Genomic DNA, 144179 nt, shown 5'->3' with positions numbered 1-144179 from the left:
ATGATGAGGCTGAGACTCTAAAGATGTTGGATATTATGATGAGATTGAGACTCGAAGATGTTGAGCGATGAGAGAAATGGCGAAGGCTGCAGAGGACCATTATAATGGTGATCCCAGAAATTTAAGGAATTGCTTGAAGATGCGAAGCGCCTTTATGCGAGGGTTGCTCAAAATTCACAAAGCTATCAATAGTTATCATTTTATTTAATCTGAAAGCAAATAGTGGGTGGTCCGACACAAGTTTTTGAAGTTATTGAAGCTCTTTGGGACGGATGCTTCCTCAACCAAATCTCTTGCGAAATCCTTGAATGGAGTCAAGAAGACATTATCTGTTTATGGGATGAAGTACGAGAAAATACATGCATGTCCAAATGATTGTATACTCTATAGGGGTGATAAATACAAAAATGAAACTATGTGCCCTATTTGTGGAGTCTCAAGATATAAAGAGAACAAGAGAGCGACCAACAAATCAGGTGGAGTACCCAAAGAAAAGTTTTGTGGTATTTTCCACCAATTCAAGATTCAAGAAGATGTTTCAATCTGCCCAAACATCAAAGTCAATGACATGGCATGCCGATGAAAGGGTGGTTGATGGTAAGATCGCCACCCGCCGGAGACTCTCAAAGCATGGAAGTTGGTTGTGAAAAATATCCGAGAATTTGCGTGAGAATCGAGAAATCTTCGCTTAGCACTTTCAGCCCGATGGAGTCAATCCACACCGTACTCTTAGTACTAAGTATAGTTTATGGCTTGTTATGCTGGTCACATACAACCTCCCACCGTGGCTATGCATGAAAAGAAAGTATATGATGCTTACGATGTTAATATCAGGTCCAAATCAACACGGAAACAATATCGGCGTCTACTTGGCACCCTTGGTTGGCGACTTACATGTTTTGTGGGAGATAGGGGTGGATGCTTATGATGTGTACCGTCATGAATCATTTATACTTAAAGCTGTTTTGTTATGGACAATCAATGATCTTCTGCGTATAGCAATCTTTACGGGTGCAGCGTGAAAGGTTATTTTGCTTGTCCTATTTGCGGCGAGGGCATCGCCCTCAACCAGGCTTAAGCACTCGGGAAGAGCGTATACACAGCCAATAGAAGATTTCTTCCGCTATCATCCATATCGAAGACAAAAAAACACCTTCAATGGTGAAACAGAGCTGCGGGAGGCACCTGAACCTTTAACTGGTTTGAAAGTACTGGAAGAAGTTGAAGGGATCAAAGTCATATGGGGAGCAAAGGGAACCATTAAGGGTGCTACCAATTGTTTTAAGAAGAAATCAGTTTTATTTAGCTTCCATACTGGAGATATCTAGAACTCCGACATAATGTGGATTTTATGCACATGAGAAAAAATGTATGTGATAGCATTGTTGGGACCCTACTTAACATTCCACGTAAAAATAAAGATACCATTAAGTCTCGTCTTGACCTCCAAGAAATGGGTCTAAGGACAGAATTGGCTCCAACAATTGGGGAAAAGCGATCGTTCTTGCCTCCGGTTTGTCACACACTATCTAGAGATGAGAAAAAAAGACTATGCAAAACTTTGCATGAGTTAAAAGTCCCAAGTGGATACTCTTCGAATTTTAGGCCTCTTGTCTCGATGCAAGATCTAAAACTGCAAAATATGAAGTCGCACGACTGTCATGTTTTGATGCAGCAACTTCTTCCGATTGCAATAAGAACAATTTTGCCAAAGAATGTGAGATGTGCAATTATTAGGCTATGTTCTTTTTTTAAGGCTATTTGCTCGAAAGTAATAGATAAGGAAAAATTGCCTCAAATTCAGGAAGACATTGTGCTCCGCAATTGATTTTATGTTCTTTGGAAAAGTATTTTCATGCCATCATTTTTCGGCGTAACGTTATGATATGATTCATCTGGATTAAAACTAATAACTATATGCGGTGCACCTTGTCTAAAGGAAATAAAAGAGAAAAGAGAAGTTGATCTTTGTGGTGGTGTATTCAGATTCTACCGATGGATGTATGCATTTGAGAGGTACAATTTATATATTACCCTTCAATATTTCTTAATGCTTTTCTTTATAAACATTACTATTGTTCAATCTCTTAGGTACATGACCGTGTTTAAAGGGCTTTATATCGAAATCGAAACCGACCCGGAAGCTTGTATTCTTTGAGAATTACATTGCGAGAGGAAGCAATTGAATTTTGTAGCTTAATTCTACCGACTTAGATGCAATTGGGATTCCTCTCCGTAAAGATAACACTACCACAGATTTGATATCATCTGAAAATCTTCCCGAGGAAGTACCCATAGTCAAGTAGATAGAAAAACATTGGACCGGGGCACATCTCTATGTGTTGCAAAACACAAGAGATGTTCACCAACTTTACATCGAGTAAGGTTTCTTTAGTTGTTCACTTTAAAAGTCTATTTTAGTTCCTTGGTTTGGTTCGATAGCTAACTAGTTTATTTTGTGGCCTAACATGATAGAGAACATATGAACTATCGAGGAAGGAACAACAACCTCGTAAAAAAAAAAACCACATGGTTGCATCTTTGAACACAATCGCTCATTTTGTGATTGGCTTAGAGACAAGGTATATTATAAATTGGTCTTTTTTTGTTTTGTTATTTTTGTATGTTAATTTAACTTAGATTAGGACTAAAATGTTTACCTGACAATGCCGCGAGGTTTTGCTTTCGAGAGGAAATCGACAACAAGGTGTCAAACACCTTGAAGTGGGTATCGAAGGGGCCTTTGGCACATGTTTACAAATATTCTACCTATGTCACTAATGGTTATCGTTTTGCCATTTAAAGCGGCAAGGCGCTTTACTGAGTAAATCAAAATAGTGGCGTGAGTTTGATGCAACAACAACACCACGGGTTTCAAGCCTATGAAAGGATCAAAACCTTTTTTTTTTGAACATGTCTTTCTACGGTGTTGTTATTGTTGAAATATGGTTGCTTTCGATTATACAAATTTCAAGATTCCAATGTTCAAGTGTGACTGGGTTGATAGCAAGAATGCAATTAGGAAGGATGACATGGGTTTCACTTTAGTGGATCTTGGTAGAGTTGGCTATAAATCATCGATTCCTTCATCCTAGCTTCTCGGGCCGAGCAAGTTTTCTATGTACACGATCAACTTGACCCTGGCGTGGTCAGTTGTTGTAGAATCCCCTCAAAGATGCTTTCCGCGAATCTGACGGCGATAGCGATGATGAGCTCGTTGATGCTCATGTAGGAGATGACAATTTTGTTGAATTGCCAAATGTTGACTCATTGGATGTTAATGGCCGAATCTCGGTCGGTTCGTCCGTGAAGATTGCGAGGGCACTTGGGTTGAGCATAAAGAAACTTCTTGATTTATTAGTTTTCATTGTTTTTGTGGTGGAATCGATATTTGGTTTGTTAATAAAGATTGTGACCAACTTTTGTCATTTATGTATTGTCCTTACGATTATTTTGGTTACATTTCAAATTATGATATCAAGTTTTTGCCATAGACATGCTTATTGCTACTGATCATGTCATCTTCTAATGATTTTCCTATTCTATAGTTTTTTTGTAAGGTTTAGTTAGATATGGATCCAAAACAAGTGCCAAATCATCTCGAAAAAAAAGGAAGCATCAATCGAGGAAGGTGACAATATTACAAGTGTTAGGGGTCAAGCTAAAAGCTTTCACTCACTAAGCATTTTAAAAGGTAAGCTTGTGGTGGAGTTTAATCACGAAAAGGAAAGATCAAAGGTGCATTTATTGAAGCAAGTTCAGTAATTGGGTTGGCACACTAGTTAAAAATATGGTTCCACTAGCTGAGTACCCAAAATTTGGGCCGAAAGTTGACAAGCAAATAAAAGATGATGTATGGGATTGATCTTTGGTAAGCGGTTGTTTTGCCTATTATACTGATTTTGAATTATTATTGTTGTCTTTATAGAAGTGTAGACTCATCTCTGCCTTGGTTATTTGTAGGAAAAATTTGAGGCAGATCCTAAGTTTAAGAAAAAAGGATTGCGACAATGTGGTAAGATATGGCGGAAATTTAAAAATTATTGCACAAAATATTTTGTCATACCTTACATAGATGACCCGATCTAATGAATCCACCAAAAATCTATCGAATGTTAAGAAGCAAGATTGGGAGAAATTTGTAAAAATAAGGTTATCGGAAGAGTTCCAGGTATATATCTGTCATTTCCTTTGAATTTTCATTTCTAATAAATTTATAATTTTGTTAAGGTGTGATAAACTAATATACTATTTTCATTTGGGCTGTTAGGAACTAAGCAAGATTCAATTGGAAAGAATAAACTTGAACAAGTATAACCATCGACTAAGCAAATTAGGTTATGATGGCCTTGTCGATAAGATGGTAAGTAGATATTATATTTAAGTTTGTTAGGTAAAACCAACGTAGGTAATCTAATATTACTTGGTTGGTTTGGTTATTTGTAATTGATAATAGATAGAAGCTGGGATACCTATTGATGAAGATGATAGATCTCTTTTGTGGCGTTTAGCTCGACAAGACAAAAGTGGTGAATATGCTGATGATGCCACAAAGGAAGTAGTTCAAAAGATTGTAAGTATCAAGCTCATCATTGTATGTGTGTTTGCGAAGCATATTTGATATTGTGTAGGATACCTAGCTTGATATATTGATGTATTTTTGTACTGATCTAGATGATGTGGTTCCCTATCTAGCTTGATCTAGCTTCGATTTATGATTTTTTTTTTACTGAACTAGCAAGCATAACGATGAACGCTCCGACCTGAGATTGAATGTAGTCTAGTAGTAGGCACTTCTAGGCACCTTTCCATCGGGCATGGGGGTTCGGTTCCAAACCCTTTTGAGAGATAGCTTTTCAAAGCCTAAGCGCTCCGCCCTCGGCTACCCATAAATTGTCGATGCTACCATAAATTGTCGATGAGCTCGATATGGCCTTGTATTTTGCTCCATGAATGGATATAACTTAGAGCTGTAATAGTACTCATTTGTAATAGTACTCTGTAATAACTTAAGAACTGTAATAGTACTCGATAGTACTCTGTTTACGGTAGGGTTTTTTTTTTTTGACAAAGTAAAAGCCGCAGATTCCATTATTCTCACAAATAGTAGTTGAGTATCGAGTATCGAGTTTTGAGTACTATCATCTTTAAACCTCCATCCCTAGTCCTTAATTCCATGAAATGATGGCAAGACTGACAAGAAGAGGGTCTCCTTGCCCCCTACATCACGATATCTGTAAATCCGGTTCATGGGGATTAAAGGGCTCCGTACTCATTAACCCATCCCTTTAATATATTCTTTTCGGTCTTACTTCTTATAGGTGGGGCCTATTTGGGTTTTACATAATATCCCTATTGAAAGGGATTGTGTGGAATGTCTTTGTCCTATCTTGTTTATGGAGATTGGTCATGGGGATTGGGCTAAAGAGCTCCCGAGGGCATAGAGACTCCGTTACTTGTTTTAGCCTTTTAGTTCGGCGGGGAAGCTCCTCGCCGGAGGGTTTGATGGACTTATTCAAGTGTGGGACATCACCCGGGTAGTCTCAAGTGTACACTTGAAGGTCGAGGAGGGGTATTGAGTGGGTTAGGTGGCATCAAGAGGATATGTGGTCTTATTTGGTTCAAAGGATTCCGGCATGGATGTGGAATGGTGACAAGAATGTCTTTTTGAATATGTTTTCTGGTCATAGTAGCACTATCACTTGTGGTGATTTTACCCCTGATGGTAAAATGGTTTGTACTGGTTCAGAGGATGCATCATTGAGGATCTGGAATCCCAGAAATGGAGAGTGTGTGCATGTTGTTAGAGATCATCCATATCATACGGAGGGATTGACATGTTGAATTGATAATAGATTGTCATCCGTGATAAGTTCAGATATTATAATAATTAGCACCATTTTCCATATCGCAGTTTAGGTTGTAACGAAATTGAAATATTTATAGTGAGCAGTTGGCTTGTTTTACACTATTTGAAACTTGTACTGAAGTTTTGTTTATAAGCTTAAAATTGAGAGGAATTCGTACCACGAGACCTTTGGCCTTACTAAAAACCGTTGATTATTAGATAAAATTTACATCGGTTACATTATAATACCGCTATAGGTAATCATATGGTACTAATCGAGTTATGAAGATATGGTTCGAAAAGATCCGAATTCTGTCTACTCTAGCATTGGTTGCCCTTTGCCAAGATAGATCCGCCGAGGCGGTGGTGTTATTTGCTATCACATCCGGTGGGCACCGTGGCATTCTACCAAGTTTCATGCGAGAAGACTATCGATTCCATCAGCGGTGATTACTCAAAATGTTCTATTGTTTTCTTTGAGGCTCTCTGTAAGCTAGTCACTGTTTTGGTTTCATCCTCTTACGGTTGCTTTCGGTATTGCATGAAGCGGGATTAATACCTACTCTTCTTCCTCTTCTTAAAGACACGGAACCCCAACATTTACATTTGGTTGGTGCTGCGGTTCATGTTCTTGAGGCATTTATGGATTATAGCAACCCGGTGCGACCTTTTCGAGGAGACTTGGGGGGTTAGGCGACACTATTGCTTTCGTCTCAAGACAGAAGTTTGTTATATTGAAAGTGGCTCGGTAAAAAGGGGTGAAGACTCTCATAGTTTTGGTAAGGGAAAACAAGTTGTCGATGTGGGCTGGATTTTGGATGACCTATTTATTTATTCTCGATGGATTGGTTTTGGATAATGAAAGCTTTGACCCTATTTATTACGATGGATTGGTTTGCATACCATTGCCTTTGTATTACTAATGAAAGATTTTTTATTCGTGCTATATCACTTGGAACTTATGCCCCCGGGATCTTTCGGATTTGCCTTATACGGTTATGGAAAGTTTATTTGCCTCATTGCCTTTTATCATCTTGAAAAAGCAAAAGATTTTGGTGGTGGGTATTCTCACTTGATGTAAAGCAACTGTCATGAGTGATCTTATTCATAAAGATCCTACTTGTTTTCTGTCTGGATATGTTAATGGAGATATTGATTTGCCATTTCAAAGAGGTCTGTAATGGGGTTGAAGCTCCTTCCTTGGCCACCGAATCAATAGGTTGTTCATTTTGTTCCAATGGAAGCCCGATCACGAAGAAAAATATTACGGTTTCAATTGATGATGGGGAATTTTCAAAGATGGAAACGGAACAAATAACCGAGGCATCTCGATGGTTCTTTAGCAAATATTGAGTCTTTCCTTCTGAATGCATAAATAATGCAGCCCGTCTTCTTGAAGCGATTCTTCAAAATGCCGCGACACATCCATATATTTATTGATAAGAAAGGGATTGAAGATGTTAGCAGTTGTTCACCTTGCCACTAATGCGCTTACATTTTCGGTTGGCATATATATCATTTGCTTCGGGGAACTTTTCTCCTCAACATTCTCGCTACTCTAGCTCGAACACTATGCACATTTTGAGGGAACGTCACGAAGGCAACAAATGAAACTTTAATTTTTTGGTGAGTGGGATTCATCTAGTGAGCTTGCTTGATTACGGAAAGCAAATGGAGGTCATCAGAATTCTTTCTGTCTTGAAGGTCTCTCTCTGTCTCAACTTTGTGTTGAAAGGTTCTAGCAAGTATGGTATCTGAATTGGGGTCCACGAGATCTTTGATGTGTTGAAGGATTTTGGCATTGCTTACAAGGAAATAATATGGCAAATATCTTTAGCGATTGATGATTCCAAGGTGGAAAGAAGATGGAAGATAGAGAAGTTGTAACAAAGAATGCTACTTTATCCGTCATTTCTGGAAATGGTGATGATGCAAAGCGTTGTACCAATGGTAAGATACATGAATCGGTCTCAACACGTAACAATTCCCAATCCGAATGGAGTGCGGAGGAGGAAATCTTATCGGTATTTCGGTCGGTTCGTTACGGTGAAGTTGCAAACCGTCATGGTAGACATGGGTTGACATGGACACGAGGTGGAAAGGACTGGTCGACAAATAGAGGCTTTCGGCATTGATGCAGAAAGTTCAGTTGAATGTTCTTGATTATGCTTCGTCCAAGACACCAAAAATAAAAGTCGATGTTATTATCATGGAAAGTCTAAGTAAGGTTGCTTTTGCAATGCGCTCTTTCTCTGTGACTCTTGTTAAAGGGATTTAGCGGTCCAAACCGTCGCGGGATTGACTCGGTTCATTAAGTTACGCATCTAAGAGCCTTGCTACAGCCCCGTCTAAAATCTTTCATGATGCTCTAAGCTTCTCGGACATTCTTCATCGCTTCCCTAGAAATATCCTTTGTCAATGAAATGTAGATATCTTGTGAAGGTTGTGGATGACATGGTGGCCATTATTTTTGATAGCGGATGGGCGTACATGTAACACGATTACGGTGAATAATTTCTCGTGCATGGAACCTTCAAAGAGCTATTGACAACATTTGAGGCTACAAGCCAACTACTTTGGACCCTACCCTATGATACATTTACTTCATCCGGGTTTGATCGGGGATAAAAGGCGAAGGGAACAAGTTGTCTCCCGTTTGTGGTTGCATGATACCTTACAAAGCTATTGTCGCATGCTTGAGTACTTTGTTAATTCCACTTTACTCTTGTCTCCAAGCTCTTCATCGGGGCTCGGTTGCTTGTTCAACCTGCTGCTTTTGGATTGTCGATTAGGTTGTTTCCGTTCCTAGGGATCTTGATGTGTTTGTCATGATATGTTGCGGTCTCGGGTTTTGGATGTTGTCCTTCCCATATGGAACCATCACATGTTTCCCACTTGCAGCCCTGCTTTCATTACCTCCATGGTCTCCCTTGTTACTCATATATACTCTGCTGTGGTAGATGTAAAGCAAGGGCGACATGGTGTTACAGTGGCAATCCACAAAGCCTCATGGCTCCACCTCGGATGAAGCAACTATTGCTACTATAGTTGAGATGGGTTTTACTCGAGCCAGAGCTGAGGAAGCCTTGAGGCAGGTGGAAACAAACAGTGGAGCCGCCAATCGAGTTATGAAGATATGGTACACAATCCGGTTGAACCATAACTTTCACGGGATCTCGAGTCACCACACGCGCTTGACGCGTATCTCGCCAACTGAAGTTGAGGTGTTGGCAAGATCTGCAATTCAATATATTGGTATCTAATCATCTTCTGCAATGCGAAGAAAGATAAGAATAATCCGATCATAAATTAGCTTAATTATTTACATATCGATATTATCTCCTACACATTGATTAAGTTTTCTATGATGGTTTTAACGATATACTACTCTTGCGAGAAGCGAGAATGACAATCTTGAAAATCCACCGTCTTCGTCTCTTCTTAGAAACAGCCTGTGGTCGCTCATTCGTTGATTTTGAATTTTATATCTATTTTTGCAGGGAGGAGCTGAAAAATAAGGTAGAGGAGGGTTTTTTGGCAACGGAAGGAAAGAATGACATACTTACTATGGCATTGGGAACTCGAGCCTAGTGGTCGAAGTTAGAGGTGGTGGACAATATCGACTCCCACTATGTACTTCAATCTTCCTAATAAAAGATCAAAGAAATATCACGAGGATTTGGAAGTGAAGTTGAAAGAGAAAGAAGCCCAAAGCGAGAAGTTAAAAATTTTGGTGCTACATGTGCTTAAAGAACAAGGTGAGACTAATTCACCAAATGACAACGAGAAGCTGTTGGCGAGTTGCTCAAGCAAGGACCAAAACTCGTCAACTCGTTGCCATTAGAAAATGTGGAATCCAATAGTGCCAAAAGTGATAATAGGCATAAGGTGATTGGCAAGTCTAAGCAGGTAAGTTTTTTTGGCTTTAAATTTGTATTTTTGATTTTCTACATATTTCGAGTGTTCTCTTTAACTAAACTCATATTTAATGTATAGAGAAAAGATGGTGGTCAACAAAAAAAAGGTGTGACTTCAGTAAAACTTAAGTCGAAAAATGTACAGGTAAGCTCATTCTATAGTTGCCTTAACCATGTTATATTCATTGTGGTATAATAAATGCAGGGAATGATACGTAGCTTTTTCATTCCTTTATTCCAAGTGCTTCACATATACTAACTTGATGTACACTTCGTCATATAGTCAAAAATAGACAACGGAAAGAGCATTGTGGATTCCGAAAAACTTAAAGCTAAAGATGGGAAGGTAAAAAAATATTTTCTTAATTAAAAAAGGTTGATTAAATGTTTGTGTCAAATTTGTTACTAGATAATGTTGTTTTTGTTTTGCTTATTTTTTATAGGAGTAAATGCGAGGGAATGATCGTAGTTTTTTTCATTCTTTTATTCCAAGTGCTTCACATATACTAACTTGATGTACACTTTGTCATTATAGTCAAAATAGACAACGGAAAGTGCATTTGTGGATTCGAAAAACTTAAAGCTAAAGATGGGAAGGTAAAAAAAATATTTTCTTAATTAAAAAGGTTGATTAAATGTTTGTGTCAAATTTGTTACTAGATAATCTTTGTCTTTGTTTTGCTTATTTGTTATAGGACCAAGATTGTAGATTGGCATTGGGATCTAAAGACAACATTGTTGCGAAGGTGGGTGTTTTAGCAAGGAAGGGGCTAGAGGATCTTGTTCACAACATGCCTTTGGGAGAGTCATATATGAAGGTCTCAATAAATAAAGCATTGTGTGGTGATGCCTTTCTCCGGTTCAAAGCTTGGCGATGAACATGTATTTGTTAAAGATGCAGTAAACTCGTTTGTGGCATGGCCTAAGGAACTTGTGATACTTAAAAGTGACGAGGTAGTATAAGGATATGGATATTTGTATGGTAATTTATTTAATTTTGTTATATAAACATCAATTTTGTTCATCAACTTTTTGTTAGGTAGAGAAGCATATTCCACTTCCGCGGGGCAGTATTCAATATAAGATCAGAAAGTTTGTGGATTGTGTCGACAAAATAGTGAAAGAAAACGCTTTTATAGAAGTTCCAATGGTTGGAACTCTTTTCCATGATGAGATGGAGGAAGTACGAGTTTCAAAAGATGAGTTGATGGATGTGTGTGAGAAGAGAATGTTAAATGGTAGCTGCATTATCTCCTACATGAGGTATGAATAATTTGGTGAACTTATTTGTGTTAGTTATAATTTAACTTTTCATATGCGACGACTTAACAGAATGTATATATATGTTGTAGATATTTATATGCGACTTTTGGAATTGCTCGAGCAAAGTATGCATTTGGTAACCCAGAAAGTTTTACTATTTATACAAAAGATGATGAGAAGGCTCGATATATTCAGAAGTTAATTTTGAAGAACACGGTGATCGTGTGCTTTTAATTCCTTTCAACACAGGGTAACTGTGTTTATACATTTGTAGTACATATACATTATTTTCATATAATTAAAATTATTTTATTTTTATTTATTTTTTTCCGATTGGTTATATAATTAAAAGTATTTAATTGAATTTGTATCCACATAACTGGTCATGTAGGGGGCATTGGGTCTTAATGGTTCTTGACATACCATCAATGGAAGTGTATCTTGGTTGGATTCTTTAAAAAGATTTTCGTGGGCCGCCGGATCCAGCTTTTAAATTATTAGTAAACACGTGAGTTTAGTATTTATTTATTGTATTTTTCATTGTATATTTGATTCTATCTTGAAAATAATGAGAATGAAACAAATGCATTTTCATTTTCAGTGCGATCAAGACATCAAATATGTCCAAAGGAAAGAGAAAGATGAATCCAAATCCAAATTGGAACTATGTGATAGTAAGCTTAGTTTCTTTGGAATACAATACAAAGTATCTTTCAATTTGTGTATGTGTTAATGCAAGTATTAATTATGTATAGTGCCCACAACAACAAGGAGGGATTGTATGCGGATATTATGTATTGCGCTTTATGCGAGATTTAGTAGAGGATCCTGGTCCACCGATAAAAAAGAAGGTGACTACAAAGTAGCATTATTTTTCATATAGTCTTAGCTAGCTTATAAATTGGTGCATTTGTAAATATGGTAGGCAATGCATTGCCTGCATCATTTATTTTCATAATATTTATAATATATTTTTCGTCGTGCCTGCATCATTTATTTTCATAATATTTATAATATGGAGTTTGGAGTTCAAGCAAGAAGAGTTACACCAATGAAATAGATGAACTTCGTCTTGAATTCATCGACTTTATCCAACAATTTATCAAGTAGTTAATTTGGGTAAGTGGGTTTCCATATTTTCCCTTTGTTTATGTATATATACTTTTCTTATCGTTTTTTTTTTCTTACTTGTATAATATACCCTTCTTGATTCACTTGTTTTTTAATTTTATATACTAGTCATAGTGGAATGACGACTTCATGATATGATGCAGGTGTCATGGATCGATTAACAGATGAATAGATGGCAGCTAGGTTTTTGGTGTTGGAAGTGCGCACAACAAGCTAAGATATTGCTAGGATAGTATTGGCGTTATGTAGTTTTTTTTTTTTTTTTGTTTTTTGTTTTTTTTTTAATTATGATTCTTTTGGTATTGGAATGACTTCTTTTGTTGGGAGTCAAACTAGATGAAAAATACTTGGTTTGATCGATGAAATCAATAGAAGTTAATTGTTTTGAATGTTGTTTCTTTCTTCTCGAAAGTGGATGTTGTTTCCGTATCATAAAAGCGAGGTTAAAGTGATTTTTGGTTGTGATGTTTTGATAAATGTATGTGGATGTTGTTTATGTCATAAAAGCAGGTTAATGGGATTTTGGTTATGACGTATAGGATGCAGGTTGAGAAATGAATCGATCGAATATTAAAATGAGAAAATGTTTTTAAAAAAATTTATTTTCATTTGTCTCACTTTTGAAAAAAGTGACATAATATCTATTCAAAGTGACACAACTGACCACTCTTATGTGTCGCTTTCTTTTTCATACGAGTTATATGGAGTTGATTCCCAAAAGTGACACAAAGAAGTAAGGGGCTTTTTTGTGTCACTTTTGATGTCACTTTTCTTATGTCTCATCTCTGGTCCAAAAAGTGACACAACTAGTATACTTAATGTGTCACTTTTGACGTATTTATGTCTCACTCTGGTCCAAAAGTGACACAACTAGTATCTTAAATGTGTCACTTTTGACGCATTTATATCTCATTCTGGTCCAAAAGTGACACAACTAGTATATTTAATGTGTCACTTTTGACGCATTTTATGTCTCACTCTGGGTCAAAAAGTGACACAACTAGTATACTTAATGTGTCACTTTTGACGACTTATGTCTCACTCTGGTCCAAAAGTGACACAACTAGTATATCTTAATGTGTCACTTTTGACGATTCTTATGTCTCTCTCTAGTCCAAAAGTGACACAACTAGTATATTTAATGTGTCACTTTTGGCGATTTATGTCTCGCTCTGGTCCAAAAGTGACACAACTAGTATACTTAATGTGTCACTTTTAACGAAATTATGTCTCACTCTAGTTCTAAACGGATACAACTAGTGTCACTTTTGATAAGCACTGTGACACTCTTTCTTAAAAGTGACACAAGAGGTTATTCTTAAGTGTCACTTTTATTAACAAAAAGTGACACATTTAGTAAGGCTTTTGTGTCACTTTTGGTAGAACTTTATGTGTCGGGGGCTTATAGGTCACTCCAGAATTAGTTTCAAAAGTGACACAAGTGACTTCTTTTAGTAGTGTACATATCTTGAGTCTGTTGGTGATGATCTTAGTGACGCATTTATATATGGTGTTGCACAAAGCTATCGGTCTGAAATCCTCTACCTTAGTAGGAGTAGTTACTTTAGGTATAAGGCAGAGAAAGTCTGGTTTTCTTCGCTTCTTGGTAGATGATAACTGCTGAAAACATTCTTTACTGCACTTGTGAAATCCTTACCCACAGTCTCCCAACAAGCCTTGAAGAAGAATGGATTGAAGCCATCAGGACCCGGCACTTTATTATCCTCCATGTCAAACATTGCACTTTTGACTTCTTCATCTGTGATTTCGTCTTCTAATTGTCTAGCCAAAGGTTCAGGAATGATATTTCTTACCTTCAAACTCATAAAAAAAGTTTCCTCCTTCACTGGCAGCGCACTTGTACCTAGTAGTTGGGTATAGTACTCAACTATTGTCTTTGCAACTTCATTCTGACCTTTAACTGTGACTCCTTGGTCATTTGATAATGCCCATATGCCTTTTCTTGCTGTTTTCTCCTTTATGCAACTGAAGAAATATGTTGTACACTTGTCCCCATCTTTCATCCACATTCCTTCACTTTTCTGCTGCATATCCACTGCCTCTGCTCTTGCTAGAGTGTTGTATCTGCTCAAACAAACCCTTTCCCTTTCACCCAAACAATTATTTTCGGAGTCCCTCTGTAGTAATATCTGCACATCTTGTAACTCCTGCTTAGCTGTTTCTACCCTTTCATGAAGATGAGAGAAATTTGCTCTGGCCCATGGTTTTAGCCCTTTGGCCGGTTTAGGTTTACGGATCGGCATACATACATTGGATTATTATATATAGCCATAGTCCACCTCCTCGGTCATTGTCACCAAATCACGGGTTTAAAACGGCGTTTAAAACCGAGATATTGCCAAAATACGGTTTCGATTTAAAACCGGGTTTTCAACAAAATCGCGTTTTTAAGCGTTTTAAACCCGTTTTAAACGATTTAAACCCGTTTTAAAAGCGTTTTAAGCGTTTAAAACCGAGATTTTGAAAATCTCCCGTTTAAAACTTTTTTTTTTTTTTTTTTTAAAGAAAAGGGTTTTGGAGTTTACCTTTTGAAGAGTGGCGTTAGATTGACTTATTGAGACCGTTCTATTTTGCTTTAGACTATTAATAATTAATTGAAAATTTTAAAGTTATTAACGTATTTGTAGTACTTAATTATGCCATTATGGTTGGTAATTAGTAGTATCTTATTTTGAATAGTGTTTTGCAATTGAATCTAAAACTTCTAGTATTTGGATGAGTAATGATAATTTGATACTTTCATGTATTTGAATTTTCTTTCATTTGTATTATTATTATTTTTATTTTATGTGTCTTTTTTTTCCCACTTTTATAGAAAATCAAACTCCTTATCTATTATATTATTTATCATCGGTTTTACCGTTTCTTTTATATTATTTTAAACGTTTTAAACCCGTTTTACCGCTTTTTAAACCGTTTTTTTAATGCCCTACGTTTTTTACGCTTTTTTTTCCGTTTTTTTCCCGAGACGTTCCGTTTAAAACACGAACTAAGTTTTTTTCAAGTATACCGTTTTAAACCCGTACCGTACTTGGTGACAATGCCTCCAGTATGTCTTTGAATTCTATTTGGTACACCCAAAAGTTACAGAACCTAAAAGGAGGAGCTTTTCTTGTATAATCACTCCAACTCAAGAGCATTGGTGAGTGATCAAAAATCCCATAAGGTAGGTACTCAGCAAATGTGTACGGAAATGAAGTAATCCATTCTTTATTCACCAAACATATGTCAATCCTAGACATAATACTTCCTATACCAACTGATTTATTCCACCATGTAAAGAAAAATCCAATGGAATTTAGATCATCACCCCTTGCATTTTGAAGGCATAGGATGAAGTCCGGAGCTTCTCTCGGGTGCATGGAATCTCCTCTTATTCTCTCATTAGCACATAAAATATTGTTGAAGTCTCCCGCCACACACCATTCATAATATCTTTCCACAGACCCAATCTCTCGCTGAATCTATTACTTGCATACACCACTGTGAGTAAATACTCTTCATTGCAAGGCTTGAATCTGACCTTACAATGAATGTATTGAGCCGACTCAGATAACTTCTGGACATACACTAAGAAGGGATCCCAGTATACCCATATTCTACCAGCATCACTAGAGGAATAATTACTGACACTACTCCATTGAGGACAACATATGTTTCTAATAGCATCAAACTTCTGTTCCTTGACCTTTGTTTCCAACAAACCAAAAATACAAATCTTCTTTTCTATTCTAACCTTGTTTATCTCCTTTGCTTTATGTACATCATTTGTTCCTCGAACATTCCACACACTTATTGGGGCTATCATCTAGTGTTTTTTTGTTTTTGGAACCCTTGGGCCTACTCCTACTCCGCTTGCCATGACCATTCTTTTTGCTACTAGGATTCTGCTGTTCTTTCAGCTTACTGCTATCTATTCCTTCCTTCTCTGTCATATGTCCAGTCTCAACACAGTTCACATCATTCTTATGTTGTATAGGTGTATCCATAATGGCCAGCGGCTCAGTGACTTTATCACTGAAGTATGGGGTCTCCTCCACTGACAAAACATCCTCTGACATTTCACCATCCCCAATACCTTCTGTTCTTCTTATAAAATCCACCAGTTCTTCCTCAAACTCCTCCATGGCAACAGTATCTTCTGAATTGACAAAGTGCTCTAACCTATCTACATAAGGCACCACGGATAGGTTCTGCAGAATTCTGTCATCATTGTCTGCAGCAGGCTCCATATCTGGTTGAGCTTGATTTTGGCCATGTATCATTATCTCATTACATATATCTCCGTCAGTAGGGCCATTTTTCTCTATACCATTGCTCTCCTCTACCCCAGTCACCACTGTAGTAATTTGGTTTACCTCTAGAGTTGCAATGTTAAGCACTCCTTCATTTGTGCTGTTACCAGTATTTTCTGATATGGATTCTGGTTCTTGCTCACCAGCCTCTTCTTGTTGACGTTGCACCCATGCCCTTCTTGGAGCCCTGGTATTGTGTGTTGCAGGCTCTGTAGTTCTTGGAACTCTGAAACATTTGTCCGTGAGATGGCCAAAAGCCTTACAATTATCACACTTCTTGGGAACCCAAGAATACTCCACTCGTACTGTTCTATTAACCCTTTTTCCATCTCAATCTCAAAGGACAAAGGCAGCCCTATTCTAAATTAAATTGCTAAAACCCAATATATTAACAAATAAATAACAAAAAACTTACCTATATTTCCACAAACCAAAAAAATAAAAAATAAAAAACAAATGACCTAAAAATTTACATTCTTCATTATCAATCCGGCTTCTCTCTCTCTTTCTATTTCTTGTTACAAAGTTCTATTTTTTTATCACTTTAGTTTATATTAATTTTGAAGAGATAAAAAAAAAATTGTATGTTCTCTATTTATTGAGTTGAACAAATGTTTGGAGAAATATGAACTAGACATTGAAGGTCTAAATATAAGAATGGTGTGTGGTGAAGATGAAGATGATAGTAGAAAAGAAAATTAATGAAACTTGATTAAACTTTTTTGCGTTAATTTTTTTTTTCTTAATATTTTTTTTGTTTGTGGAAATATTAAATAAGTTTCTGATTTATTTGTTATTATTTATGGTTTTAGTTATTTAATATGGTAAGTTATTTATTATTATTTTATTTCTATGTTTGTTTTTTTATTTATGGAAAGAGAAAGTGGAATTTGGATGTCACGTAGAAAATGGAGTCCAAAGAAGTTATAGAAAAAGTCTGAGTAGAAGCGCTCTACAATGTAAACACAAACTCGCTTAATTTTCTTTTTCAATAATTGAACATGAAAACTTCCATTTTTATTCATGCCCTGGGATTTATTCAATAAAATGATAAATGCTACTCTGAATTTGAATCCCAATAAAAGCGTGAAATTTCCATTTGAAATCTGAATACTAAGTATTTTTGACACGTTGTAGCATTATGACAAAATTCCATTTATGAAGGGAATCTGCATTAACTCCACACCTTTATCCTTTTTGCCTATAAATTTCGTCTCTCAAAGGCCCATTCAGGTGCTCACTGCAAGGATCCCCTCACCTCTCTAGTAAACAAGTAAGTTTCTGTCATCCCAAAGTTTCAATCATCCCCTCATCTTCTTTTAATGTTTGAACACATCTGGGATTCATTAAATCTGCTCATTTTAGTAGTAGTATATTGCTTTTAGTAGGTTATTTGCTAGGGTACGATCTCTTAATTAAGTATAAGAAATTTGAACTTATGCTCTAAGAGCCGATTGCCTTTGCTAGGTGGGAAGGGAAACGTCTTCCACACACACAAAACAAGTCTAGCTAGGCGATCTGATTGAAATTATAGTTTGTATATGTAGTTTTGTCCATTTTTTTCGGCCAAGTCTTCTATATGCGTGATTGATTCATTTCTTGAAAAGTTGAGGGTGTGTGTAAATGTGTGAATCTCATTTCCATTTAGAGTATGTAACTCCGTGCCTCCTTGTTTTGTTAACAAACCTTTGAATTGTTTCAATTTGTTTTTGTCCAAATATTTTTGATAGCTTACTTCTTATATATTATTCTTGTAAATATCCTAGAGCTAGAAATATGCTTTCCGAGATAGTAAATTCTCTATCTTTGGCACTTCATTATGTTTTGTTTTGTTGGATGGGGACTCAGAATTGTTGTAGTTTTTGTTATCCTCCATTTGAATTGATTTCACTAAGTTAGATTTTATTTATTTTTTTATGCATATGGTACGTACATTGCCAACCATTCTTATTGTATATGTTAATTAAATTCCTATATGCATATATGCAGTAAAGAAAAAAAAAAATTAAAATTAAAAATAAAAATAAAGCACAAAAAGAAGAGGAAAATATATAAGTGGTGAACCGACAAATTATTCGATCTGCAGTGCCAACAATTTCCTCCTTTTATTTGTTTAGAAAAAAGAAATACATGATTAATGTACCCTATGAGAGGGACCAAGGTGGGTTATATATTTTCTTTTGACCAATAATTTTGATTAAAAGATAAATTCGATCAGGGATATGAAGCTATGCATGAATTCGATCTATCTTAAACTTTTATTTTATTTTATTTACCATCTCCCACTATTAGTATTTAATTTAAATTGAGGACATAATTTTGACAAGAAGCAAATTGTTTCTTTTTTCGTCCTTTTAATTAATATATGTTTCTCTTTTGGTAATTTCATTAATTGGCTATAATATAGTTAATATGCATATATATTGAGGTTGTTATTTAATTTGACAACCAATTTATTATTTGGCTTTTATTTTCAAGTTTCAATTGTCAAGCAAATAAGGATTTTAAAGCTAGAAGTATTACACGTTTAGGGGTCATATGACAACATCATAAGCAAAACTAACTAATATATTTTCGGGGCTGTTTGGCAACCAATACGATAATCTATTTTATAACGTACAGATAATCTATTATGAGTTCCATAATTGATTTTTGATATAAAAAAAATTGTTTGGTAAAAGTTTTTAAAAGCCATCACCTCATTTTTTTAAAAAAAATAAAAACAAAATAATTGTTTGTCCTAATTATTTGTAAATTTTGTTATCATTATAAATAAAATTTCCACTTAAAAAAAATAAAAAATTAAAATTAAAAAATTAAAAAATGAGAAACAAAAAATTATGGAGCTTTCATTTCCTTTTCAAATGAGTTGTCATATTTTCATTCTTTTTGGTTTTTTAGTAATCAACCTCTTTAGTAATTGTTCTTTTTAGTAATTGCTCTTTCCATTTTTGGTTTGGTCATTAAACCAATAATTGATTTGTATTTTGTTGTTTGGTATCACTTCTTTCATAAAAGTTTATCTAAATATTATTTATGTTAGAATAATTAATTTTAAAAGCATAATTATTCCTTCTTATAATGGTTGCTATACGCCTAGACCGGTACCCCTTCATGTATGAAATCAATTTTTAAGATAAATGATTTTGACATAAGCCTTTATGGAATAAATGATGCCAAACAGCTAAATACAAATCAATTTATGATTTAATGACTAACACAAAAATGGAAAAAAAAACAATTACCAAAAACTAAAAAGCGAAAAGAAAATATGGTACCTTATTTCAAGAGGAAAGCTCCATTGTACTTGTTTCTCATCTTGGAGACTTGGACACACCCATAAAAACACTCCCATACCCCATAACTAGAAAAAAAAAAAAATGAACGTTTTTTATCATGAACTTTGTTGTTTTTATCAATTTAGGCCAATAACTATTTTTTGAGCAAATTGGGCCATGACCTTTTGCAAAATCTATCACGTTAGGCCACCGGTGTGTTTCCATTACTTCAAATGTTGATGTGTACTAATGGATGTGAATGTGGCTTAACATAAGCTTATGTGGCGCTGCTATAATCGACATCTAGGAACAGCTGATGAGGCATGATGATGTCATAATGTCGTCATCGTAAAATCACGCTTGTTGCACGTGAATTAGAAACACATGAATTAAAAACATTGTAATATAATCCCAACCGGCTAAAAATCCCTCAATAGTTGGTGATTTTTATTAATGTTAATTAATCTGTAATTAATATAAAGATTAAGTAGAAAATTTTCTATATTGCTTGAATTATCAATTGCAAATGATTTGAATGGATTCAACCGTGCATTTAAAGAAGAGGGGTTGGATGTTGACGAAGCGAGTTTTGGTATGGAAGAGCTATTGGGTCAAAGAAAATGGAATTTCAAAAGAGAATTCCTCTGATGGATCAGTGGAGTCAGTTGAGATTGTGAAGTAGTTGTTAATTGATTCCTTGGCTGATGTGAATTGTGTCCATCTTTCATTTTAAGTAGAATGACTATTGAGATGTTGCTAAAGGAGTATAGTTTTGGTGATGAATTGGTTTCTTTTGATGAAGCGTTTAATAAACAATGTTGGTGCGTGGAGTGGGTTATTAGGGACGACGGAGGTGTAAATGGTTGCTGATTATATAAAGAAGATGAACAAGGACCGTCGGATTAGATAAATTGCAGTCGTTGGATTGTGGGTCATCATAGCAATATGTGGCACTGACTTAAGTGTGGATGGGCCACATTAGTTGGTGGCATTTTAGAAATAAAATGGCATACTAGGCCTTTTTGTCACTTTCTTCTAGTAACAAAAAGAAAAAATAGTAAAAATATTTAGCTTATTAGGTGTGCGCTTTAATAGTCCCACATGAGCATTTGGTCAGATGCATATACATCCGGCACGCCACATAAGTATGTGAAGTAATAGAATCATAAGTATGTGAAGTAATAGAATGGTAACGATGGCCTAAAGTGGAAAAAAAAAATTGCCCAATTTGCTTAAAAAAAAGGTTTTTGGCCTAAATTGATAAAAACAACAAAGTTCATAGTACAAAACATTTATTTTTTCTCATAATTAACTAAATTTTTTGTCATACCCTAATAACCGCCTCAATCCAATAATATATCCCAAATTAATTTGGGGTATTTCCAATAGGCAACAACAACAATAACGCATGACATTTTTTTCGACAATCTTTTTCTAGAGGCTTTGGGTTCATGTTGCTTCCAATTTCAAACAAATAGACTAAACTACAACCTTTAGCTTTATCATCTGCCCAGTCTTAGCTTGCAATTCATAAATGCAGCACGGTACAGAAACGTACACTAATTCAAAACAATGTCATATTATGATTTGGATTTATTTTTACTCTGAAGTTCATAGCTTAAACTAGTTCATGCTATTATTCTTTAAAATGGATTAGTGGAAATAAACCCCTATATGGTGTAATTATGGTTAAATTTGTTGAAGCATCAAAAATTTTCATCAAATATAAATGACTTGTTTTGTCTTGGGTACACCAAATATAAAAAAAATGGTAATTTAGGAACATAAACGTTTCTAAAAAAATTATTTATTTATTTTAAAGTTGGGGTATTTGAGTCTTTTTATGGGTGTGTCCAAAATCATCCTGCATAAGTTTTTTTTTTTTTTTAATAGATTATCTATTTTTGAGAATGAGATAATATAATAATTCCTAAAAATTATTACATATCCAAAATCAATTATAGGAACAATAATAGATTATTTGGTATAAAATGGATTATAATAGTGGCTGCCAAACGGCCCCTACATCGAAAAGAAGCTTACTTTTCTGCAATGCAATTCTGTCAAAATATAAATGTATGGTTGAATGGTATACGTCATATAGGGTTCATTCATTTTCTTGTGTGCTTTGTACAGGAAATGCCAACAAAATCTTAAAGAACCAAGCTTCCAGCTTCCTCCATTGTTGTAGCTAAATTGTAGAAGATCTAAACTACTGAAAGGACTTCAGATGGAGAGAAGAGTACTATAACTATAGCTTTTCATTCTAGATTACAATATTAAAATTGTGGTTATCAAATATTGACATAATTTTTATTTTTTGAGTTTTCGTGAATTTTTCCACTTACTCGAGCAACCAAACATTGAGGTAAAACCCTAAAAAGAAAAAGGAAAGAGGTGTATCTTTAAAAAAAAAAATTATATCTATAAGCTAAGAGCATTTCTAGGTGGTAATATAACCTGTCTTTTTCTTCATATTTGAAGAAAAAAGTTCGAATATTTTGGAATTCCATCTCTAGGTGGCTGCATTTATGGTCGATCACCGCTTGTTCGATTCTTATTATAAATTTGACAATTTGGATCGGATGCGGGCGACAATAGTAATGTCGCTCCACTTTTTTTTTTTTATTTTGACTAAAGACCACGCCCGATGGTGGTACTAGCGCCACTACTAATGTTGCGCAAGTTATTTTTTTTACTTTTTCAATTTGGTGCACGATTGGGAATGTCGCGAGTTTTTTTTCAACTTGGGGCTTACATTGTAATAATGTACGGCCAAGCACTAACACCAATAAGCATGGTAGAGTCTACAATTGCATTTGCGGTCAATATTTGTGACCACCTAGAATTGGTCGAAATTTGCGGCCAACTTCTTCAAACTTTTTCTTCAAATATGAAGAGTATGCTACCACTACCTAGAGATGTTCTAAGTAACATAATACAAATCTTACTCTTAACCGCGAACAGGGCCGAGGAAACACTGATAGCATAAGGCATGGAAATGTCAACGAATACGCCATCCAGTCTTACCCTAGGCAGGGGTTACACAGGTCTATCTTTTATCATGCATCAACATTTTCAATATACACTATTTGAAGGAAGCTAGCACTAGGTAGTTTTCTCTTTTATAATGTTTGTTGAAAAATTTATGTCTACATTGAACTTTTGTTGTTTTACCTTAAAATGACTAATGAAATAACCGGAGTACGTACTAACTACGAGTCCACATTTTCCAATTTGAACTCAAGATCAATGAGAGGTACTTCAACTGACATGATGGAAACTATACCGGCCGGTCCTTATGTACAATCTGGCAAATACGAAAGTTCCAGAAGTAGTTCACACGACACCACGTTGCTAAACTTTGGGTCTTTGAATCCAGGAGAAATCTCGTCTAGAATGCAAAGGATTCGGGTATCTCATTCCTGCCAACATTTCAAGCGCTTAATAATTATGTACTAGTATTGTAAACTAATGAACTTCTTAACTAGCAGCATCTCATTGCATAAAATTGCTTAATTAGAGAATTTGAGTTAATATTACAGGGAGGAAGACTAAGGAATGGAGTTTGCATTGAAAACGATTACCAAGTGTCAAATATGACAAGTTCCCAAAACCTGCAGGATAATGGGATTGTACGTGGCCCTAGATTGGTAGGTAACCAAAGATTATCATGGGGTCGTGCGTTTTTGTGGTAGGTAACATTAGTACTTTTGTTTCTTATCAGCAACCAAGAAGTACGAACAATTCCCTGACAGTAGCAGACGTTCCTCAAACTAATAAAAATCAACATCTCAAGATAGTAATGAACAACTCTGTAATGGTAAGTTATATATGGAATCAATGTTGAGTACATGAATGGTTTCTATCTAAAACTTAAAGTTAATGATCACAGGGAAGGCCCGACTGTGAGATGGTACCTTTGCTTATTCAACCCGTAGCGGTGCCTAGAAGAAATGGAGTAGTATTATTATCTCTTCTGATCTTTTACATTGTCTTTTGGCATATCCTAATTCAAGCTTATGTATTAGCAAACTTTTGGTGTATCTTCCCATTAGCACCATCGCGCGAGCTGAGATAACTTAAGGTTTTTGTTATTTATTAATCAGAATGCTGGAAGTGGGAACAACAATCCCCAGCACAACTATATTTCTCGAACTCAAAATCAAGTTGATCAGGAAGAGAGGTCTATTGTTATGGCGAGTCATGCTGAACCAAAGGTGTAGTTTTATTGTCATTTACGTCTTTAAGGTCTAGAGTTTTACCATTTACATGCTCCAAGCAATTTTATCTTAGCTTATTCTTATTCTTATTTTTTGAACAATACAATCAGGAAATAAGATCCTAATATTTATGACCATTTACCATAGGGAAGGGATAAGACGGAGGCACTCGTGGTCAACCGGCAGGTGCGTGATGACTACCAACACATCATATGTTTTATGCAACTTTTTTTTTTTTAAATATTTATCATCAATCTGCGCTATTTGCTCTTCTCTACACTATATGATAGCCGGATGTTTAGGAGGAAATTTTTTCAACCGAACTGTGTATTTGTAATCTCTCTATTTTATGATTTTAGAACCACCTCCCTTAATTATTCTAATCAGCTCCCTCTTTTTTAAACAATTTACCAAAAACTCTCTCACTTTATTGAAATTAGAATTAGCTTCATATTATTTAAAATAATTTATTATTTAAAATAATTTATTATTTAAAATAATTTAGAAAACCTCATTCACGTCACTCAAATTATATTCAACCCCTCTTAATGTTTTTATATTATTTTTTAAATTATAACTGACAGGTTTAAATATTTGAAAAAACACCGATGCGTAGCACGGTTCGCATACTCGTTTTATTTGTATTTTAGAATCAAGTTTTTCGAAAACATTAGAATTTGAAAGACAAATTAAGTGTCTCGGTCACATAGCTAATCTTTTGAAATATTCCCTTTAACTGAAAGCAGAAATTTTTTCAACCGAACTGTGTATTTGTAATCTCTCTATTTTATGATTTTAGAACCACCTCCCTTAATTATTCTAATCAGCTCCCTCTTTTTTAAACAATTTACCAAAAACTCTCTCACTTTATTGAAATTAGAATTAGCTTCATATTATTTAAAATAATTTATTATTTAAAATAATTTAGAAAACCTCATTCACGTCACTCAAATTATATTCAACCCCTCTTAATGTTTTTATATTATTTTTTAAATTATAACCCATGAGGTTTAAATATTTGAAAAAAAACACCCGATCGTAACCACGGTTCGCATACTCGTTTTATTTGTATTTTAGAATCAAGTTTTTCGAAAACATTAGAATTTGAAAGACAAATTAAGTGTCTCGGTCACATAGCTAATCTTTTGAAATATTCCCTTTAACTGAAAGCAGAGAAGTAATTACTGGCCAAATGGTTTGCCACTAATCTACAATTTTGAAGGTGTGAATTGGGAATACGCTCCTCTCAGAAAACCCAGAAGGTAAGTTCGTCGACAGTGTATTAATATGTTAAATTTGGTGGATTTCAGCTCCTAATGAAGTGTTGTTCATTGTAGTTTCCCCAACTTTAGGTTAAAAAATAAAACTTTGGAAACATGAATTTCCGAAGATGCAATAATGACAACATATACATATTGCAACCACATCCATCATTGTCTCCTTATGATTCTTCCTAGCTAAAATTTGGAGTAGCCCAGAAAGTGGCAAGCATATGGAATGTAATTTGTGAACCGTTATGTTACATATATACACTCCTTTTTACATACTTTATTTTCCTTTTATCATCAAATTGCAAAAGTTGCATATACATCTATCTATATCTTAATATTAAAGCTCTACAAGGGGTATTTTTCAAGCTCTATTAAAATTCCACATCATCTCCTATTAAAACGGAAATTTCTCTCCTATTTAAAAAATATGAATTTTTTTTTACAACGGAAATTCCTCTCCTATTATAACTAGAATTTATTTTCTATTAAAACAAATTCTAGCACTTCTAATTAAAGCGGGAATCATTCTTCTATTAAAATGGGAATTCCTCTCCTATTGAAAAGAGAAAATCTAGCATATCTAATTAAAACGGGAATTATTCTCCTATTAAAACATGATCTCTCTTCCAATTGAAAAAATAGGTTTTTAAAACTTAATTAAAATTTGATTTAAAATAATTTGTTACAAAATTAAAACGGATTAGCGACTAAAACTGTAGCCCCAATTTTCTAAAAAAATTCTAAATGTTTTCAATGGAGTATTTTTCGAGCTCTATTGAAATTCCACATCATCATCTCCTATTAAAACGGAAATTCCTCTCTTATTGAATTTTTTTTTAAGCACTTCTAATTAAAACAGAAATTATTATCCTATGGAAATTCTTCATCTATTAGAAAAAAAAATAAAAAATAAAAATCTAGCACTTCTGATTAAAACATGAATCATTCTCTTATTAAAACGGTATCTCTCCCCCAGTTAAAAAACGGGTTTTTAAAACTTAATTAAAATAATTTGTTGAGAAATTAAAACGAGTTAGCGATGAAAACATGAACCACGATTTGTTAGAAACTATATATATATATATATATATTGTTGAGCAAATTTTTAAAAGAGTCGGTGCGTATGCACGGGTCTACTTTCTAGTCTTAATATTAAAACTCCTACAAAAAGTATTTTTAGAACTCTATTAAAATTCCACATCACCACTTAATAAACCAATCTAAAACGGGAATCTCTTTTTCCTTTAAAAAAACCAACTTAAAATGGGAATCTATTCTTCTTTTCAAAACTCTTATTAAAACGGGAATTTCTCTCTTATATTGAAAAAAAAAAATTAACACTTCTAATTAAAATGGGAATCACATTTCTAAATTAAGTCAACTTTTATAACGGGATCATTCCCCCAACTAAAATCGGGTTTTTAAAACACAATTAAAACGATTTGTTAGGAAATTAAAATGGGTTTTTAAAACACAATTAAAACGATTTGTTAGAAAATTAAAACGGGTTAAATTAGCAACTAAAACGGGAATATCTTTTCCTTATTAAAACAATTTGCTAAGAAATTTCTATATGTATAGTAATGATTATTAATCAAGTTTTCAAATGAGTCGGTGCATATGCACGACCTACAAGCTAGTAGTCATTATACTTGTCACTTATTTTCTAATTTGTGAATATTACTTTATTTCATTTTGCCTCTAACATTTTGTTCATTGTATTTTGTTTTGAGTTCAGGATTACAGGAAATTATGGAGCCAAGCCGGAGTACATAGGCGTGGCTGCCACTGCAGACGGTGAATGATTATGGTATATCTTTTGATCTATGAAAATCATTTTTTTAAATATTTTCTCTCAATATCTCATATGGTAAACTGGGACTAGAATTATCACTTTATTATTATTTTATTTTATTTTGTATCAGGATAAGCTGATGACTGATGAACCGACTCCCACCTAGAAGTTGCCAACTAATCTCTTCTAAGAGTTGGACATCTAAAGCTAATATCTCTATGGACATGAATGGCGTGTTAATACGGAACTGTACTAGTTAATAATGCACACCAGACAATGAGACAATAGGTATTTCCTAGTCTATATATATTATGTGTGTTTGACATATATAGATGCATGTACGTACCAAGCAATTCCTTTTCTCTTTCATAATTAAGTAGCTTCGACTTAATTTTTCCGATCATGGTCATCTACTTTTATTATCTATATATTAAAGTAGAGACTTCTATAATTGATATTTCTCTCTTTTTGAGGGGTTTTGTTTAAAATAGATTGAATTAAGTTCTCTAAATGATTAAGATTGCTTTGGTATTGATTTGAGTGATGAAATCAAAGCTTTAAGTGGTGAGTTTGCTGAAATTTTCGTGTTCTTTTCTTTTTCTTCATTTTTCATCATTTAGAATTGATATTTTGAGTAGAAATCATGATGTAGACACTACCTTATCATTATGTTCTGATAGCCATACAAAATCCATTTGTTTTGAAGTGTTTAGACATGTTTTTAATGGAGTTTTTGTATAGCTATGAATTTGAAGTTGAATAGTTATTGTTCTTTTATGTATTTAAGTTTATGATTCATTGTGTTAGTTGATGTTGGTTGATTGTATTGACATGAGGACATGCATGAACAATACCAATGGGGTCGATTTCGATCGTAGTCGATGATTTTTAATTCTTATTTATGCGCTCGTATGTAGGGTTTAGTTTAGACTTTGTATTAGGTTGCAATTTGATTAGTTAAAACTTAAAATCATAGAGTTAGTAATAACTAATGTTTGCAAACTAGAGTATCATTGTTAGTTTTTGTTGAATTGCTAGTTTATGACTATATATATGAATATGGACAGGTAAGTATTCACTCCATTTTATTTAGTTCATACAATTATCTTTTAAATTATTAAGTTACATTTCATGTGATTATTAGTTCATTAAGTTTAGAATTCATTGTCTCTTTAGCCTCCATGAAAGTTTTACTTTCGTATATTGAAGGTTTGTTACTTTTACTATAAATGAAAATTTACAAAACTAGTTATCAAGGCAACTACCAAGTGATTAGTAGCTGCTATAGGCCACTCACCAAGCAGCTACCAGTCACACTCACATGTCACTATACTGTTGGGGAAAACGATACCAATCGATCCCCACTAAAATAGTTTGTACCTGGACAATCTACTACTCCAACCTAAAAATTTAAATTTTCACTACAACCAACAACCACAACCTAAGCTATGAAATTAGCTATCACAAACAAACAATAACAATATAAAGTAACTTACTACAATGAGACACAAGATGTAACGTGGTTCGGCTAATGATGTCTACTTTCACAAGAGCAAATCATTTTATAAGTGTGGAAAGCTAGGAAGATTACTATCACTCCTCTCAAGTCTCTCCAAACTTACTAGATCTCTCTCCTTACAAACTTTTTCTCTTTGCAAAGGTTTTCTCTCAATTTTGGTTGCTCGCAAAATTGGGTTTCTATTCAAGACTTCTCATTACTAAAAACCTAGCTTTGATTTTATAGTAATCTGAAATTTCGGTGCGTCTATGAAATATCGGTTCACTGTAGCAAAATAAAAAATCGGTATGTATAGGCAAGGGCGCGTGCGCGCCTCCTTCTATCCCAACTTCTAGTAACATGTTTCGCGAAAAGGAAAAAACAAAAACTATCTTCTTTTCTCAAGCAAGGGTGTGGGAGCGCCTTAGGCAAGGCCAACTCGAGCGCATGTGCCTTCTTCTCTTCACATGAACAGTACCTTTTTTTACCCAAAAACAACATCTCCGATCCTTGGTTTTCCCAATCTTCCTCATGTGAGGGATAACACCCAACAATCTCCCCCTCCCTAGCCATGAGGGGGGATACTTCTACGAATTTCCAAATTAACAAGAGGAGTGTGCTGTAATTCCGGTGGTAGCACAACAAACATTAAACTTGCTTTTCTGCAAAAACTTTGGTCATCATATCCGACCCGTTCTTGTCGGTATGAATATTCTCAATGCATAATTGTTTCTCTTTGAGAACTTCTCTAATCCAATGATAACACACATATATGTGCTTGGATCTAGAATAAAAACTCGAATTCTTGCTTAAATGGATGGCGCTCTGACTGTCACACAGAACCACAAATTGTTTATGCTTTAGCCCTAGTTCATTGAAGAACCTCTTCATCCATAACATCTCTTTACAACACTCTGTAGCTGCAATATACTCAGCTTTTGTAGTAGAGAGAGCAACACACTTTTGCAACTTTGATTGCCAAGAAACTGCTCCCCCTACAAAAATAAACAAATAACCAAAAGTGGACTTCATCAAGTCAACATCACCTACCATGTCTGTATTTGTGTAGCCTTCAAGTAAGGTCTTACTTCCACTAAACACATAAACACGCCTTGGAAGTGCCATTGAGATATCTCAATACCCACTTAACACCTTCCCAATGCTCTTTACCCGAATTTGATAAAAATCAGCTTACAACACCAACAGCGAAAGCAATATCCGGTCTTGTATACACCATTATTGCATACATCAAGCTGCCCACTGTGGATGCATAAGGAATCTTTTGCATTTCTTTTTTCTCATGCTCACCCTTTGGACATATATTTTTGGTCATACAGAACTGGCCACCAAGCGGATAACTGACTGGCTTCGCTTGATCCATGTTGAATCTCTTCAACACCTTCTCAATATAGCTTTCTTGAGAAAGCCACAACTTCCCACTCTTTCTGTCATGAGTGATCCGCATCCCAAGTATCTGCTTTGCTTAACCCAAATCATTCATCTCAAAGGACTTACTCAAGTATTTTTTCAACTTAGATATCTTGTTGATGTTTTGGCCAACTATCAACATATCATCCACATATAACAATAGCACTATGAAATCCTCATCTGGAAATTTCTAAACAAACACACAGTGATCAAAAATGGACTTCTTGTAGCCATGCTTCACCATAAATGACTCAAACTTCATGTACCACTGTCTCGGTGCCTACTTTAGACCATACAAACTCTTTCTTAGCTTGCATACCAAATGCTCCTTGCCTTTGACCTCAAACGCCTCGGCTGGTCCATGTAAACATCTTCCTCAATATCTCTATGAAGAAAAGTTGTCTTGACATCTAGTTACTCAACCTCTAGGTTCATACTTAAGCCCAAACCCAATACCACCCTGATAGAAGTCATCTTAACTACAAGAGAGAAAATTTCATCAAAGTCAATACCTTTCATTTGACCAAATCCCTTCACAACAAGACGAGCTTTGTGCCTTGGATGTGGATTATTCTCCTCATGCTTGACTTTGAAGATCTACTTATTCTTGAGAACTTTTTTTTCTTTCAGTTTCTCAACTAAGTCATAAGTGTGATTCTTATGCAAAGAACTCATCTCATCTTGCATTGCGTTCAACCACTTCTCCTTGTCTGTACCTTTAAGAGCCTCTTAATAGTACATAAGTTCTCTACCATCAGATAGTAAAACATACGTATGTGGTGGATACCTGGTTGAAGCTTGTCTCTCTCTCTTGAATCTCCTCACCTCATCTTTTTGTGGCTCAGGAAGATGCACATCTGCTTGCTCAAGTGGTGGTTCATGCACTTCTTTTGCATCTTCTATCTCAATAGGTTCAATCACATCATAAGCAATATGATCATCATCATGAGCCTCAAACCCATGGTTTTATGCATTTCGTTTCACAGTAGTAACTCTTGGTTTTAAATCAACAAGATCATCAATGAAAGCTTCTACCTTCTCACCATCCTCAAAGTCTACTATTGTTTGGTCTTCCAAGAACACAATAACTCGACTTCGGATTACCTTCTTGTTGATCGGATCATAAAGTTTGTAACCAAACTTCTCATCCCCATAACCCAGAAAAATGCACTGCTTGACTTTGTCATCAAGCTTTGATGTCTCATCCTTGGGAATATGAAAAAATTCTCTACACCCAAATACCCTCAAGTATCCATAATCAACATCTTTGCCTGACTATACTCTCTTTGGATAATCACTATTTAGAGGCTTCGAAAGCGATAGGTTGATCACATGTTCAGCTGTGTGCATTGCTTCTACCTAGTAACTCCTTAGTAACTTAGAGTGAGACAATATGTATCTCATCCTCTCTACAATGGTATGGTTCATTCTCTCAGCTATACTATTTTGTTGTTGTGTCTTGGGAACTGTCTGCTCATGATGAATCCCATGACTCTTGTAATACTCTTCAAACGGCCCAATGTACTCTCCTCCATTATCTGAACGAATACACTTCAAAGGCTTCCATGTCTATTTCTTGACCATGCTATGAAAATTCTTGAACATACTTAAAACTTCATCTTTAGTCTTCAGACTATATGCCCATATCTTTCTTGACGCATCATCAATGAAAGTCAAGAAGTACAAAGTGATAGGGTTATATACTAAAAGCATTACTTTTGTATTAACTCTAATTATTTATATTTTAAATGAAAATCATATGGGCAAATGTTATGCATATTGTATATGTTATTAGTTATATGCATGTGTCTAATACTTTATATTGTAGATGATATGGTGTGTGGTGACACATAGAAGACCATATCATCAGTACCTTATAAAGTATAAGTAAATGTTCACAACCTAAATGGATTTGGACAAATCATTGGTATGGTTGTAGTATAATCTGGTATTAATCTATGTTGACTATAGGATTACACTAGTACACTTTGTGTGTATTGAACATGACCAAGTAAGGTTGTTTTCTCTTTATACTAACTATTTAAGAGAACAAACACCTCTATTATTATGGATGTTTGTCCTCTTAATCCGGATATAATAACGGGCACTTACGTGCATTGTACATTGCTTTAAATCATCAATGAGTGAGATTCATTTGTGAATCAACAAACTCGATAGATTGGGTAATGACATTGTATGTAAAGTGTGTTGTTGATTATAGAAGGAATCTGTGACCCGCAGGAAGTCGGGTTGATGATGTCCCCTTGAGAAGCTCATAAGGATTGTCATGTAAGCCCTGCAGGTGGATTTAATCCGATATGACAATGAGGTTGAGTGGTACTACTCAAGGACATAAGAAGTTAATTAATGTAGTTGTCAATAACTTGACTTAATCAACAGACATTCGATATCTTAAACACGGGGAGATCAACGAGCATATAATATGGAGCCCATAAACATCACACGTAATTTGGGATTAGGGCGGTAGTGCAACAATGGCCTTTAGTGAAATAAGCCATTTGTTGACGGACTTGGGCCGTGTGTTCTGGGCGAACATGGGAAGCCCAAGCCCGTCAGGAGGCCCAACCCTAATTTCTCCTCATGGTCCCTGTTGTAGCCTATAAATAGAAACCCTTCTCTTCTGGCCATTTTTTACTATTCATCTGGATTGAAAAGAGAGGCAAGAAAAGATAGATCCAAAATTGGTTCTAGCTAGCTTTGTGAGAAAGAAGGGAGTTAGTAGATCGTTGCCCACACAATGTCCAATCTATTGAAAGGAATACAACAGAAGATCAAGAGGTGGTTGCTAATCTCATAGCTATTGGATTCTTAGAGATATCAAGAAGCCGATCTAAAGGTAAATTTCTAACCAAACCATGACACCCCTTATTCCGCTACGCGTGGGTGTTTCGCGATTCGTAGTAAATCATTCGGGGAAACCATAACGGTTCCTACACAAAGCTCCCCCGTGGGACTTCACTTTCATAGGACCACATAGCTATGTGTGGACTAGCTCAAGGACATTCTCCATTCGGTGAGAGGGGAACTTTGGAAATACACCCTGTGTTGCTTTCCAACCAAACAATGAATGCATCTATTTAAATGTGTACCTTTGATATTTGGCAAGGCCGTTTGTTTGGCAAGAACTTTCATGCCTTTCTCTCCCATGTGACACAATCTCTTATGCCATAGTTCGGTGGAAACTTCTTCTTATGCCGCATTTAACGTTCTGCTTTACACAAACTAGATTATGTCTTGTAAAGTGAGCAACTCTTCTTCCCTTTGGCTACCATAAAGGAACATTTACTTAGTTTCCATACCCCATTGCCAAACAAGCTCTGGAAACTATCATCATCTAACTTCCTAACGGAAATTAGGCTTAGCCGAATGTCAGGGACATGTCTTACATCCTTGAGTGTCAAGGTGTAACCGACATTGGTTTCTACATAAACATCATCAATGTCTATAATTTTTAAGACTCCACTGTTACCCATCTTCACTTCACCAAATTCACCACATTTGTAGGTAGTGAAGAAACTCTTATGCGGTGAGATGTGATAGGACGATCTGGTATCTATCACCCATTCTGTATCCTGATATGAGGTACTAACACAGCACTCACCATAATCTGACACAATCCTCACTAGATTATTATCTATTTCGGTAGTATCTCGGCTTGTGCTCCTGTTCCTCTTTACCATGTCTTCATGTGCACAATTATTATTCGCATCCCTCTTCAGTGTTCTACATTCATACCTGAAGTGACCCTTAGTGGCACAATAGTAACATTGTCTCTCTGCCTTAGGAGTTTTAGGTTCACCCCTAGATTTACTTTTGTCATCACCTCTAGAATGAGATGGCTTTCTCCCGCTTCTCTATGACAAAGATCTCTGAGTGAGAGAAGCTGCTTCATGAACCCCATCTTGTCTCCTCATTCAACAATGCCCCGGTAACCATTTCCATTGAAATGATTCCATCCGTAGCAGCTCCACTAAGAAAAACTGTCAAAGTCTCTCAACTGTCGGGTAGAGAGTTTAATAGTAACAAAGCCTTAACTTCATCACCCATATGAATCTTCATCAAATGCAGCTGATTGATGGTATTTTGTATGTCATTAAGATGCTCAGACATTGAAGAACCTTTTTTTTACTTCGAGTTAGCAAACTTCTTAATGAGTAATACTTTGTTGCCTGCTACTTCCTCTCATAGAGGTCTTTGAGTTTCTTTCACAAGCCAAAAGTGGTACTCTCTTGGGATACATGATGGAAGACATTATCGTCAATCTACTATCAAATATACCCAATAGCTTTTCTATCAAGTTTGCTCCACTCAACCGCGACTATTGCATCTAGTTTTACTCCTCCATTCTGAATGGGTTGTGCCAAGTCCTTGTAATAAAGCAAGTCTACCATCTTGGCTTTCCAAATAGTGTAGTTACCTCTATTTAGACTAGTCATGCGAGTGTTTACAGAATGATTCATCTTCAACAAGTTATTTCAACTTAAACCTCTTAGGGTTTTTATCAAACACCTTTCGAACAAGATTTGGATAACAATCTTTGTGATTAATCTAACCACAGCTCGGATACCACTTGTTGAGGAAAGCAATACCAATCGATCCCCACTAAGATAGCTTACACTTGGACAATATACTACTCCAACCTAAAAATCTAAACTTTCACTACAACCAACAATCACAACTTAAGCTATGGAATTAACTATCACAAACAAACAATAGCAATGTAAAGTAATTTACCACAATGAGACACAAGATGTAATGTGGTTCGGCTAATGATGCTACTTCCACAAGAGCAAATCTTTTTGTAAGTGTAAGAAGGAGATTACAATCACTCCTCTCAAGTCTCTCCAAACTTACTAAATCTCTCTTCTCTCCTTACAAGCTTTTTCTCTTTGCAAGGGTTTTGATATATCTTGTTGGCGGAAGCTTCAACAATGGATGAACATCAATAAGATTTAATAAATCAAACACCTAAATCTAGGGTTTAAACCTTCAAACATATATGAAAAACAATTCACAAAGAATTAATAATCAATAATAACCAACCCAACAATGAAGGCCTAAATGCCTTTATATAAGAAAATAACTACTAAACCTAATTGGAAACCAAATAGGAAACCATCCTAAATCTTATTCCTAATTGAATTTAGAAATGAAATAAAATATAAACTACTAATTAATTAATAATCTATGCTCATGCATCAATCTCCCTAGCTTGAAAGAAACTCGTCCTCGAGTTTGGAGTTATAAAAATCCATCAACACACAAAAGCTCTTCATAGTCGTATACGTCACCCTCATGTGGTTCAAAGGAAGTCGACCTCGAACTTTGCCCAAGTAATGACTCACAAAAAGAACCAAGTACTATGCATTCTTTCCCCAATTCACTGAATGAACAGGTTTTGTTGCCTGGCTGAGTGTTAATGCCTCATCTCTACCGGGTATTCTTGGTTGACCAATACAATAACTAGAAAAGTGATATTTAGAGTAAACAAAAATACCAGGATAAAAAAGAACTTCTGATTCTTCTTTCTTAATATTATTCGCTGCCCCTGGTGAAAATTGCACCATTGTAGAATCCAATAGGGTTTTCTCCTCTTCAATTGATAATAGTTGTTGACGAGAAGGAAATAGATGATGCTTTACAGCAGTATCATATGCTGAAAGTTGGTTGGATTTGTCCTCACTTACCAAGATACTATTCCAAACCACATGATCTGCCTGGGATTTTGTATCATCTTCAGTTGGTGTAGAAATATAATCTTTTGAAGCAATCCTTGGATCATTCGGTTGGTGATCAGTGTGTTTGTCTGTCGTGGGATCAATGGCAGCACAAACTTGTCGTTCACGAGAGCTTATAGAGGCTGCTCGAAACAAAAGGTGTTGGCATTGCCGCTCGCTTTCATAATTAGACGGTGGAGGATGCTCCCATGCAGGATCATTGTATCGGTGTTACCTTGTTTGAGATAATTTGCCTTGTTGGTCCGGAAGAGAAGGTTCGTGGGTTCACCTAACTAACAAAAGTGACTTTTTTCCATGGTGGTGGTAGTAACAATTTTTAAGAGGGGAAACACCATCCCTCTTTGTGTGGTCGGAATCAGAATCATACTTCGATTCGTGGGAGGAAAATTCGCATCCCTTCTCTGACTTGAATTTTCGTCGCAAACTAATAACCGGTGATGGAGGAGGGGAAGGAGGTTCATACCTTCTTGAAGGAGTAAAACTCTCGCGGCAGCTGCAATCCATGTCGTAAGTTCTCCCATAATTGTGATCGGCATAGTACTTCGACCCATGGAAACTTCAATGATCGGGCGGCGGTGGTGACTTTCTTCTACTTCTCCTACGATATTCCATGAATTAACCAAGAAAATTGAAGAAAGTTTTTTTTTCCGCAGTGAACAATAACCCCACGATGAACAGTGTTATGGTGAACAGTATTCGTGAACAGTGTTTTCTTTAAAAAATTCCCAAAAATCGATTGGCTCTTGATACCAAATATGATGTATCTTGTTGGCGGAAGCTTCAACAATGGATGAACATCAATAAGATTTAATAAATCAAACACTTAAATCTAGGGTTTAAACCTTCAAACATACATGAAGAACAATTCACAAAGAATTAATAATCAATAATAACCAACCCAACAATGAAAGCCTAGATGCCTTTATATAAGAAAACAACTACTAAACCTAATTGGAAACCAAATAGGAAACCATCATAAATCCTATTTCTAATTGAATTAGGAAACCAAATAAAATAAAAACTACTAATTAATTAATAATCCATGCTCATGCATCAGGTTTCTTCTCAATTTTGGTTGCTCGCAAAATTGGGTTTCTATTCAAGACTTCTCATTACTAAAAACCTAGATTTGGTTTTATAGTAATCTGAAATTTTGGCATGTCTGCAAAATTTTGGTTCACTGTAGAAAAATTAGAACTTGGTATGTATAGGCAAGGGCGCGTGCGCGCCTTGGGCAAGGCCAACTCGAGCGCGCATGCGCCTCCTTCTATCCCAACTTCCAGTAACATGTTTCGCAAAAAGGAAAAAAAAAATCTTATTTTCTCAGGCAAGGTAATGTAGCCCTGGGGCAAAGGCCAACTTCGGCGAGCGTCAAGTATCTTCTCTCTTCTTCACCGAACAAGACCTGTTTTTTACCCAAAAACAATAGCTCCTTGGTTTTTCCAATATTTCTCATGTGAGGGATAACACCCAACATATACAGTTATAGTTAGGCACAAACTTTATTTAGAATGAAAAGGGCAGCTAGGAGATATATTGCAGGGAAGAGCCTATTTTTGGATATATGCTATCTTTGTTCAAGTGAATGAGAGGTACATTCAGCCGTCTCATCTTAGTTTTATGATAATTGGAAGCTTAGAATTGGTATGTAAATTGTTCTTCCTTAAACTTCATATTTAGCAGTGAAAATTGAAAATTCATAACTATTTAATTAAATTATTATTTGATTTCTTGCATATATAACTATATTTTGGTTAGAACGGTGATAATATGTGTATTAGTGTTGTGCAATTATCATAGTTTTACCTAAGCTTACTGCTACATTTCTACGTTGAGAAATCGATAATGATTTTATTAGTAACTAGCTATAGTTTTGGTAGGGATTAGTAGCTATGGCGGGACCGAAAATAGTTATGTAAGAACTACATAAGGCTTGATTCTAATCTTAAAAGATTAGATACGTAGGCAGTCTTAGTTGAAGGTGCAGTCGTTATAGTATATATATATATATATATATATATATATATATATATATATATATATATATGGAGTAGGTTCGTTTACAACACTTTTTTATACAACGTTTTATACAATACCTCCCACCGGACCCTTCAAGATGTTTTAAGAGCTAATATTTTGTAGATAAGATGTTCTCACCATGGATATGATCTCCACAAAAAAATTGGGTCCTTTGAACATTTCTAAGTTTGCCAAAAAAAAGTTACAAAATTGATATTTCTAGACCGTTGATAAAAATTCATAGGTTGAGAACAATATTTCTCATGATTATGAATTTTCAAATGAGCTGAATTTTTGTGGAGATGATCTCCATGGTGTGGAGATCATATCTACAAGGAATCAAGGCTTAATTCATATTTTTAAGGGGTATTGTATAAAACGTTGTATAAAAAGTGTTGTAAACGGAACCTACCCCTATATATATATATATTATATTTTTAGTTTTTACGACTGATATATGTGTGATGGTTGTCGTATCCGTATATGAATTTGTGTCTTACGTACGAGTCAAGAAACTATATGCCTTTACTTAAAGGATAAACTATCCTGCGAGTCTCAGAAAGTAAGAGGAACTAGTCATCTTGATGTACGTAGGGGTTAAATAATATTATTGTTGTATTCTTTTGAACTGTTTAAACTAACCAGTGGTCATGTGGTAATGTATTTATATGAGATGATGATCACGTTTGGATTTTGTGGAAATTTAATATTTATTTGGTGGTAGTGTTACCACGGGAACTCAGGGGCTCCGAAGAGGATACAAGAATTGAAATGGATGAAGCTTGGATTGTGTATTGATAAATGGTTATTGTAAGTATACCCTAAAAAGGCTTGAAATGGTATCGGTACATATATTGGCTTCATTTTATTTTGTTGTGATATAATTATTTGGTTCATTGAGAATTTTAATTATTGGTGGATTGCTTAATGGCATGTTATAAATTGTGAACTTTTATATATCTTATATATAAGATAAATTTGTATGTTGTGTGTTGTCCCTAGTCCGCCACGACTCCTGATTTTGTTATTTTAATATATATATATATATATAGGGCTAGGGATTAATGAGAATGCCTGTTAAAATTCCTCGTTATGTTCAAGGTACACGGTGTTAGAAAAATTCATTGGCTGATCACTAAGGTGGATAGGTATAGCCCATGTTAGCCCAAAGAGTGGTTGTTTTAATCCTCGACCTCAAGAGTAGGCGAGAGATATGATATATAGTGCGCAAACGCAAAGATCCAGCCTTCTCAGTGTTCTGTGGGCTTGAGTTGATATCCCGACTGAGACGGTTGTTTGCATGTTACTTAGAGTGGGGATTGGTTATGCGAGGAGACACATATGGATATATGTGTCAGTCACAGCAGTGTGTAGAGGTGACTATCGTAGTTGTGGCTAAGGATATTTGTGTGTTATATTATAATGATTTTAGACTATGTAGATAAGTTTAAATTATTATATATGTTAGCTAGTTTTACTCGTTTAAAATATGTTTTGCAAGATGCTAAGCATACTAACCTTCTTATAGGAGTGGATTATCATGTGACGATTTTGAACAAGGTAAATTTATTTTATTGTTGGTTAACTTTGATAAAAGGACGCTTCATATTGCATAGAGGAACTAACAGTCTTGATGTAAGTTATACAATGTTTTTAGTAGATTTTAGACGCGCTAGAGAAACTAATGCATTCCGAGGGAAGGAACTAAATTGTCTCGAGGCGTAAGAGTTACTTAATTATTCTGGTATTTGTCAAAACGGTTAACTAGCTAGGTTGAGGAATGAGTTATATATTGTTATGATTTCTAGGTTATGACAGAGTTTTAAGTTTATCAAATGTCGAAAATACAGAGGAAACTCTGTCGAAAATTTTGTAGGATTTTTCTGTATTTGTATAGTTTGGGTTTTGCTTGGTTGGTCTGTATCACGTCCCGAGTTTTGTAGTGACTATAGAGGCCACGTGTCTTTGGTATCCAGTCATTATGAAATTTGGGGCGTGACAGTTAAGTTGTTCTTGACACTTCTATGCTACTCTATAGTCTACACAATATGTGTTCTAGTTAGGGTTGACTATAGACCGGCGACATACTTAAATTTGGCATTAAAAAAAATGTTATCACAAGAAATAACAATAATTGATTAATTCTTGAAATCTGATCTTAATTTTGCTTAATCCACACTCCACAGTTGGGGTGGGAAATGAGCTGGGCTAAAGCCCTTCAGATATTAAGGTCGGGTCGGGTTATAAGTCTAAATCTCAAGCCCATACCCTACCCTCTTTAAGGGCTTTAGAGTCGGGCCTCTATGTTTTCTTCTTTTTATTGCATCAGTTTATTTAAAACTCATTTAATTTATATTTACAAAGATATGCAAACTCATAGTCCCACCACTTTGAAATTTGAATAACAACCAATATAGTAATAATCACTGATAAGTCCAACAACTTAAAATGCACGTCCACAATCTAATGAACCGGAGTACATAGAGACTCACACTTGTATTTCAAAATTACAGTTAAAATGCACACGACACATTTTGGAATGAGTTTTCACTGACATTAATTTGTTCTTCATTGTACTCAAACCTCACCAAAAATTATAATTAATATTGAAAAGTCCAAAGACAAATAAGAGTTTGGAATATGTTTTTACTGATGTCAACTTATTTTTCATTAGGCTACTGCTCATTATTCTTCTTAGAGGCTAGGTTAGATTGTGAGTTGTGAGATAGAAACAATTAGGTTTACACATTTTTCTTATATAAGACAAGTTATTATAATCTATCTAATAAAAAGGCTTGGTGTGGGGCCCATAGGGCCCCATTCGGCAGCTACAATGTTTATTACAAATTATGACATAGCAGATCTAAAGTCTTATAGGATATACGCAATTTAAAATGTTAATTTGAAAGAGTATTGGATCATTGTTGATTTGGTCAACAATGGCTGCTTTGTAGACTGGGCTTTTATCATTCGGTTGGTTGGGGTTCTTTTGGGCCTAATTTGATACAGAGTGCCGTGGGCACGGGCTATATACTAGTAAATGATAAATTACAAATGACAATATTATTTTAAATAGAAATATTTAACAAGAAGTTGGACATCTATGGTATATGCATTTATAATGAAAGTATAACTAGGGCTTAATTATGGTCAGGCTAATAAGAGTTGAATTAAGGTCGGGCCTATCTTTCAGAACCTTAGCCGGTCAATCCTGCCATAAAATATATGAGGGCTTAGGGTCGGACTGTTACGATAGTTAGGGCCAAATTCCCACCCCTAGTATATATATTTCAAGGTCTAAGCGTGGATCATATTAATTAGCTATAACAATTCGTTTCTTATATCTCAAATGCCAAGTTAGAGTACTGTGAATAAGTCATCCTAGTCGATACTAATCAACACGTCTACTCGTCTACTGAAGATTTCTATTCACAATTGGTTCTTGGAAATGCATGCAAGAAATGTTCTTATTACTTTAAACTATTAAAGCAAAACAACGCGTTATGGTACTTTTCTTACATGTTACTTGTCCATATTCAAGTATTCAACATAAGAATCTGCATTGCTGTTTCCTGTTTCCCTTGTTGTAATTGTACAACGACTTTATGCTTTCAGACTGGTACGATTTCTCTTATGCCAAGTCCAATGGTGGGCAAAACACCAAATTTAACGTAAAATGTGATTCAATAGTACGTTAAAACGTTATACCGCCAACGCTATCTTTATAAATTTCTATATTTTGCAGTCAATTTTAATGTTATAGCAGATGCTCTGACGCGCCATTGCCAATGGCGGGCAATCAAAAATCTAAATTAGTCTTGCAGACGCCAGCAAATTGGCGGGTAGGAATGTGATTTAATTCAAATAATAACTTACACGCCACTCACAATGGCGCACAGAATTCAATTATGATTTTCCACCCGCCACTCCCAATGGCGGTTAGAATTGATTCTTTTTTTGTTTTTAATAACTTAATTTATGCAATTACCATTCTATCCTACCTTTTGTCCGTGTACCCATATCTGCATGGATCATTGCCACGCACCACATGCTCGCTTACTACCAAAAGTACCAAGAGACTGCTATGTCATTGTTTGTTTTCATTGACCCGCGGTGAGTGGAAAAACTTTTTAGACCGCTAACTTGCAACAACCACCTTACTAGTTCATCGGCGATTAAATTTCAAAAAGAAAACTAACTTAACTCCAAATGAAAAATAACCCGTTGAGAAGTAATGCAGAAAAAATTCTGGAATTCTTAGACCTTCTCAATGTGACAATTCCTATTGAAGGGATGAGAACAAACCAAATATGTTCAGGCCGGGCGCCACCATACTTGCAACTATTTTATTGTCTTTATAAGCTTTTGGGAACTGCCGGAGTAAATGTTTGAACCACATTCTTTGATTTGGAAGCATCTCTTTGATGGGATTGATTGCCATGGTTCAGAATCGCTCCAAGATTTGCCACCACAAATCTATCAAGATCTATAAAGTTTGTAATACATTTACGACGTCTTTGGAAAATTCTCACAACAAGCGTAAAACTGAATACTTGTTGTTTTTGTGGGTTGGTTCTCAGGTGGCACTGCATTTGGAATCCCACACATGATGCATGTTCATCTCGACATGAAGATCAAACACTTGTCTTTGTGTTCACTTGCAAAAACTTCGAAAAGAAATTTTACCAATTACTTAGTTCCCTTAGTTTCCCGGCAAGCTTATATCTAGTATCTTTTTTCGGGCTCTCAACGGTGATGTCAACTTGAAGGAACGTCAATTTGATGTAATGAGTTGGAGCCATTGCAAAAGAGGGAGTATCATCCCCATTCAAAGCTTTCACCTGATGAATCCTTCTTAGAAAGTGGTTTTGCAATTTTGAGGAAGAAACCCGGTTTGTTTTAGAGGAGAATCTATGTCTCTTAATTTTATTGGTCCGGGATGGTATAGCAATATGGTGAAAACAAATTTAGTGAAGCATTTTGTGTACTAAGTGTACTACCCATATTTTTGTTTACTTCTATTTTTCCTGGCGGTAGTGTTGAGCGGTGAGAGTGAGAGCGATTTTTTTTCTTTTTGTGTTCGGGGTTTTTTTTAAAGGGTAATATTGGGAGATAATAACTACACGCCACCGGGCGATGGCGCATGCATAAACAAGCTTGGTTTTTTTTTTTTATTTCTTGCCCGCCACTGGTGATGGCGTACAAAAAAGCTTGGTTTTTTGTTTAACCGATATTTAATATTTTGTGTTGGACGCCATTGTCACTGGCGGCTGGAAAAATAAACCATTGGATTTGATTTCGCTATCCTACTAACTGTATCTACTGTGCTATTGTGGTTTAGTGTTTTGGTGCACCAAACTATTGGAGTTAGCCTTAGTCTGGTTCAATGGTTCCACACTATACAACAAAATCACATGATAAAACAAGGGACACACGTCTTTGCAGAATTAGATTGAAAGTCTTGCCAATTGGCGCATTTTGATTAACAGCATTGATTCAACTCTCAAGTATTAAGTATGGTAGAAATAAAAATTACAATGTACTCATTTAAAGATCAATACCGCTCGAATAAATAAGCTTAGAATCACCCCTTTCGAAGAATTGCAATTTGCAACGGTGCCCTTGTTTCTCATATAGAATTATAGATGATAGATCACAGTTAATATTACCTTATCTCAAACTGAGCATATTGAGATGTAGACAATATATTTTGTTGGCTCTATGAAAACCTCGATTTCTATGATAGCATTCAAATCTTATTGAAGAAAAGTTTTCCCGCAAGTGAATTGAATAATTCTGGTGTGTTGGTTTTTATGGCTATATATTTGTTCATAAAATTTGTTGTGCTGGATTATGATTTCCTAAGACCTTAATAACCCAGTCTTAACACCCACGCAGCACTTTAAAAGGGTTGCATATGAGCAATTGAGCACTCCTCATTAGAAAATTTTGGCTCTATAGGAGCAGTTGCGTACGTCTGTGTCTGGATCTCCTCATTTGACCTGTGTAAGTGTAGTCAGACTTTTTCTAAGGCCACTTTGTCTGACTTTACCGTGTGCATTTGAAAATCAACTAGAAGACAACACACACTGAAAATATATTGGCCCATTCAGATTTTTAGGGTCGCCCGCTATTTACACCCCATTTTATAGGATTGGATAGAAAAATAATGGTTGTTCTTTATATGTTTTTGTATACTCCACATGCCCAATAGTTCAACGGCAGTAAGTTTAGACGCGAGATTTTATCCCACATTCAATGGCAGTGAGTTGCCATATTTTTTGTTTTTGTTTTTTAATTTTAAAATTTAAATACATATGATATTCGGATATCTCTTCTTCTTTTTTAGAATTTCTTTATACGCTTCAAGACCAACATCAAACCCATAAAAAAAAATATACAATCGAGACATAATCTTGCTATCTTGCGACAAATTTTTTCATACGCTCTAAGAAAAATTTGTGATTGATCAAGTTGATGAATAAGAGTTTTGATAATTAATACAAATAAATACTCTATTTTGGTGAACACAACCATCTCGTGGCAACTGACTTTTTTTGCGGTAGCTATCAAAAAAAAACCCCACGGCAACAACTTTCTATAGATTTGCCATCTCGCGGCAACTCTTGTTGTGGGCATTACTTTTTCACAGCAACTTCTTGCCGCGGGTGATTTTTTTTTTTTTTTCAAATTTGAATTGTTATGTACGTTTGTCGTCAAAATTCACAAAATTAAGCGTCAAAGTTCACAAAATTGAGCAATAAACAGGGTTTTAGATGCCACGAGTTGAGCACCAAAGTTTTCTTCTTTTGTATTTTTTTTGTTTGATTATTTTTATGCGTAAAAAACTATATTTGATTGAACTTAAAAGATGGGTACTTGTTTGATAAAAAAAATGAGGGGTGTATAGCAGTTTATATGATTAATAGAGGAGTGGTCAATACTTTGGAATTAGTCAAAGGGTGCCAATCCCATCAGTCGGGGGTAAATACCGCCGGCTACAATACCCTCTTTACAATACCCTACACGGCTACCACACTATAAATAAACTTTTCATTGGGTTTATTTTCTATCTAAACAACAAAGTGAACAGAACCCATTGCTTGCAAGAAATGAGTCTCATCAAAGTTCCTGTTCTCTTGTTTGTCTTGTGTTTCATAGCTTCTCTATTTGCATCTCATGTTGAAGCCAGAATCCGTCATTACAAATGGGAAGTTAAGTACGAATATAAGTCACCTGATTGCTACAAGAAGCTGGTTATAGCAATCAATGGAAGAACTCCCGGACCAACAATCTTAGCAGAACAAGGTGATACCATCGTCGTTGAGCTCAAGAACAGTCTACTTACCGAAAATGTCGCTATCCATTGGCATGGCATTCGACAGGTACATATGATATATATTATTTTGGAATGTACTAGGTAACCCTTCTTTCTTTACACTATTCGTTTTAATACTTTTTGTTGGAATTATTCGCAGATTGGTACCCCGTGGAGTGATGGAACCGAAGGAGTTAGCCAATGTCCTATTCTGGCTGGAGACACATTCACCTACAAATTTGTTGTTGACAGGGTAAGTTCTCTGTTCTTTATCCATTCTGTACGTAAGTCGTTTAATCGAGAAATTAGCACAAAATGTAGGATATTGTATGTTCTAATAAAAGAAAAGTATTATTTTATTTCATGTGAACAACTTGCATCCAATCGACTCTTCTTTGATTTAGTTATAGTTCAATGGATCAATAGCAACTTGTTCTAATAAAAGAAAAGTACTATTTTATTTCATGTGAACAACTTGCATCCAACCGACTCTTCTTTGATTTAGTTATAGTTCAATGGATCAATAGCAAATATAGAACATTATTCTGTTCAGTGTGAAAACTTGCGCCAAACCGCCTCTTTGATTAATAGGTAGTATAATATTGATTTTTATCAGTTTAACTGATCAATAGCAATATGACTTACTCTGGTCAATAATTAAATTCAAGTAAAATCTAACATTGAGCGCGATGGAAAACTATGCAGCCTGGGACTTATTTATACCATGCACATTATGGCATGCAAAGGGAAGCTGGTCTATATGGCTCCATACGAGTTTCGGTTCGTAAAGGAGTTAAAGAGCCTTTCGCTTACGACGAAGACCGAAGCATAATACTGAATGATTGGTACCACAGAAGCACTTATGAGCAAGTAGCTCGGCTTTCTTCTCGACCATTTCAATGGGTTGGAGAGCCTCAGGTAAATGACAACTCTTCCTCTCCAATTCAAAGAATTGTCCATATAATTGACTCGTCTTCTTTTTCGGTACCTAACTAATTGACTGGTCTTTGTAATACTTTTCAGTCACTTCTAATACAAGGAAGAGGGAGCTTCAACTGCTCTATTCTGAGTACTCCAAACTTAGAAGCTGGGGCTTGTAACATGTCGAATCCTGAATGTTCACCTTATGTAATAACAGTTGTACCTGGAAAGACTTATCGTTTGAGAATTTCTAGCCTGACCTCCCTATCAGCACTTAATTTCGAAATAGAGGTAAATTCTATACTTCCTTTATCACCTCCATATGTTTTGGATAAAGTATGTGGCAATCACTACTTCCTACTGTTAGAATTTATTACTAAGAAGAGGTTGTACTACGTTTACAGGGCCACAACATGACAGTGGTTGAAGCAGATGGGCATAACGTCGAGCCATTTGTCATTAAAAACATTAATATTTACTCTGGTGAGACATACTCTGTTATAGTAAAAGCCGATCAAGACCCTTCAAGAAATTACTGGGCTGCATCCAATGTGGTTAGTCGCCCACTTCATCCTCCTACTGGTCTGGCTATATTCAATTACTATCCAAATCATCCTAAAAAATCTCCTCCAACAACTCCACCAACTGGGCCTTTATGGAATGACACTGGTTACCGTTTGGCACAAAGTAACGCCATTAAGGCACGCCAAGGCTACATTCTTCCTCCTCCCGTAACTTCAGACAGAGTAATTACTCTCCTCAACACTCAAAATGAGATAAATGGCTATCGTCGGTGGGCCGTTAATAATGTATCATTCACTCTCCCGCACACCCCGTACTTAGTTGCCCTCAAGGAGAACTTAGGCCATTCCTTTGATCAAAAACCACCTCCAGAGAATTATGATGCAGCAAATTATGACATCTACCAGGTACAAAAGAACGTAAATGCTACGTCTAGCAACTCAATCTACAGGTTAAAGTTCAATTCTACAGTCGACATCATCCTACAGAACGCAAACACAATGAATATTAATAACAGTGAGACACATCCCTGGCATCTTCATGGGCACGACTTCTGGGTGTTGGGCTACGGTATAGGGAAGTTTGATCCAATTAATGATCCGAAGAAATACAATCTAGTAAATCCAATTATGAAGAACACGGTTGCAGTTCATCCTTTTGGATGGACTGCTTTGAGATTTGTAGCTGATAATCCTGGTGTCTGGGCCTTCCATTGCCACATAGAAGCTCATTTCTACATGGGTATGGGCGTAGTGTTTGCAGAAGGAGTGGAGAAAGTTGGCAAGCTGCCTTCATCAATAATGGGCTGTGGTGCAACAAAGGGCCACTGATCTAACTCCATTGCTCTGTAAATTGGTCAATTTTTTTATTCTTTGTCCCAATGATGGAATGAAACCCCATACATTAACATATACTGCCCATAGCATTGTTCTGAAACAAAAAGAGTTTGGATCCCAGACAGCTCCCCATTCTTGTTTTTCCTTTATAATATAAAATTCAGGCACATATATCGCCATTTTTATACTACACCACTTGCTTGCAACAAAGAGACAACAGATAAGACTGAAATAAGAACAAGAAGTTTAAGAGTAATCAAAATCATAAAAGTTAATAAGGATTGTATCCTCCACTTATTCACGACCAAGTTTTGGACTCTTAAGACTGACAACGAAAAGAACTAATTGGGGGATGAGCTCTCACTCTTATGGAATTCCTCAACGCAGGAGATGTCTGGAGAGAAAAAGCTGTTTGCATCTGAAGTGCCCTCAATCCCAGAATTCCTCGCAAAACCACTGCCAACAGTAACCTGGCAAGACGAATGTAAGAATACGAATTAGCATCTAATAAAATATGCTAACAAAGTTACAGAAGCAATGTGATCTTGTGCTGAATATTACATCAAATCCTGTTCAGTTCTTCAGCCCGTCCAATATGATGAATATCAAAAGGGAGTAACACTTGAAGCAAAATATATGAAAGGTGTGCATCAATTGTTACTTCATGCAATTGTTATTCTTTTCGATGGAATACAATTGCCAAATACTGAATGTTTGAGATTTAATTTTCTGAACAATATGCTTGGGCCTCACCCTACTTTAACAATAATAATCGGCAATATTGAGCTCTATAATTTAATATATGAAATTGGACTAATTATTTTTACCTCATTAATATTGTCAGATAACATTTTTTGAGTATTATTTGCAATTCCAGAGGTGTCAACGTTATTTGCAGTAGTGGCGAGGTAGTTTTTGAATGAACGGAGAAAAGGGTCCACATCACGACCTAAAGTCTTCCAGAGTGGATCATAAACACGAAGGCTTGTATCATTAATGAAACAAAACAAATAATTAGGGATAATACAACAATATTTCTGCCAAAATGTAAATTCAAGATTGTGTGAATAATATGTCAGAATCTAATGCCCAATTATTAGTACATGGACGTAGTTTGAAGAGAACAAGTCCGACTTTACCTAGGTTCAGATCGACGTAGTCTTGTCCAATTACATTGAGGACGGTGTGGGGGACTCGCAGCATTCTGCTTGTTAGCAGGTTTCAAACCATTTTGCTAACAAATAAACAAGGATGTACAGTTAGTTCGCCCTTAAGTGATGCACAAATAACTAATAGGAGCATATATTTTTTTTATTGACAAAAAGAAGGAAAGAAAAACAGAGAAAAATTCCAGTGGACTGATGAGAGTATGTGTGATACACTGGAATTTTATAAATGGGGCAGAAGCCCTAGTCAACAGGCCCGTTATAAAAGAAGGAACGGGCTAAATAATTTTATAGAACTCGTCGCCTGTAACAGCCAACCAATCTTTCCTTAGAAAAGTTAAGTTGAGCGTTGTTTTCTTTTTCTCTTTGAAATCGAATTGAATTTTAAATTTGTGCATTTGAGATATGAAGTGTTGAATCTCTTAAATCAAGAGGATTTTGAATCTGGATTTAAATTTTCTCAAGTTATATATCACCATTTTTTCGATTCTTTGTTAGTTGAAGTTTTTCTTCATGATTCTTAGTGACACTGCCGCTTTAGAATATTTTCAATGGGAAGAGCACGAAAGATATACAAAATAAAAATTGGAAACATCAAAGATAAATAACATGTGAAAGTAAGTTTAAATAGGTTAAACTATTAAGTAAAAATAAATATTCATGTGTAAAAATGAATTTTTATATGTTAAACTACGATGTAAATATAAATTTTCATATGTAAAATAAACTATTCACGTGTTATACTACTATGTAAAGATAAATTTTAATAGGTTATGTCAATGCCATTGTACACAATTTGTCTAGTCTAAAAAATAAGGGGTCCCAAAAAATAACTATATGAAACGAAATTTTAATAGATTATGTCAGTTTATAGGTTTGACCAATTTTCAATACTATTATGTAAATTTAAACTTTCATATGTAAATACATGTTTTCACAAGTTACACTACTATCCAAAAATGAATCTTCATATTTTGTAATGTATGGTCCATAGATCATAGATCGAACGAAACATAAACCATCCAACTGTTTGGGTCGTCCAAAGATTGGGCCAAAGGACAAACGATTATTCCACAACAAACTTATATTTTCATTTTTCCTTCTTCTTTTTGTTTATTTTTATTTTCTATTTTTGGAAGGTTGTAACTATAACCACAAAATACATATTTTTAAACCAACGTTATAAGTTTATAGTGTGAGTTAAACCAAAACAAAAAACAAAAAACAAACTAAGGGCCCAATTTTTCACACCAAAGAGGGACGTGAGGAACACAACAATAATATCTATATATACCTTAAGAAATCCATTGTTGGTCCGCTTTTGATCCATTAGGAATCTGCTACTGGCCATTAGAAAAAACAAAAATATAATGAGATAAGATATGACCTAAAACCAAATAGTTTAAAGCAGAGAAAACTAATTGCCAGCAATTATTTCTTCCAACTATTATAATATTAGTTATATTTACTACTTGATCGTCAATATTTTGGAAAAAAAAAGAGAAAAACTAAAAATCAAATATATCACTAATGTGTCATGGGCATCCAGGCTATGCTAATAGCTGATACTTCGGTATATTTAATTGGACATTTTCCCACGATAAAACATCACTTTTTTTTTACTTTTCATTTTCATTTGTCAATCGAATCAAATGATGATTTTTTGCAGACATTTCATTATCATTTGTCAATCGAATGAAATGATAAGAAATCGAGATTGAGACTATTATAAATAAAAATACATGCATTGTTTTAAACCGTCGATTTGTCTACTGTTAACCCGGTCAAACAAAACAAATGCAATATATATAGCGCACCAACACAAGCAAAATCTCTACTCAGTCGGTTTATGTTGCAAATTTAGCAAAATCTTTTTAGAACGGAACTAAGGGCATCACCAATGCAGGCCCTCATAATAGAGGGCCACATCAGCGTTTTGAAGATATGTATAGAGGAGAGAAGGGACATAGAGGACCCTTATATTTTGTGTCCTACAATGCTAACCTTTAAAATTAATTTTAAATCTTGTATTAACTTTCAATTCTTGTGAAATTGGCATGGTGGAAGTGTAGATAGCCCAAGACCCGTAGGTTCTGGGTTCGAGTCCCATTTGTAACATTTCATTGTGATTTATTTTTCTTTTTAAATTTGGTACAAAAAGTTTAAAAAACAGACAACTTGTTCGGGTGGGGTTTCGAACCTGGGATATTTCCCAATATATAAGCAATTTTGACCAACTTTGCTGGTACCACTCAACTGAAATTATTATGACCCATTTTGGTGTTATCTCGCGAAACGGACCGGGACCTCTATAAATGTGATAGAAATAGAGATAGTTTTAAAGGATGGTAATTATAGGGGCCAATATAGAGGCTGCATTGGAAGCCCATTTATGTATTGTTCTCTTAAATTTGAAGATACAGGGCCATATCAAGGTCCCATTGGTGATGCCCTAATAAAACTAATTTAAGGGTTTTGTTTGTATTGGTGAGTTAGATTTGGTGCCTCCATTATTAATACCAAGTCAAAAGATCATTGAGTGCATGCAATGCTTTGGAGATAGCAAAATGATGTTATATAGTTAGAATTGAGCAAAACTAATTTTAACTGTGGGCTTTGATTGTATCGGTATGTAAGATTTGGTTGACAAACATCCTAATAAGAAAACCAAATCCCTTGAATCGATCTAATTTTTTCTTATTTTGTTCATAAAATAATTTTGTGGTGATTGATAATTAATGGAAATCCCGTATAAGAATCTAATACATGTCCAACTTCCCCTAAAATTGCTTAATGACATAGAAAGTAGACCATGTAAATAGATAATTTTATACTTCTAGGTGTACAACAACATAACTTCAATAGAAGAAAAAACAAGAAGTGGTTGTTTGATAATTTAGTTTGTTGTTACTCTGTTGTTATAGGTGGTCAAGCAACTCTATCCATGCAAAAAAAGTGATTCCTAGTCTTGGATTGAAAATATAAAGAAGAAATTTATCTCAAATAACCTTCAAATTCGACCTTAGATAAAACATCAAAATAAATAAATACATACATAAAAGCTACAAAATTAAAAGTTTTAGTCAAACATCTATTGTTTAGTTGTATAAACATGCAATTGATTAAGCGGAAATATTTCAAGGAAAAATATATACTTAATTAGATGTCTCATTCTACTGTGAGATATATTAAGATGGAAGAAAATTTTAAAATTGAAAGCAAATTAAAAATAAGAATTACCTGAAACAAAAAACACGAGGCTCGACGAAGCTTTTCTATTGCCTGTGAAGAATAGGGGGTGGAAACAATGTGTTTGGCCAGAAATGGGCATAGGGGTGGCACTTTATAATAGAGGAAACATTAAGGACAAGTTAATGTAGATTCTTTTTGTTAAGGCGGACTTAAAGCAAGAAAACATAACTTGGCAACAGTCTAACAAACCAAAATGAATTTACAAATAAACAGTTATTACTTAAAATTAAATAATTTATTTTTTTTAGAGAACTAACTTTGCAATTCAATTCATTCATCTCTAGCGTTTCAACACACATGAACAACAATACTTCATTTCACTTGTTAAACCTTGATAAAGATATCATTAGCCTATCTTTTCGCTACTATTAGCAATTATTATATCTTCAAAGTTGTGTCTAGGTAGCATCCAAGTTTTTTTTTACATAACTACTACTTGTTCCAACTTATTTTCACCTCAATCATATCGTTAACCGAAGTAGATAGTGTCCTCATCATCAACACCAACATTAATTCAATTATTTTAATTATTATTAACATTTTTTGTTCATAATTTGCTAATTGTATTGTAAGTTAATTCCATGTGTTTGCAGTTAATGAGAAATTTAATTTAAATTATTGCTATTATTATTCAGATTTTTTTTCATAATTTTTGAGTTTTATCATAATTTACTTCCACGTGTTTATAGTTGACGAGAAATTTAATCACTTACCCAATTTTTTTTATTTTTTAAAATAATTAATTTGTTCAACTATTTAGGAAAACTATATGTCATTTGCATTCTGTCATAATAAATTCCTATATAGTAATTATTTTTTGGATATTGTCAAAATGATTGTCTGCGTGTAGCGGCATAAGTTCATTACCATCTAACATTCTAGACTTCTAGTAAAAGAATTAGGTGTCTTTTTCTTAAATTTTTATTTACACTATTGTGATTATATTTAGAGTGCAAAAATTCTCACACTAATTAAATTGAGTTGTACAATAATCTTTTAAAAAATAGAACTACTCATCTACAACGGTTGCATGAATAATTAAACCTCTAGAACCATATTCATCCACTTTCAAAGTTCTTCGTGATATAAAACATATAATATGTGTTAGTGTTTCTTTAGTGATATATAACTATTGCCCTTTAAAATTTGAAATGTTATGTAAAATTTATAATATAAGCTAACATCCAAATTTACTTACTAACATGAAATATTACTAATTATAGTAAAGAAAATTATAATATGTATCATTTTGTCTTCAGTAATTATTTGAAGTAATAATGAAAGATTTTGTTGATTGAAATGTATTTATTATTATAAAAGAAAACTATTTTACGGGTCTATGGTAATTTTGCAGGTGAACACCATCACAAACAACTCCAGTTAAGTTTTGACACTGGGACACTTGGTTTTATTCTTGTTACCCATCTCAGTTCTCTAGTTTGAACATCTATCACACTAAGAGCTAATAACAAAGTCAAACACCTGAATAACCTATTATACCCTCGATCAAATTACTTTAATTTTCTTTTTCTCACTTTCACTTTTTACACTGCAATAAATCTCTTCAAACTATAGGGCATACACACATTAGCTTGGAAAAACCAATATTTTTCTATTTTTTTTAACAAAGTTATGGGGTTAGGCCGACCCTACCTCCATTAGAAATAATTCATCTTACATAGATAACTCCATGTGCGTCATCTTACATAGTTATGGGGTGGGTTAGCCCAAAAAAACTAATATTGTTCAAACTAAAACATACATCATATATTAGCGATCTAGCCATAGTTCGTGATTCCGAACGAAACTCCGGAATTCTGCCTGGAATTTCGGTTTTTCAAAAAAAACGGAATTCCGAATATAGAGTTGAAATATCCGAAATTCCGAAATCATCTGAATATAACAATGGTCGAAATTTAATGAATTTCAGTTTTTGAATTTGTCGGAATTCTGAAATTCCGAACTATAGATCTAACACAATAATGCGGTTTTTTCTTGTGAATGTATTTATTATAGCTGAAAATTAAATAAGCAGTCTAAAAATAGTGGTAAAACATAACAAAACTATAGACATATTGAAAGACTCTTTGAAATAAAGGGAATATAGAGGTGAGAAGGAATAATATCAATTTAGGGTGGAAAGTATGTTACTTTTGAGATTAAGAGAACATAAGAAGAAGAAAAAATGTAAAGATCAATTTTAACCTATTTTGAGATTAGTGGTGGCATAGTACAAAATATCAGGATATGAGTATTTATCGATATTCAATTTCTGGATATGTATCGTGGATATATCCCCCTCTTTGGGGATATTTGACATTGTTTCACATGCAAATATCGTGGATATATCCAAAATATCGACAAATATCGTAGATATTGTAGATATTTCTTGATATATCATGATACATTATTTATATTTATTTAAAATATAATGGTAAATATTAAATAAAATTGTTATATACACAAAATATCGTCAAATATCTCCAAATATCGCAAAATATCCCCATATATCACAAATATCGCAAATATCGCCGATAATTGCAGTCGTATATATCTCTGAACATATTGTGATATTTATATATCTTTTTCTGAAATCTGGATAGATATTCCCAAATATCACGATATATCGGGATATTTTGTACTATGAGTGGTGGCATAGTTCATGATTTTGGATTTTTCGGAATTTCAACAACTCCAAAAATTGGTATTCCAAATTTCCACCTGGTATTCTAATTTCTAAAAAAATCTGAAAGATTCCAACCAATTTTTGAAATATTGAAATTCTAACCCTATATTAATAGTTTTAATAGTTGGATGTCGTTCATCTTTTTCAAAAGTTGAATGTTCATCGGAATTCTGATGTTCAATTTGAAATTGTAAACATTAGGTCACTGGAGAAAGTTCTATCCTTAATGCTAAGCATATATTTTTTTTGACATTAGAAAATGGTGCTTCATTATGAAATATCCAACCTTTTTTCCTTTCAGAATATTTGAAGATGTCGATATACATGAACATCATATCTTGTATATACAAACACAAGAGAGATGCAAATTTTATGTTGTTCTTGTAAATTTTAGTTCCTATTATTACTGACCCCAAAATGAGAAAGTGACATGCTTTTTGGAATTATCAACTGTTTTGTTCTATTTGGTTATTCGGGTTTGGCTATTAGTGATTCATGTTTTAAGACCCATTGTAAATTAAAGCTATTAAATTAAAAACAAATACCTCTAAAGCACAGACGCACCTACCAAAGGGTTGTGTCCACGTCGGACGCGGATGCAGCATGGATGCACGCCTAACGCGGTCTACTAAATCGAACACTGGTCAAGATGCAATCAGGCCGAACCTGGTCAACATGGCCAGGATGTGGATTTTTACTCAAAAAAAAATCAAAATAATGTTAAAAAACTCAATTTTTATGGTTTTTGTTTTGTCAAGACTTATAACATGTTTTAAAAGTTTGATTAGGAAATATTAGACTTAATCTTGTAGCTATTTATCTTGAATAGTTTTGAATTTATTAATGTTGATACATTTAATTTATTTTTTTAATATTCAATTTATATAAAATAAAATTATAAATATTAATTAATTTCCACGTCTTTTACCGCGTCCACGTCCAACTTTTTTGAGATATAACCGTAACGCCGCATCTGTGTTTGCGTCCACGATAGTTTCCGTGTCCGCGTCCGTGCAACATAGACGAATCCTATCGATTATGGTGCTATGAATTGGTTATTATTATTAGTTTCTGGTCGTTATTTCTATTGATTAGGTTTTAATTTGTTTTCGTAAGCTATCAATCTATCAATCGGAGTTATCCAGTAGGGATATTATTAATAAATAATAGTGAATGTTACAGCAAGAGATGTGTAGAACATGGAAATTTAAAATAAGATTATATGAGCAACCTACTATAATTTGTCACATAAGGACACTCCATAATAAGGCCGCTCCTAACTTTCCAAGGGCCGAATGCAAGGTCCGCAACATAGGGCCTATTGTTTTCTTTTTTGGGGCTTTTATTTGGTTTTGTTTAACACTGTAGTGGATTTTTTATAACATAATGGGGCATTTAGTTTCGGTTTATTTTGGGGGCCCTATGTAAGGGCTTAGGCAGCATAGGCCCAGAGCCAGCCCTGCTCCATAATAGGGATGAATAGGGGTCAAATAGTAGTACTACTCCAGATTGTGTCACCAAGTGAATGTATGCGAGTGATGCACCCTTCTCTGCTTCTGCTGCAGCCTCTGCTCTAAAATTTGACTCTCCAAAAGTATATGAAATGCACCATTAATCAAGAAATGCTTGTACCAAGTAATTTTTAGACACGATAACACATTACTACCAAAGGTTAAAAAAACAAGTCCTCTCTAGCAGTATAACTTGAGGACTGACCAATCTATAGCCTGCAAAATTTTTAAAACAAAATGAACAAGTTTCAGGAAATAAAAGAATAATGTTGTGAATTTTTTTTCATGAAGTTTAAACCTTGGAGCAAAAAGAAAAATAGGTGATCTATTTGAAATTCAAATTAAATAAACATACAAGTAAGAAAATGTGTTCAACTCAAGCTCTATAAGCAAATGTAAATAATCGATAAGGTGACAAATGCAAAGATCCAAAAAAAGTCAGGCGTGAAAATTAAAACGAAAGTACATAAGAAAAAAAAATATTTGCTTAAGCTCAGTCTATGAGATGTTTTTCTTCTCTCTTCTCTTCACCCATTGAGGCAAATATTAATGGGATGGTTATATGAACTCTACCAAAACGAACTCCAAATGAACTCCACCACTTAACACAGTGAATTAGAATCTGATTTTTAGTTGAGATGTTTTCTACACAATAGAGATTATCTTCACAAAAAATCAGTTCATTTGAAGATGTACAATCTCATCAAAAATCGTTTAGAAAGTTATGAAATTATCCAACAGTCCAAATTTTTTAAATTTTGATACAACTTTTGACAAGATTAGACATATTCAATTGAGCTGATTTTTTGTGGGGGTGTTCTCCATTATGATAAGTATACATCTACAAAATATAAGTCATCAATTTATTTTGTAAGTTCATTTTTAGGAGTGGAGTAACTTTAGAGTAACTATAAGGTGGAGTTCATATAACCATCCCAATGTTAATTCTTGTAACAAGTGATTGGTCCAATGACATATATGTGTCAGGGGCAAGGTCCAGATTCCCAAAAGTAAAGAGGCCTTTCTGGTTGTTGGGTCCGTTTTTTTTTTTTTTTTTTATGGGTGTTGCCTTGTTGGGTCCGTTTGAAGGAATGAGTAAGATGATTTATTGTTTTCGTGGAAAATCTATTTGTTTCAGTTTATATGGCCATGACCATGGAGGGAGAGAACATCAATCATATACTGCTAGTTGGTTAACTTATTAGGGGTGTGTGTGGGGGCCCATATATAGTGCTTTGAAACCAATCATCATTAATTGAGCTTCCAAGCGTACGAAAAGAAAGATTCTCTAGTAAAAAATCAGAGGAAACCTTTGTATTACTCTAACTAACCAGGAAAATAGTACTCTCTCCTCCACCAAAACTTGAATGAAAGATTATACAGTTGAAGACAAGGTTGCAGTGAGTGTGGTTGGCTTATAAATATTTGTACTCGAAATGTTACTCAACCTAACGGTTTAGGTCAGAAAACATATGGTTTTGCTCTCATACGTACTTATCACCATGAATTATGTGGGCCCTTAAACGTTGAGCAAATAGTGGCACTATTTTTTTTTTCATCCGGATTCAGTGAGGGTAACCGCACAAGTCAACTTGTGTGGGCTTCTGTGGGCACAGCTAACTTTGAGATTAAAATTAGATAACGAGACTTTTACAGTTTAACACCGTTTTCTATTACATCGCTGTCAAAATCTTTTATTTTGGTAACAAGATCTAAACTAATCGACACAAATCCAAAATCTAAAAAAGAGCCCGCGAAAAACTCATTTTCTTCCCTCCTATTTTTTTACCTCTATTCTCCAATTTTTCTTTCATATGGACGAAGAAATCTAACCGAACCATTTGTTGATTTTCTTTTTAAGGAAGAAAAACCCATGAATTATATAGAAATGGATGAGATGGACATTCTAGATGAAGGAATGAAAGAAGAAGATGTAGATGTAGTAGACATCACGAGTAGGTATGCCGAAGACGACGAGATGGTGAATGAATATTGTCCTTACGTTACTATGGAGTTCGAAGTCGAAGAAGAAGCATATGATTTTTACAATCAATATCAAAAAGGAGGAGGATTTAGCATCCGGAGATCATCAACATGTAAATCTAGGTCTCGTTCGAATGAGTTAATTGGGCCGAACTTTTTGCTATTCTCTTGAAGGATTACGTAATACTCAAGGAGATTTGGGAGAAAGAACCAAGGTTTAGCGGATACAAGAACGGGATGCAAAGCGATGATGTCAATAAGGAAAAGACATAAGAAATGGGTTATCACACAAGTAGTTCGGGGAGCACAATCATAATCTAGTGACTCCAAGCAAAAACACAATCTTCGATCTCATAAGAAAATGATCGGTGGAAAACAACAAGTAGTTCGAATATATGATTGCGGTGTCAAAGCAAAACTCTTGATGAAGTTCATGTCTCAGGAAGCTGGTGGGAGTCGTAATGTCGGTTTCAATAGGAGAGATGCGTTGAATTTTTTAAGCTCAAAACGTCAAAAAGAGCTTGAAAATGGAGATGTCGCTACTCTACTTGACTACTTTAAGCGTCAACAATCAGAGAATCCCTCCTTTTTCTATACAATGCAGGCTGATTCAGAGGGTCGTATGACTAACTTTTTCTGGGCTAATGCTAGATCTAGGATTGACTACCACCATTTTGGTGATGTGGTTTGATTTGATCCTACGTATGGGACAAATAAATACAGTATGCCATTTGTCCCTATTGTCGGTATCAATCATCATTTTCAGACTGTATTATTTGGTGGCGCACTTCTTTATTCAGAAACAGAAGAGTCTTTTATCTGGGTAATGAAAACATGGATGAGGGCAATGGGTGGTAAGCAACCAAAAGTAATTCTCACGGATCAAGAGTCAGCTATTGGAGGAGCTATAGAATATGTTCTGCCGGGTACTCGCCATAGGTACTGTTTGTGGCACATAACACGAAATGCTCCTAAGCATTTGCCTCCTTCGGTTACGGGAAATACTACTTTTACTCGTGATTTTAATAATTGTTTGTATGGAAATGAGCCTGTGGAAGAGTTTGAATCTAACTGGAAGTTACTGCTTGAGAGTTATGAATTGAGGGAGAACAAATGGCTAGATAATTTGTATGGAAAACGAGAAAAGTGGGCATCAGTTTATGCGCGTGATATTTTTTGTGGATCTATGTACACAACGCAAAGAAGTGAAAGCATAAATGCATATTTCAAAGACTATGTTGAAGGAACAATGTCTTTATACAAGTTTGTGAAACAATATGAACAAGCTGTAGTAGACAGAAGGGAGAAAGAAAATGATGAAGACTACACAACAAACTATACGAAACCAATTTTAAAGTTTTCAGTCGGTATTGAAAAGGATGCAGTTGAGTTTTACAGTCTTTAAAATGTTTCAAGATCAGTTTGTTCAAAGTATTTCCTACCGTCACAAAAAAATTGAAGAGAATGGCTCAAAGGTTGTTTACAATGTATGGAGAGAAGACTATGAACGGTCAGTTCGTACAGTCACATTTGATTCTTCTAACATAACTGCAAAGTGTAGCTATCAGTTGTTTGAGTTTGCAGGCTATTTGTGTAGGCACGTGTTGAAGATTTTCTTAGTTGAAGATGTTCGTAAACTTCCAACACATTACATTATTAAAAGGTGGACAAGAGACGCTAAGTTGGGGTCTATAATTGATGCTCATGGTGAAGAGATGCAAGCTGATTGTCATGAAACCGTCACTATTACGTATAGCAAACTTTGTCAAGAGGCAATTAATATTGCAACAAAAGGTTCAACATCAAAAGAAATGTATTTGGTAACAATTCAGATTTTGCAGAACGCAAGAAAAGAAGTGGAAGCTGCATATAAACAAATGTCAATTGGATCAAATAAGGATTCTGTCTAAGAAGTAAAAGCTACTAAAATCCAAGAATATACAGAGATTCGTTCGCACAACCAGAAGCCTTTGCTTGATCCACTTGTTGCTAAGCATAAAGGTAGAAAAAAGCGAATCATGTCATGTATGGACAAGCCTCCCAAGAAGAAGAGAAGTCCTAACTCAAAGACATCAAAAAGGCCAAGTCCTAACTTGAAGATATCAAAAAGATCTAAGGTGTTTTCCAGGTATTTGCTAGTCACTACTTTTTTCACGTTGATGGAACCATTAAACATTTTATACTGGCTGATATATATAAAAAACCTTGGTTGCAACAAGTAGCAGTACAAGGGCTCTACCTCATAATGGACCAATAGAGCAAGAGATTGGTGGTAAGTAACTATATTTTTTACTGAATAAATACTTGCAGTCCTATTACTTGGTTCATGTTGTAAGATAATACATATTATGAAATTTTTGGGTGTATAGTTTGTGTAGGACAAGGTCTGTAAGACTCTCCTATAAGAATTGATGATCAACTGGAGACTTTGGAGCAACCAATTAAATGTCAGAAACTTGATGAACTAGGGAGGAGGTATTGATCTATCATATCTTTAATTGGTTACACTATTAGTTCTTTCTAATCAATATTATTTGTTTGTTGTGGCAGCCATCAATATCGTCCATCCAACTTAACAAATTTTGAGTTTGGTTCTTTGAGTGAGGCAATATTATTAGGCTGACATTATATGATGTTAACAATAGTTGTGTTGCGTTTAACTTTGCTACTTTGATGAACTTCTCAGAGTTCCCACCTGAGAGACAAGCAAACATATTCAACTATGGATGGGCATAGTTTTACAACTTTGGGTGACAATGATTTGCAATGCCCATTCTCAGTTGTTGCACCTAGCAATCAACTCCACCAATTCAATCAGGTTTTTATTTTTTGTTTCTTTCATTATCAAATATTTGCAATATGTTTTCACAAAATATAATTAGTAATGTTCGAATGAACAGGGGTCTCTAATGCTTGGACAACTTGGAAGGTCTGTTGATAACCAGTATTATGTTGCAAATAGTGATGCATATCACCAAAGAACTACTATTCTTTCTCAAAGCCCCCATTATGAACTGGTATGCTTTGAACATTTAATTCTATAAACTACTTTTGGTGAAATGGTTACAGTAGACTGCTTGTATTTCACAAGGAACAACTTTTAAGCATAACGAAATTTCGCATCAAGGTCATGGAATTTTTTTTCTAGATTTGAATGACCCAAACCGGTATGTACCTTTTTTTTGCAATCTATGTATCATGTTTTACGTGATGTTCTTCTTTACAAACTTAAATATGCTAACATCAGTTCTTTCTTTCATGTAGGAGCAATCATTATGAACAATGAATTGCCCACCACAATCTGAAGAAGTCGTCCCATACTGTTAGATAATTTGTTTCAATGTTGTATTAGATTTTCTTAGACTTTTTCTTCTACGCAGCGATTCAATAATTTAGTACATGTTGTTAGTGTTTGTGAGAGTGCTATTGCTGAAAGAGCAAATTTCCTTTATTAGTGTTTATATTGTTTAAAGAGATTGTGGTGAGAAGAGAAAATTATGCGTACAGTCGTACACTTTGTGACATTTGTGAGAGTGTTGTTGCTTCTCTTTTCTGTGTTGCTGATGAGGCTGCTCTTTGTCTCTCATGTGATGAGAAGGTGCACTTGTGTAACAAGTTAGCTAGCAGGCATATACACGTAGGTGTAACCGAACAATCGTACAAAACTGATCATATCTCCTTGCCCGTATAAGTTATTAAATGCTGGCCAAATATCAGTAAACTCTCACGTCTGATACTAAGGTGTTGCAACTGTGAATTGTCCCCTAACTAGAAGAGAGTCAACCTATAAATAACTAGCACAACATGTATTAATTATCTATTGTTGGATGCTATGAACCTTGAAAGAGCTTATCAGTAATCCTGTCAGAGAGAAGCACTGTGATCTGGTATGATAAATCACTGATGTGTGGAACTTATCTTGACTTTCGTATTTTTTGCTAGTAATGCTTCCTTGAACGTAATTCTCTGGCTGTGATTGGATAATTACATCTGGAGAATGCAGTGCCATTGTTATGTCTGTGACACTCGTGCTCCATGTGTCTACTGGGGCACTAGCGGTTCAGGTGGTGACCATTGCCATTCGACTGACAAGGAGAAAACATGGAGGGAACAGAGAGAATGTTTCAAACAAGGGAAAATGGCACAAATACCATCATCAAAACATCATGAGACTACTCCCTCAGTGGCACCAACCACACATCCAACGCTGACTCATTCAGAACCCCTGAATAGTCTATAGTTGAGTTTAAGGTCTATGGTTCTGGATAGACCAAGGGTGCCTGGAGAGAGGTTGACTCGAACTGTGAAGTGGTTCAACAGCCTCAGGGGTTACGGGTTCATCACTCCTTCCAGTGGCGGCGAAGATGTGTTTATCCATTATTCATCAATCAAATCCAAGGTATTCAAAAGTCTCAGTCCAGATGAAGATGTGGAATTTCAAATTGGAACAGAATCGATGGGAGGGACGAGAACATTGATGTGAGTGTTCGGGTCGAGATGATGGTGGTGGTCATACTAACAGTGGATTCTCGCAATCAAGGGACAACTAGAAGGTTCAACAAAAGTGGTTGCTTTTATATTTTATATTTTTGTTAGGAAATTGAATTTTCGGCGGGGTGAATTACCACGTTCTCTTTGTCTTTAGGATTTGGTTAGATTTAGTTCCTCAAAAAACTAAAGATTGAAAGAAAAATTGGAGAATAGAGGTAAAAAAATAGGAGGGAAGAAGATGAGTTTTTCGCGGGCTCTCTTTTGGATTTTGGATTTGTGTCGATTAGTTTAGATCTTGTTACCAAAATAAAAGATTTTGACAACTATGTAATAGAAAACGGTGTTAAACTGTCAAAAGTCTCGTTATCTAATTTTAATCTCAAAGTTAATCTAATGGGATTAGCTGCGCCCACACAAGTTGACTTGTGCGGTTACCCTCACTGAATCCGGACTCAATTATCCGTAATTTCGTCATGTGAATCACCGGCTCTAGTCTAGTATAGTACTGTGAAACATAGTATAAAATATCATAATATATCGTGATATTTATCGATATTTATTCAGATTTCAGATTTCAGATATATAAATATCACGATATGTTCAGAGATATATACGACTGTAAATATCGGTGATATTTCAATGATATTTTTTATATTTGTAATATTTGGAGATATTTTACGATATTTTATGTATGTAACAATTTTATTTAATAGTTACCATTATATTTCAAATAAACATAAATAATGTATTATGATATATCAAGAAATATCTACAATATCCACAATATTTGTTGATGTTTTAGATACATCCACGATATTTGCATGTGAAACAATATCAAATATCTCCAAAAAGAGATATATATCAATGATACATATCGAAAAATTGAATATCTATAAATATCCATATCCTGATATTTTGTGCTGTGAAATATGAACTATGAACAGCAACCAACATCTGCTGTATTGCTATAAAATTAGTTAATGGGACACTGTTTAGACTTGAAATTTGGCTATTTTTGATTGCTAGGGAAAGTTCTCCGCTTGAAATTTTTTTCATGAAAATGCTTTGATTTGACATGACCTAATTAGCATTCCAAAAGTAAGTCATATTCAAGGTTTATGTATAATCAATAAATAGGCCACTCAACAGAGTCACACAGTGACTCAATTTTGACTTAACTGACATGCATTAATTATGTATAGTTAATTAGTACCTCACAGGAAAAACCATAATATGTTCCTCTACTGGCTCAGTCATCTGTAGTTTCTGCATCTTGTATGGTGCAGAAGCTTACTTTGTTCTTGTAAGCAACTGGTAGGACATTGCAGTAGACAGCAGTTGCTGCATTGAAAGTGGTCCCAGATCGAAGAGAGGATAGAACTTAGCAGCATGGACAGCTATTAAAAAGGGAGCAAGAGATTTCGCTTTCATTTGCCTGGCTATGTGAAAGTGGTTTTGTACTCTGCATGTCAGAAGGATATCTTGCCTTTGCCCTTTCTTATCACCTAACATTTCAGTTGATTCCAATCCCACCTCGTCCCTTCTTATTCTACCTTTAGGTGTAACTTACATTGAAGTTGAATTCCCATTGCCGGCCGCCCAGTACCCCTCTAACGACATTTTTAGGTTTGATTTTAATGAAACTACCTAAACAACCCTTCAGAAACAGAAACAGTCGCAGTACAGTACATTAATCTATTAAATGATATGATAGAAAACACAATAGACTAAATTCCCCTGTTCTTGAATGATAATTTTCTTTTTTTCATTAGAACTCGATCATTAAATAATTTTAGAATTCACGAAATTTTAACAAGCTGAAAATTCAAATGTCACCAAGATCCGACACTTCCCATTTACTTCTCAGCTCTTTTTGTACGCTTCCATAAGCTTAAAACCGAAGTTTTGATTGAAATATCAAGTTTTTCAAAGAAAATTGTTTCTATATGTAGAACTACTAGAAGCAGAGTACGTATAACAATCCCCATACTTGTAATGCAAGTCACCTTTTTTTTCAGTAAATTATTACATGTCACTGTATAGTATCAATTTGCATGAAAATCAAATGGAAATTACATGCATGCCTCAATTTGCATGAAAATCAAATGGAAATTACATGCATGTCTCAATAAGGCCAAAGCTAGTCAAAAAGCCAACGAGAGATGAATGGCATCAGTATACAAGTATACAACTATACATGACGAAGTTGGGAAAGGTGACTGATGTGGGCCGGGGGATATATTGAACATCCAGCTACTCTAACTAAATGTTATTCACTTACTCCACATTTCTGCTAGTATATTCAACTTAGAGAAATAGGCAAGAAATATAGATAGTGATTTAGGATTGAGGAAGATGTCAGTAGTTACTGCTTTTGTCCAGAGTCTTAACCGAATCTTATCCTTTCTAACTACATTTCATCTGCTGCTCTGCCCAAAGACAATCTAAATAGTTAAGTTGTTTTTCTTTACATTTTGACCATCGTTTTCATTGCTTGCAATCCTTGCATGCCTCTTCAAAACTCCTTAAACTATATATATCATCATTCACAACTTGACTCTACCTTGACTATTTCAAATTTTCAACATGTCCAACTCCAACCAAAAGTCCCCTACTTAAGTGTGATTAAGCCTTGGTATCAAACTTTTAATTTTGTTTAACAAACAAGAAGCACCACTAGTGGTTAAGTTATTATTAACATGAAGTAATCCATCCCGATTTGTTGACATTCGTTATAAACTCTGAATTTTTCTCTTGCACTCGAATTTTATATGGTTTCAAGCAATGTTATCTGTTATAGTTGGGACGTAGTGGGATTTAATTGTGGAATCTATGAGTCATTAGGAAAAGTTGATCAACACTAAGAAGATGTATACGTTGTCCCCTGATCTCGTATATCCATACAAGTAAACACATATTTGCTTACAGTACTTCTGAGATAGTTAGTCTACAACTCTACATGTTCACCTCCCTTTGTTAGTGGGTGGATTTCAGTTTCGAAGTGTAATTTTACCTTTTATTTTATGAGTCATTTTCTGAAACATACGATGGAAGTCATTGAATCATAAATCATTAAAATTAACCAATTCAAATAGGCCTGGTCCAGGCCCAGTTGAGCATGCCAAAGATAAACAAGGTAAGCATCTGCTCTGCCACCAACTTAGCTACCTCATAAAGAAACCATGTTTTACCATTTCCTTCATTTCTCCTAGTTTCTCTACGCCATTTTTTCTCTTTTTTATCTTCTTTTTATTTCTCCCATTACATAAACGTCGTAGAATTAAAGTTATAGAGAAAAATAAAGGAACAATGAACATAAAGAATGCTAAGAAAATGGGGATGGGAGGATTTATGTGCAGGTCACCAGCTTCAACAGCAGTATGCATGACTGCTGATTCCAGCTCAGTTATTATTCCAAGAAGACAAGTTCAAAGATCTTCTTCTTCTTCAATGGTAGACCATTCAATGTTGATGATGAACAACAATACAAAGTACACTAGACTTGCTGAATCTAGAAGAAGAAGTATGAGTTTGGGTGATAGAAGATCAGCTACTCTGTCTTCAGTCTTGAAACGAGACAGAGAACGTGAACGTGAACGAATTCCTTCAAGACCTCGTACCTCTGTTGTACCTGCTCAACCGGTTTTCCAGGTAACTCATTCTCTCTGTATACATCTTCAGTTTATGGGAAGCGCTTCTGTTTAATGCATAATTGCATAGTTTAATTTAGCATATATACATACAGAATGTACTATGCTACTATGTTTTAGAACATTGAGGGGTTAGTTTAGCTCTTGAAGATCATTTTTCTATCTCTACACTTAATCAAGTTGATCACCTTAAGAGATAATTCACATAATTTCTTATCGCAAATTACAATGATCGAGATCGAGTGACATTTCGTCAAAAGAGCCATATATAATGTTTTGTACCTACATCATTATACCAATAAATTGCTATTGCATTTTCATTTATGACACAAAATTCTCTGGTTCTTTCTATTATTACATTTTTCAAGTGCCTCTATGAATAAATTCTACGAAGAAAACACAAAAAGGAGTTTTAGTCGCATCGCTTCAAGTTGATAATTTGTGTATCTAGATTAAGCCATATGTGATACAGGAGTTCAAGAAAATGTTCTACATGCCATAATGCCCCGGTCAGGGGCTCAGGGCTATAATACTAATTAGTCTGGTGACCAGTTGATTCCATCTATTTAAAGGCTCAAAACGTTTTAGCTGTCGTCTGTACGTATAATTACCATACGTTATGGTCAACAATCAAAATAACTGCTGAATCATAATAGTTTTGCACTAGAATTTTAAATATAATATTTATGATCCTCAATACCATCTGTGGTTTTTTCATTTATGTGGTTGGTACAGGAGGTGGTTATGAGAGTTTCTATCCATTGTCAAGGTTGCGCTGGAAAAATAAAGAAGCATCTATCCAAGATGGAAGGTAAATTAACGTAAATAGTTAATGTCAATAGTAGGCTTCCATATAAACGTAGCCAAAAAAATTAAATTGGATTAACCACATATGGCGGTACATAAGTGTCACCATTGCTCGATTGTACTGGCCCATAAACTGGATCCAGAATCCATATACTTTTCTTTTTCCATACAGTTATATACAAAGCAAATATTAATACTATGGTAAATTGGTAATTGTGTAATAGAGCATATCACAGCTTAATAAGATAAGTTTCAAACTATCACTTTGTTGCTCTACATGTTGATAGGAGTGACATCATTCAGCATTGATCTAGAGACAAAGAGAGTAACTGTGATGGGCCATGTATCACCTGTGGGGGTTCTGGAGAGCATATCAAAACTGAAGAAAGCAGAGTTTTGGCCTTGTTAGAGAAGTCTGGAGTCCTAAAATTTCCTTTATATAGGACGGATCACAGGCTGCAAAGAACAAAAACGGGGGGAAACGTTAAATTTTGTATTTTGCATCACTTTGGTAACTCTTTTCTCCCTTCTAGGTGATCTATATAGAGAAGAAAAGGAGAGAGGATAACGGATGGTGGGGGTGCAGATCATGTCAACATGATGATAAAATACTTAATTTGATGCTATTTCTGATTTCGCAATTGACGGTGTGAAAGCGACCCTTTTTCTTTTTCTTTTTTATGTATTTTTATATAATTTATCACAGACTCATAGCTACAGTTTCAAGTTTCAAGTTTCAAGTTTCAAGTTACATGCTTACATCTCTCGTAAACGGGTAAGTATGTGGGCATCTTCTTTGTAATGCTTGGTTGGAGATCATAAATCTTGGTAATTTCCACTTCAAGACGCACAACCAAACCAAGGAGCTCACGTGGCCACATATGGTGCCTAGCCAAATTTCAGTTTAGCCGATTCTGTTCCTAACCTTTACCCACTACAGGACCAGCAGCTTGACTTCCTGTTGAAGCATTACTCAAAAGACATCAAATGTGGTGTTTTACTCTAAGAGAGATGTATAAATTTCTTGGAAATCCTCAAAGCAAGCGTCATGAAGGTCCACTATATATGGAATCAGAATTCATAGCGTTGATCTAGGCCGTTGGACGTAGGCGAACTGAGTGACTCGAAATTTCTTAGAGGATATTCCAACCCGGGGCTAAACCTATGTCGTGATGTGTATACCGTTGTGATGCCTAATTTGCTATTGGTAGAGAAGATGTAGTAGCATGTATAACGGGAAGTCTCGACATATACGCCGTAGACATAATACCCGTTAGACAATTGCTCTCAAATGGAGTTATCTCAATCGACTATGTAAGGTCAAAAGATAACATCATTGGATCCGCTTTACAAAAGGTTTAACAAGAGAGCAAGTAGAAAGATTATCAAGGGGAATGAGCTTAAAGATTTTGAGATAATCAATCAAGAGTCATCATAATGGAAAAACCAACCTAGTCGATTTGGAGATCCCAAGATCTAGGTTCAATGGGCCAAATGAATTATGTTTGTGACTTCGGTTAGCACCTGGAGAGTAATATTATACTCTAACCCATTCCTATATAAGGCGGTGCATATCTGCGCGAGAACCGGGATAAGTCAAGCTTTTAATAATTTACTATATCTTGGAAAGTTATGTTATCAAGTGGAGTATTGCGGGATATTCTTTATAGAAATCACCTATGTTAGTCGCGAAGTGGGGCGCTTCTATGAGAATTTTAAAGACAAATGTCTCAAAAGCACTATCTAAAACCAAGAAGTGTTCAAGGCCAAAATGAACACAAAGCGTGAGAACCAACAAGATTCGAGGCGATCTTGCGTGAAGATGATTGTCTAGGTTTATACAAGCGGTACCGATTCAAGGACATTAATTGAAGTCTCGATCGTCCAATTAAATCCGATCGTCTTTCACTAAGGCAAGTTCAAGGCCTCCCATGCTACTTGACCTGATGCGATATCTTTTCACAATCCGATGTTTATGATAGAAGAAGCCAAATTTTCATTCATGTGGGGGATTGTTAGAAAAATGATTTGCTCAAATCCATTTAAATATGAATGAGTAGTTTGTCTCCCAAGTTACCCCACTTAAGATGAAATGGGTTTTTTTCTTGAAACAGTACGTAATGTGAGAAAAACCTTTTCAAAATGATGCATTTGTTTGAAATAGTGCATTATGCCGAAAAAGGTCGCGACCTTTTCGAAATGTGCCTTTGGTTTGAAACAATTGCATCATGCCGAAAAAGGTGCAACACCTTCGAAATAGGCACGGTTCGAAATAGTGCTATATGCGAAATGGTGTGTCATTTCAAACATGTGACTTTTCAAAAGAGTTGCTTACTTTTTCCCAAGAGTCACCGTGTTGTTTGAAAAGGCACCACTCACCTATAAATAGTTGATGAATTTGGAGAGAAAATGATACACCGGATCACCACGAGTTCGATCTTTCTCTTCTCCCTCCGTTCTTAGTCAAATACTATGTTGTGTTGGCTGAGTCTATAGAATTGAAGTGCTAGCTTTCTATAGAAGGAAATCCGTTCTATCTTGGGAGATAGTTTCCCATCAACCAACCAATCGTACCGGGGAAAATCTGTCTTAAGGACCACGATGTATCTACACTAGGCTCGGATTTAATTAAGAAGTACAAGACACTTACAAGACAAAAGGTTTGTATAGTTTGGTAATTGGTAAAGAGTAAAATACAATTAAGTTGTATATTCCTAACAACTTAAGACAGATTTCCTTTTCTTCTTCTTCTTTACCGAGCGAATTTGTTTTTTGTTTTTCTTTTCTTTTTGGTTTAAGGAAATAACGAAGGTGTGTTTCTATTTTAGAATAGAAATGACAACACCACCGAGTTCTCCTATTCATGCTTTGTTCCTATTTCATTTGTTAGACCTACTAGTTCGTTGAATGGTATGAACATTTTGGTCCCCGATGGCGACCTTATGTTCGTAGAAGTGGAACTCAATAACTACGGGTGTATACTAGCAATGGTAGATACGGTTCAACTCATACATTAATCTCTCGAAGTATGTCTCACGAGGCTATTGGATTGAAACTAGCGTAATGTCTGAGGGCTCTATGAGAGGCTTGAGGCTTGAAACCAAGCCGAACCGGTGAAAGGACTCGCTTTGGAAGTTGACATTAAGATGCACAACCGGGCGAGGAAAGGTAGACGATGGTAGCTTCGCTTAGACCATTTTCAAGTCATTCTTGGAATGGACTTCTTGAAAGCAAACAAGGTGGTGGTAATGCCACACTTGGGGGGAATTATGATCCAAGATTCCGAGAATCCTTGCTTCATTCCAGATGTTAGGAATGGAAGGTGCTAAAAGGGTTCTAAAAATATTGTATTATTTGTAAGATGTATGTGTTTTACTATTGCGTCAAAGAGTGCCAATAAAGAAGATTGCGTAAGATATTGTTTTATAAGCATACTTGTAAGCAAAATTGAGGTCTTAGAAGTGTTTTCGACACTATATAAATTATATGTGACATTCTTTAACAAGAAGCCTCACTTGAAAAACATATATCTAAATGGTTTTCCAATTTATTGACTTTGTCATGAGAAATTGGAAAAATGTGGGGGATTATGTATCTTCTTGAATTAATCAATTCAAAATTGGAAATTTGTTGAAGCATTACTCAAAAGACATCAAATGTGGTGTTTTACTCTAAGAGAGATGCATAAATTTCTTGGAAATCCTCAAAGCAAGCGTCATAGCAAGGTCCACTATATATGGAATCAGAATTCATAGGTTGATTAGGCCGCAGTAGAAGGCCGAGTGACTTGAAATTTCTTAGAGAGGATATTCCAAACTGGGCTAAACATTGCGGCCGGCCGGTGTGTATACACCGTGATGACCAATTTGCTATTGGTAGAGCCACGAGTAGCATGTATAACGGGAAGTCTCGACATATACGCCGTAGACATAATACCGTTAGACAATTGTTTCAAATGGAGTTATCTCAATCGACTATGTAAGGTCAAAAGATAACATTGCGGATCCGCTTACAAAAGGTTTAACAAGAGAGCAAGTAGAAAGATTATCAAGGGGAATGGGATTAAAGATTTTGAGATAATCAACCAAGAGTCATCATAATGGAAAAACCAACCTAGTTATTTGGAGATCCCAAGATCTAGGTTCAATGGGCCAACTGAATTATGTTTGTGATTTCGGTTAAGACCGGAGAGTAATATTATACTTTAAACCCATTCCTATATAAGGCGAAATGCATATCTGCCGAGAACCGGGATAAGTCAAGCTTTTAATGATTTACTATATCTTGGAAAGTTATGTTATCCAAGTGGAGTATTGCGGGATATTCTTTATAGAAATCACCTATGTTAGTCGCGAAGTGGGGCCGCTTCTATGAGAATTTTAAAGACAAATGTCTCAAAAGCACTATCTAAAACCAAGAAGTGTTCAAGGCCAAAATGAACACAAGCGTGAGAACCAACAAGATTCGAGAGGCGGCTGCGTGAAGATGATTGTCTAGGTTTATACAAACGGCCGACGGTTCAAGGACATTAATTGAGTCCACCGATCGTCCAATTAAATCCGATCGTCTTTCACTAAGGCAAGTTCAAGGCCTCCCATGCTACTTGACTCGATCGCGGTATCTTTTCATTTGTAAAAGAACGAGAAATCCGATGTTTATGATAGAAGAAGCCAAATTTTCATTCATGTGGGGATTGTTAGAAAAATGATTTGCTCAAATCCATTTAAATATGAATGAGTAGTTTGTCTCCCAAGTTACCCCAATTTAAGATGAAATGGGTTTTTCTTGAAACAATGCGTAATGTGAGAAAAACCTTTTCAAAATGATGCATTTGTTTGAAATAAGGTGCATTATCGAAAAGGTCGCGACCTTCGAAATGTGCACCGGTTTGAAAGCAGTCATCATGCCGAAAAGGTGCAACCTTTTCGAAATAGGTAACCGGTTCAAACTTGAGGCTATATGCCGAAATGGTGTGTCCTTCAAAACATGTGACTTTTCAAAGAGTTGCTTACTTTTTCCCAAGAGTCACTGTGTTGTTTCGAAAAGGCACCACTCACCTATAAATAGTGGATGAATTTGGAGAGAAAAGGATACACCAGATCACACAGAGTTCTGATATTTCTCTTCTCTCTCTGTTCTTAGTCAAATACTATGTTGTGTTCGCTGAGTCTATAGAATTGAAGTGCTAGCTTTCTATAGAAGGAAATCCGTTCTATCTTGGGAGATAGTTTCCCATCAACCTTCAAGCACCGTGAGGGGGAAAATCTGTCTTAAGGACATAGTGTATCTACACTGGGCTCGGATTTAATTAAGAAGTACAAGACACTTACAAGACAAAAGGTTTGTATAGTTTGGTAATTGGTAAAGAGTAAGTACAATTAAGTTGTATATTCCTAACAATACCAACCATACCTATTGGAGCATGATACCCAGTGTAGAACTTTGAAAATTTTCATTTTAGTTTGAGTTCGAAAAGAAATTACAAAAACTAAAAACAGGTGATACCCCATATTGAACAAAATTTATATAAAAGATGTTGGCTACAAGTTGAAATAGAGATGACATTGCACGTGCACTAACCGGATGGAGGCGAAGTTAAACATGTCCGACTTGGTCAGTTTTGTGAGTCCATGGAGTCTAAAAACTGTATTTTTAAGGGAAAAAATAAAATTTTGGGCTTTATACACTAGTTTCCAATTTTTCCAATTTTAACAATGTGGGAATTCCATCTAAATTTTGTCTCAAATAGTTAATAAAAGCTTATGTGGACACTTAATTACACATGTGGACCACTATAAATAAAGTTTAATTGTAAAACATATATGTAACAAAAAAACTAAAATTGCCGTTAATCTTTTAGTTGTTGCTAGTGTTTGCTACCCAAACAAGACTATTAGCTTAACTGACCAAGGTTGAAGAGATTTCTTTGTAAGCAATGCGAAAATTGTTGAACCAAATATTTGCTCGGCTCTTCAATCGGGTGCCATCGAGTCAATTTGGCATTATCCAGTTCAGAAATAACTCAATATGCTCTCTTTAAGGTGAAATCTTTAAAGTATTCTTGAGAAGTATCCATCAACACCATAGCTGCTAACTCACATTTTGTCAATGCCAAACCGATCGAAGAGGGTTATCGTGTTCGGTTCTTTGTTGGTCTTATTGTATTGATAATTGTAAATTTTGAAAATGACGTGGTGGCTTAATCTTACAATGCTCTCATCGTATATTTATCTTTGCTTGATACAGATGATTGACCCACTTGTGAGTGGAAAACAAATGCTAGCAAACTGGGTCTCAATGCACTGTAATTCGAATTTATCAGTTTTTAAGTCAAGAAATGGGCCTGGTTCTATTATGGTTGTATATAAACACTCTCCTATCGGCCCATACCTCATAATCTCCCTGTTTTATAATATCTCATCAAATAACCCTTCCGTTTTTTCAGTTGAGAAAAAATCATGGCTGTTTTTTATTTTCCCAATTTTTTTTACCCTTTTAAATAAACATGTCATATTCATCGCCATTTCAAAGAAAAAATGCTTATTCAACTTCAATAACATAATTCAAACATTGATTCAACATCGATAACATGATTCAACTTGGAAATTAAGGGAATAAGGTTCAATAATGAAGAAATAAGGTTCGACAATTAAGAAATTAGGTTCAACAATGCAGAAATCAGGTTCAAACAATGAAAAAACAAAGTTTATGATGAATAATCACTTATTCCCTCAACTGTTGTTAGTCGTGTCTCTGGTATTTGTTTTACTTATTCTTTTTCTTCTCCTTCTTCGATCTATTTTGAACATTTTCCATCACTATGTAAATTGTTTTTTGCATACAAATTTTAGTATGCAAATTTATTTTTACATAATGATGTTTCATTCTTTGCAAATCCCATCAGTATATAAATATGTTTTTGCATATAAATGTCACTATGCAATTTTATTTTTAGGTAGTGATTTTTTCTATGCGAATTTAATTTTACATAGTGATTTTCTATAAAAATTTATTTTTACATATTGATTTTTCTATTTTTCTTCTTCATCTATTCTGAACAAATTGGCTCCTGTCACTATGTAAAATTGTTTTTGCATACAAATTTGAGCATGCAAATTTATTTTTACATAGTGATTTTTCTATGCAAATCCAATTACTATGTAATTTTGTTTTTACATAGAAATTCCACTTTGTTTTTGCACAGAAATTCCACTATGCAAATTTATTTTTACACAGTGATGTTTCTTTGCAAATCCCATCAATAGGTAAATATGTTTTTGCATAGAAATTTCACTATACAATTTTATTTTTACGTAGTGATTTTTCTATGCGAATTTAATTTTACATAGTGATTTTCTATGAAATTTTATTTTTACATATTGATTTTTCTATTTTTCTTCTTCATCTATTCTGAACAAATTGGCTCCCGTCACTATGTAAAATTGTTTTTGCATACAAATTTGAGTGCATGCAATTTATTTTTATATAGTGATTTTTCCATGCAAATCCAATCACTATGTAATTTTGTTTTTGCATAGAAATTCCACTATGCAAATTTATTTTTACATACTATTTTTCTATTAAAATTTATTTTACAAAGTGTTTTTTTTAAAGTCTATTTTATCTTTTTGATATATGAATTTTTGCATTTCGAAATCATGACTTGAACAAGTTTTTTCAAATGATTTCATCTTCAAATGGTTTTCGATCCCAAAATTGTCTCGTAAAAAACCGGATCTACAACCTTCACGAGACAGCTACCACTCTTGTAATTTATTTTTGTCATGAAATGAATGATGTTAATATTTTTGCATTTTGTGTTATTTTGAAATGATTTCTTTGCCAAACAAAAAAAACGGGAGTCTTTATGTTGAAAATTGAAAAGAGATGAAAGAAAAAGACATTATAGGGGTATTTTCGTCTTTATCATGTTTTTTTTTTTTTTTCTCTGAAAACATGAAGGTTTCATGGGTTGGTTCGTTTTGAAAGGTGTTTTATGGAACCATTTACCAGGCAGGGAGATTTATTTTAAAACCTGATGCCTAAGGCTGAGTCCAATGGCTCCCTATCCCTTTAAAAGTAGTGTTAAAGTCAATAAAGTAGAAATTTAAAATCAATGAAAGAAATTTAAAAGTCGATAAAGTAGAAATTTAAAAGTCGATAAAGTAGAAATTTAAAAATCAAAGGATTTTACTTCTCTATCTATTTTTTACTCTATAGAGATAGAGAGTAAAATCCTTTTGATTTTAAATTTACTTTATCGACTTTTAAATTTATTTTATTTGATTTTGATTTTAAATTTTACTTTATTGACTTTAACACTACTTTTAAAGGGATAGGGAGCCATTGGACTCAGCCTAAAGTGTTAAAAAAAAAATTTGGTGCCCATTATGTGGGATGCCCAAAAATTTATTTTTTTTCATTTCTTACACGTAAATAACCTACAGTTAAGTCTTGAGAGTTGAGATATGGTTCCAAAAAATAGTCCACACAGCAATGCTTGCTTACTGCTGCTTGGAGGGTCAATACTCAATACTCTATGACTGTGAGACTCACGCATGTACCCCATAATACTTTGGACAACATTAATTCATTCTCTTTTCTTTTTTTATTATTGCCTACATGCGGTGAAGTTATTCAATATAATCATGTTACAGTGTAGTGACCAACCCAATGGAAGAGTTCGACAGATTTCTACAAACAGTCCATAGAAATCCAAAACGTTAGTAGTCAAAGTTTTCTAAGTTGTAGTTATGGCTGGGAATGGTATGGGTTTTAATTCGAATCCGACCATATATCCGAATCTATTTTACCGGATATGGTTTTTATGTTTGTGACTAGAATCAAACCCGAATATCTAGAAACCCGAGCCATTTAACAAGATTCATATTTTGAAGCCCAAAAATTTATTTATTTCTTACATTTATATATGGAAATCATTAAAATAGTGTATTTTTTTGTGTCTTTTAATAGATATAGATATCCGAAATCTGATTCCAATCTAGACAGATCCGGATATGGTAAAGATTTTTGAGTGAGAATCTGACCCAAACCCATACCATTTTCAACCCTAATTGTAGTAAAAAGTCACTAAACAAGACCCCAGATTAAGACTAAATTTGTTGAGTTCTGTAGTTGCCATTATGTACCCTCAATTATTATATGCTCCAACCTCCATGACTCTTGTTGACGCAAATACAAACAAATCATGGGTATATTCACTTGGAAAATAATTACATCCACAAGACCACAATGCATATATACTTTATTGGTCAATTAAATAAATCATTAACTCCATTAATAACTCTCTCATGGTCAAAAAATTGATTGGGCACATTATCTTGGAAAAAAAATCTGTTAGCAACTTAGCACTCATTATCGGGAAAAAAGACCAGGTCCATTAACACATTTAAGTGGCCTCTTTATTACTTTTGTATAAGGCCTCAAATTGTCTTTAGCCGCCCTGCTAGTAATCCACCCGTGTTGCATGTTTGCAACTTTATGTATGGCAATATTTGTTATACAAGCCCTGAATACAGGTACAATCAGTGAAAGTACCCCACCACTAAATCCAACAAGTGTATTACAAATGGCAAATGATAATGAGAGATTGATCTCTCCTCTATTTAGACTGTTGATGCCAAATGCCAAGAGCAGTTGGATAGAGTGAGTGAATCTCAATGTGGATGACTGGATGAGTCTAACTAGCAACTAAAAGTTAACAAAAATAAAATCATAACCATCTTCCTCCCTTTGTTCATACTATATTAATTTTGATGAACTAATAGTTTTAATAACCTTCAAGTTGTTCCTACATTCAAAAACTTGTGCAATACCTAATTCCTATGTGGTACCAAATTAAATTGAACAATTTTGGCAACTGATTATTCGAACAGTGGGAAATCCCATCATTGATATATGGGTTTTTGTTTAAAAATGCATAAACCAGACCTTGTTTGTACTAGCTAGTAGCTCCAGTAATTGGTCTTGGATCAACCGCCAAATTTAAACCAACGATGACTTTCTCTTACTCAAGTTCCAATTTTCTATTTCTTTCGACGACATTATTGATACTAAGTGTGCCACAGTCACAAGTACTGGCATTTTAGGATCAAAGAAGCTACCATTCGTGACATTCAAATCCAATTCAAAGACGGAAAACTTAATTCTAGACAATTAGTCGAGTTCTACCTTGGTGAAATTCGTAAACTCGACTCACTCCTTCGTGGTGTGATTGAAGTGAATCCTAATGCATTTTACCTTGCCGATAAGGCTGATAGAGAGATAAAGCTTAAGGTTCCTGGTTCTTTTATTAAGTGAGTTACATGGCAATATGGCATTCCCATTCTGCTCAAGGACAACATTGCAACTAAAGACAAACTCAGTATAACAACTGGATCGTTTGTGAAAAGAGATTGAGACTGAAAAAGACGAGGGCTAAAAAGATATTTTGTTTGTATTTTTCCCTTAAATTTTTTTGGTTCTCGTGTCAATGCTAGTCACGTCATCATGTTCAATTTTTGGGATGGGATATGCTTAATTCTAACGGTTTACAATCACGGTGATGATCTCTCCTCATCAATATTATTTGTCCGATTTCCGAAAATCCAATTAAATTCGGATCGGCTTCAGATGATTTATGAAATTCCGATTTTCCTATTTTTTCGATCCGAATCCGCTGATGTATATCCGATCCGATTTTGCCAAATTATTATTTGGAATTACATATAATATATCTAAAATTCTAATTGTGATTAGAATTGTTTTAATATAACCCTACTATTTTTTGCTCATTTATAGTGGATTAACTTGCATTAATTAATATATAGTATAAACAAACTAAAAACCCAGGAATTAGTATTTATTGTACAAATTATAAAATAGATTTAATATTAAGATATTTGAATTTTCAATAATTTCTTATTTTTATCTAAATTATCTGATTTTTCATCCGCATTATCCGATTCATTTCCGAATTTCCTAATTTTTTTTGCGAATTCCAATTTTCGTCGAATTAGATTGTATTCAGCACAACATATCAGATTCTAAAAAATCTAAAATCGAAAACCCATATTCCCATCCAATCCGACTGAAACACACCCCTAATCCTACCAATGAAGGTGTTCAACACTTAAATTTACATAACCAACTTTACATATTTATTAACCAAACTGGTAGGATTTCAAATATAATTACAAACTTGAGGTTCATCTTTCGATATGTATTAATCCCAAGTAATATTTATTTTAATTAAATTGTAATGCTATAAACATTTAAAAAATGTTGTTTTTGCTTAATTGTGTAATTGTCTTGCGATCTAATAAATAAGATTTAGTTGCTTTGTTATGGCTTAAAAAATTAAAGGGTAATTCCAAGCGCTCCAGTGTGGCGGGGTCATAGAAGTGAACTTATATATATATGTCAAATGGAAAGTCTAAACCTATCCAAACATTACACGCATAGAAAAGTCAACGAAAGTCAACTCATAGTCAAACCATGAGTCGAGTGCTCCTAATTACATTTCCATCTTTAAGTATGTTTCGAGACACACCAAATAGAGTGGTCAAACGTCTGATTCGGAGCACCGAGCTAGGAATTATGCCTGGGAGAAGTTCACACCTGGATCAATGTTCCCTTCTGGTTATAGTGGAAAATCCGTATTCACTATATTAGGGAGGGAGGAGTTCCCATCACTCCTCGTAGTCTCCGGGCTATTAGCTAGGAACTTTCTTGGTGTAATACCACGGCTTGTTCATAACAACTCAACACTCAAGGGTGCGTCATGGATTCTCAACGAGTTTAGGACGGGTCTAGAGACGTATCGCATTGGAGCATGCATACGTGGTACCGTTGGAAAAATAGGTTGCCAAATACCACGTCCTAGCGTTTTGCGCTATGCTATATTGATTGGTCGTGGGAACATCTAGATACTCGTTCCAATGGTATATTCAGCTATCCAGTCTTAAAGATATGGGATAGGTGTGCTTAGTCTCCTCTCAGACATATCGGAGGATTCAACTGTGGGCAAACGAGGTAACCCTTAGTCTTGACTATTCGTAAGTTACTCGAGCACCGAATGCTTATCAGGCTTGTGCATGATCAAGCTATACGATCATGTACGCTGCACAGACTTCTCTCAGCACATGCTTCGGGACGTGCCCGTGACACCCAGTGAAGAGGATAATGTCAAATAAGCACGTGACGATATCATCCAAATTGTTGGATATGCCAAAATGGATCAAAATTTCATATACCACTGAAATTTCAATTACACTATAAAAACAAAGTTATGGTTTAGAAATTGAGTGTTGGACAAAATTGGTTGTTAGGGTTTTGGATTTGGTGCCTCTCTTGAGAAAGCTTTGGAAGTAGAAAGATTTGAGTCTTCTCTTTATTTGTTTATGCCCAAACTCTTTGGTAGTTGTCTAAACCATTAAAAGTTGTAGAGTTGAGAGAATATTGTTGTGAGGAGAGAAAAAGAGAGATTTGTGAGTTTCTTCTTAGAAAACTTTGGAGATTCTTTGGAATCAAGGTGAGAGCTTATTATACTCTTTTGAATATTCTCTCTAGAGAAAATTTCTCTATTTAGTTGTGGATTAGGCACAAGTTAAACCACGTAAATCTTTGTCTCTCTTCTTTTAGTTATTTGTTTGAATTGGTGAGTAGTTTACATTGTTTACTACTTGTTTATGAGTTATTTAGTTGATTTCATACACCATAGTTGTGAGTTGTTGCTTCTACCACATTTGATATTGGTTGTTCGCTTTCGTTGCATTGGATTGGTGTGCTTCATAGTTTTTTGGGGCACAACAAATTGGTATCGGAGCTAAAGATTCTACCTTGGCATAGTTGGTGGTTGTTTGTGGTGGAAGTTTGGTTGAAATCAAAATTTTTTGGTTTCATTGGTTGTTTCCGCATTGGTAGTGCTTGAATAAATTCCCAAGAGGGTGTTTCTTTGGTTGTTGTTGTTGTTATTGTTTGTGGTGTATGAAAATTATGAAGATGACAAATCCTAGTGATGATGAGACTCCTAATGTTGGAACTTCATCTAATTCGAAAATGAAGACGGTTAGTGTAGGAAGATTTGATGTCGAAAAGTTTAATGGCAAGAACAATTTCGGCATATGGCAGTGTGAGGTTTTAGATGTTCTGGCAAAAAAAAATTTGGGTGAAGCCTTGGAAGAAAAACCTGAGGCAATGTCAAAAACAGAGTGGAAAATATTGAATAAACAAGTTTGTGGGTCTATTCGACTATGTTTGGCAAAGGAGCAAAAATACTTTGTCATGAAAGAAACCTTCGCTAAGGAACTATGGAAGAAGCTTGAAGACAAGTATATGACGAAGAGCATTCATAATAAAATGTTCTTGACGAGGAAGCTGTAACGCCCGTATTTAAAATACGTAATTATTTATTAATTAATTAATTTAATTATTTATTTAAAAGTTGCTGGATTGGATTTGGGATACGTGGGCCTGATTTCTGAGCCCGAGTTTGTATTGGGCTTGGGTTTCAAACCGAAGTATATAATCACATTGTTCTAGAGAATAGGGTTTTGAGAGAATAAAAAATAATAAAAATGAAAGCAGAGATAAAAGCTGGATTGCTAGAGCGTTGGAGCGCGACGGTTCGGACGATGAGGGATTCGTCGAGTTTTAATACAGGTAAGTAGTTTAGTTTTTATTTCACGTCGATACACGGAGATAACTTTAACTTTAATGTAGTACAGTGTTTCGTTCATTTTCTGCTCATTCTCTTCAGTTAGTATTCTTCTTGTTAGTATTTAAAAACTGGTTAGATTGTAGGACTGTCGAAACTCTTACGGGGCTGTTAATGGCGGCTAAAGCCTCAAAGCAATGAATCCTTCTCTGATGCGTTCTTGGATAATTAGAGCGTTATGATTTTATTTTGAACTGTTAGTTTGTGTTGTTTTTGTTGGTTGATGTTGGGGATGAAGTATTTGATGTTGGGTGGGTTGTTTGAGTGTTGGGGAAGCTTCGAACCGGCATTAATGGAGGCGCCGACCATAGAAAATCCAGATCTTAATTAACAATTTTGAATCTTTATAATGTTATGATGTGGTGGTTGTGGGTTAGGTTAGGTTTGGTGGCTAGTGTAGTGTGGGTGAGGACTGCAAATGGTGGTGGTAGAAGCTTGAAACAAGATGTTAATGGCGGCGAAAATCAGATCGAGATTTGATGAAGGGGGATCGAGGTAATGAATCGAGTTTTTGTGTGTATTAATGTTGTTTGGATTTTGATGAGGAGGGAATCCGCTAGGTTGAAATGGGCGGAGGAGTGGAGGTTGTGGTGGTCGATTTTGGTGGTGGTGGAGGAGGGAACTGATGGAGAAGATGACCGGTTTGGGGCTGGGGCCTTAGATGGTTGTTGGGCCGAGCTCTATTTTGTTTCCTTGGGCCAAAGCCTTTTGGTTTTGTTTGGGCCGAAATCTAATCTTTTGTGTTGGGCCGAAATCTAATTTAGTTTTGGGCTGGTTTCTATATTAGTGGTTGGGCCAAATTCTATTAGTTGTGTTGGACCAGTTCATTTCTTTTTGGTTGGACCGGTCCATATGACTTAAAAATAGATCCAAATGGGTCTTTCAACATTTAGGCTTTTGGGGCCGGGTTCTAAGGTTTGGGCTTGGCCAGTTAGGTCCGAACCATTACCTTAGTCATGAGCCCATGAGCCATGCACATTGACCTTAGTCCTGAACCATGGCTATAACCCTGAACTTGTTGGACATGGAAACGACAGTTTGACTTTGACAATGACGTGTTGACTTTGACTTTGACCGTTGACTATGGAATGTTGACTTTTCCAGTTTTTTACATATTTAAGAATATGGACAAATGTAGTAATAAAATATTGTTGATATTGTATAACCTTGTTTGTCTTTATCTAATTAAGATTTGACGTGAGTGTAAAGCATATAATGTTTGACATGTAACAAAAGGGGAATTCTGATAACAATACTTAGATATATACGTTTTTATGAGAATTAAGTTACATTCGGACTTAGATTCATGGACTTTAGTTTTGGGCTTTTTGACGGTTGATCAGTTTGACTTGACTTGTGATTTGGACTCGAATAATTATGCGTGATATTTGGACTTGAGTTGTTCCTTCTTTTAAAGTCGTTTCATTTTGATATTTGGTGGAATGGTCTTATATTTTGATTATTTATATACTACTTATATTGTGCACCAATGAAAATAATGCATGCCTTTGATGGTGAATTAAGTTCACATAAATATATGGAATGAATACGTTACATGATTGATTGCTATTATGAGTTGCTACCGAAATGAATTGTAGTATGTAAGATGGCTTGAGATATTCCATATGGTGTAGTGCAATATATGATTAGCACGTGAAATAATAAGTTTCGAGATTTGATATAGAGATACGTGGATATCGTGCAATGAATAGTATTGGCACGTGATAATGTGAATTGTATTATAACGAAAGCGTTGAGCTTCGATTACAATTAAATATATCTTGGCATGGGATAGAATAAGAATTATTATGAGTCATAAATGTATGACACCTGAATAAATTACGTAACGAAAATTCTAGAACCTAACTACCACAACTCATGTGATTTGCCCTGTGTGGGCGTATGTGATATGATTGGCCCCTGTATAGGGTGTATATATAAGATGTTGATTGACCTATGTGTTGGGCAATCGTAGCGAATAATTGGCTTGATTATTCCGTTCCCAAAATTAGAAGCGACGCTACGATATTTTATGCCGAATAATGGCGGTACTTACATAATGACTTTTCGTGTGAGGGTTACCACGGTGTCGCGGCAGTAGAAGTAGATTCACACGAAAGTGGTTCATTATGCAAAGGGAGGCATATGGATGTACATGTTCGGGCGTTGGGAAGCGATTGTGGTAGCCAGGAAACTAGGTAAGACATAGATCTGACGTGATTTTAGGGACACACAAAGAAAGCCTTAATTAATATAATTATGGAAATATGTTGGTTAATGATATATCTTTAGATAAATGATTGTATATGGTTTTGGAGAAGGGTGGGTCAAACTAATTCAAAAGTGGGGGCTAACCCACTCGTAATTGAGCATGAAATCGGTAAGTATAGAATATGTTTGGCTGGTTGTTAGTTTAGTTAGAACTTAAGACGCCTCGTGGAGGAACTAAATACTTTTGTATTATTGTCGGAAAGCTAAGGCGCCTTAGTGGAGGAACTATCTGCCTTAATTATGGTACTTAAGGATGTCGTATTAGTTGTTGGAAGTTAAGTAGCCTCGATTGGAGGAACTAAGCGCCTTATAGATTGTGTATATATATGTATAAGTATATGTTTTATTTTAGAGCTATTCACACCAGCATTTTTATAATGCTGACCCGATTTGCATGTTTGCTTATCGGGTGTGTTCATTAATTGAACATAGTTGATAAGTCTTGACAGATTTAGTGTTGAAAAAGGTTGGTTGCTGCTTGTAGTTTGCGTTAGCGTTGCATTTCAAGATAGGTTTTGTTTTCCCTTGAGGTGATATAGATTTTTAGTTGAGACAAATGTTGTTTTATATTTTCAGTTGTATTTAAATAAAGAGTTATTGAAAAGAGATTTGTAACCTAATCTTATTTGTAAATTTTTGTAATGAAGATGACTTTTATTTAAGTTAAAAAATTTATTGGTTTTTAATTATCAGTATATTTAAACTATTTATGGGTTTTTGGAAGTTGAGAGTGCGCCACAAGAGTGAGACGTGATCGATTAGATGAAGACCAATGTGCCTTTTGCCACAAGAAATGACATTGGAAGTTTGAATGTCCCAAGTTGAAATCGAATGACCAAGATTCTTCGAATACTGAAAGTGTGAATATTGTACAAGATGGAGGTAGTGATGACTGTTCAGATTTTTCTTTTACTGCTTCGATAGTTGGTTGTTCCACGAGTGAGTGGATTCTTGATTCTGAATGTTTTCAACATATGTGTCCCAATATGGATTTGTTTACTAGCTTCAAGGAGCTAGATAATGAAGATGTTTTGTTAGGTAATGGCCATATCTGCAAAATACTAGAAAGGGAACTATCCGTTTGAAGATGTTTGATGAAGCAGTTAGAGAATTGGTTGGTGTTCGGTATGTGCCGGATTTACAATTTAACCTTACCACTTTGGGTTCTTTAGAATCAGATGATATGAAAGTTGTGTTTGAACATGGGGCTCTAAAGGTTGTTGTAGGGGCATGTGTGATGATGAAAGGGACAAGGCGAAAGAATTTGTACTTTCTTAATAGAAGTGTGGTTGGTGCAGGTGGAGATTATTCTACTTGTATGGTTGTCGAAAACTCTACCATAAAGGAAGAACGTGGTTTTGGGAAGAAACAAAAATTTGTTTCTTTTGGGCATTTTGATTTGAATGTATGTTCGAATGTTGGAGATATATCTCAAAAGGTGGAGATTAATGTCACTCATTGTGATGTTGATGGGTACACAACTGATAATGAAAGTGAATTCACAATTGGAGTTGTAGATGCTCTAGCCCATGAGCATAGTGAAGGTGTGAAGCCATTTGTTGTTGGAAGCCATATGAGGTTTCGGGGTGTTGGAACATCTCCTACTCTAGGAGATGGTATTGGAACATCTTCAATATACTCAGTGGAGATGGTATTGGAACATCTTCAATATACTCAGTGGAGATGATATGTGGTATTTTTGACCCCTTTGTGTTGAACTTTGTTGGTGATCCCTTGAGGGACGCACGCCTTTTCGGGAATTGATATGGGCATGTTTGTTGATTGAACCCTTTGTTTGGGGGTATGGAAGAACTACGAAGGTTTGATCCCTTGACCGAGTACGTAGGCAACCACTTCGTGGTGCAGTTATTGTTAGTTCCTTAGGGACATTGATGGTTGGATTAGTTAGTTCTCTCTTTGATGTTGTTTGGTTGGTTAGGTGTAGTGCATTGGTTGGTCGGCTTGAATTTGGAAAATTCTTCATCGAGGTGGAGAATTGTTGGATATGCCGAAATGGATCAAAATTTCATATTCCACCAAAATTTCAGCTACACTATAAAAACAAAGTTAGGGTTTATAAATTGAGTGTGAGACAAAATTTGTTGTTAATGTTTGGGATTTAGTGCCTCTCTTGAGAGAGCTTTGAAAAAAGAAAGACTTGAGTCTTCTCTTTATTTGTTTATGTCCAAACTCTTTGGTAGTTGTCTACACCATTGAAAGTTGTAGAGTTGAGAGAACATTGTTGTGAGGAGAGAAAAAGGGAGATTTGTGAGTTTCTTCTTGGAAAATTTTGGAGATTCTTTGGACTCAAGGTGAGAGTTTATTGTACTTTTTTGAATATTCTCTCTATTGAAAATTTCTCTATTTGGTTGTGGATTAGGCGCAAGCTAAACCACGTAAATTTTTGTCTCTCTTCTCTTGGTTGTTTGTTTGAATTGGTGAGTAGTTTATATTATTTACTATTTGTTTAGGAGTTATTTAGTTGATTTCATACACTGTAGTTGTGGATTATTATTTTTATCACATTTGATATTGGTTGTTCGCTTCTGTTGTATAGTATTTTTTTAGCCACAACGCAAATTAAGAGTAAATCTGTGAGAGTTAGTTTATGTCAAACAACATTCAAGCTACCTACAAAGAAAATCGTTAACCCAGTATGAATTCTAGATTTCTAGATAATAAGTTGGCACACTATAATTCTACGCTGGAGTTCCCTCTTCCCTCTTCCCTCTTCCCGCTAAGTTTCGTTTTAGTCTTGTGAAAAGACCGATAGAAAATCAACTCTATTATTTTAAGTAATGGAAATGGGACCCTGATGTACACAATTAACTCCTATATAATTCCATCAAATATTACACCATATTCCACACCAAGTCATGATGGGGATTCATGCTTTATTTTATCCAAATGAAGCAACGACACATGTTGACCTTTGGAATTCTCCCTATATATTTATTGCAGCTGGTGCATTATGTTATCAACTTCTTCTTCTTCTTCTTCCTTTCAATTTAGATCATTGGTGAATTGTCATTTCACGATGAGTTCTTTCTGGATAATTGCTTTCTCAATCTTGGCATTTTCATTCGCCGCGGTTAAGTCTGATCCTCAGACAAACCTATTGAATAGAGGGTGCAGCCAATATAATGTGACAAGTCCATCTTCGTTCATGGCAAATTTAAATGCGACATTTTCAGGTCTCAGATCACAACTTTCGAATGACAGTAACAGATTCGCTACAGCTCAGGCAGCTAGAGGAGCTGACCCAGTGTATGCTATGGTCCAGTGCAGAAATTATCTTAACAGGTCTGATTGTCTTGAGTGCTATGCTGCAGCAGAAACTCAAATTCGAAATTGCTCTTTGGCCAATGGGGCTCGGGTTATTTACGATGGTTGTTTCTTAAGGTAATTACTATTTTACTCCGCAGACTTGGATAGATAGCACAATTGTTTTTCACTGGCACAATGTTCAATACTAGTTAAGTTGTCTTTCTTTACCGTAGAGACTTTTTTTGCCGAAATTTCATTAGTTGGTCAACTTACCAGATAATATGAAAAGTGCCAAAGAAGTTTTAAAACTTCTCAGAGTTAAGACTTGTCAAAATTTTGAGTTTCGAAATTCTTTACAATGATTTTACTTGGTGAAGTGGATTGGTTCCACAACCATTTTATTTGGCGGAAGTGAACTACAGTAAGCTAAAGATTTAAAGTACACTATTTACTAGTAGGTACACTACTCAGTAATGTTATTGTGCAATCGGTTATTTCATCAGACTATTACGATCACAAGTTTTTTTTTTTTTTTTTTTTTTTTTTTTGACACACAATATTGCATTAGAATGGCCTTTCCAAATAATCATGAAGAATTTGAAATCTGGTACCCTGATTTTTTAATAATTTCTGTTACAGCCTTACAGCCTCACTGTTTTTTTTTTCATAAAGAACCTATAAAATCCTTTTAATAATGGAGCGAACAAGTGAACAACTACTCTATCATGGTATCGAAAAAACAACTCTATCATATAGTCAGCACAAAAGGACAAGCGCTTGGCTGCTATATGATTTCATCTTCAGATTCCAAAATTAAGACCTTGTATTCACACGGAAGGCTTATTAAGTTATTATTTTCTTCGGTCTCCAAGTCACTCGTGACCCTATAGCTTGGAGGCTAGGCAGCAACACCAGTATTGCAAAACGAGCAGCCCCCTATAAGCAGGGCTCCCTAAGGACACATAAACTTGAGACCTTTTTAAGAGTGTGGTGCACTTTGACCAACTCAGCTAGGAGTCTGCGCAGTTGTGCTCTGAGCGGGTACTCAATAACTCTAAGATACCAGTATTTTCCCTGAAACAGCCTTTTGTACTGTGAACAATAGCTGTTAGCGTCATGGTGATAACTTGGTAAGAAAAATCCGTTAGTAAAGACAAAAATTTAGGCCAACTTGAAGTCTTGAACTTTCTTTTTATCAAAACGATGGCTAATAAGTTGATAATTATGATAATATGTGGCATGTTGCAAATAAAAATATTTTTCAGAAACCATTGACTTTGATGCCTTCCAATTGTAGAATTCGGTGAATAGGTCAAAACCAACCAATTATTGATATGGAGTTATTCTAGACTGAAATTTTCTGGGACTTCGACGTTTTGAACCACTTTGAACTCGATTTTGACTACGAGTCTCGCCTATTGGTAACCATTGGACCAACCGCAGAGTTACCTGTGTTTGTAAAATAAATTTCTATTGTAAAGTTTACAAGGCGTTTTACTTTGGCTGAAGGTATGAGAGCAATGACTTCTTTGATCAAACAACTCTCCCAGGCAATGTTGGCATCTGTGGCAATAGGACCGTATCTCAGGGAAACAATTTTGGTGCAAATGTAGGCAAGTTGCTATCGGATCTTGTTGCTGCAACACCAAGAATAAATGGATTTTTCGCGGCATCTAATGTAACTGGGGGTGGTACTGATGTGTACGCGATTGCTCAATGTGCAAGGACAGTAAGTCAGACCGGATGTACGGATTGCTTAAAAGTTGCATATACCAATATAGAGAGTTGTCCTCCAGATTCTGAGGGAAGGGCTGTTGATGCTGGATGTTTTCTAAGATACTCGGATAGGGCTTTCTTTAGTAGCAATCAAACAACTGATCTTACGTCATTTCTAGGAAAAGGTGAGGGTTGTTTTAATGTACCATTTTAAACCTGTGCATTTTCTCTGAACTTTTTGGCATAATGTTTTGGTTACTCTGAATTTCGTATATATTAATCCCCCCCAAAAAAAAAAGCGATTTCACAGTTGTTCTTTAAGAGTGGTTATATTGATTGAAATGTACTCTTTGCAGGAGGATCAAACAACAAGAAAGCTATTATTTGGGGTGTGGTAGGAGGTGTCATCGCCCTTCTTTTGTTTGCCGTTGGATTCATAATATGGTTCAGAAGAAAGCCTATGAGAGAGCGTAGAGGTAAAGACTAAAGACTACTGGAGTACTGGTTATTGAGCCAATAGGTCTATTTCCTTTTGTGTCTAGTCGAGTTTTAGCAATAGTAAATTGGTCACATTGCAATCAGAACTTAAGATGACTTTGTTTATTCATTTCTGTTCTTCCTTTAAGGAAACACAAATGTTTCAATACTTCAATTATCTCTTCACAATTTATTGACTTGATAGAGTTTTGCATTCGACAGGAGATATACTAGGAGCAACAGAGCTAAGAGGTCCAGTAAATTTCAAGTACAAAGATCTTATATCTGCAACCAAAAACTTCAATGAACAAAACAAGCTGGGAGAAGGCGGTTTTGGAGATGTATACAAGGTAAGTGTTGCATCAACAATCTTTATCTTGAAGAACTGTCAATGCGTAAAAAACAAGTCACTAGAACAAACTAGACAGAATAAGTTGAGAATCAACCTTTTGTGATGCGACTTCCTGAAAGAATTTTTGTTCTTTTTAATCAATGGCAGGGAACTCTGAAAAATGGAAAAATTGTTGCAGTCAAGAAACTTGCAATTGGGCAATCTGTTAGAGCAAAGGCCGATTTTGAGAGTGAAGTGAAGCTAATCAGCAATGTTCATCATCGGAACCTTATCCGCCTTCTTGGGTGCTGTAACAAACGCCAAGAATTACTTCTTGTATATGAATACATGGCTAATAAAAGCCTCGACAAATTCTTATTTGGTATATACATCCTTCTTATATATCCATATTATTTCTTTGATCGTCAAGCGTCAAATACTACTATTATTCTTCTTTGTTCAATGAAGAGTGATAGTTTTGAGAGTTTGATATTTTTTCTCCACTGATGTATTGTTAACAACTCGTATTCTGTGGTTAATAGGCGACAGGCATGGGACTCTTAACTGGAAGCAACGGTTTGATATAATTGTTGGCACAGCTCGGGGTCTTGCCTATCTACACGAGGAATTCCATGTATGTATTATACATCGAGATATTAAGTCCAGCAACATACTGCTCGATGATGATTTTCAACCAAGGATTGCAGATTTTGGTTTGGCAAGGCTTCTTCCCGAGGATCAAAGTCATATAAGCACCCGATTTGCAGGAACCTTGTAAGTCAGTAAGTCAATGCATAAGCACAGAGTACCCATATCTCCATTTATCTTAAACCGACAGAAAAATGCCTACCCTTAATCATATCTAATATGTGCCACCAACTAAATGACATTGGTGCACATGTATGAAGTTTTAGTACGCACGTTAACTTAATTTTCACCTGAAGCACGTGTTTTTTGTGCACCAGGGGTTATACAGCACCTGAATATGCCATCCATGGGCAATTATCTACCAAGGTTGACACCTACAGCTATGGTGTGGTTGTCCTAGAGATAGTAAGTGGCCGGAAGAGTAATGACGTGAAGCTTGAACCTATTACACAGTACCTTCTTGAATGGGTAATTCTCCTTGTTCCACTTGTTCCTTTTAGGATCAGTAGATAGAGGCTTATTTTTCTCTCTTTCCTAATTAATATTTTAATCAATGTATGAACAGGCATGGAAACTATACGAGGATGGCATGTTAATGGACTTGGTAGATGAAAGCTTAGACTCCGAGGAATATGAGGTAGAACAAGTAAAGAAAGTTATAGAGATTGCTCTGTTGTGCACTCAATCCTCAGTTGTTTCTAGGCCTACAATGTCTGAAGTTGTTGTGTTACTATTGAGCAAAGGATATGCAACGGACACTCCAACTAGACCCACCTTCATAGATGCAACTAAGAGAGTTCGCGGTGACAAATCAACCTCAACAGGCTCGTCAACTTCCAACGCTACTATATCAATGACTGAAGCCTCCGGACGTTGATACTTGATAGCTGATTAACAGTTTCTACTCAACACAAATGAAACTCCAAGCTATTATAGACAAGATTATTGTGTGCACTTCGAAGTAACTTATAATTTTGAGAACAGAGGATTTTAATCTCTTTGCAAATTTTAAGTTTGAAAAGGGAGTATCCCTGTTTCTCTATAATTTTTTGTAAAAACAAACGTATAAATGAGAAACAAGATCAGTGTTACAATCATTTTCAAATTCAATGTTCAGAAAGAAATTTACAGGTAAGAACGATAGAGTGTGCCGTGTGGCGTCTGCAACCACAATATGAACAACAAAAACTCGGCAACAGGGCACAACTTCGTGGACAAAAGCCAAATGATAGATTTCAAAATGAACCATGTGCAAAGGAGCCAATGTGGCTGCGAACAGTGCGCCGAGTCCATAATTCCATAAACCAAGCCTGGTTCCAACCGTGAACGCTATTGTATAATTTCGCATATATTCCCATAACAATTGTCCTACATTGTTACTGTTTTCTAGGGTTCTAAAACTTTTCTGGTGTTCCTAACGTTGATAAATCAATCTCCAATCCTGCAATTAGCTTCAGAGTTATGAAGCTAGATTTTGAAAAATGTAATTGGGTGGAGGTTAAAAACTTAGGCTATGTTTGATGTACAATTTGGAATATGGTACTATTGAGACAATACTGCTAGAAAAATTCAAGGACATTCTTAGAGCAGATTATCGTTTGCATTTTAAAAATTCAAGGCCGCAAAACATAAATTTTTGGAACAGAGACTTATATTCTGTGTGTGTCAGTGTGTGGGACATTTCTGAGAAACAAAATTCGGGTGTCACAAAGACACAGAATACAAACTTCAAAAACGTGATCACTATTCGGAATTGGCACCATCTCTACACTATATGATAGCCAGGTTTTCCGGAACTAACTCTCACCATCGAACAGGCAAATTTTAATCTCTCTATTTATCTAATTGAGAAGTACCTCCCTCACTGAAATTACTATTGATCTTGAAAGACCAGTTTGAAGACTGAACAACTAATGTATTGCTCAGTTTGCATACTTGTGTCAACATAATAAAGAGCGGAAAGCCCAATAATCTGTGGGTAAAAATAGCCGAGTCCACGCCCCATAGGCCAGAGCCCAATCCCAGTTGAAACCGTGGATGGTATCTCTTTGTATAAATTTCCAAATTTCTCTTTCTAGGGTTTCCAAGTTTTTCAAAGAGTTCGCTCAACCTTTAATCATTCAAAGAAACAATGTCTAATGATTGGTCTCAACTTCCACTAGACCTATTAAACCAAATCATGGACCTCCTAACTCTCCCAGATTTAATACGTTTCGGTTACGTTTGCAGGTCATGGCAGTCTGTCTCTACACCATCACGTCACAAAGGCCGTCTACCTTGGCTTATAGCACCCTTCAAAAATAACTTACCCGAAAACAGTAGTACTTGGATTGATTCTCTTCCGTTTTACAGCGTGTTAGATAACATTTTTTACAATTTAGACTTACCAGAAATTATTGACCGTAGAATTTGCGGGTCTTCTAATGGTTGGTTAATGACTGTCCATGAAAATTCAGATATTCAATTACTTCATCCTTTTTCAAGAAAAGTTATTGATCTTCCCTCGTTACTAGATATGCCAGGAATAAATGGAATGAAACTCTTGAACGGCAAGCTCCAATATAAAGCAAAGTATTTAGGACGTACTGCGTGGGAAGATTCATGTCTTATTCGTGATACTTATATCGCAAAAGCCATCATATCTGCAACTCCGGTTCCACTTGTTATGGTTAGTAATATTAATGATGAGTTGATTGTTTGTAGGCCTGAAATTGATTATGAATGGAAAAACATAGAAAACGGGGAAAGGGAAATGTTTGGATATAATGATGTTGTTTATTGTGAAGGAAAATTTTATGCTGTTTTATTTGATGGTAGTTTATATGTAGTTGAGGGTCTTGAAGGTGAGTCACCTGTTACGAAATTGCTTATATCAGAGAATAGAATGGTGAATTATGGATATGATAAATTGTATCTAGTTGAATCTTCAGGTGACTTGTTGAGGATTATTAGAATTCAGGATGACGAGTCCAAGACAATCGTCTTCAAAATTCGGAAGTTAAATTTTGAAGAATGTAAGTGGGTGGAGGTTAAAAGCTTAGGCGATCGTGCTATTTTCGTGGGGGTCAGTTACTCGTATTCTCTATCTGCATCCGATTTCCCTGGCTGCACTAGGAATTGTATCTACTTTACAGAGCAATCTTTAGTAGAAAATCGACGGGGTTACGATATATGTATATACAATTTAGAGGATGGTACTATGAAGACAATATATCTAGATGATTCAACAGTGATTCAACGGGGTCCTATCTGGTATACATCGAGTTCTCGGTATGCATCCATGCAAGGGCATCATTAGATTGTAAATGTGGCAGTTTAAAGTTTGTGGATATATTAGAAAAGAATATCTACAAATGAAAATCTCACTAGGCTCCTCTGTAGTTAAAGGTTTGTGAACTTTAGTGGAACTATTTCTTCTTGTAATTTATTTTGTTTGCATTTGCAGTACATTTCAATACAGCATTTGCAGCTTTGATTGTGGATTTCATAAAGTCAGTAGTGCTGTTCTTTGATTCGAATTCAACGCCAGTATATTTTGTTGATGATTGAAATTCATTACCCAAAACGTATATTTGAATGCTAGGGTTCTCATATAGATTGTATCTTTGGCTGCATAGGTTTTAGAATTAGTGCATAAAGGCTTCAAAGTTGCTAGGATTTGGAATAATAAATTTGAACGCTAGCCTCTTTCAAAAAGTGCTTTGTGTGTGAGTTACATAAAGTTCTTTTTATTAAATGTACATATACAAGGTGGAGCATTCAAAGGATATCATCTAGCATAAGTTACAGAGTTCATATAATCACCTAATTCATTTTGGTCTAGGCTCTTAATTGATACTACTAGGATCCTCGTTATAATTGACTATCTATTCCTTGACAACAAGGAATAAATTGGATTTGATTCGAGTTAGTTAGTATCTGCTATTATGCATTATATTAAGTAGTTAATATTAGTGGGGTTAGTTAGGAGACTCAATAATATTGGCCAGTTAATTGTTGCTAGGGAATGAACGTTTGGTAGTAGGCACTGGGCAGTTCCTTGCTAGTTGCTACTGTCGGCTGACTGATTATTATTAGTTCCCTCAATAGAACCATACGGAGGTATTGGGTTTCCACAAATTAACTCAAATCTACAATTTATAGGTAAACTAGTTTTGTTCCTTCAATGCTAATTTTGGATTCAAAAAGATTAAAACTATGCCCATATTCAACCAAATTTGATTGATAACGAGTAATCCTGAAAGAAATATGATCCAGTCTCTTTTACTTTGGATATACTTCTAGAGAGTTCATATTTCTATTTCAATCTTCGTATTCTTCTCCTCTTTTAGGCGGTTTATAAAATTTTAATGGTGTTAATAAATTTGATCTCTTTCTTCAGTTTTTCGAAAATAAAATGGGTACTGATTTGACCTTTTAGGCTTGTTCAGTCTACTAGGGAATCACTAGCAGCCACCACATGAAGGCATCAATCAAGGCGAGTTTAGTTTTTTTTGTGGGTTACATATATAGAAGCTGTAAATAGCCGAGCCCATGCCTCAAGCCCATGACCCAATCCCAGTTGTAAGTTGTAACCGTCGACGCATCGGTTTACAAAACCTTTCCAAACTATGCACTTTGACCGTTTGACAGACTTTGTAGGGTTTCCAAAAGTGCACCTAATTTTGTTTCTTGAAAGTTGAAACCATCTTCTGATCATAGAAACAATGTCTAGTGATTGGTCTCAACTTCCACCAGAACTAACAGACCAAATCACGGCTTGCTTAGCCCTCCCTGATTTAATCCGGTTCGGTTACGTCTGCACCACATGGAAATCACGTTCTACACCAGTACGTCACAAAGGTCGTCTCCCCTGGCTAATAGTCCCTTTCAAAAACAGCATACCCAAAAAGGCTAGTATTTGGATTAACTCACCTCCTTTTTACAGTATCTTAGATAACAAATATTACAAGGTAAACTTACCAGAAATTATTGACCGTAGAATTTGTGGTGCGTCTAATGGCTGGTTAATGACTATACATGAAAATGGGGATATTCAATTACTTCATCCCTTTACAAGAAAGTAATTGATATTCTGAAGTATTTCGAATGAATCGTAGTACGCTCCAATATTTGGTTCACTATTTAAAGATGACTACATGGGAAGACGCAACTCTTATTCGCGATACTTATATTCAGAAAGCAATTATAATTTCGACTCCTCAACATGTTGAGGTCGTGGTTTGTATTGTGTATACTAGGTTGTTTTTTTGTATGCCTGAAAAGGATGATGAATGGAATTACGTTAGAAATAGTGATAGCAAAAAGCTTGGAATAACTGGATATATTGATGTTACTTATTGTAGAGGCAAGTTATATACTGTTATATTTGATGGGAGTTTGTTTGTAGTTGAGGGTCTTGAAGGTCCGACACCTGTTACAAAAATGCTTATATGCGACGAGGGATATCATTATGGCCGTGGTGAATTGAATCTAGTTGAATCTTCAGGAGAACTGTTGAAGATTAAGGCAATTAGAGATGAGAGGAAGACAACACTAAGTTTTAAAGTATCGGAGCTAGATTTTGAAGAATGCAAGTGGGTGGAGGTTAATGACTTGGGCGATCGTGCCATTTTCCTGGGGTTTAATTACTCGTTTTCTCTTTCTACTTCTGATTTTCCAAGCTGCGTTAGGAATTGCATCTATGTAGTTGAGAATCGTGGTGGTTACGATCTGCACATATACAATTTAGAGGATGGTACTATTGAGACAATATTTCTGGATGACTCTGCAAGTGTTTGGGAGGAGCCTATCTGGTATGCATCCATGCAAGGGAATCGTTAGATGGTAAATTTTACCCTCCAAGTGAAAATATCTACATGTGAAGATCCTACTAGTCTCCTCTGTAGTTATTCATTTTGAACCTTTGTAGAAGTATTTGTTCTTTTGTTTCATATGTAGTTATATGGCTTTTCAGTACAGCTTGTGCGCCTTTGGCTGTGGATTTCTTAACGTAGTAATCTTGTTCTTTGATTCAAAATTTGCATGCCATTGTGTGTAAATGTTGTTGATGATTGGAAGTAATTATCCAAAGCATATGGTTCTGTTAAGTTATAACATCAAAGGTATGAAACATTAAGCTATGAAAATTTATAGTTCAAGGAGACTTAGGTATTAGTTCGAAGAGTCTTGCTGAATTCTGTTTAGAATGAGGTTATATGTGTATGTGTTTTGTAATTTTGTCTTGTGAAAATAAGACCTTGCGTTAGCTGATTTATGATTTTAAAGGGGTGTTCTATGTTGGTAGAGGGTCTTCCTTGGAATGATATTTTAATGGACTTGAAATCCCATTAATTAATGGGTGAACTAGTGTTACCCCCCGCTAGATGAGCCAATTAGGATTTCCCCCACTAGATGGGAAATTAGGATCTCTCCCCCAAATACACCAAAAAAAAAAATCGGTCAACCCAATTTGATTTTTTTTTTTTGTGTAATTAGGGGAGATAATTTCCCATCTAGTGGAGAGAATCCTAATTGGCTCATCTAGTGGGAGGTAATATTGATTAACCCTTAATTAATTGTCATCTACCAACTTAATGGCTCTTTTCCTTTGTGATTCTAGATATTAAAAGGAAATGTTTAGCAAGATACGAGCAAACTCCACCTTCGCCATAGGATCAAAACATTACAGTAGTATGTGTGTGTGGAAGTTTTGTGCGTGCTCTCAGAGACCAAGGTTTGTTTTTATTAACAATATAATCAAATCAAAGACATTGGCAGACAAACCCTCTATATCTTCTTCTGTTAGTTACAAAGTTCAGCACTTCAGCGTAATTCAAAGTTATTGATTTGTCTTGCACTCAGTCCTCTGTTGCTTCTGATCTTCTAGGTCCTCAGTTACTTCTATATTGATACTACAAGGTGGATCTGGGCGGACACCTTGATTTCCTATATCAATCAGTTACCCTTTTAGCAAAAAAGGAAATGGGGAGACACCTCTACTGAGAAGATCCGTAACCGCTGTAGTTGTTTTACAAGATGTTTAGGAACTAAAATCCAAGAGAAATATCAGAGTTCTCTGAGGGATTGTTGAATCCGTTTTGACCCTGTGCAGTTTAAGCGCTGCTTAATCGCTAATTAATCAACGAGTAAGCGCTATGCGCTAACTAACCGATCCGATATGCTAAAAAAAATAGAAGTATGAGCGGAGTCGAAAAATCGGACGATTTATTCCGATTAGTAGGACGATTTCCGATTAGTCGGTTTGAAAAGAGCGCCGCTTAGCAGCTTTAGTTACAAATTCTTGTTTGCCAACGTTTCATATTTTTCCGTTCCATATTTCTCCCCTCACTGAATGCTGAAACTAAAATAAGAAAATTTTCCACTACTTCACCCCTATTTTTTCCTCTTACAAAAAAGATTGAAAGAGTTATTGAGAAAGATTGCTATTTTCAAACTCAATTCAAGGCGAGAGAGAGGAAAAGTTCTTTTTTGAAAATCAAATCTTTATTTGATGTTGACGTCTATGGCTTTTTTGTTTGATAGTTTGATAGTCTGATGACGATGGGTTTGTGACATGCCCAACGTAAGAGCTAATGAACTTTGATATAGTGCAACTGTGGTGTACCCAATATTCTATTGGTTGGGTATTGATGTAAATTTTTGACAGATTCATACCAATCTCTTTGTTTTTTTATATAAAAAGGGGAGGGGGAATTAAGTCATAAACAAATAATACTATGGTATATACATTAAACTAAAACTAAAACTAAATTTTGGATTAATTCTAATTAATACGATTAATCGCTATAAGTTCTTGGAACAATCTGCTGCCGATTAACGCTTAAACTGCATAGTTTTGACCTATCAGCGTTTGCACTTTGAAGAAAATAAGATGATGATGTTTCCATGGGTAAATGTAAAACTATATTTTGATGTACACATGTTTTCTCTCTTTCTTTCTCTCTTTTCGCAAATTAAGTTAGCGAATGAGGACATAGGGGAATAGGGCCATAGGGGAATAGGGCCATAGGCGATGGTGCTTTCTTCCTGGGGTTTGTTTTTTTTTTTTTTTTTTGGATAAACCTGCAAACATTTTATTAAAGCATGTAAATAGCCTCAGGGCAGTAAATATAAAAGTTATGTGGACCATAAGATCTAGCACGCTGTGCCAGATTTATAACCCACGCATTCCCTATTACATAAGTGATTCTAAAAAGGAAAAACCAGTCCTCCCACTTAACTTCTGTTGTATCCATTCTAATACAACGCTGCAGTCTCTATCTAAACTCCCACTTAGCTCCGATAGCATCTTGGTGGCTTATTTATCTGCTCCTTCAAACATTGCATTGTCCAGTTGTTTTGTTCTAACCAGGTCCACTGCAAATTCAGCTGCTAGAAGATAGGCTTCGATGCGAGATAAGGCCCGAGTGTGTTCTGTAGCTGCAGCCACACAAACCCCCATTCCAATCCCTGATGATCACTGCAGAGACACTTGATCCTTTAGATTTCATAAAAAGACCACAATAATTTGCTTTAAACGAACCAAATGGAGGGGCAATCCATTCCTCTTCACTCTCAGTTTGTTCATTATCATGTGATAAGATAGCTATAGGGCTATCCACAACAGTCCATTCTTGCCAGTTAGCTAAAGCCTTGGCAAGAAAAACATCATGGTTAGGTTTCACAAACCTAAACCTGCAATCATTTTTGTGCCACCATAAATGGTACATCAACGCAAAAGCATAAGTAAAGACATTATCAATTGATGCATCACTACTACATAAATGCTCATTAGCCACGGTAGTTCAAAGCGCATATACCACTGTTTCTCTAATAACAGTGGCTAATATGCATATGCCACGGTAAGAAAAACTTTTCTAATTTCGGTACAAGCAAAAGCCACTAGTCTCGTAAAACAGTGGTATATAGTATGTCATATACCACGGAACAAACCAATATTGCCTAATTTGTATTTTGATGTTCATATACCCCACGATGTGAACAAAAAAGGTGGCTAATGTCTGCAAAAAAATAAGCATACCGTGGACAAAGTCGGTCTACCAAAACCCCCATGAAAAATTAATATTAGAAAGTAGGGCCAAAACCGCCTCAAGGCTCAAACTTAGTCTTTTCAACTTCCAAAACTCTCTCTAAACTTCTAACTTCAGACTCTCTAAACTTCTCTCGGTCTCTCTTTTTTCTTCAACTTCTATCGTCCACTAGTGTTCTTCTTCAACTTCTATCGGTCTCTCATCGTCACCCAAGAAAGCGGTGAGAATAGTAGTGATTTTATTCTGACTCTCCCAAATTATTTCATCGTGTATTGTTTTTTTGCTCTATTTAAATTCAATTTTGGCTGTAAAGTAATTGTTTTTGCTTTATATCATTGGTAGCTGTTGATAGGGTTCACAAAAAAAATAAGAAATTGCAATTTTTCTTTGCAAAATTTGGGGATTTTAGTGTAAAAGGAAACTCTGTATTTGTTCAATGAGGCTAGATATCACGGAGTTACAGTCACTTGGGTTGAAACATCTTAGATATCCATCAGAGTGTGTACATGTACACTACAGCCCAACCAATGAACTCAAATTACACAAAGAAATTGAAAATTTTGCACGATTCTCGTAATTTGAACTCACCTTAAATATGACATCAAAGATCGGGATAGGTATCCAGTGGAAAGGTTGGAGATCAATTCGAAGCATTTTTTTAGCGTTTCCAAAAAGAGACCTAACTGCTTAAAAACCATGGGAGCCACCTTGAGCGTTTTTCAAAACCCCGGTTTTACGGGTGGTGCTAGGGTGATCCTTTCAAAGATTCCATCTGACCCATTTGTTGAAGTCGGAGAAGAGACCAGCTCTTCCAATGCTTTTCTGGTTGAGTCTCTTGTGAAAGTTTCCCACTCTTCTTTGGAAAAGTTTTTCCTTTCGGTGTATTATGATAAGTTGACAAGTAAGAGTCGTAATCGCCGAGCGGTGGCGATGAGTATTTTAGTGGCTTAAGGTGTTTATTTGAATGAGTAAGAGATGGAGACTGTTCTCATTACATAAACTGATTTTAGAAGCTCTTATGCCTGTTGTTTTACTATTAGTTTGCAAGTTTGCTTATTGTTGATTGATATATTGGGCAGAACGCGGCAGGATCGTGATTTGAGTCGACAAATAGATAAACACTCAACGGTAAAAGATTACTAGCTTTCAATTTGTTGATTGTGTGTGTGTGTGTCTTTTGCAAAGTTAGGGTAATGAATATTATGATCTAGGAATTTCGATATCAAGACCCTAATCTTAATGCTACACTTAGCTATTTCATTTTATTCTACTAAGTATCTAGGTGGTCGGGCGGGCACATGTAAGGAAAGTAGGAATTTCCCCATTCATCGCCTAAGTCCATTCCCACGCTACACTTTTGGCACCTTAGGTTGATTAGTACAAGGTTATATTGCATGTTTTATTTGCTTCAACCACCAGATTGAGCCAAAATCTATGAATTGTGTGATTTTATCTTGCTTAATCACATTTTTTTTCCATGTGTATGTAGTACTTGTGTATTGAATTTCGACATTGAGTATGGATAAGCCTTGGATGTCTATGGATAGATCGCCCGATGAATCTGAGGAAGGGTCAAGTATTTTATAAAATGTCTTTGGAGAGCATGCAGGCCCGCACAATCTTAATTTCATAAGATGCCCATGCCTTAATTGTGGGAACCACTTGCATCGAGTTTGGACGATATTAGGGATCATCTGTTTCATGTTGGTTTTGAAAAAAGTTACAAAAGCGTGGATATGGCATGGGGAAAAGCCTCACGTTGGAAAGTCCCAAAGTGTCAACACGCATGAACCTCCATGTCAAGACTTTGATATGGAAACCCCATGTGATTTTGGGGACACGGTTAGAATGGTTAATGATGCATATGAGAGTTTCACGGGGAATCCTGAAAAGCTTTGTAAATTGCTGAGAAACCTTTGTACAAAGGTTGCAAAAGCTATACAAAGTTATCATCCCTTGCGGAATTGTTCAACTTGAAAGCCAGTAGTGGGTGGTTAGACACGAGTTTTACCAAGCTATTGAAGGTGTTGGGAAAAATGTTCTTGGGATAATAACGAAGTGCCACAATCCATGACCAAAGCTAGAAATATTTTGTCTACGTTTGGAATGGAAGTTCAAAAATACATGCATGTCCCAATGATTGCATACTTTACAGAGGAGATGAGTACAAGGATTTAACTAGTTGTCCAACTTGTGGAACGCCGAGATATATCGGGGAAAAGAATGGTAAAGCACCCGCGAAAGTTTTGTGGTACTTTTCGCCTCTCCCAAAGGTTTGCAAAGATGTTTCAATCGCTCGGACATCAAAGGATTTGGTATGGCATGCAGATAGAAGAGTAGAAGTTGATGGTCAAATCGTCATCCGCCAGATTCTCCAAAGCATGGAAAGAGGTTGATAAAAGGTGGCCAGAGTTCGCTGAAGATCCAAGAAATCTGTGACTTGCTCTTTCAACAGATGGGATCAATCCACATAGTCATCTCAGCTCTAGGCATAGTTCTTTGGCGGTTATGTTGATCACTTACAATCTTCCGCCATGGTTATGTATGAAGAGAAATTTTTTGATGCTGATAATGTTGATATCAGGTCCCCGACAACCTGGTAATGATATTGATGTTTACCTTAGACCTTTAATTGAAGATTTACAGTGCTCTTTGGAATCCTAGTGTGGAGGTTTATGATGCCTACAAGCAAGAATCTTTTACATTAAGGGCTGTTCTCTCGTGGGACGATCAATGATTTCCCCGCTCTTGGGAATTTATTTTGGGTGTAGTGTCAAGGGATATCTTGCTTGTCCAATATGCGGTGAGAAAACTGATTCTACAAGATTGAAACTTTCGAATAAAAACATATATCAGTCCCATAGAAAGTTCCTTCTAAAAATCATCATCGTTATCGGAAGGCAAAGGAAGGCATTTAATGGTCGCAAGAGTTAAGATCACATCCGGACCGTTAACCGGAGAGGTGATTTCGGAGAAGCTCAAAGGGATGAAGGTTAGATGGGGAAACCAAAGCTGGTGATTCCAAAGCCAAAAAGATCAAGAAAGAAGTCAAAGGCATCCAATGAAGAGTCACAAACACGAGAGAAGCGACCTAGCACCGGGATGAGAATGAAAGTGGTAATTATTGGAAGAAGAGATCCATATTTTTTGAGCTTGAATATTGGGAATTCTTGTTTGTGCGACACAATTTGGATGTCATGCATATTGAGAAAAATATTTGTGATAGCATCATTGGCACACTACTTAACATTAAGTACAAGACAAAAGATGACCTCAAAAGTTGCCTAGACCTCTTAGAAATGGACATGAGGAAGGAACTAGCACCAGAGAAAAGGGGAAATAGGACTTATCTTCCACCAGCATGTCATACGTTATCTAGAGCTGAGAAAGAAACAGTATGCAACACGTTGCGTGAACTCAAAGTGCCAGATGGATATTCTTCACATTTTAGACACCGCGTGTCGATGCAAGATCTAAAAGTGTATGGTCTCAAGTCTCATGACTGTCACATATTGATGCAGAAACTTCTTCCCGTGGCGATACGATCAGTGTTGCCAAAGCACGTGAGGTATACCATCACTCGGTTGTGTTTCTTTTTCAACTCTCTTTGCACCAAAGTAGTGGATGTGTCCAAATTAAAGGAAATTCAAGACAATTTGGTCCTCACTTTATGTCTATCTTGCAAATGTACTTTTCACCATCGTTCTGACACAGCATGGTGCATCTATCTGTTCATCTTATAAGGGAGGTTGAGCTTTGTGGGCCAAGATTCTTTCGTTGGATGTATCCATTTGAGAGGCAAGTACACGTAAAATTGAATTAACTACTTTCAATAATTCAAGTAAAAGCTTCATCAATTTGATTGTTTGTTTATTTGTATTTTATCTTCTTTTGTCACTTTTTGAATATTAGGTTCATGAAAATACTAAAGGGTTACGTGCGGAATCGAAATCGACCAGAAGGATGCATTGCTGAAAATTATATCCTTGAAGAAGCTATTGAGTTTCTTAGCGAGTATTTATTTGGAGTGAATGCAGTGGGAGTCCCATCAGTTAGAAACATGGATACTAATGATACGGAGAAAGAAAATACAATTTCTAATGGAAAGCCTCTTGGTGGTATGAATGTTGTTGAAGTCGACGAGAAGACTTGGGAGCAAGCTCATCAATGTGTTTTGCAAAACACTAATGACGCTCAACCTTATATCGAAAGTCGTTAGTATAGAATTTTGTTTTTCCTTATTTCACCTAGACAGATAATGGTGACCAAGCTTTTTCCTAACTTGATAGGAAGCATATGGAACACCTAAAGCTTACTTATCCTCGTAAAGTCAGCTAAATGGTATCAAGATGAGCACACTCGCACATTCATTTTATTGGATTAGTCAAAAGGGTAAGATTATCTAAAATTATTTTACATCTAATACAACTTTGCTAAATTCGACTAAGATTCTTGGATAACTTGGATAATCAGGTTAATGAGGAGGCAGCAGCTACCAGTAGCAAACTTTCAAACACCCTGAAAGTTATAGCTCAAGGACCTCGTCGAGACGTTCTAAAGTGTTCAGGCTATGTTATTGGTGGATACCATTTTCATTCGAAGGATCATGAAGCTTCACTAGTAAACCAAAACAGTGGTGTAGGTTTAATGGTGACAACAGTGCAAATTTCTAGTGCAAAGGATAAGAACCCCGTTGTTTCAGAAATGGGTTACTACGGTGTTATAACCGAGATATGGTCGCTTTCGACTATCCGGTACTCAAAGTCCCAAAGATTTAAGTGTATTTGGGTTGACAATAGAAATGGCATCAAAGTAGACGATTTGGGTTTCACTTCTGTTGACCTTGGTAGAATTGGACATAAGGAAGACCCTTTTGTGATGGCCTCTCAGGCCAAGCAAGTCTTTTATGTACCTGACCAACTCAATCTAAAATGGTCAATAGCTTTGAGGACTCCTGAAAGAGACTACCTTGAGGAAGGGAATGAGGATGAGCTAGATCATACAAGTAGTAAAGTATTTCCAGATGTTGACTCCCTTAGTTCAGGTGCATCAGTATCATCTTATGCGCGTGTAGATTGTGAGGGGACTTATGTCAACCCTACCTCAAACGATTAAGTTAGAGCATGTTATGATTTTTTCCTTTCTATGGAGATGTTTGAACAAGTTTGTTCCTTTATTATTTGACTATTGAATATTGTTATTAAATGTGAATTCGTACCTACTTTGATATTTATATTTGCCTTAATACTTTAATTCATGTTATGGATGATCATTTGTCTTATTATTGTTTAATTATTATTGTCCAAGTTATTGATACCTAGCTTATTTCATATGTTGTTATTGGTTCAAGTCTTCATGTCTATACTTGGTATATAGGAAATCGGTGATGGATCCGGGAGAGAGAATTCGATTCGATTCAGATATGGGAGTTGACGAGACTTCCGATACACCAATGGAAGTTAACAATACACAAGCTTCAAGTGTAGAAAGGACAGGAAGAGGAGCAGTTCAATGCAAAAGATAACAAAATGAGAGAGGTGAACTATTAAATGTTCAATACAATGAAGATGGTCAACGATATGGGGAAGGCGGAAAGGATTTGGGAAGCTACTTCGGGTTTGTTAGCTGAGTCCCGAATCTCTATTGTTGATTATGAAAATTGGCATGTTTGTCGGAGATGAAGAGAGAGACTTGTTATGGGATAGTATAAAGGTAAATAGCTCGGTTGTAATATTAATTGTCTAATTAGTCTTAGTTTATTGTAACTTTACAGCTTATTCTTATTTTATAGGCCAAATTCAATTTTGATGTAAGGCTAAAAGAAGGGTGTTGTCTCGGATATTGGTGAGAAATGGAAAGAATTCAAGAGTCGGTTGACTAGGTACTATATCACTCCCTACAAAGACCAACCTGAAATGCTTTTGAAGCTTTAAAAAACACGAGAAAAATATTAGACAGGAAGATTGGGAAAGATTTGTGAAGTCAAGGTGACACCAAAATTTCAGGTTAGGATAACTTATTTTTGTTAGTTTGATTGGTTTTGGATAATTGTATTCATTTCTCGGTTAACAAGCATTCTACCTTCCGATACTTCCCTATCGCCTTCATCCCTAAAACCTCGCCCATGTGCTATTACTTTATCTTTGGATTTTCTCTCGGGTGTGGGTGTGGGTAGTAATTTGGTAGTCTCTTTAGTCATAGTCAGGGGCGAGTCTCACGAGTCTAGACGCTTTGCTAGATAGCAGCTACTACTTCCTCTCTAAAAGCAGTCGCTAGTTAAGGAGGTTTTCCTAAATAGTAGCCAACTTTTAGAATAGTATAGAACATTGATACCTTGTACTTTTTAAAAAGATTAAGCATTTACGGGCATATATCGATTTAGTGTTGGTCTTTGTCTCTCATTCCCCTACTATTGATATGAATTGCCATACTTGCCTTTACGCTATTGGCCTTGAATTGGATTATGAGTATTTTCTTATAATGGCGAGAGGTGCCCCTTCCTTAGTCGATATGAGTATTTTCTTCAAGATGCATCTTAAATTGGATTTTCTATTATTGATACTAGTTGATTCATATAAAAATGACAACCATGCGGTGTGTCTATACTACACGGTACCGGTGTTCACTTGGGGTGGTGTATTTGTCGGTGATAGTGGGTGATTGTGAAGTATTGTGCGATTCCTTAGATTGTGAAGTATCCGGTGATACTTACGGTACCATTCCTTAGGACCGATTGTGAAGAGTATTTGTGATGGATAATCAAGACCGAAGAGTATAGATTGCACATTCTAACAAGTGCTTGAAAAGTTTGTAACTCCTAATGAGAATTTGTAAGTCCATAGGAACTAGCAACCACTAGCATATAGAGACTCGACTTGAACCATGACCTCCTAGGTTCTAGACAAAGATGAACAATCCCCTACGATAAAGATGGATGATATACTTTTGGGTGTAAATTGTGCGAAGTCTATCGTCAATCACAATTGTAGTAGAAGTTCTTATTAGAACCCGCTTTAAAAGTAAAACAAACGAAGGTTCTCGCTGCTATAATGAAAAAGAAAATGGTTTGTTGCAACCGTGTGGAGGGTGTTATGTTATGGAGGGTGTGTTATGTTCGGAGACCACGGTTTGTTGCAAGCTGTGTCTATATCAGGATGTGAAACACGCAGTTTGTTGCAACTGTGTCTATCTTGTGATGTAAGCCGTGTATATCTCGACTAGTAGGGATATGGGGCCATTTCGTAAAGCCAAGGACTGCCTTCCTTGCTTTGGTTCTTCGCTTCATCAACGAATCTGCTTCAACTAGAGCTTAATGATGAAACTAGATCAAGCTGCTGAAACTTCGCTCTATTGCATCTCCCGAACCGTGAAACCTATCACATTCTTTTTTAAGGCTAGCGACGCATGACTAGTTCTAGTAAAAAAAATCTCTTCTTGTCTTTGGCACCTTGGATGAAATCCATGTTCTTTCAAGGGTTCAGTTTCTTTGGTAGCTTTGGGCAAGGCAAGTACCTTCCATAGCCCCAAAAGGCGAAAGAAGAAATACATTGAGAGGAAGTGAGCGAGGGATACAATGTGTTTTCACTTCGAAATCACCTTAGTTCTTGACGCCCGGCTTGGTTACCCGAGAACGAGTCTCGTCGTAGTGCTTTCATCAGGCCCGGCCCGAGCTCAATCCCCCACTGCCCCAGGCTGATCCAATCCATCGATTGCTTTCCTTTATGCTCACTTTATGCTCATGCCCTATCAAGCCACAATGGTGACAAAAAATAGGCAGGTTTTCATATTTAAAATAAATTTTACATACCTTTCCGGTGGACAGCTCTAGGTTAATCTCCTTAGTAAGAGGTTTTCAGATATTAAAGATACCTTTACACCGAGCATACGGACTACTTGATTCCATTCCCCCTCTTACATCAGTGTCGACAACCTTTGCCACGCTGTTGCCAATATCAGTAACATCCTCCTTATTTCTACGCTCCACTGGGAGTCCATGTACTTGAAACTACATGAGAAAGTTCAAAAAATCATACTGATCCGTAGGGGTGTCTCTAACCCATCTGGTGAATGAAATAAGCGAGCCATAAATGTCTTCTTGGGTTTCGGTTACTCCTCTTCCCTATCGACATTTGATTTTCCTTGCTGCAAAGCAAATAGCATCTATTCTTCTAAAGGTATATACAATTGGAAGATGGTATTACTGAGGTGATATATCCACAAGCTGAAATTTTACTTTGCTTACTATGTGCAAATTCTTTATGGGCATCAAATAGACTTATTAATAGGGTAGGGAATCAGGTCGGGTTTGACCCGAATCCGAATAGTTTGGGTTCTGATCGATTTTTATATCCGTTTATTTATTCGAGTCGGGGTTGGGGTCGGGGTTGGGTCTGTTGGATTCGGGTTCGGATTCGGATATATTTTTTGGGTTTTTTTTTAATTTTTAGTATTATCCGATCGGGTTAGTCGGATTCGGTCGGGTTCGGGTCGGATTCGAATATTAAATTTCGGATATAATCGGATTTGGATATTATGAAACTATTCGGATTCGGATTCGGATTCGGATATAGCCATATCCGACCCAAACCCGATCCGAACCCTGCCCTACTTATTAATAATCCCACGATAGGCATCACTAGCGAATGTCATGTGTCGGCATTTTATCAGTCAAGATTTCCCTGGCATCAGTTCTCCCTTTGGCCTTTGCCTACTGAATGTTTCGCGATATATGTTGAGATTTCAAGGATTTGCAATTATCGAGATTTTGAACTAATGAAGAATACAAGCAGTCGAATCGCAAAGCTTGGAAGGAATCACAAAAAAAGAAACAGAGGAAAAGAGATGGGTGCTGAAGAAGAAGTGGAGCAGAAAGGAATTGAACTAGAGCAACAACCAAGGTCCAGCACCCAGCCCATGACCCCAGCTCAATTCCTCTCTTGGAAGCGCAACAAGGTTCTCTGTAATTTCTCATTGTTTTTCTAGGGTTATGTAGTTTCGTCTTTTAAATTAAATTATTTGCTCTTAACTACTTATCAAATTTCGTAATTAATATTGGACTCTTATCTTATATTTTTATTTAGGCATTCGTTATTTGTTATACGTTTGTTTGGTTGGACAGGATGCAGATGCTTCTGCTAGAAAAGCTGAGGAAGCTAGAAAACGTGCAGAAGATATATTATCTGGAACGGTGCCAATGAATGGCCGAGAGCTTTTCTTGCATGACCCTTTAGTGTTCGACAATACTCGTTATTAAGGTATGCATACGAAAAGTAGATATAATGTGTTTTTCGACCCATGTACATTATTCATTTGATGTTTTATTGAGATGTACGTGTTATTCAGTGTTGCATTTTAATGGGAATGGACTATACAAGTTCCTTTGGTACTTTATTGTTATCCTTTTTTATGGATATATTTTTAAGGAAAGCCCTCAGATTTTAATCCTATGCTTTCACTATAAATTCACTGCGTATAGTGAAAGCATAGGATTAAGGACTCCTATAGTTTCATCTGGATCCTTGAGACTTTCTGCCGGTGAATAACACAAGAACAGACCATGACATTCAGCAGGTTGTGTTGTCTCCTACTGCTTATGGAAAGAAAAAAAATTCAAGACTTTTAAAGGACGACCGAACTCGAGTTTCAAGAACTAATTTGTGTAAATCTTTCTCTTAAATTCATTGCGTGTAGCTATTATTCTCAGTTTACGTTGTAACACATTCTTTTGGCTCATGGGTTTGCCTATGTTTTTGGGCTGCAAGACTTGGTATTCACGCTACAGTTTGAAGTTGAGAACTCCAGTACCATTTGTCAAAGTTTGATGGGCTAACAGAGGAGTGCCCTGTGCACAAGTCAATCTAGAATAGAGCTAAGAGTCTGCTGCAAGCGTGACACCAATTGGCTGTTATGATTTTTTGCAATAGGTCTAGATTAGAGAAGGCTGCACCGTTTCCATGAGCAGTCATTGGGAATTCCCCGTATTCTCTAACTTATTATTGTTGACACCACCCATTGCTTCCATAGCGACATCCATCACGCGTAATGCACCTTTCCTTTCCTTTAGAGGTTTTGTATAATCTGGCCGACTCTAGGTTAAACAGGCCAATTACTAAAACAAAAGAGGATTATCTACAACTATTTTCTTGGATCTGTAGTTCTCCAGGATAGATAATTGTGAGGCGACTTCCTCAAATGTAAAATATCTAATAAAATCTCAAGTTCTTTTATTTCTATATATGCTTTTCACTAGAAGTATGTTTCCTAGCTCTCATGTGATTCAGTGCACTGCCATTGTACTCTTTTAATTTTTACAATTACTTTTGATTTCTTTCTCTAATAAAATCAGACCCTTAAGTTTGTACAGTTGCTGTGTGATATTATGCAGGATTGCAGAGGATGTCCATACTGGAAAGCTGAATTGTGAACTTGGTTGAATCCTGTCGTTTTGTTTATATTTTATGCTCCAGAACCATGAATATCTTGTGTGTATATATATATATATATATATATATATATATATATATATATATATATATATATTTTTTTTTTTTTTCATAGTTTTTTCTGCTCAAAAAAGTAAGGGTCCTGTTTTTGACAGACCCCATATTGTGTTGGATAGACCCAAAAAAAAAAGGGGGTCTGCAATTGTGTTGGGCACAACCCCAGGCCTAAAGCACCCCCTACTAGAAAAGCCCAAACCAAATGAACCAAAATTAACCGATTCAGTATTCCTTTTTCTTCTTAGTCACTTTCTTCACCTTTTTTAACTTTTTTTTTTCTCATTTTCATCTCCCTTAGTTCATTTTCATCTCCCTCATTAACATTTGATATCTATTTCTTATTGTGCTATTAATTTTAAACAAGATAATTGATATTTTCAAGTGATCTATTACAGTCTCTTTGCAATGCTTGTTGAGTTAAGATATAAATTGTCACTTAATTGTCTTCCATTTTAGGAGTTTGATTAAGATATGAAAAGAAAATTGAGCTTGTTGACTTAAAGAGTTTTGAGAGAAAAAGAGGGGTGGGGGTGGATATCATTGATACAGTTCGGGATAGGGCTGTCAATGGATCGGTTTGGGTCGGGTTTTGAAAAATTTGAACCCGAACCGATAAGAAAATTGGGAACCCAAAACCAAACGGAACCGATAATATTATGTTTAATCCGAAATCGAACCGAATTGATAAGATATATTGTGAACCGACCCGAATCGAAAACTATAAAATCAATTAAATTTTAAATTAAATTAATTAATTTTAATTACACAATTGATAAATATATATAAAATTAATTATAAATATTACTAAAATGCTATCTTATCGGTTCGGGTTTATATTGGTTCGGTGGATAGCAAACCCAAACCAAACCAATATTTTATCGGTTTGGTTTGGTTTCAGGTCGGTAGAGGGCAAACTAAATTATCAAAATTCAAACTGTTTTTTACTGGTTTGGTTCAGATCGGTCAGGTTTCGAAATCTATTGACAGCCCTAGTTGGGGAGCTGCCTAGCACAAATCACCCTAGTTGGGGAGCTGCCTAGCACAAATCATGTTTTTTAGATGGCAATGACAAATTTGTAATAATTTTTTTTTTGGGAGTCTGCCCAACACATGGAATGACAAATTTGTAATAATTTTTTTTGGGGGTCTGCCCAATACAAAATGGAAAGTGCCGGCAGTGGATACCAAAAATAAAAAATATATGCCAGTTTTACCGTAGTAGCTTCCTGTTTTTTTCTATTTTTTTTCAACTTCTTCTGCTCTCATCGTTGTGGCTACAACTCTAAAAGTATCTTAATGTCATGAATCAAGCTCGCATTTAACTGTAATATGCATTTGACTATACCACAAGAACAATTGAATTAAGTGTATAAAACTTCGTTTCTTGTAGATGGCTGCTGAGACTCGAGTAAGTGTTGATATTGGTTTACTAGAGTTTAACAGAAAGATGTGATCAAAGAAACAAATTGCCTTAGAGATACTAATTATTATAAATTGAAGGTTTTGAAGCAGTTGTGAGAAACCTAACGCCCTGGGAAAACGTAAGACAGATGGCGTTTTGGAAAATTGAACAGAGGGCGGTTGGGCTGGTTAAGACCAATAGTCCGATCACATATCCCAGTTCCACTTCCGAAACATCAATTCAAGGAAGAACAAAGGATACCTCGCCAAATAATCCAAGTCTACTTTCTCGGGAGCATGGACCAAAATATCGCCGATATATCCGATATATCGCCGATATATATCGGTATTTTGGTACACCGACATCGATATTTCCGACATATATCCACCGAATATAGAACTCTTTTTTTTCCGATATATATCGGAATTTCCGATATGAAACTTTATATCGCCGATATAATCGATATTTCCGATATAATCGATATATATCGGTTGACTTTTTGACCATTTTAAAATATAAATCCGATATTTCCAATATATTTCCGATATATATCCGATATTTCCGATATTATATTTCCGATATTTCCGATATTTCCGAAATTTTAAATAGTTTGGACTGGTTACCAAAAAAATGGATATATCCGAAATATCCGATATATCCGATATATATCGGTTTTTGAGTACACCGATATATTCATCGATATCGATATTTTGGGCCTTGCTCGGGAGGAACCTCCTCTAGGCACAAGGTACCATCCTAGATTTCTTGGGTCCCATATTTTATATTTTGGCTTAAGAGATTACTGTTTCAAACTTTAAATTAGTTTCTAACATTGGATTTACAAAGCCCAGTTATGCAAAAGAAATGGCTCTGGCAAAAGAATGAATAGCTAGCTATATGGATAGGGACCAACTACTATGAACCATAGTACAAAATATCCCGATATTTAGAGATATCTATTCAGATTTCAGAGAAACATATATAAATATCACGATATATTCAGAGATATATACGACTGCAAATATTAGTGATATTTGAAGATATTTTGTGATATTTTACGATATTTAGAGATATTTTGTGTATATAACAATTTTATTTAATATTTATCATTATATTTCAAATAAATATAAATAATGTATCATGATATATCAAAAAATATCTAAACAATATCAAATATCTCTAAAGAAAAGAATATATCCACGATACATATCCAGAAATTGAATATTTATAAATACTCATATCCTTATATTTTGTACTATGCTATGAACTACCATACTATCACCAATGACATAACACCGATGAAGATTGAAAACTACACAGCGGCTGATGACCCAAGTAGAATTGGAGCTAACCATCTCGGGCCCAGGGTTCACGTCCTAACTAGAAGCTATCAGGGACCCATTGCGGAAAACTCGTGTTGACTCATTCAAAAGTAAGCTAAAAGTCTTGGACTTGGAGCGCCCCACAAGAAGGAAAATTTTCATTTGCGACTCCAAAGTCTGCTGGCCTGCTGGGTACTTGGCTATATGTGAGTAATGTTTTGTGAGTAAATGAGGAATCTCGCCAAAATGCTTAGGGTCAATTGAATGTTGACTAAACTGTTTTTTTTTTGTGATCGGTTGGTTATGCATTCAACCCCAGTTGTGAGCATTACTACCTACTACTGTTTAGAAGAAAAGCAAGAAAAGAAAGAAAAAAACGTGAAAACTAAACAACAAATGTGGATAGCCAATTAGATGTTTCTAGTTAAACAATTAATCTGACTGATGTTGGCAGGTGTACTTGCTCTTCTTTTTACGTTTGTACTGCTGTACCTACTCGATGATTGATTATGTGGGTTAACAAAATTTTTTAATCAGGGGAGTTTCTGTATGTAGCGCTACACCAGACCAAGCTTTATCAGAGAGTCCGTTTGAGAACCTACTACAGATTTAATTAGTCTGGCTTGTAACTCCTAGTTTTAATGGCATATAACAAACACACCTTTCCGTAATTCCAACTCTTTTCTAGTTCTAATAAAATCTCTACTTATGTGCAAAAAAAACAAAGATGGTTGATTTATTTATATGGAAGCAAAAAAATGATTATAAAAAATTGATGCTCAGTTTAGAGGAGCTCATAGTATACAGTTATACATTCAAGAGATAATAAGTAAATGAAAATTTTAACAGAGTGATAATACACTTATACACTTGTCAGTATAATATATCTTAAGAGTTGTATATCTTAAGAGTTGTATTCACGAAAAGCTATATACATTTTCAGTTCAATTTTGAAGAGTTCTTTTGGGTGCTAATAAGGACTTCGCCGTTTCAATTCTGAAGAGTTCTTTTGCATGTTAAGGACTACCAATCTGACCTACTTAACAAACCTACTATTGATAACCATTGTTTTACATGAAGTGTGTATTTCATTGCAAACCAACATTATCCAAATAGTAAGTTGCAATAATAGATCTAAGAAATAAATTCGTGTAGTAGGGCTGGATTTATATCTATTGTCATGCCATACTACTCAAACATGACTTGTGAAACCTCCCAAAACCTCCATGTCACTATGCTTAAGGGGATCAGATCTTTCTCATTTTTACCACATTCATTGTCTGATGTCACTATGCTTTCTTTAAAAAAACACTTACACTTAAATTTGAGCCAAAAGTAGTTTGAACTTTGAACTAAAACAGAGTATGTTGCAACTTGCAAGAGTATGTTGCAACTTGCAAGTAGACAAGTAGTTAATTAATACATATTCCTATCTTCCTACAATCCTACCTCTGAAAAACTAGTAATACTAGACCGACACATTTATTTGATCTACTATTTGAACCTTGTGATGTGTCAAAAGTCATAAATATTGATTTACATAGAGATAAGCGTCCGTCAGTCCGTGTATATTATAATGCAAACCAACGTTATCCAAATAGTGAGTCGCAATAGTGGGTCTAAAAAATAGATCGGTATAGCACTAAAACTAACAATAATAAACTAAAAAAATGGATCTTAAATCAAATTAGTTGAAGTTCATATAATTAAGAACGCCAGTTCAGTACATGACCATATCCATCATTTTCGAAACATTCCGGCAATGTCTTCCCAAAATAGAACAATATCCATATATTGGCGTGTAAATCAAGGCACAGAGATCAATTTTAAAGGCTGTGACACACTTAAATGGTAGCTCAAATAGCTGGGCGTCCACTTAAATGATAGCACATCAAACTTTCCATCCATCTCAAGGATAATGAAGGGTTGTAAAGAGTCAAGCGCTACAAGTGGGAGCAAAAGTCAGAAAGGAAGTCCCTGAAACGTGCTCCCGTTGAAAACTTTACAGTTAACAGCGACAAGGACCAAACTTCCAATCCTAACAATGCTAGGTCAATGGACGAATGTGGCTGTTATTACGGACTGATTAATTAACCTTAATTAAGGTTATATGGTGTGTTTAGTCTTATGATTAAACCTACAAGATACTTAAATCGTCGCAAGATTAAAAAATTAACGGTGCCAATAGTCCTTTCACTCCTTTGGAGCTGACTTTGTGTGTTTCAAGCCTCTCTTTTCTGATGGAATTATTGATGTTTTGGTTTCGTCATGGCAGAATGCATATTTCTATTAGAGATTATAATACTATAGGTTTAGGATAAGAAAGGGGCTTCCGCGGTTTTGGGGGACCAAAATGAACCAGATTAAGAAAGTAAAGATTTCGTCTGAGCTAAGCACATTCTCGGCTAACCACATTCATATTATGCGTTGTGGTAACGTCAACAGAAAATTAGACCTATGTGGAAATTTATCCATGTGAATTTGTAAGTAATTATTAAAAAGCTAGTACCAAACCACCAACTAGTGCCAAATTTAAGAAACAAATAAAGTCACTGGGATAAACTTTATTTCTACGATCCAAGCTGACTGAAAGGGTACATTATCATATCAAAGACTCAAAACCTGTTTTGATTATCATGTACATCAAGAAAAACGAGTGGTCCACTAGGAACATGTTTTAGCATTTTGAGTATGAGTATCAAGTGAACCACTGGCATTCTCAAAGACTGAAACGAAGTAGACGGTTTCACGCATCTTTGCATGAGTAATAGCTTCTGTGACTTGTGTTCATCACTTCATCTTAAGGATCAGTTAGAGAACTAATTGTGTCCTCACAATCAACATGTGATACATTTTTCGCCACGTTAACCTTCTTTAAGCACCATTCTACAACCAGTCCCAATCCATTAAAGTACTAAAGTTAACAATCTTCAATTTTAAACTTCCAAATTTCTAAGAAGTCAATAATCCAAAACGTCGATACTTTCACGCAATAGTGTCGAAATCTTACGTGCCTTTGATTCGCGCCCAACAGTTAAAAAGTTGAAAACTTCATGGAACTCCACAGACAGTTAATGAAATTTATGTTGGTTAAGATCCGTACAAAGTGTTAGTTAGAACTTTTTAGAAGCTATATGAATTTGCCAACAGAATATCATAAGAAGGATTCAAATTATCATTCATTGAACCTGGGCGAGTAAAAATGAAAAGAGAGAGAAAAAAAATACTGAACCTGGACGAGTTTTAAACTTTTAATACAACGTCTAACTATAGTATTTCGGGAAACACGAGGACCATCGACATAAAAGGAACGCCACAAGAGATCATTAAATTTATTTAACTTTCGTCTTTAACCTTTTTTTTGGTCCTTACTATATTAAGTTATTTTAATTTTTTTTTTGTTTAACTTCTTCCCAAAATCTTTCCTAGGATTCAAAAGTGATTTTTGAGTTAGAAAAGCCTTCTGTAGGTTCCATAGGACTGAGCACATTTGACGGTGTTCATGTAAAGCTTGTGGGCCACATCAAGGACAATGAACAAAGACAGGAGGTGAGTAATTCCCTTTTTGGTTTTTTGTTCTTGCTCATTCTCTTTTACTTACATAGCAGATATACCCAGGTGCATAAAGAAGTAAATTTTCGTTTCAATAGCTAATATTTGGTTGGCAGTCAATTAATCATTATGTTGTTTACCTCAATTTGTAACATTGGCTCTTCGGTTCAATGCAGAGCCAGTGTTGTTCTGACTATTGTTTTTGTATTTCTTTGGGCAAATTCAGAATTGTTAATGACACTTTATTTTTGGTCAAGTTAAAGTATAATTAAGAAATAGATTTGTCTCCTTAGTTATTGTTTTTTATTAGGTTCTTGTGGATTTTTAATATTTATATATCTTAAGTTCTTTACCGATCGTGCTTGAGATATCCATCAAAAAAAAAAAAATTGTGCTTGAGAAAGCAACAGCAAATTTATAATAAAAACTCAAATGTAAAAACTTGAACTTCACTAATAAGTTATTCACTGTGAAAATTACAATTATTGTTTGGCTTCTCTTGTTTGTCATTTTTTATCGAATCAACTGAGAAAGTAATGCGGTGTACGTATTGTTGTTTTGCCAGACAAATTTACAGACTGAAAAACAATGACATCCTTTTTATCAATAAGAATATGCAAGAAAATCTAAACTTTCCTTGAGTTACTCACAACCATTGAATATGGTATTCTGATGGCCTTATGCGGTGAAGAGTAGTCGTCTCGCTTTACCGGAGTTGTTATTTCTAAAGTCGCCACAACCAGTAGAATCACCACCTTTTTAGAAAGAGGGCACTTGATGCTCTTTCTGAACGTTCCATTAAAATCTATTTTAAAAGTAATTTGAAAAGGGAAAAGTAAAAACTGTGGCCCGTGTGGATGTATGTATCAAGTTTTTCCTAGCAATTGCCATAACAACACTTTTAAGTCAACACCTTCCTTGAACTATATTTCTGGGCACACAAGCAGAACAGATGTCACAAAACTTCTTAGAACAATCATTGGATATTGAATAATCGAAGTCAAACTTTTTATTTGTTATGTTTGTTGAATTTGTAGGTACTCTTGTATTTAGCTAGTTAAGTATCTAGGTTCACAATTCATAGCCATGGGCAAGGTGTATTACTTTAGTTGATAAGTTTGACCTGGAAAATGGTCGAATCTATATAAGAAAGAGCTCAGTCGATGTTGGAAGTTAGAACAGACTCTATACTCTTCGAACAGATTCTGCTTCTTCACTCTTCTATAATGAGCTTCTTCGCAAGAATATAGGTTACTATGTCTGTCCTTAGTAGTCGATTTCAATCATCAGTCGTTGTTGTTGTTATTGTCGCTGTTTTCCTGATTTGGACATTGTGTTTTTGTTTCCTACAGGCAAGTATAATATTCTTTGATCATCTCCGCACCTATCACACATTCCAATGGCTCATCCTTCTGGTGAAAACCTTGAAAGGAAAGAGGTCGATATTAGAAGTATGTCATCTTCTCACCGCCATGCAGACCAAGCAGCGTTTATACACAAGGTTGGATTGCCTGCAAAGCAGAATTTGTTTAAGGAATTCAAGAGCCAAGTAAAAGAAACTTTCTTCTCAGACGATCCATTACGTCCTTTCAAGCACCAACCAGGGTCTAGAAAGTTCATTCTTGGACTCCAGACTCTCTTTCCTATTCTCGAGTGGGGGCGAGACTATAACTTAAGTAAATTTAAGGGAGATCTTATAGCAGGCCTCACAATTGCAAGTCTCTGCATTCCTCAGGTAGATAATATAATTCAGAATAGAAAATAGTCAATTGAGATCCATTCCTCCCCATGCCCTAAACTAAAATCTACATATTCTCTACTGTATTAAATAGGACATTGGGTACGCAAAGCTTGCAAATTTGCCTCCACAATACGGTCTATGTGAGTTACTATTCTTGATCAACATCTTACAGCATCGTATTATATACCATAGTCTGACAGAAATTTTGCTTTTGTTGTCTGAGGATTACAGATTCCAGCTTTGTTCCACCGCTCATATATGCTTTCATGGGAAGTTCGAGAGATATCGCCATTGGACCAGTGGCTGTGGTGTCTCTTCTGCTCGGGACTTTGCTTCAGAATGAGATTGATTTTGAAAAATACCCACTAGAGTACCGTCGACTCGCATTTACTGCAACTTTCTTTGCGGGGATCACTGAAGCAGCACTTGGCTTCTTGAGGTAACTTTTCTATTCTGCCCTGTATTGTAGTTTCTCATGCTGTGTATTTTTCCTTTTTTTTTTTTTTTTCATTTCATTACCATTGGTTCTTGTTCTTTATATATTTTCGTCTTATCTGTTGTTTTTGCATTTATTCCTTCGTATAACCATTTTTCTAGTTGATGATGCTCTTTACAATTAAGAATTTATGACAATGAGTTGAATTTGTTTCAGATTAGGGTTCTTAATTGACTTCCTCTCCCATGCTGCGGTTGTTGGGTTTATGGGTGGGGCTGCCATAACGATTGCTCTTCAGCAACTTAAAGGTTTTCTTGGAATAAAAAAGTTTACAAAGAAGACTGACATTATTTCAGTTATGCAGTCAATATTTCATTCAGCACACCACGGGGTAAACAGTCTGCAGCTCTTACAAACTGAGTGCTTTTGTTATTTGTAATACCACATAAATGCCATGACTTTCTGGTTAAGACACAATGCTCTATTCCAAGTTACTGAATTTCAGTCCTCACCACATATGCAGTGGAACTGGCAGACCATACTCATTGGAGCATCATTCTTGTGTTTTCTTCTATTTGCAAAGTTCATAGTAAGGATCCCAACTTATCTGACCTGCATCTACTGTGACACATTGTTGTGCAATCTTTCTCAACTCTAACATACTATGAGGAGCAGGGAAAGAAGAGTAGGAGACTTTTTTGGGTGCCTGCAATTGCACCTTTGATCTCTGTTATCGTATCCACTTTCTTTGTGTATATTACCCGTGCGGATAAACAAGGTGTTGCAATTGTAAGTTTTGCTTTTCTTATTTTTATTTTTTCAAAGTGCTAAGAAATAAAACATGATGGAAACTAACGACACTGTCTATGATGAAGGTGAAACACATAGAAAAAGGTATCAACCCACCATCAGTAAAAGAGATTTACTTCAGCGGTGAATATGCCTTGAAAGGTTTCAGGATTGGTGTTGTGGCTGGTATGATTGCACTAACGGTAAAACACAATTAACACCCATTTTTAATTTTCTGAGGAAAAAAAAAAATGGTTCAAGTGTCCCCAATTCTAAACCAAAATGTTTTATATTTGTTAGGAAGCGGTAGCAATTGGAAGAACATTTGCAGCCAAGAAAGACTATACATTGGATGGCAACAAAGAAATGGTGGCACTAGGAGCAATGAATGTCATTGGTTCAATGACATCCTGTTATGTAGCTACTGGTAAGAACTAAGAATATAATAACAGCAAGCTCCTATACATCCGTATACTCTTGGACAAGAATCTAATATAAATCCCTTTACACATAGAATAGGATTCCTTTCCGTGCTGTTAATGTAAGTCAAATTGACGGGTTAGCATTCACTAGGTGGAAACATGATAGGGAAGTGCCTTAAATTTTAGAAAATACACTCCAGTAAAGATTTGTGATTTCATGCAGATATACCGCAGTCGTTTTAGGTATCTGGAAACAAAACTTAGATACTAATGCTGTTCCAAAAGACAATCTAACTATGATTATGATAATCTGATTGAAAATATTGGCACGAGAAACTTACTAGCAAACACTATGTATGACAAGGATGCATCGTGCATGAATTTTTGAAGTAAACCTAACTGCATAACAATGATGTAGATCATATGGATTGATTTCTCTCTCAGGTTCCTTCTCTCGTTCAGCCGTAAATTACATGGCTGGCTGTCAAACTGCTGTGTCCAACATTGTGATGTCCTGCATTGTAATCTTGACACTGGAACTCATCACACCTCTTTTCAAGTACACCCCAAATGCCATTCTTGCTTCTATCATTATTACTGCCGTAATTGGCCTCATCGACTATGATGCGGTGATTCTCATATGGAAGATCGATAAATTTGATTTTGTTGCTTGTATGGGAGCTTTCTTTGGTGTAATATTTGCTTCTGTTGAGGTTGGCCTTTTAATAGCGGTAAGAAGTTCAACATAAACACCCTTTCAAACATCAGCCGATATTTTCTTGGGGAAAAATATTTTATGTTCGGTGACTTTTTTTCCAGGTCTCGATATCTTTTGCAAAGATCCTACTACAAGTAACAAGGCCTCGGACTGCAGTACTAGGGAAGCTTCCCATGACAACTGTCTATAGGAACATCGAGCAATATCCAGATGCAACTAAGATTCCAGGCATTCTGATTGTGAGAGTTGACTCTGCCATCTACTTTTCCAACTCCAACTATGTCAAGGAGAGGTATAATTGTTCTTTACCAGTTTGTTTCTTGATTCAATTTGATTTCTTTCTTTAAAACTTGTGCATCAAGGCTGTAATTAAAACAGTGGATGGACATAAATGGTTCTTGGAAGAAGAAAAAAACAGAGACGAGATGTATATTGCCTATGACATGGTTTTTTAAATTTTGCCTTGAGAACAACCCCAAGGCTGATAAATAAAAGTTAGATGTGAGAAGTTATAGAAACATCGTAGTAAGGGGTCCAGAAATTTTAAGAAGCTGAAGTTAAAGAAAATTAAACAGATCAGGACCACTCTTGCTCGAAAACAATATTTGTCTTGTTTCAAGGTGTAGCAAGCAATAGCAAACATATATATCTTTTAAAACCATTTCCTTGCAGAATTTTGCGGTGGTTGACTGATGAGGACGAACAACTCAAAGCAAAAGATCTACCAAGAATTGATGTCTTGATCTTAGAGATGTCACGTAAGTATCAGGACTTGGTCTTGTACTCTATGACTCGTTTGTCTGGGTGTACTAAAGAAGTTTAACTAATTCGCATCAATTTGTATACATTGCGCAGCTGTTACCGACATAGACACCAGTGGTATCCATGCATTGGAAGAGCTATATAGGAGCCTCAAAAAGAGAGAAGTTGAGGTAACCAATGCTAAGACCATTCATGTGAAAATAAATAGGCTATGACAATTATACATATAACATATAAGGATATACTAACTAATGTGTTTAGTTGTCGATCGGGGAATACCTTATAAAACCCATGTTGTATTGCAGATTCTCCTAGCCAACCCTGGGCAAGCAGTGATTGACAAGCTACATTCGTCCAAGTTTGCAGACCTAATCGGTGCTGACAAAATCTTCCTCAGAGTTGCAGATGCTGTGTTGACCTGCAGGCCCAAAGTAGTAGATGATGTATGAGAAGTTCAATTTCCTATGCATTCCCTCTTTCAGAAACAAATAACGAGAAGATATTGGTTGATGGAGTTGCATGACAATTTTGTTGAAAAAGGAGAGGAGAATTTGAAATCATTTTTCTGTTTCGTGTTCCCTTGCATGGTCGAAGGAGTTCCACATTTTGAAATTTAAAGAAAGTGTAGAGAAAGGGTAATGGAGATGCTGTTTATCCTGGAACATTATCCATTCAAGTTTATCAATGAAAAATCCACCAATTTAGCTTCAAGTGTAAATTTGCTAAATATCTTGTTGGCTAAGAGTAATTGTTTCATTTTCAATTTTCAGTGTGCTCATCTTTATATTTATGTCGATTTATTTAAGATCTTATTAAGGCTATAATAGCCTTGCAGAATCCGGGAGTCCGTAATCTTTACCCTCTTGCTATGTTATTTTGATGGTAGATTGGCAGTGCGGCCAAGCTCTTATTTGGACGTATAACTAGTATCTAAATGGAAACAGTACAGGGGAATCGAATTCGTACTGTGGAAACTTGGATGCACTAGTCTTTCACCAGCATTACTGTATGGTTGAATTGGTAAAGACCTAGACACCTCAACTAAACCTGCTGAAATTATTTTGGCCCTACTTGGGGATGCAGAGTAAGCTTTCACCAAGCATAGTAATTCAATGTCTAATTAATCCTGGTGTGAAAGCATCACTTCAATATGAAGAACCATCAGAGTATTTCATATGAAAGCCATCCATGGAATCCTAAATGCATAACTCTGCTTCAGATTTAGTTCTTGAACGAAGTAATGTCATGCAAATCCTACCGTATGGCAAATATAGCACTTCACAAACCACTGTAATATTAAGTTTTAGTGTCTTCAATGCGCACAAAGTTTTTTGGCCTGTAAATAATCAAGGTCCATCATAGCACTCTACAAAACTTAGGCGCTCTGAAGATTAACTTGAAGCATGCCACTGAACAAGGAAATAATAATTAAAGGTAGAAAACTTGTTGAGGAAGTTAGAAATACCTTAAGAATGAATCCCAAGCTCCTTCAAACAACTTGTTCGAGCTAAACAGCTATTCGAGCGAGCCATAATCAGATTCCCAGTTGAAAACCACCCAGAGCATACTAAAACTGTAGAAGCTGCCATTTTCCCAGTTCCAACTCCAATGAAACCAAGAACCTTAAATAAGAGAAGAAGCATGTAGCCTTGTTCAAATGGTCGTTGGTCATTTATTTGAGGAATTTTGTGAAGTTGTTGTTGTATTATTAATTTGTTGAGGAAGATTGAGAATTGAAAGTGGATTTGGGATGAGATATAAAAGTATCAAAAAAATATAGGTGAGTCATGAGTGGAAGACAGGATTGAAATGAGGTGCACGCTGTGCTTGCTCATTTCTTGGGTTTTTTAAAGGTGCATACGTACTTTCAAAGTTTCGAGTGCTTTGTGTATTGGCGGGGCCGTTTTTTTGGATTATTAGCTCAGTTAGTTTTTATGTAACGTACACTTCCTTGTGCACTAGTGCTGTAGTGCAGACATGTCACGCACGGGAACTGCCATTCCCTGCACAATCCATGGCCTTAGATTTTTTTTTTTGGGATAATGATTAGATTTAATTAACTGAGGTGTTTGGTGTTTGTGAAATCTGGTTTCAATTATCAAAAAATTAAAATTAAAATATAAATAAAATGAAATAAATTAAAAGTTTGGGTAAAAGTTAGTTAGACTTACCTCCCATTACTAGTTATAATTACTGTTACCCTCCTTTTCAAAAATATTAGTGATACCCTCCAATTTCAAAGATCCACCCTGTTTCTGAGATGATTTTTTTTTTTTTTCAGGATGAAGAAATCTGACCGTTGGATCATTTCAAATTGGGGGGGGGTATCACTAATATTTTTGAAAATGGGAGAGTAACACTAATTACAACTAGTAATAGGGGGGTAAGTCTAACTAACCCTAAAAGTTTTCAAAACTTCTAAGTTTATATGATCAGGATTTTGGCACAAAACACATCCAAATGCCCAAACGTCGCATTAAAATTTGCAGATAACACATACAAACAGACACTACATGGACGCATGGAGTGGCTCTAGCACTTCTGGGATGCAATATGCACGCCAGACATTTCAAATTACTTGGAGGTATAATACTAGTCACATATTAAAACTGGACTTTATTAATATTAAACTATAGCAAAATTACCTAAAAATGCAACGTACTTTGATGTTAAACGGTAACGTCAATTTTGCACTTGATTTAACGGAAATCATACAGGTTGCATCAATTGTAAAAAAAAATGAAAGTTCGTTCATTTTTAAGAATAAATTCAAAGTACGTTGCATTAATTGTAAAAAACAACAAAATACGTTGCATTTTTATGTAATTTTGCCTTAAATTATTTCACCAAATTAAAAACAATGAATTTGGATAAAATCTTTAATCTTGAGAATAATTCCACGTTGTTTCAACAATTAAGCACATGGAATTATTAGCCATTTTGCTTGGCCATGCCGGGATTGTTTTTTTTGGCAGACAAAATATGAATATATTAATATAAATATAAAGTTACATAGATAGGTTTCCACCATAAGAAACAAAAGGAGATCTTTCTACACTCTAGGGAAATCTTAAGTATAACTGATCCGGATTTTCCAATTTTGTAACAAGAGTTGGTCTTTCGTTGCTCCACACAAAATCATCACTGAGGGAGCAATAAGTGGTTCACCCAATCCAATGAGGTCATGCTTTATACTTGAATTATGTCTTCTAAGTAATTATTGTTGAGGTTCTTCTCATTCTCATGAACTTGCTTCCAGAAAAGAACATTCATTTCTTATGTGTTGGAGGTTTCCTTGCCCTTGTGGATAGTGGATAGTGCTCCTGCAACATCCATTGTGGCTTGTATTTTTTCTTAGGTATCGTTTGTCATGGTTCATCACCATCCTCCGATAAATCCTCATCATCGGCAAATTCGCCCACTTAACGCTCCCGGACGTAAAGTTGGTTTTAGATTCAATACATTGGTTCGATCATGCACGATGTGGAGAATGAAGACTCTGCTCTTGATGTCGATGAGGAATATGAGTCTAGTTATCAACTATTCATGGCCTGAGCTCCAACAACCTCTTCATTTGTAGAGATGAAGTTAGACACTATGTTGGGTGAAGGCCCCTGTGCCACTGGGGAAACAACTGTCTCACTCACTGTATAAGCATTCAGGACCTGTAAACCCACGGCCCTTTTTTTTTTTGGATTGGCAAGCCTGTTTTTAAACGAGAATAGTAACTCATAGATACGGTGGGGTTCGAACCCAGACCTCTAGTATCATCACCCAAATATTTTACCAACTTTGCTAGTTGACACCTGTAACCCACAACCTCTTCATTAGGGGATCTGAAGTTATGCACTATGTTAGGTGTAGGGTCATTTGAAACTAAAGAGACTGGAATCACCGCAACTGGGTAGGTTAATGGTGTTGTTGCTGCTGTAACCATAACCACATTTAGGGAATCAACCAGAGTAGCTGGAGTCCCTTTCTGCACGATAGTCTCATCGCGGGAGGCCTCGGGTTCAGTCGCTGCTGTATCAGCCACAACATATGGAGCTTGGGGATCCAAAACTTGCTCCATTACTGGACTCACATGTGTTAGATTAATCTTTTCAGATCAATCTTTTCAATCGCCTGATTCACAATTGGGTTCACATCTTCTGGAGGAGAAGATTGGAATGGCATTGCACGCCATGGTTTTCAATAGAATCCATATCATGAATTTCCTCAACTTCCAGCCCTATGAATTTATTTTGAACTTGAGTTTCTTTTGGTTGTTTAATAGGTTTAGGTAACCAGATTGCTTCACCTTGTCTACTGGTTTCACCTTGCTTTTGTTTTCGCCCTATTTTCTTTTGAGTTTTCTCCGCCAAATTTTCCTGGAGTGGAATCAGTTACCACCTCTTTATCCTTGTTCATTGCACGTTTTAACTTCTTGCATTCTGTAACCAGGTGACCAACTATTTTGCAATGTGTGCACATTTTGGGCAGCTTTCTAACTTCCCCAGTTTGCCAGAATTGCACCCTCTTAGTCTTGACATAAATTTGATCCGGTATTGCTTCCGAGAGATCAACATCTACCAGTATACGTCCATAATACCCATAATCCCTATTAAGAGTTCTCTCATCTATCTGCATCGGGTAGCCTACTCCTCTAGCAATGGACATAAGCGCTTCAGGCTCCCAGTACTCCTGATTGAGTCCTGACTAAAGGAGAGAGATATACTAGCATCATGCACGTGCGTGTAACACTCCGAAACCGATCTCTTACCATAGGTCGGTCTTTCACACTTGCGTCACTACTTAACTTCATAATTTCTAATTAATTGATGCATTCTAATATGGATTCATAATTAATGACAAATAAAGAAATAGTTAAGTTATTACAAAACAACTTAAATGCAAATAATCCATTTAGAACTAAAAGAAATAGCTAAAAGAACCGCCGTAGCAATCAGAGTGCGTTGCACTTTAAATTTTTCTTAACAAGCACGTATGCCTTTTCTGTCTTATATGGAGCGTGTTCGTCCCTGTGAACACTCTCTAACATGCAACGTTAGATGGTTAGCCAGTATATAATAGTCAATATGAATTAAATTTATTAACAGCTGACAAGATTTACTTAATGACTTACCTTTCAGCTACATCACAATGGTTGGCTTACCGTTTTTCTTATAAAATCCCCCGTGTGCTTAATTAATTAATAAATATTTAAGAAAACACTTAAACGATCAACGTTAATAACTATTGTTAGATATTACGTACTACGAGATTAAGATCATGCTTAACACGTAGAATCATATGTTAAAACCAAATTAAACAGTAACAACATATATAGAATAACCGATTCCCTTGTTACAAGGGATTGGGGCTTTCCTATGGAAGCAGCTGAGTCAGGTGGCTGCCTACTTACCCATTTAGGGATCAAGCTAATCGTAGTTCTCTTATTGATAAGGTGTTTCTATAGGAATAGATTAAGCTATTTTCGATGAGGAAGGCGGTATGAGTTCCTCACTCATGTTCTAATTATGTAACATCCAATAATCAACCGATTCCCAACCTTGAATCGGTATTCTACATGGTATGTCACTTCACTTTTACTCATTCGAGATTTTACCCGAATTCTCAAGCAAACTAACAAAAGTCTCAATACCAATAAAAGAAGATTAGTTCATTACTATTCTCACTAACATATATAGTTACACGAGAAAAAATCAAACGATAATTAATTAAATATATAAGAGAATAGCAGTATGCTTGGCATGTGGCTAGTAACTGCTGGAGACGACCTGAAGTGGAGGAAATGGCCTGTAACGGCACGGAGCGGCTTGTAGAGTGCCTTGGTACGACCTGTAGCGGCCTGGCTTTTAGCCTATTGCAACTTCGCACGTGATCTGTAATAGTCTGTCAATGGCCTGTAGCTGCTCCAAAAGCAATTGTATGAAATATAGCGAAAACTATTGTTTTCAGTATTAGGTGGTTTCTTTCACTCAATGATTTCTCAGCTTGGCTGGTTTCGTGTTTTCTACAATTTTTATTCACCGCTACTTAATTGAAACAATTGATCATATGCTTTACGTACTCCAAATTGCCATAGAATTGAGATATGTACTAAACTAATTAAATGAACCTCGAGCATCCCCTGATTCTAAACTCCACTACCATCTTAATATATATTCAAAGAAATCACTAGAATGGTTAAATGAAGTTAGCTCTTATAGTAGACCCTATAGTGGAAAATAAGAGTATGGAATCCCTATGTTGAGGCATTGAATTCGTTCCCATGCAAGAACTTGATTCCAGCTCCCTTATTTCCCTCCCATCTTTTTTCCCCGTAAGCAATAGGTGTCCTTCCCCCTTAGTTGGGAAATGATATGTTTCAATAAATAACCTGCTGCTACCACCCCCATAGCCCAAGCATGAGGTGTTGAAATCATAACATTTTTCCCTCTTTTCTTTTTAGTCCTTATCCTATATATATAAGCACCATGCGGGGGAAAGAGTCGAGAAAAAATTCGCTCCTAATCGCCACAGTATCATTATTATTGATTAACTATAATTAATTACAATCTAATCAAATATTCTCTCTCCAAAACATTCCACTTTTTTCTCCACAAAAGTTTCCTATATTTGTGTTTCCATAAAAAACAAATCTACAACAATAATATATGAAAATTGAATTCACTATTCTCCTCCAAATATACGATTAGTCAATTTTTATCCTCCCCTCCCTCCTCTTTAGTTTTGGGCGGTAAAACCCCAAAAAAAAAAAAATGAAAAGAAAAATCCTTATATAATAGAATGAATAAACCAACATTTATGATAAGAAATTCCAAAACAAAATAGTAAATTCTTGTTTCATTGGAGAGAGTAGTTAAAAAATTATTTGCATCACTAATGTCAGGTAAGAAAAGTTTCTCAACCCCCTCCATTATTTATTGCTAGTTTTGATTTGTTTATTTTTAATCCATGTAAGCGCACTTGATTAATGTTTCAACCCCCACCTACGCGGGTAAACGCCCATTGGTAGGAGCCTCCACTTTATTTGTTTAATCATGAGGCTAAAACCCCATTTGCAATACCATGGATTAATGTATTGACCTATTAACTCATGTGTCTAAGGTCAACCTTAGCCACATGGTTTGCCACTAATGCACGTTAATTTATGTCCAAATTAGTTTTTATCAAAGAGATAATTATCGGTTGAGAGTTATATTCAATCACAATTACTTAAGATACAAGATTACTTCGAGCTACAAGAAGTCTTTACTCTACCTATATAAATACCAAACTATTTTTCATATACGTAACTACGTTCTTGAGACTTGATCCCATCGATAATTTGGAGTGCGTAGGCAACCGCAAGGTACAGTCTCATCATTCTCCCTATCACCATCACTTTTCTAACTAATTTTATACGTTTTTTGTCTCTTTCGTCATCACTTAGTATTTTGATCATATTTGGTCAAAACATAATTGGCGCCGTTTGTGGGGATCTTATTCAACACCCCTCGATCCACGTTCTATAAAAGTTATGGCCGAATACTAGAAGAGCTCAAGGTCCCGATGCAATTCACGACGATCATCGCGAACATGATGTTGTCGCCTCATATTATTTGTTAGTAAGACTCTTATATCAAATTTGAATGGAGGGATTCTTGCGCTGAAAAATTGCATTGGCTTTGTTCCATAATTGTTAGGCGTCTTCAACTTCTTTCAAGGAAGGAATAGTCGAAGTTTCTACTAATCGAATATCCACTGTGTAAGTTTTTTCGCAATATTTACGGATCGAGTCACAGAATGGACAAGTTACCTAAGCAGTTACAATATTGTCTCTGCCACTCATACAGTTAAAAAGAGACAAACTTTGGTTTCGCTAGTGACTGATTTTCTTATTGATAGTATTCTTAAGTTGAACGCATTACTTGATGAGGAACACGTCGATCCCTAATTGTCATTACCTCCCGGGGGTGATGACTTGAAATACTTATCGGATATATCAGCTGATTGCTAGATTTACACCAATAGTTCGCATAATACAATTGGCTCCAGTATTGGTTTTGTCATCTTGAAGCTAAATAAAGACATAATTGAGAAGGTCTTTACGTTTGGGCTTTGACGCTTCAAATAATATGGCCGAGTACGACACTGTCATTTGCGGTATACGCACATCTCTTCAGTTGGGGCGACTAAGTTACGATTAATTATTCTAAGTTAGTCGCTAGCCACTTTGAATGATAATATGCGGCTCGCGATGATAGACCGGTCGTTTATCTTGACTTAATTCAACGAATTACATGAAATTTTGCATCTATCAGTATTGTATCGTATCAGCGTTATGATGTAAGGCATCCTGATTCTATTGCATACTTATCCATGGAAAATCAAATCGTCACTGTCACGACAACACTGGATTAACCACTTATGCTGTCAGATGATTCCAACGAGCTTGGCATTGATAATGTCTCAGTATCTACCGACGACGATCATGCAGCTGACGATGCTCCCGAATTCCTGATGACCAAAAACTCTATCACAGCGGCACAAGTCTCAATCCTATAATTTTGTTGTTTGAGCAGAACAAACGATTTACTAGGCCTCGAAGAAATTCATTCAGGACTATGTGAACAACACTCCCGGGGGCGAAGTCTCGCTCACATAGCAATGACCTAAAGGTATTGGTGGCTATGCATGCCAAAGGATGTTAAGCATTTGTCCGAGAAGTGTGTGCCTTGTCAAAAACATGATATATGATATGGGTCAAACTTCCCGCGACGAAGCGTTATCCAATTTATACACCTTGGTCATTTGCAAAATGGGGCCTTGACATTGTTGGTTTATTTTCGACAGCCCCTGATAGTGTGTGTTTCTTGCTCGTCGCAACAAATTATTTTACTAAGGGAGGGACAAAATAGACAAATTGAACGAAAAATCGGACAAAACTTTGTTAGTCTGTTTCCAATTCAATAGTTTCTTTTCCGTATTATCTTTGCATTTTTTAAGATTTGGTGATCACTACAGTATTTCTTTCACTTCAGTTCTAATGGTATAATTTTGTTTCTATCGCAATATTATTATCGCTACGACAAAATCTGACGAAGTTACCACGTTTAGATTCGTCAGTTTAAGTTTGAACGCTTTTACCCTCGCTTAGTTTATTATTATCGCTACAGCAAAATTTGACGAAGTTATCACGTTTAGCTTCGTCAGTCTAAGTTTGAATACTTTTACGCTTGCTTAGTTCGTTATTATCGCTACAACAAAATCTGACGAAGTTACCACGTTTAACTTCGTCAGTCTAAGTTTGAACGTTTTTACGCTCGCTTAGTACGTTACTATCGCTACAACAAAATCTTACGAAGTTCCCACTTTTAACTTCGTCAGTCTAAGTTTGAACGTTTTTACGCTCGCTTAGTACGTTACTATCGCTACGACAAAATCTTACGAAGTTCCCATGTTTAACTTCGTCAGTCTAAGTTTGAACGTTTTTACGCTCGCTTAGTACGTTACTATCGCTATGACAAAATTTGACGAAGTTCTCACGTTTAGCTTCGTCAGTCTAAGTTTGAACGCTTTTATGCTCGCTTAGTACGTTACTATCGCTACAACAAAATCTGACAAAGTTACCACGTTTAGCATTTCGGACTAAGTTTGAACGTTTTACGCTCGCTTAGTTCGTTACTATCGCTACAAAAAAAAACCGACGGTTACCACGTTTAGCCGTTAGTCTAAGTTTGAACGCTTGAACTATTTCGCTTAGTTCGTTATTATCGCTATGACAAAATTTGACGGTTACCACGTTTAGCCGTCGGACTACTAAGTTTGAACGCTTTTACGTTTGTTTTAATGCGTTACTATCGCTACGATAAAATCGGCGGCATATGTTTAGCTTTGGGTTTAAGTTTGAACGCTTTTACGCTAAGTATGCGTTACTATCGCTACAACAAAAATCGGACGGTTACAACGTTTAGCGATTTCGTGACTAAGTTTGAATGCTTTTACGCTCACTTAGTACGTTACTATCGCTACAACAATTTCTGCCCAAGTTACAATGTTTAGCCGTCGGTTTAAGTTTTCCGCTTTTAAGCTCGATTAGTCTAATTTTGCCAAGTTAAGTTAGTATTGGGGCGTTTTTTACATGGGGCGTTTAGGTTCTATTCCATTCCAACCACGTAAAAATCAACAACACCATCACGAGTGGTATGTTATGTTCTCGACACAACAACAATATTCAATAGCAAATTCATACTTTATTTTATTTTTCATCAAAAGAACTTTTAGCTCTATGGCATTACATTCACACAATTACCTAATCGGTTGTCTCTGTCAATCGTCTTACGGTCGCTCGATTAAATCTTCGCTTTTTTTTTCGAATCAGATTCGGCTTCGCTTTTAGCTTCGGTTAACTATCTTCCGTGATTCATTATTTTTCTAAGATATTAAGCTGCTCTTTCTCAACGAAACTTATGTCGACTTCTTTAATATCAAGCGTTTTTTTTACGCGGCGGCAAAATTTTGCATTATCCAATCCTTTCTTAGCGAAAACTTTTCCGACTTCATTATTTTTCACAAGGCATTAAGCCGAACTTTCGAGCTAAACTTTCCGAGTCCAAATTCGACAGCCTTTATTATTTTTTCTAAGGCATTCAGCCGATCTTTCTGAGTGAACTTTCCGAGTGAAACTTTTCATCAACTTCATTATTTTTTTCTAAGACATTGGGCCGAACACCTCGAAAGCAAAACCTTTCTTGATTTTTATTTTTTTCTGCAAGGTATTGCGATCTTTCGCTTGACATTTTTTATTGATATCTTTTGCTTTCGTAATACCTCCGTTTAACGCGATAAAATACAAAATATTTTCATCGATCTTTCAGACTTAACCAAAATTATAATATAACCGATAACAAATACTAACATACGTTTTTCATGCTATCAAAATCATTGACACCGCTTTTTAAAATATTTTTGAGCTCATCCAATCCACATTTTTTTTAGCCATTGCTTTTGAATAGTAGCCCCGACATTCTCTATCATTCTTTTCCTTTACATCCGGTTCTTTTTATTTTTTCGCACAAAGGACCTTTTTTCTACGTTCTTTTCAAATTTTTTCCGGTCATCCTCGACCATTTGTTCTCTAATTCGACGACGCTCGTTTCAATGTGCCCGACTTTGCCGGTGATCTATAGTTCTCCCCGTCTAGCCCCAACATTAAATATCTCAATCCACCTATAAGTTTTCATTAGCTCATTATCGTGTACAAAACAATAAGAGAAGAAAATCTAACATCATGATTTTCAATGCGCTACACTTGACATATATAGCGAACGCATGAGAGAAATGGCGAAGGCTATGCCGCAGGACCATTATAATGACCGATCCCGAGAAATTTAAGGAATTGCTTGAAGATGTAAAACGCTTTCAGACGAGGGTTGCTCAAAATTCACAAAGCTATCAATAGTTATCATTTTATTTAATCTGAAAGCAAATAGTGGGTGGTCCGACACAAGTTTTTTCGGGTTATTGAAGCTCTTGGGACGATGCTTCCTCAACCAAATCTCTTGCCGAAATCCTTGAATGGAGTCAAGAAGACATTATCTGTTTATGGGATGAAGTACGAGAAAATACATGCATGTCCAAATGATTGTATACTCTATAGGGGTGATAAATACAAAAATGAAACTATGTGCCCTATTTGTGGAGTCTCAAGATATAAAGAGAACAAGAGAGCGACCAACAAATCAGGTGGAGTACCAGCAAAAGTTTTGTGGTATTTTCCACCAATTCCAAGATTCAAGAAGATGTTTCAATCTGCCCAAACATCAAAGTCAATGACATGGCATGCCGATGAAAGGGTGGTTGATGGTAAGATGCGCCACCCAGCAGACTCTCCAGCATGGAAGTTGGTTGACGAAAAATATCCAGAATTTGCAGCAGAATCCAGAAATCTTCGCTTAGCACTTTCAGCCGATGGAGTCAATCCACACCGTACTCTTAGTACTAAGTATAGTTTATGGCCTGTTATCTTGGTCACATACAACCTCCCACCGTGGCTATGCATGAAAAGAAAGTATATGATGCTTAACGATGTTAATATCAGGTCCAAATCAACTCGAAACAATATCGACGCCTACTTGGCACCCCTTGGTTGACGACTTACATGTTTTGTGGGAGATAGGGGTGGATGCTTATGATGTGTACCGTCATGAATCATTTATACTTAAAGCTGTTTTGTTATGGACAATCAATGATCTTCCCGCATTGATAGCAATCTTTCGGTGCACTGCGGAAAGGTTATTTTGCTTGTCCTATTTGCGGCGAGGGCACGCCCCTCAACCAGGCTTAAGCACTCTGGGAAGAACGATTATACCAGCCAATAGAAGATTTCTTCCGGCTATCATCCATATCGAAGACAAAAAAGCCTTCAATGGTAAAACAGAGCTGCGGGGAGGCACTGAACCCTTAACCGGTTTGAAAGTACTAGAAGAAGTTGAAGGATCAAAGTCATATGGGGAACAAAGGGAACCATTACTGGTGCTACCAATTGTTTTAAGAAGAAATCAGTTTTTTTTTTTAGCTTCCATAATGGAGATATATAGAACTCCGACATAATGTAGATTTTATGCACACGGAGAAAATGTATGTGGCGGCATTGTTGGGACCCTACTTAACATTCCATAAAAAAATAAAGACACCATTAAGTCCTCTTCTTGACCTCCAAGAAATGGGTCTAAGGACAGAATTGGCTCCAACAATTGGGGAAAAGCGATCGTTCTTGCCTCCGGTTTTGTCACACACTATCTAGAGATGAGAAAAAAGACTATGCAAAACTTTGCATGAGTTAAAAGTCCCAAGTGGATACTCTTGAATTTTAGGCCTCTTGTCTCGATGCAAGATCTAAAACTGCAAAATATGAAGTCGCGACGAATTTGTCATGTTTTGATAAAAGAACTTCTTCGATTGCAATAAGAACAATTTTGCCAAAAGAATGTGAGATGTGCAATTATTAGGCTATGTTCTTTTTTTAAGGCTATTTGCTCTCGAAAGTAATAGATAAGGAAAAATTGCCTCAAATTCAGGAAGACATTGTGCTCACAGTATGTGTAAGCACAAAAATGTGTACCTAAGTCTATGCAATTGATTTTAGAGTCGCCACTAACTTTATTAAGGAAAAGTTGAGTAAAACCTCTGTGAAGGACTAGCCCCTAAAACTAGATGATTATTGGGTTGGAGTCAAGGTACGATGTGGGAAGGTGTTAGGCACCCACAATCGCTGGTAAAACCAAATTTTACTTCTATTGAGGTGTAACGTGTTAAGATAGGCAAATGAAGAAAGCTTGAAAAATTAATCTACCAAGTTGGATTAAAAACTAATAACTATATGCTATAATAAAACTAAAAAAAAATAACCTAATATGCAATGCTAAAGGAAATAAAAGAGAAAAGAAAGATGTCACCTTGTTTGGAATATTGCCTCATACTTGATTGTAGATTGATTGATTGATTGATAAACTTGATCTTGAATTGACAAACCGTGATTTTGGATTGAAACAGGTGATTTGAGGAAAAAACAACTTTTGGTGAAAAGAAGTTTCTACTCAAGATCGACAAGAAGAAAAAAGAAGGCTAAAATGAAGAACTAGAAAAAAAAAATGAAGAACATCAAGAAAAGAAGGCTATTAGCTCTCGAATAACTAGGTCCGTGATTATTAACTCCAATTCCTAGCTCTAGCTTGCTCTAGATTATTTTTATGGGTGAATGAGACCCATATTTATAGCTTTTGGGATGGATTTCAATATGGTAATGAGTTTGATCCAATGGTCGAAAGTGTTGATGAAGAAAAATCCAATGGCTTGATCTCTTTTCAGGTTGCACCTCCTAAATCGGCCCTTGATTCAAGAGGTGGGATAAGGGGTGCGATCTTGGCCCTTGGTTTTGGATATTTCAGATGGATTAGGAAAAAAAATCAAGCCCTACACACGTCCTTAATGAGCCCATAATCCAGGTTTCCAAACTTGGCTCCAAAATGGCATATTTTCAGAATATTCTTGATTTTAGGGATCAAATCAAATCAAACAAAAAGGAAGGTTCTCTAGGTTTTGGAGGCTTGAAAATGGGCTATAAACCCTAATGAAAAAGGTCCAACTCGAGCTGGATCCACAGCCCACGAGCACGGGTCCAAAATCCACAAAAGGCCCATTTTGACCATATTTTTCAATGCCGCCAAATTCCCTTTGACCGGTCAAAATTAGGCAAACTCTTCTTCACAAAAATTGTTAATTAATCCATTAGGAAGGTCCATAAACTCTTAAAAAATATCCTTGGGTCGAAATCTTACTCCAAAAAAAGTTGCACTCAGCAGCATATAAATGAAGCGGGATAGAGGGGCAAGATTAGGGTTTCGAAAATCCAAAAGGAACCTAGGCAAAGTTTGTACTCATTTCAAGTATTTTTCAAGGGGAATTCAAATATGAAATAATCTCATCCAAAGAAAGAGTGGAAAAAACGAGATTTGGGCTCCAAAGGGTTCTGAGGGGCATTTTGGTCATTTTCAACTCAAAACTTCGAGGAAAGCAACGAAACTTCAGCCATAGCTAGAACATGATGAGGAGAGTCTAAAGACGCTAAAAGAAGATGAAAAGAAAGAAGTTTGATATAGAAATGAAGACTCTTTAAAGCAAATCACCTTATATAATCAAATTTAATTCAAGGCAAAAATCATGAATGAATTATGCTTGGGGTGCAAAAATGGGGTGTCTACGGTATGTTTGCTGGAAAAGTATTTTCCGCGCCATCATTTTTCGACGTTATGATTCATCTAACAAATTACCTTGTCGAGGAGAAGTTGATCTTTGTGGTCCTCAGATTCTACCGGATGGATGTATGCATTTGAGAGGTACAATGAATTATATATTACCCTTCAATATTTCTTAATGCGCTTTTCTTTATAAACATTACTATTGTTCAATCTCTTAGGTACATGACCGTGTTAAAGGGCTTTATCTAATCGAAATCGGTAGGAAGCTTGTATTGTCGGAGAATTACATCGCAGAGGAAGCAATTGAATTTTGTAAATTAATTCTTACGACTTAGATGCAATTGGGATTCCTCTCCGTAAAGATAACACTACCACAGATTTGATATCATCTGAAAATCTTCCCGAGGAAGTACCCATAGTCAAGTAGATAGAAAAACATTGGATCAGCACATCTCTATGTGTTGCAAAACACAAGAGATGTTGACTTTACATCGAAGTAAAAAGGTTTCTTTAGTTGTTCACTTTAAAAGTCTATTTTAGTTCCTTGGTTTCGATTCGATAGCTAACTAGTTTATTTTGTGGCCTAACATGATAGAGAACATATGAACTATCCGGAAGGAACAACAACCTCATAAAATCAAAAACCCACATGGTTGCATCTTTGAACACAATCGCCATTTTGTGATTGGCTTAGAGACAAGGTATATTATAAATTGGTCTTTTTTTGTTTTGTTATTTTTGTATGTTAATTTAACTTAGATTAGGACTAAAATGTTTACACAACAATGCACGTGTTTTGCTCGAGAGGGGAAATCGACAACAAGGTGTCAAACACCTTGAAGTCGGTATCGAAGGGGCCTTTGGCACATGTTTACAAATATTCTACCTATGTCACTAATGGTTATCGTTTTGCCCGAAACGGCAAGACGCTTTACGAGTAAATCAAAATAGTGGCGCGTGAGTTTGACAAACAACAACACCACGGGTTTCGCGCCAAAGGATCAAAACCCAATTTTTGAACATGTCTTTCTACGGTGTTATTGCTGAAATATGGTTGCTCGATTATACAAATTTCAAGATTCCAATGTTCAAGTGTGACTGGGTTTATAGCAAGAATGCAATTAGGAAGGATGACATGGGTTTCACTTTAGTGGATCTTGGTAGAGTTGGCTATAAAATCTGATTCCTTCATCCTAGCTTCTCGGCCGAAAGCAAGTTTTCTATGTACCGATCAACTTGACCCAACGTGGTCAGGTTGTTGTAGAATCTCCTCAAAGATGCTTTCACGAATCTGACGACGATAACGATGATGAGCTCGTTGATGCTCATGTAGGAGATGACAATTTTGTTGAATTGCCAAATGTTGACTCATTGGATGTTAATGACCGAATCTCGGGTTTTCGTCCCGTGAAGATTATGAGGGCACTTGGGTTGAGCATAAAGAAACTTCTTGATTTATTAGTTTTCATTGTTTTTGTGGTGGAATCGATATTTGGTTTGTTAATAAGAGATTGTGACCAACTTTTTGTCATTTATGTATTGTCCTTACGATTATTTTGGTTCTTCGATTTCAAATTATGATATCAAGTTTTTGCCATAGACATGCTTTTATTGCTCTTGATCATGTCATCTTCTAATGATTTTCCTATTCTATAGTTTTTGTAAGGTTTAGTTAGATATGGATCCAAAACAAGTGCCAAATCAGCTCGAGGAAAAAAGGAAGCATCCAATCGAGGAAGGTGACAATATTACAAGTGTTAAGGGTCAAGCTAAAAAGCTTTCACTCACTAAGCATTTTAAAGGTAAGCTTGTGGTGGAGTTTAATGCGAAAGGAAATATCAAAGGTGCATTTATTGAAGCGAGTTCAATGGTGGGTTGGCACACTAGTTAAAAATATGGTTCCACTAATTAGCTGAGTACCCAACCGGACGAAAGTTGACAAGCAAATAAAAGATGATGTATGAGATTCAGTGCTGGTAAGCGGTTGTTTTGCCTATTATACTGATTTTGAATTATTATTGTTGTCTTTATAGAAGTGTAGACTCATCTCTGCCTTGGTTATTTGTAGGAAAAATTTGAGGCAGATCCTAAGTTTAAGAAAAAGGATTAAAAGAATGTGGTAAGATATGGCGGAAATTTAAGAATTATTGCACAAAATATTTTGTCATACCTTACATAGATGACCCCGATCTAATGAATCCACCAAAAATCTATCCGAATGTTAAGAAGCAAGATTGGGAGAAATTTGTAAAAATAAGGTTATCGGAAGAGTTCCAGGTATATATCTGTCATTTCCTTTGAATTTTCATTTCTAATAAATTTATAATTTTGTTAAGGTGTGATAAACTAATATACTATTTTCATTTGGGCTGTTAGGAACTAAGCAAGATTCAATTGGAAAGAAGAAACTTGAACAAGTATAACCATCGACTAAGCAAATTAGGTTATGATGGCCTTGTCGATAAGATGGTAAGTAGATATTATATTTAAGTTTGTTAGGTAAAACCAACGTAGGTAATCTAATATTACTTGGTTGGTTTGGTTATTTGTAATTGATAATAGATAGAAATTTGGGATACCTATTGATGAAGATGATAGATCTCTTTTGTGGCGTTTAGCTCGACAAGACAAAAGTGGTGAATATGCTGATGATGCCACAAAGGAAGTAGTTCAAAAGATTGTAAGTATCAAGCTCATCATTGTATGTGTGTTCATGTGAAGCATATTTGATATTGTGTAGGATACCTAGCTTGATATATTGATGTATTTTTGTACTGATCTAGATGATGTGGTTCCCTATCTAGCTTGATCTAGCTTCGATTTATGATTTTTTTCTTGAACTAGCAAAGCATAACGATGAACGCTCCGACACGAGATTGAATGTAGTCTAGTAGTAGGCACTTCTAGGCACCTTTCCATCGGGGTTCGGTTCCAAACCCCTTTGAGAGATAGCTTTCAAAGCTTCTACGCCCGCCCTCGGCTACCATAAATTGTCGATGAGCTCTGATCTGGCCTTGTATTTTGCTCCATGAATGGATATAACTTAGAGCTGTAATAGTACCGCTGTAATAGTACTCTGTAACTTAGAGCTGTAATAGTACTCTGATAGTACTCTGTTTCTGGTAGGGTCATTTTTTTTTTGACAAAGTAAAAAGCCGCATAGTTCCATTATTCTCACAAATAGTAGTTGAGTATCTGAGTATCAGAGTTTCAGAGTACTATCATCTTTAAACCTCCATCCCTAGTCCTTAATTCCATGAAATGATGGCAAGACAGCAAGAAGAGGGTCTCCGTGCCCCTTCTGTCACGTATCTGTAAATCCGGTTCGTGGGGATTAAGGGGCTCCGTACTCATTAACCCATCCCTTTAATATATTCTTTCAGGTCTTACTTCTTATAGGCTGGGACGCTGGGTTTTACATAATATCCCTATTGAAGGGGATTGTGTGGAATGTGCTGTCCTATCTTGTTTATGGAGATTGGTCATGGGGATTGGGCTAAAGAGCTCCCAGGGCATAGAGACGCCGTTACTTGTTTAGCCTTTAGTTACGACGGAAGCTCCTCGCCTCGGAGGGTTTGATGGACTTATTCAAGTGTGGGACATCACTTCGGGTAGTCTCAAGTGTACACTTGAAGGTCCAGAGGGGGTATTGAGTGGTTAGGTGGCATCCAAGAGGATATGTGGTCTTAGTTGGTTCGTGAGGATTCCACAAAGCATGGATGTGGAATGGTGACAAGAATGTCTTTTGAATATGTTTTCTGGTCATAGTAGCATCAAGTCACTTGTGGTGATTTTACCCCGATGGTAAAATGGTTTGTACCGGTTCGTGAGGATGCATCATTGAGGATCTGGAATCCCAAAATGGAGAGTGTGTGCATGTTGTTAGAGATCATCCATATCATACGGAGGGACCGACATGTTGAATTGATAATAGATTGTCATCCGTGATAAGTTAGGATATTATAATAATTAGCACCATTTTTCCATCGCAGCTTTAGGTTAAAACTAAATTGAAATATTTATAGTGAGCAGTTGGCTTGTTTTACACTATTTGAAACTTGTAATCAAGTTTTGTTTATAAGCTTAAAATTGAGAGGAATTATCGTATTACCGAGAGACCTTTGACGCACTATAAAGACACGTTGATTATTAGATAAAATTTCGTCGGTTACATTATAATACCTACTATAGGTAATCATATGGTACTAATCGAAGTTATGAAGATATGGTTCCCTAAAAGATCCAGATTGTCTACTCTAGCATTGGTTGCCCTTTGCCAAGATAGATCACGCCGAGGCCAGTTGTTGATCGCTATCACATCCGGTGGGCACCGTGGCATTCTACCAAGTTTCATGCGTAAGACTATCGATTCCCCACCGGTGATTACTCAAAATGTTCTATTGTTTTTGCCGAGGGCTCTCCGTCGCTAGTCACTGTTTTGGTTTCATCCTCTTACTCGTTGCTCAAGATTGCATGAAGCGGGATTAATACCTACTCTTCTTCCTCTTCTTAAAGACCTGGAACCCCAACATTTACATTTGGTTGGTAATCGCAGTTCATGTTCTTGAGGCATTTATGGATTATAGCAACCCAAAGAGCTGACCGTTTCGGAGACTTGGGGGTTAGACGACACTATTGCTCGCCTCAAGACGTAAGTTTGTTATATTGAAAGTGGCTCCGAGAAATGGTGAAGACTCTCATAGTTTTGGTAAAGGGAAAACAAGTTGTCGATGTTGAAAGTGGGCAAAGTCGGATAATAGGCAGACCTATTTATTCGATGGATTGGTTGCATACGGGCGGTTACTAATGAAAGCTTTGTTACGTGCTATATCACTTGGAACTTATGCCCCTGGGAGCTCGGCTCGCTTATACGGTTCAGCGGAAAGTTTATTGCCTCATTGCCTTTTATCATCTTGAGGAAGAGCAAAAGATTTTGGTGGTGGGGTATTCTCACTTGCAGCAACTGTCATGAGTGATCTTATTCATAAAGATCCTACTTGTTTTCCCCGTCTTAGATGTTTTGCCGATTTGCCATCCGCTTTCCCGAGGTCTGAATGGGGTTGAAGCTCCTTCCTTGGCCACCGAATCAATAGGTTGTTCAGCCCCTCGCATTTCCAATGGAAACCGATGCAGAAGAAAGTATTCTCGTTTCAATTGATGATGGGGAATTTTCAAAGATGGAAACTTCGGAACAAATAACCGAGGCATCTCCCCGATGGTTCTTTAGCAAATATTGAGTCTTTCCTTCTGAATGCATAAATAATGCAGCCCGCCTTCTTGAAACGATTCTTCGAATCTTCGACACACGCAGATATTTATTGATAAGAAAGGGATTGAAGCGTTCAGCGTTTGTTCACCTTGCCACTAATGCGCTTACATTTTCGGTTAGGTGAGTATATCTGTTGCTTTTCGGGAACTTTTCGCCTCAACATTCTCGCTACTCTAGCTCGAACACTATGCACATTTTTGAGGAACGCCCAAGGCAACAAATGAAACTTTAATTTTTGGTGAGTGGGATTCATCTAGTCGAGCTTGCAGATTCTCGGAAAGCAAATGGAGGTCATCAGAATTCTTTCCCGTCTTGAAGGTCTCTCTCTCATCCAACTTTGTGTTGAAAGGTTCTAGCAGTATGGTATCTGAATTGGGGTCCACAGATCCGATGTGTTGAAGGATTTTGGCATTGCTTACAAAGGAAATAATATGGCAAATATCTTTAGCTTGATTGATTCCAAGGTGGAAGAGAAGATGGAAGATAGAGAAGTTGTAACAAAGAATGCTACTTTATCCTGTCATTTCTGGAAATGGTGATGATGCAAACGTTGTACCAATGGTAAGATACATGAATCCAGTCTCAACATCGTAACAATTCCCAATCGAATGGAGTCGCGGAGGAGGAAATCTTATCGGTATTTCGGTCGGTTCATACGGTGAAGTTGCAAACCGTCATGGTAGACATGGGTTGACATGGACACGAGGTGGAAGGACCGGTCGACAAATAGAGGCTTTCGGCATTGATGCAGAAAGTTCAAATAATGTTCTTGATTATGCTACGTCAAGACACCAAAAATAAAAGTCCCGATGTTATTATCATGGAAAGTCTAAGTAAGGTTGCTTTTGCAATGCGCTCTTTCTCTGTGACTCTTGTTAAAGGGATTTAGCCGGTCAAACCGTCGCGGGGATTGACTTCGGTTCATTAAGTTCTCGCATCTAAGAGCCTTGCTACAGCCCCGTCTAAAATCTTTCATGATGCTCTAAGCTTCTCGGACATTCTTCATCCGCTTCCCTAGAAATATCATCGTCAATGAAATGTAGATATCTTGTGAAGGTTGTGGATGACATGGTGGCCATTATTTTTGATAGCGGCGGCGTACATGTAACACGATTCGGTGAATAATTTCACGTGCATGGAACCTTCAAAGAGCTATTGACAACATTTGAGGCTACAAGCCAACTACTTTGGACCCTACCCTATACATTACTTCATCCGGGTTTGATCGGGGATAAGAGTGCGGGGAACAAGTTGTCTCCCGATTTGTGGTTGCATGATACCTTACAAAGCTATTGTCGAGATGCTTGAGTACTTTGTTAATTCCACTTTACTCTTGTCTCCAAGCTCTTCATCTCAGGCTCGGTTTTTGTTCAACCTGCTGCACCTGGATTGTCGATTGGGTTGTTTCCGTTCTAGGGATCCCCGATGTGTTTTGTCGTATGTTGCAGCCTCGGGTTTTGGATGTTGTCCTTCCCATATGGAACCATCACATGTTTCCCACTTGCAGCCTGCTTTCATTACCTCCATGGTCTCCCTTGTTACTCATATATACTCTGCTGTGGTAGATGTAAAGCAAGGGCGACATGGTGTTACAGTGGCGATCACCGCTCATGGCTCCACCTCGGATGAAGCAACTATTGCTACTATAGTTGAGATGGGTTTTACTTCGAGGCGAGCTGAGGAAGCCTTGAGGGCAGGTGGAAACAAACAAGTGGAGCCACCAATCGAAGTTATGAAGATATGGTACACAATCCGGTTGAACCATAACTTTCACGGATCTCGAAGTCACCACACGCTTGACACGTATCTCGCCAACTGAAGTTGAGGTGTTGGCAAGATCGCAATTCAATATATTGGTATCTAATCATCTTCTCTGTCTGAAGAAAGATAAGAATAATCCGATCATAAATTAGCTTAATTATTTACATATCGATATTATCTCCTACACATTGACTAAGTTTTCTATGATGGTTTTAACGATATACTACTCTTTGCAAAAGCGGAGAATGACAATCTTGAAAATCCGCCGTCTTCGTCTCTTCTTAGAACAGCCTGTGGTCGCTCATTCGTTGATTTTGAATTTTATATCTATTTTTGCAGGAGGAGCTGAAAAATAAGGTAGAGGAGGGGGTTTTGGCAACGGAAGGAAAGAATGACATACTTACTATGGCATTGGGAACTCCGAGCCTAGTGGTCGAAGTTAGGGCGAATTGGACAATATACGACTCCCACTATGTACTTCAATCTTCCTAATAAAAGATCAAAGAAATATCACGAGGATTTGGAAGTGAAGTTGAAAGAGAAAGAAGCTCAAAACGAGAAGTTGAAAATTTTGGTGCTACATGTGCTTAAAGAACAAGGTGAGACTAATTCACCCGGCATTTATTTAACTTGTTGGCGAAGTTGCTCAAGCAAGGACCAAAACTCGTCAACTCGTTGCCATTAGAAAATGTGGAATCCAATAATGCCAAAAGTGATAATAGGCATAAGGTGATTGGCAAGTCTAAGCAGGTAAGTTTTTTTGGCTTTAAATTTGTATTTTTGATTTTCTACATATTTCGAGTGTTCTCTTTAACTAAACTCATATTTAATGTATAGAGAAAAGATGGTGGTCAACAAAAAAAAGGTGTGACTTCAGTAAAACTTAAGTCGAAAAATGTACAGGTAAGCTCATTCTATAGTTGCCTTAACCATGTTATATTCATTGTGGTATAATAAATGCGGGGAATGATCGTAGCTTTTTCATTCCTTTATTCCAAGTGCTTCACATATACTAACTTGATGTACACTTCGTCATATAGTCAAAATAGACAACGGAAAGAGCATTGTGGATTCGAAAACTTAAAGCTAAAGATGGGAAGGTAAAAATATTTTCTTAATTAAAAAGGTTGATTAAATGTTTGTGTCAAATTTGTTACTAGATAATGTTGTTTTTGTTTTGCTTATTTGTTATAGGAGTAAATGCAGGGGAATGATACGAAGTTTTTTTCATTCTTTTATTCCAAGTGCTTCACATATACTAACTTGATGTACACTTTGTCATTATAGTCAAAAATAGACAACGGAAAGAGCATTGTGGATTCGAAAAACTTAAAGCTAAAGATGGGAAGGTAAAAAAAAATATTTTCTTAATTAAAAGGTTGATTAAATGTTTGTGTCAAATTTGTTACTAGATAATGCTGTCTTTGTTTTGCTTATTTGTTATAGGACCAAGATTGTAGATTGGCATTGGGATCTAAAGACAACATTGTTGCCGAAGGTCGTGTTTTAGCAAGGAAGGGGCCAGAGGATATGTTCACAACATGCCTTTGGGAGAGTCATATATGAAGGTCTCAATAAATAAAGCATTGTGTGGTGATGCCTTTCTCCCAGTTCGAAACGGCAATGAACATGTATTTGTTAAAGATGCAGTAAACTCGTTTGTGGCATGGCCTAAGGAACTTGTGATACTTAAAAGTGACGAGGTAGTATAAGGATATGGATATTTGTATGGTAATTTATTTAATTTTGTTATATAAACATCAATTTTGTTCATCAACTTTTTGTTAGGTAGAGAAGCATATTCCACTTCCGCGGGGCAGTATTCAATATAAGATCAGAAAGTTTGTGGATTGTGGTCGACAAAATAGTGAAAGAAAAACGCTTTTATAGAAGTTCCAATGGTTGGAACTCTTTTCCATGATGAGATGGAGGAAGTAACGAAGTTTCAAAAAGATGAGTTGATGGATGTGTGTGAGAAGAGAATGTTAAATGGTAGCTGCATTATCTCCTACATGAGGTATGAATAATTTGGTGAACTTATTTGTGTTAGTTATAATTTAACTTTTCATATCTGACTTAATTTAACAGAATGTATATATATGTTGTAGATATTTATATGCGACTTTTGGAATTGCTCGAGCAAAGTATGCATTTGGTAACCCGAGAAAGTTTTACTATTTATACAAAAGATGATGAGAAGGCTCGATATATTCAGAAGTTGGTCGAAGAACACGGTGATCGTGTGCTTTTAATTCCTTTCAACACGTGGGTAACCTGTGTTTATACATTTGTAGTACATATACATTATTTTCATATAATTAAAATTATTTTATTTTTATTTATTTTTTCCGATTGGTTATATAATTAAAAGTATTTAATTGAATTTGTATCCACATAACTGGAGTGTAGGG

The 144179-nt window shown here is 35.9% G+C and overlaps 10 protein-coding genes, 5 long non-coding RNA genes and 1 pseudogene across 16 annotated transcripts; 12 read left to right on the top strand and 4 right to left on the bottom strand.

Annotated features, from left to right (window-relative positions):
• Positions 1 to 9697: 9697 nt before the first annotated feature.
• Positions 9698 to 10119, top strand: LOC147502321 (uncharacterized). The gene is made up of 3 exons (XR_015220859.1): positions 9698 to 9757; positions 9845 to 9910; positions 10049 to 10119. It is a non-coding gene; the product is annotated as an uncharacterized LOC147502321 (long non-coding RNA).
• Positions 10120 to 10635: 516 nt separating this feature from the next.
• LOC147502320 (uncharacterized) lies at positions 10636 to 11226 on the top strand. Its single transcript, XR_015220021.1, has 3 exons — positions 10636 to 10719; positions 10805 to 11028; positions 11118 to 11226. It is a non-coding gene; the product is annotated as an uncharacterized LOC147502320 (long non-coding RNA).
• Positions 11227 to 11482: 256 nt separating this feature from the next.
• On the top strand, positions 11483 to 11959 carry LOC147502319 (uncharacterized). The gene is made up of 3 exons (XR_015220175.1): positions 11483 to 11536; positions 11630 to 11702; positions 11784 to 11959. It is a non-coding gene; the product is annotated as an uncharacterized LOC147502319 (long non-coding RNA).
• Positions 11960 to 13718: 1759 nt separating this feature from the next.
• On the bottom strand, positions 13719 to 14423 carry LOC147502318 (uncharacterized). Its single transcript, XM_086604507.1, has one exon. It carries the CDS (start codon positions 14421 to 14423, stop codon positions 13719 to 13721), a length of 705 nt encoding a protein of 234 aa, XP_086460633.1.
• An 8301-nt stretch (positions 14424 to 22724) lies between these two features.
• On the top strand, positions 22725 to 27378 carry LOC147502317 (uncharacterized). Its single transcript, XM_086603870.1, has 10 exons — positions 22725 to 22803; positions 23002 to 23167; positions 23299 to 23406; positions 23481 to 23576; positions 23649 to 23717; positions 23863 to 23973; positions 24124 to 24162; positions 25150 to 25238; positions 26986 to 27057; positions 27173 to 27378. The coding sequence occupies exons 2-9, from the start codon at positions 23006 to 23008 to the stop codon at positions 27050 to 27052; spliced, it is 741 nt and encodes a 246-aa protein (XP_086459996.1). The 5' UTR covers positions 22725 to 22803; positions 23002 to 23005; the 3' UTR covers positions 27053 to 27057; positions 27173 to 27378.
• A 17428-nt stretch (positions 27379 to 44806) lies between these two features.
• On the top strand, positions 44807 to 47533 carry LOC147502316 (L-ascorbate oxidase-like). The gene is made up of 5 exons (XM_086607172.1): positions 44807 to 45131; positions 45225 to 45317; positions 45770 to 45982; positions 46088 to 46276; positions 46390 to 47533. The coding sequence occupies exons 1-5, from the start codon at positions 44859 to 44861 to the stop codon at positions 47335 to 47337; spliced, it is 1716 nt and encodes a 571-aa protein (XP_086463298.1). The 5' UTR covers positions 44807 to 44858; the 3' UTR covers positions 47338 to 47533.
• On the bottom strand, positions 46464 to 51853 carry LOC147502315 (uncharacterized). The gene is made up of 5 exons (XM_086607173.1): positions 51750 to 51853; positions 49804 to 49852; positions 48483 to 48577; positions 48171 to 48327; positions 46464 to 47813 (listed from the first exon to the last, which is right to left on the bottom strand). Exons 2-5 carry the CDS (start codon positions 49837 to 49839, stop codon positions 47685 to 47687), a joined length of 417 nt encoding a protein of 138 aa, XP_086463299.1. The 5' UTR covers positions 49840 to 49852; positions 51750 to 51853; the 3' UTR covers positions 46464 to 47684.
• Positions 51854 to 58302: 6449 nt separating this feature from the next.
• On the top strand, positions 58303 to 59851 carry LOC147502314 (protein FAR1-RELATED SEQUENCE 5 pseudogene; annotated as a pseudogene).
• Positions 59852 to 65690: 5839 nt separating this feature from the next.
• LOC147502313 (uncharacterized) lies at positions 65691 to 67530 on the top strand. Its single transcript, XM_086603869.1, has 3 exons — positions 65691 to 66083; positions 66818 to 66893; positions 67177 to 67530. The coding sequence occupies exons 1-3, from the start codon at positions 65742 to 65744 to the stop codon at positions 67296 to 67298; spliced, it is 540 nt and encodes a 179-aa protein (XP_086459995.1). The 5' UTR covers positions 65691 to 65741; the 3' UTR covers positions 67299 to 67530.
• An 18213-nt stretch (positions 67531 to 85743) lies between these two features.
• Positions 85744 to 90413, top strand: LOC147502312 (cysteine-rich receptor-like protein kinase 43). Its single transcript, XM_086607171.1, has 8 exons — positions 85744 to 86279; positions 87654 to 88045; positions 88217 to 88336; positions 88560 to 88687; positions 88837 to 89050; positions 89211 to 89442; positions 89634 to 89784; positions 89882 to 90413. The coding sequence occupies exons 1-8, from the start codon at positions 85849 to 85851 to the stop codon at positions 90191 to 90193; spliced, it is 1980 nt and encodes a 659-aa protein (XP_086463297.1). The 5' UTR covers positions 85744 to 85848; the 3' UTR covers positions 90194 to 90413.
• On the top strand, positions 90386 to 92865 carry LOC147502311 (uncharacterized). Its single transcript, XM_086604506.1, has 3 exons — positions 90386 to 90447; positions 91546 to 92330; positions 92762 to 92865. The coding sequence occupies exons 1-3, from the start codon at positions 90386 to 90388 to the stop codon at positions 92863 to 92865; spliced, it is 951 nt and encodes a 316-aa protein (XP_086460632.1).
• Positions 92866 to 94446: 1581 nt separating this feature from the next.
• On the top strand, positions 94447 to 95139 carry LOC147502310 (putative F-box protein At1g44080). Its single transcript, XM_086604505.1, has one exon. It carries the CDS (start codon positions 94447 to 94449, stop codon positions 95137 to 95139), a length of 693 nt encoding a protein of 230 aa, XP_086460631.1.
• Positions 95140 to 107142: 12003 nt separating this feature from the next.
• On the top strand, positions 107143 to 108868 carry LOC147502309 (uncharacterized). Of its 2 annotated transcripts, none has more exons than XM_086607170.1 (3): positions 107143 to 107300; positions 107467 to 107602; positions 108733 to 108868. In XM_086607170.1, exons 1-2 carry the CDS (start codon positions 107190 to 107192, stop codon positions 107599 to 107601), a joined length of 246 nt encoding a protein of 81 aa, XP_086463296.1. In that variant the 5' UTR covers positions 107143 to 107189; the 3' UTR covers position 107602; positions 108733 to 108868. The 2 variants fall into 2 exon arrangements, with proteins under 2 accessions (XP_086463296.1, XP_086463295.1); XM_086607169.1 differs by having other exon boundaries at positions 108712 to 108868.
• A 278-nt stretch (positions 108869 to 109146) lies between these two features.
• Positions 109147 to 110538, bottom strand: LOC147502308 (uncharacterized). Its single transcript, XR_015221665.1, has 2 exons — positions 109884 to 110538; positions 109147 to 109852 (listed from the first exon to the last, which is right to left on the bottom strand). It is a non-coding gene; the product is annotated as an uncharacterized LOC147502308 (long non-coding RNA).
• Positions 110539 to 116234: 5696 nt separating this feature from the next.
• Positions 116235 to 120702, top strand: LOC147502307 (sulfate transporter 1.3-like). Its single transcript, XM_086607168.1, has 14 exons — positions 116235 to 116373; positions 116476 to 116858; positions 116956 to 117004; positions 117096 to 117303; positions 117517 to 117691; positions 117824 to 117889; positions 117976 to 118089; positions 118176 to 118292; positions 118390 to 118516; positions 118956 to 119242; positions 119331 to 119521; positions 119902 to 119987; positions 120085 to 120161; positions 120297 to 120702. Exons 2-14 carry the CDS (start codon positions 116523 to 116525, stop codon positions 120438 to 120440), a joined length of 1977 nt encoding a protein of 658 aa, XP_086463294.1. The 5' UTR covers positions 116235 to 116373; positions 116476 to 116522; the 3' UTR covers positions 120441 to 120702.
• On the bottom strand, positions 118793 to 121822 carry LOC147502306 (uncharacterized). Its single transcript, XR_015221663.1, has 3 exons — positions 121457 to 121822; positions 120271 to 120409; positions 118793 to 119592 (listed from the first exon to the last, which is right to left on the bottom strand). It is a non-coding gene; the product is annotated as an uncharacterized LOC147502306 (long non-coding RNA).
• Between the last annotated feature and the right edge of the window lie 22357 nt (positions 121823 to 144179).

The sequence above is a fragment of the Coptis chinensis genome, chromosome 4, assembly GCF_015680905.1.
Source record: "Coptis chinensis isolate HL-2020 chromosome 4, ASM1568090v1, whole genome shotgun sequence".
NCBI classification, from domain to species: domain Eukaryota; kingdom Viridiplantae; phylum Streptophyta; class Magnoliopsida; order Ranunculales; family Ranunculaceae; genus Coptis; species Coptis chinensis.
This window is presented reverse-complemented; position numbering and strand designations above follow the sequence as displayed.

What these genes read in the sequence shown, in the direction of transcription:
- LOC147502318 (XM_086604507.1), bottom strand. Translation starts at nt 14,423, where the DNA reads ATGCCGATCCGTAAACCTAAACCGGCCAAAGGGCTAAAACCATGGGCC.
- LOC147502317 (XM_086603870.1), top strand. Translation starts at nt 23,006, where the DNA reads ATGAGAGGTACTTCAACTGACATGATGGAAACTATACCGGCCGGTCCT. An exon ending in CTAGAATGCAAAGGATTCGG is followed by an intron (nt 23,168 to 23,298) that starts GTATCTCATTCC and finishes TTAATATTACAG; the next exon opens with GGAGGAAGACTAAGGAATGG. An exon ending in CGAGTCATGCTGAACCAAAG is followed by an intron (nt 23,974 to 24,123) that starts GTGTAGTTTTAT and finishes CATTTACCATAG; the next exon opens with GGAAGGGATAAGACGGAGGC.
- LOC147502316 (XM_086607172.1), top strand. Translation starts at nt 44,859, where the DNA reads ATGAGTCTCATCAAAGTTCCTGTTCTCTTGTTTGTCTTGTGTTTCATA. An exon ending in AATGGGTTGGAGAGCCTCAG is followed by an intron (nt 45,983 to 46,087) that starts GTAAATGACAAC and finishes AATACTTTTCAG; the next exon opens with TCACTTCTAATACAAGGAAG. An exon ending in CACTTAATTTCGAAATAGAG is followed by an intron (nt 46,277 to 46,389) that starts GTAAATTCTATA and finishes CTACGTTTACAG; the next exon opens with GGCCACAACATGACAGTGGT.
- LOC147502315 (XM_086607173.1), bottom strand. Translation starts at nt 49,839, where the DNA reads ATGGATCAAAAGCGGACCAACAATGGATTTCTTAAG. An exon ending in CCAACAATGGATTTCTTAAG is followed by an intron (nt 48,578 to 49,803) that starts GTATATATAGAT and finishes TTTATTTGTTAG; the next exon opens with CAAAATGGTTTGAAACCTGC. An exon ending in CTACGTCGATCTGAACCTAG is followed by an intron (nt 48,328 to 48,482) that starts GTAAAGTCGGAC and finishes TAATGATACAAG; the next exon opens with CCTTCGTGTTTATGATCCAC.
- LOC147502313 (XM_086603869.1), top strand. Translation starts at nt 65,742, where the DNA reads ATGAACATAAAGAATGCTAAGAAAATGGGGATGGGAGGATTTATGTGC. An exon ending in CTGCTCAACCGGTTTTCCAG is followed by an intron (nt 66,084 to 66,817) that starts GTAACTCATTCT and finishes TGGTTGGTACAG; the next exon opens with GAGGTGGTTATGAGAGTTTC. An exon ending in GCATCTATCCAAGATGGAAG is followed by an intron (nt 66,894 to 67,176) that starts GTAAATTAACGT and finishes ACATGTTGATAG; the next exon opens with GAGTGACATCATTCAGCATT.
- LOC147502312 (XM_086607171.1), top strand. Translation starts at nt 85,849, where the DNA reads ATGTTATCAACTTCTTCTTCTTCTTCTTCCTTTCAATTTAGATCATTG. An exon ending in GTTTTGGAGATGTATACAAG is followed by an intron (nt 88,688 to 88,836) that starts GTAAGTGTTGCA and finishes AATCAATGGCAG; the next exon opens with GGAACTCTGAAAAATGGAAA. An exon ending in CCTCGACAAATTCTTATTTG is followed by an intron (nt 89,051 to 89,210) that starts GTATATACATCC and finishes TGTGGTTAATAG; the next exon opens with GCGACAGGCATGGGACTCTT.
- LOC147502311 (XM_086604506.1), top strand. Translation starts at nt 90,386, where the DNA reads ATGAGAAACAAGATCAGTGTTACAATCATTTTCAAATTCAATGTTCAG. An exon ending in GTTCAGAAAGAAATTTACAG is followed by an intron (nt 90,448 to 91,545) that starts GTAAGAACGATA and finishes TTACGTTTGCAG; the next exon opens with GTCATGGCAGTCTGTCTCTA. An exon ending in GAAGTTAAATTTTGAAGAAT is followed by an intron (nt 92,331 to 92,761) that starts GTAAGTGGGTGG and finishes TTGCATTTGCAG; the next exon opens with TACATTTCAATACAGCATTT.
- LOC147502310 (XM_086604505.1), top strand. Translation starts at nt 94,447, where the DNA reads ATGACTACATGGGAAGACGCAACTCTTATTCGCGATACTTATATTCAG.
- LOC147502309 (XM_086607170.1), top strand. Translation starts at nt 107,190, where the DNA reads ATGGGTGCTGAAGAAGAAGTGGAGCAGAAAGGAATTGAACTAGAGCAA. An exon ending in TCTCTTGGAAGCGCAACAAG is followed by an intron (nt 107,301 to 107,466) that starts GTTCTCTGTAAT and finishes TTGGTTGGACAG; the next exon opens with GATGCAGATGCTTCTGCTAG.
- LOC147502307 (XM_086607168.1), top strand. Translation starts at nt 116,523, where the DNA reads ATGGCTCATCCTTCTGGTGAAAACCTTGAAAGGAAAGAGGTCGATATT. An exon ending in TTCATTCAGCACACCACGGG is followed by an intron (nt 117,692 to 117,823) that starts GTAAACAGTCTG and finishes CCACATATGCAG; the next exon opens with TGGAACTGGCAGACCATACT. An exon ending in TTCTATTTGCAAAGTTCATA is followed by an intron (nt 117,890 to 117,975) that starts GTAAGGATCCCA and finishes TATGAGGAGCAG; the next exon opens with GGAAAGAAGAGTAGGAGACT.